Source organism: Megascapheus bottae, chromosome 30 (genome assembly GCF_031878675.1).
Source record: "Megascapheus bottae isolate mThoBot1 chromosome 30, mThoBot2.hap1, whole genome shotgun sequence".
Lineage (NCBI taxonomy): Eukaryota > Metazoa > Chordata > Mammalia > Rodentia > Geomyidae > Megascapheus > Megascapheus bottae.
The window spans coordinates 8,287,734-8,406,172 of record NC_143538.1 but is presented as its reverse complement, the minus strand read 5'-3'; the positions used below and the strand labels follow the sequence as shown (position 1 = coordinate 8,406,172).

At 41.6% G+C, this 118,439-nt stretch overlaps 2 protein-coding genes across 10 annotated transcripts; one reads left to right on the top strand and one right to left on the bottom strand.

Moving 5' to 3' along the window:
- Positions 1 to 40,237: 40,237 nt before the first annotated feature.
- Mef2a (myocyte enhancer factor 2A) lies at positions 40,238 to 104,305 on the top strand. Of its 7 annotated transcripts, none has more exons than XM_090321472.1 (13): positions 40,238 to 40,389; positions 41,521 to 41,548; positions 55,508 to 55,592; positions 60,773 to 60,964; positions 68,327 to 68,530; positions 80,453 to 80,590; positions 83,119 to 83,338; positions 84,279 to 84,338; positions 87,574 to 87,761; positions 92,311 to 92,334; positions 95,106 to 95,232; positions 98,689 to 98,815; positions 100,278 to 104,305. In XM_090321472.1, exons 4-13 carry the CDS (start codon positions 60,911 to 60,913, stop codon positions 100,645 to 100,647), a joined length of 1,512 nt encoding a protein of 503 aa, XP_090177598.1. In that variant the 5' UTR covers positions 40,238 to 40,389; positions 41,521 to 41,548; positions 55,508 to 55,592; positions 60,773 to 60,910; the 3' UTR covers positions 100,648 to 104,305. The 7 variants fall into 7 exon arrangements, with proteins under 7 accessions (XP_090177598.1, XP_090177603.1, XP_090177597.1 ...); XM_090321477.1 differs by lacking the exon at positions 40,238 to 40,389 and adding an exon at positions 40,767 to 40,865 and having other exon boundaries at positions 87,676 to 87,761; XM_090321471.1 differs by lacking the exon at positions 40,238 to 40,389 and adding an exon at positions 40,768 to 40,865.
- Positions 104,306 to 106,582: 2,277 nt separating this feature from the next.
- Positions 106,583 to 112,778, bottom strand: Lysmd4 (LysM domain containing 4). 3 transcript variants are annotated; one of them, XM_090321549.1, is made up of 3 exons: positions 112,634 to 112,778; positions 110,713 to 110,991; positions 106,583 to 108,554 (listed from the first exon to the last, which is right to left on the bottom strand). In XM_090321549.1, exons 2-3 carry the CDS (start codon positions 110,983 to 110,985, stop codon positions 107,949 to 107,951), a joined length of 879 nt encoding a protein of 292 aa, XP_090177675.1. In that variant the 5' UTR covers positions 110,986 to 110,991; positions 112,634 to 112,778; the 3' UTR covers positions 106,583 to 107,948. The 3 variants fall into 3 exon arrangements, with proteins under 3 accessions (XP_090177675.1, XP_090177677.1, XP_090177676.1); XM_090321551.1 differs by lacking the exon at positions 112,634 to 112,778 and adding an exon at positions 112,517 to 112,567; XM_090321550.1 differs by lacking the exon at positions 112,634 to 112,778 and adding an exon at positions 112,466 to 112,554.
- Positions 112,779 to 118,439: the final 5,661 nt, after the last annotated feature.

Sequence of the window (118,439 nt, the reverse complement as noted above, 5' to 3'; positions counted from 1 at the left end):
TCCGCACCTGCCCCACCCCTGTCTGGCAGCCACGGTGCCCCTGGGATGGGCCAGAGCTTGGCTGAGCAGCTGGCCTTGGATGGAAACTGGGAGGCCTGAGCTCCCTGTGCAGTCCCCAGGCTTGAGATGCTGGCTCAAGACATCCACGCCTCTTGACCTTTTCAGGAGTGGTGTGAAACAAAGCTACCTGTGCCCCCAGAGATTCCCAAATAGGGCGTGGGGACACTTGAAGAGGTGGAAAATGACTGGAAAACATGGCTGCTGGACCCCTTGTCTTCCCAGCCTTGGCTTAGCTCACTCACTGATCGCTGTAAGTCTCTCTGGCCCTCTCTGACCACAGGGGAAGTCTGTGTGGAAATGATGTAACATGAAATGAGGAAACAGTAGCACAGAGCAGGCATGTAACTTCTTCAAAGCCACAAAGCTGGCAAGTGATGGAAGGAAGATTTCCCTCTCGTTGTTTCTGATTTCTGGAGACCCTAATGTCTCATCTGTCACCTCACTTCTCAACCCCTAGACCCCCACTTCACCCAGGTAATGTCCTCTGGAGTAAATGGGGCCTTGGGGACTCTACCAGTCCAACTTGGAGCCTGTCTTAAGCAGATAAAGGGGCCAAAGGAGAAAATGACCCCCTCATCCCTGAGCAGAAGTGTTCTGAGCTCCTCTTCCTGCTGGCTCATTCCAAAATTCAGGAACTGGGTGCGTTTGAAGACAGACAGGCAGCCGGCTCTACCTGTCTTTGAGGTTTGGAATCTAGGTCACCTTCTGCACCTCCTGCCTCAACCCCTCCGGTGGGTCGATATGCAGAATTTCTCCTAGTGTGCAAGGGAGCACATTTTGCCTGTTGCCCAGTGTCAGAAAGACTTTGTTTGGAAACCAATATAATTTAGGAGATACAAATAGGATTTAGCATTTTAAAGGAGAGGGGTTTTAAAAAAAAAAAAAAAACTTGGAAAAGGAACAAAGTGCATTTCACACCCTATGCTGGGACGTGTTTGAGGCGCCATTAATCATCTCAGACTAAAGAGATTTAATCTCAAACTAGCTGGTCTGGAGTGTGCTTGCCTCTCTTTGTAAGCCCAGGGGGCTGGTCCAGAAGCAGCAGGCGCTGGCTGCCAGCCTGGCCTTGGTGCAGGCAGCAGAGCTTCGGGTGCACAGGCCTTTGTGCTAAGCTCCTGTCTGAGTCACGCAGTAGATGAAATTACAGAGGTTCTTGCACATGATGAATCAGAAAGCAGGGATCAAGCCAAATATTTGGACAAGCCTTTCCCCGCGTGGAGCGAGATGAAGCCTCTGCAGCCAGCCAACAGCCTGCTAGCAGCAAGCCCTGAGATCAGTCCTGGCAAAGTGCTGTTGAGTGGCCAGCTTACTACTCCAGAGGGAAGGAGCTCAGATCCATGAGGGAGCCTTGAACAGGTCTCATGGCCAGCATGGTGCGGGGAGGTCCCTCTTAGCATCCCAGGACACAATTCAGCCTTGTGCTCATGAAGAAGGGGCTTGCACCCATGCAGTGTGCAGTCTGGGGTGTGGAGGAGGGGGAGGAGATAGTTCACGTTGAGTCACCTATCCGCCTCTTCTTTCTGGAAACCATCAGGTGGCAGATAGCGTTTCTTGCAGAAGAGAAAAGGGATCACATCCCTCCTGCCACACGTGACAGGTGGATGACAGAGGCAGATGACACAGGGGCCACCCAATGGGATAGGAGCTGGAATCCTTGGTAAGACTTCCCTGTTTCTATGAGGCCTAATTATTACCCTTTGGAGCTTCAGGGTTCATTTTGGGGGATCAATTTTGTGCGTGTGTGTGTGTGTGTGTGTGTGTGTGTGTGTGTGTGTGTGTATGTCTGTGCATGTGCTGATACAGGGGCTTGTTTGTTTTTTTACTCAAAGCTGACACTACTACTTGAGCCACACCTCCATTTCTATCTGTCTGTCTGTCTGTCTGTCTGTCTGTCTCTCTCTCTCTCTGTCTCTCTTTCTCTCTCTCTTTGCTGATTATCTGGAGATAAGTCTCTCAGATTTGTCTGCCTCAGCCACCTTTGAACCAAGATCCTCATATCTGAGCCTCCTGAGAAGGAAGGATTTACAGGCATGAGCCAGTAGTGCCTGATTATTACTTTTTTTTTTTAAATTTTAACCTTTTAAAGGAGCCCAGAGTGCTTGGGCTTCTTTCATACAAAAAATAAGATTGCATTTGAAGAACACAGATTCCCTTGATAGCACTGATTCTCGATAATCATTATCAAATACTCACGGACTAACATACTGTGGACTGACTATGTGCCTGAAAGGTCTCTGCTCAGTGTTTCACATGTCCTTGTGAGAACTCCAGGGTGCCATTTTCTCATTTTGTAGGTACAGAACCAGTGTCGGGGATGGGGATGGGTGTGCATATATAACTCCCCAGAACCCGGAGGCTAGCAACGGGGTACGGCCAGAATTTAAAACCATGCAATCGGCTACGCTGCTTGTATCTCTGCTTTCCAGCAGTTCCAATCTTACATGAGTCTACTAGCCAAATGAACTCTGTCAAGCAAAGCCTACAGTTTTCCAGTCTTCAGTGAATGACATCATGCTTGATGGCTATTTTCAGGAGCCTGTGCTACTCTCCAAAGTTGAAGAAAGGTGTGGAGGTGTGGCTTCCTCGGGGGCCAGACAGCCATTGCCGACTAGCCAGAGATGGGCCCCGCTCCTTCAGAGACAAGACTCAGTCAAAACCTTCCTTCCTTGTGCCCTAAGATGACAAAGTTGCTGAATTTGCATTGGGAGCAGAGATCAGTCTCATTCTAGAGGCATTCCTTGCCTTACAAGTTGGCTTGGACTTTATTAGCTCAGAGACAGTACCCGGTCTTCATGCTACAGAAAGCTCCAAAACTTGAGCATGTAAGATCTCTGTTTATAGTGGCCGCAGGTTCCCGTGGCTGAGGAATTCCGCTGGGGTACAGTGAGATCTACATTCTTCATGGGCCTCGTCATCTGGGCACATTTGAGATGAAGCTAGGGAGTGAAAATTTCAGAATTGTCAGGTAACTGGCTCATGACCCACTGGCAGGCCAGAGTTGGATCTCAATGTGGCTATGTTTCAAATTTTTCCAGGACCTTGCACAAATCACCTAACTTTAATAAGCCTGAAAGGCCTTATCAATGAATGGTGACAATAATTGGTCTGATTCACAACATTCTTGAACATACTGAATTTAGGTGAGTGGTGCAAAATGCTTGAAATATTGCAGGACTCCATGAAGAATAATATATTAGTCTGCTTTCCATGACTGCAACAAGTTAATTAAAGAAGAAAGGTTTCTTCAAGTTCCTCGGTTTAGAACTTTCAGATAACGATGCTTTGGCCCTGTTGTTTTGATCCAGAGATGAGGCAGGATATTACCAGGAGAGCATAAAGTGTGGAAAGCAACTTCTTTTATGGTGGCTGGGAATTGAAAAGGGAGAAAGAAGATCTTCTTTGACATATATGACACACTCATATGTATCCAAACCATAATCAGTAGTTTGTTCCTCTCAACCTTTTTCTCTTCCTCATCATTCTCACCATTATTAATTTTTAGCAGGATAAACATAACAAGGAATCCACGGTATGGAAGTAGCAAAAAAAAATAAACCAAAACAACCACTATCCAGGAAATGACATTCCTGGATCTCCTGAATTTGAGCTGCCAATGTTTCTAACTGCTAACCTTTATTACATAGGTAGGACATATCATGAATAATTCTGCACTGCACATTTCCATGTTTGAACCCCCCCCTATAGTTTTTACCCCTGTTAGTCAGGGGTGGAACTCACTTGTGAACTAATGCCCTGAATGCTTTTTCACCTCTGACTGCTGGGTAGCAGGTACAAAGCCACAGGGGCAGGCTGGGGGTGGGGGTGGGGTTACCTGTCCTGAGCTATCCCATAAATTCAACTTTGTCCACTGTCCTACGTATGTTCTGATGGGAGGGACATGCAATGTCCAAACGATTTTCTTGGAGCAGAAAAGAGAGGTCCAGAGGGAGGAAAAGGGAGAAGTAGCAGAGGGAATTTACAAGTGGTCTGAGCAGTCTGGAGGCAAGTGGCTTGCCAGTGTGCTGGGCAGGGCTGCCAGCCGTGCCTACAATATGTGCGTGTGGCACCATGCCCAAGGGAGAAATCTGAAACTGTTTTCTACATGAAGCTGCTGCTCCTGCTTGCAGGCCCCACCCAGCTCTGAACCAAACAGCTCTGAGAGCCCAGCAATGCTTGCTAGCCTTCAACCTCACAGAGGACACGGTGCAAGCTCTGAGGCCAGGTTATTGGTAACAGTTATAGTCACAGTTAAGGCTCAGATGCACAGAAATGTCACCTTCCTGAGGTTTGAACTCAGGTCCTTGTGCTTGCTAAGCATATAGTCTACCACTTGAGTCACCTTCCCAGCCTTTTGTAATTCCATTATTTTTCAAATAGGGTCTGAAGTTTTGGCTCAGGCCAGCCTGGGCCATAAACTTCCTATTTATGATAATCATGAGCCACGATGTTGTTGCTGCTATTGAGATTGGGGTCTCATTAACTTCTTGTTCAGGCTGGCCCCAAATTATGATCCCCTCAATCTCTCCTTCCTGAACAGCTAGAATTACAGACATGAGCCATCATGTCCGGTCATCATAAATTCAATTTGTTGCCACACAGGAATTTGATCCCCGATTTTCATGGACTGGAAGAAGAATGTGAGGAGAGTCACGGGGGAAAGGCTTAAGGTTAGAGCACGTGTACTTTTATTTGTACTTCTGTCTCTAGAGGGTGGAGAATAGGAAGTCTGTGGGTTACAGTGACATCCACCACCTAAAGGAAGCCAGCATGCCAACAGGCTGGTACCATCTCTTCTACACAAAAGCATATGGACATCTCCCCTTGTTCTTGTGTGTGCTGGAAGAGAGTTTCTCCAAGATTCTGGATTTTCCCCACAACGGACAGAGTAAACCTGTCCTGGATTGATGAGATCCATCTTTTCCAACTAATGTGTTGAACACAAGACTTCTCAACAAATTGAATTTAAGAGGACCAGGCATGGTGACTCATGTCTATAATTCCAGCTACTCAGAAGATGGCTATTTAGAGGATCATAGGGCAAAATCGATATATTTTTACCAGAGGGCTGAGGACTCTCTCTTTCTCTGAGAGAGTCAGATGACCTGTCTCAGCGCAAGGCCAGGGTGGCTGCTAGCCAGGCTCGAGAGACCAGGAGGCCACATGAAAGAAGCTAGACTAATCCTTCAAACAGAGAGAGAGAGAGAGAGAGAGAGAGAGAGAGAGAGAGAGAGAGAGAGAGAGAGAGAGAGAGAGAGAGAGAGAGAGAGAGAGCTCCACATTTGTAATTGAGAAGGAGTTGCATTATTTATGAAACTGCCAAGCCCAGAGTTAACAAGGAAGGAGGAGGTCTTTAGAGGGAAGAGTAGTTTCAGAAGCATCAATATTTCACTGAGGCTGTGCGCACACACCACACACACACACACACACACACACACGCTATGATTTAGAGGTTTAGACCTAGAGATGATGCTAGCACAATTAGGGAGGTGGGCAGGAAGGCAAAGGGTAGATGGAAGGGTAGAATGTTCTTCCAGGTTTCAGGCCAGAGAGGGAACACTCAGGAAAGGCATCACTTCTGGGTGTAAAGAAGGTGTGTGTGTGTGTGTGTGTGTGTGTGTGTGTGTGTGTGTGTGTGTGTTTCATACTCCTCCAATGTACAGAGCTGTGTAGTTTAAAAATCTGTATGTACATATAGATATATGTATGTGTATATATATATATATATAGTAATAGATCTAGAAATAGATTTCTTTTTTTTTGGTTGTGGGATTAATGCTCAGGGCCTGGCCACGATCCCTGAGTTCTTTTCAAGGCTAGCCCTCTATCACTTTGATCACAGCTTCACTTCCAATTTTCGGGTGCTTAATTGAAGACAAGAATCTCATAGACTATGGGGCCGGGAGTTTGGCCTAGTGGTTAAAGTGCTTGCCTAGCATGCGTGAAGACCCGGTTCGATTCCTTGGTACCACATACATAGAAAAACGATGAAAGTGGTGCTGAGGCTCAAGTGGTAGAGCTCTAGCCTTGAGAAAGTCCAAGGACAGTGCTCAGGCCCTGAGCTCAAGCCCAGGACTGGCAAAAAAAAAGAATCTCATAGACTTTCCTGCTTGGATTGGCTCTGAACCATGATCCTCAGATCTCAGCTTTCTGAGTAGCTAGGATGACAGGTATGAGCCACCAGTACTGAGCAAGAAGAAGTTTTCAAAGATATAGAACCTTTGGGGTCCCGTGTGTAAATCCTGTTCATCGGGTTTATCTACAGCAAGAACTGGAATCCAAACTCTCTCGAGTGTTTACTGAATATTTAGTTTTAAAATGAATAGAATTTATGTACACAGTGCACCATGATTCAGACTCAACAATTGCACGGGCTAAGCAACGGCCACTAAAAGCAAGATCTAGAATATATTTACACTCTAGAAGGTTCCCTTCTTCTCTTGACTTCCTTTGGATTTCCGTCAGGATAGGTATATTTTGCTGTTCCTAGAAATTTATAAAAAATGGAATTACAGGGCTGGGAGTTTGGCCTAGTGGTAGAGAGCTCACCTAGCATGCACAAAGACCCGGGTTCGATTCCTCGGTACCACATACATAGAAAAAAGCCAGCAGTGGTGCTGTGGCTCAAGTGGTAGAGCTCTAGCCTTGAGAAAACTCAAGGACAGTACTCATGCCCCGAGCCCAAAGACTGGCCAAAAAAAATGGAATTACACAGTATCTCCCATTCTGTATCTGGTGGTGGATTCAACAGTAGATGTTCTTTGTACTGATGACAAATATTCAAGTGAATGGATATACCACCTTTAGTACCTTGCATTTGAGTTGTTTCCAAGAGTATGGTGGCTATAAACATTCTTTTGTGAAGAATTTTTTTTTATTGGCACTTACTAGTTGCACAAAGAAGGTTGTGCCATAAACATTCTTGTGCAATTTTTAATGAGGACATGCTTTCTTTACTTCAGGGTTAATAACTAGGCATAGGGTAGAAGGAAATTTACCATCATAAGGAATTGTTTCCAGGCATAGCGGCATGTGCCTGTAATTCCAGCTACTCAGGAGACCAACACAAAAAGGATCATACTTTTGAGGCCAGCCTGCAGCAGAGTTAGCAAGATTCCTATCTCAAAAACGAAATAAAAGACAAAAGGGCTAGGAGCATGGCTCAAGTAGTAGAGTGCTTTCTCAGTAGGTGTAAGGGTTGGGGAGAAGGAAGGGAGGAAGGGAGGAGGGAAGGAAGGTAGGAGGGAAGGCCAAGTCTACCTTCGTGCCTGAAGCTGCATACCAGCTGCCACTCACCTTTTAGCATTTCCCTTTAGATTTCAAATGTTCTAGGACCCAGTCAGCTGAACTGCTAAACTCTACTTTATCAAACTCAAAGGGTCCTATTGCCACTCAAAGCAGAAAATAAAACAAATGAACAGACAAAACAACTCATCTTACTTGCTTGGAGGAAACTGCTCTCTCTCGTTTAAAAACTTCAAATCCTTTTGTATAATTGCTCAGGCAATTGAGGGTTTAATTTAGTTGATGAAAATGTGAAAATCCCTTTCAGAGTTCTCTCTTCTTTTAAAGGCCTTCTGCACCCCTTACCCTACTCTCCCCCTCTCCCCAAAACATGGTCAGGAAGTTGCTGATATTTTGCAGGGAGGCAAACTAGGCATTCCTGTTCAGTTCTCTATCATCCAGTGTCAAGACAGATCCAGGGTCACCCTGTGGATGGATGTCTGGAGGTCAGGGATTTTTCTCTAGGGTCCAATCTCATAGGGGAGCAAAAGGACAGAATATACATATTCTGCAGAAAGGCATTCCTAAGAAATAGAAATCCCCCCCCCAAGATTTCTTGGGGATACAGGTTAATCTAACTACATTTGAATTGGAATGGCAGATCACCTCCCAAATGACTCTCTCCTTGAGGATACTCAAGCACCCTCCATCAGACAATAAATGAAGACTTCTCATAGATAACCCATCATGGGATAGGCCTTGAATCATAGTGGTGAGCTGAAATCAACTGGAGCTATCCAGCCAACCATATCAGCTCATAGGCCAAGAGGCATGTGTCTAGCAGGGTTGGCTGATCAATCCATTTCATATATCCATTCCATACCCCAGCCATGTCTTGGCTCAGAAATCTCATTTTAGACAAACTAACCAACAGATCTTCCACTTGTAGTGGGTTCAGATTCACCATGAATGTTTCTGGTGATCTTGGTGTCTCCGTTTCATTAGTAGAACCTGTCATTCTATCATGGCAGGGAGTGGATGAAGGGAGATGGGGTGTCAGTCAGCTTTCCATTACTATACAACATATCCAAGATGAACAATGTATAAGAACTCACGGTTTTAGAAATTTCCCTGCGTGTCTATGGTGAATTGGCATCTCATGGCAGGAACATGTAGCTGCACGAAGCCTTTCACTTCACAGCTGGGAAACAAGGGAAGAGAAAAGGAGGAGAGGCTGCAACCTTATGTGGTACGCCTCCAATAACCTGACTACCTCCCATTAGGCCCCACCCCTTAAAGATTCTACTTGAGTACTCAGCCTTGGACACACAGGCCTTCTTTCTTTTTTCTCTCTCTTTTTGAAGAAGAAGGGGTCATTTAAATTCTAAAACTGTATCTTCTGTCTCTGGGGAAGACTGGTCAAGCCCATCTCCAAGAGTTTACTCCCCCAAATTTTAGTTATTGAAGCATCCCTCAAAAGTCCAAGTCTAAAAATCTCCTCTGAAATGCAAGGCAACCTCAACTAGGAGTCCTTATAACAATCAAAAGCAAACACACACAAAACCAAGTCGCATGTTTCCAAGATACGACAATGGGACAGGTCCAGGGTAAACATCGTTATTCCAAATGGACTAAGAATAAAATTTAAAAAAAAATAGTGAGGGATTGGAGAAAAGAAAGACTAAACCCCAGCAGGGCAAACAATACATTCTCTAGTTTCATATCCACCATCTGGGGCATGTCAGATCAGGATGTGACCTCTCAAGTTCTTGCTCAGAATGGGCCCCACAGCGATGCTGGATGCACAAAGCCTCTCTCAGGCAGATTTTGCGTAAGAAACTTGCAACCTCCATTAGCTGGCACCCTCTCTCCCTGGTCCCTTTTCCCTTATTGGGGTTGCCTTACAGCTTAGGCTTTGCTCTAATAGTTTCACGTATTAAGGGACTGAGTGTATGGGAATCTGACCTGTAACACACCACCTGACCTCCCAGACTTGCCTTTGAAATCTTGGTGGAATCCTCTGTGACAGCTTAAGTCCTGTAGGAGAAGATGGAGAGGCAGGCTGAATCAAGGAGACCCCTAAGTGGCTAAAGGCACAGTAGTGTGAAGAATATATACATGTGACATTTTATTTTTTTGGAGTTCTCACCCCAAAGGAAGCCCAAGGCCATATGATAGAGTAAGGGAGAAAATGAGTGTCAAAAATCCCCATCTCAAGTTTGCAACAGGCAGAATGTCTGTCATCAAAGGCAGAAGCACCAAACCATACATGTGTAAGAGCTCGCATGTGCATGGGAAGACATTGGAACGTGTGGGCCTGATGTCACAAAGGCAAGAGGGAAAGTACAGTCAATTCTTTCATGGCTAGCCTCAAACTTGGAATTCTTAGAGAAAGAGAAAGCTAAGTAAGAAGATGGATTTTAAAGAAAAATTTTATCCCTAATCTCCACCTCTGCCAGAACCTACTACATATCAAAACAGGATAGCCCCCAGAAGGTAAGAAAGAAAAGTACAAATTCTTTAGACTCATACAGCCAAGTAGCTTGCTTTAATTTCTTTCTTTTTTTTTGTTTCCATTGAACTTAACTAGGTTTCCAAGCTTTTATTTACATTTGGTTATTATCAGATTTTTGTTCAGTATCCTCTGGGTAAAAATTCAGTTGGTTATGATTTTTTTTTCCATTCCTCTCCTCTTTCCTCGCCTCCTCTCCAGATGTCAAACTTAAGTTGGGTAAATGATGGGCTAAGTGGAACTGGGTGGCTGTGCATCCGTGCTCATTAGCCTCAGGACATTGACACTTGCTCAACTTCACTTTTATCAGGAATAAAGGTTCAAGCAGGTTCTTCGGGGTCCTTCTTACCGAAGTCCTTCAGCCTGTCTTCTCTCTGTGGCCCGGTTGCCACCACCCTGGTAATACAGTGCATGGACTTCTCTAAGAGAGACTTGCTATTCCCCTTGCCTCTACCCCTCCCTTTCAACTGCTCTATAATAAAGAGGCCAAGGCCTAGGGTTGTTGTTTTTTTAAATTTTTTGTTGATTGTGAGGCTTGAGGTAGGGGAAGATACAATCCCTTGGCAATAAAGTTACTGGAAAAAAAAAAACAGGCAATAAGACACCCATTTGGGCTAAATTAGGAAAAGGATATGTCTTTAAAGGACTTCAAGTACCAGTGGAGTCCTAGAGGTCAGGTTCAAAGCTAACCTTTGAGGAATAGAGAGTTAAACCAGAGCCCAGAATGGGCCACTACCACTGAACAGCCTTGACTATGACTGCCCATGTCCCTATCACCATCATTGTTCCTTCTTCCCTGAATCTGCCATAGATGCATTTGCCTGGCAGAGATGAAGCCCTAAGCATGGATTCCCCAGCTCCAAGGCAGGCTGGGAAAAGGAAGTCTCTGACTGTTGGACCACGGATTTGCTCTTTACTGAGACTTCCTCCCCCTCCAATCTGGCAATTCTCCAAACAAAGGTCCCAATCTTGAGAAATCAAAATAAATCGAATATACACATGGTGATGGAAGAGGAGAGAACTGTGGGGACAGTGGGTCTGGACTGTAATCCTGGCTACTCAAAAGGCTGAGATCCGAGTATTGCAGTTCAAAGCCAGCCGGTTAGCCCATCAGTGACATTTTGCATGTGGCCTCTTATCTACAAGGATAGCATTTCCATTTGAAGCTCACCTCCCCCAGGGAAGCAATTACTATTATTTTGCAGCCTGTTTGGAAGGTCAAATGCAAACCACGACATGAGAGAGAAGGAACAGAGATCAGAAGAGAAATAAATACTTCAGGGGCCTTCTAGCCATTGCTCACCAATCTGCCTCATTTTTAGCTCCTCACCATCCCTTAAACTCTTGAAGTTGCCATGTGCCAAGGACTTGTCCCCCTCCCTAATGTCACTAAACTTCCCTTGGTTAGAAAGGAAAACATCAGCTCAGGCTGTTGTTAGGAGCCTATCAAGGAGATCTTGGTTTCACTAAACACACAGTTAGGGCTGCAATGAAGGCAATTAAGTGCCCAGATTATTCTGTTAGAAAGGATAGCCTGCTCTAGAACATAAATGTCACCCTCCCTGGGCCCCAACACAGGCAAAATGCCTTGCATTGTTCAGTCCCTAGGAAACTCCAAATTTTCCAACTAATGGTTCCGTCCTTGCCTTCAGACACAACCTGTGCAACTCGGAAAGGCTACGATATTCATGAAAGCACAGTGTCAGCGAGCAAACAGGAAGCTCAGGAATGGTATCATGGGCTAATCTCTTTGTTCTCAAAAAATAAAATAAAATCTCAGATTAAAATGCATCACTTCTGAAACCCTATGAAGGACCAACTGTATGAATTCTTTCAAAGGTCATCTTAATAATCCAAACCAGTTGCACAACCAGGAAAGGATTCTGCTCTGACACGGTTGAAAACCCTCCACAGACTGGTGCATATTGCTTGTGGAAACGAGGGCACTCATCACGAGGGCCTCAATTCTGGAGACCGTGAAATAGACATCAAGTTCTCGTTGAAGGCACAGTAACCCTGAATCTTCTTCTGGGTGTTATCACCCTATAAAAAAGTGGATTAAGTCATAAATTCAACTCAAGGGGAAATTATAGACAAAGTGGGAAGATGTTGTGTTTGTTTCATTACTCAAGTAAATCAAAGCCAGAAATACAGCAACCTTGAAAAGGAAGAAGGACCAAAGGAAAGGAGAGTGAGAAAGAAGGAAGGAAGGAAGGAAGGAAGGAAGGAAGAAAGGAAGGAAGGAAGGAAGAAAGGAAGGAAAAAAGGAAGGAAGGAAGGAAGGAAAAAAGGAAGGAAGGAAGGAAAAAAGGAAGGAAAGAAGGAAGGAAAAAAGGAAGGAAGGAAGGAAGGAAGGGAAAAAGGAAGGAAGGAAGGAAGGAAAGAAAGAAGGAAGGAAGGAAGGAAAGGGCGACTTGACTGTGGCCATTCCTTCCAAGCATAAAGGAATTGCCAACAGGCTTGTCCCAGGCATCACAGCTTCCTTTTCTGAGTTTTTTTTTCCCCCACTTGGGGGTTCCCATGGCTCTTTCTACCACCACAAAGCAGAGAGGCCTAAAGTCAGATCTCAGAATCATTCATGTTCAAGGGTGAACAACCAGTACCAGCCAAATTGGGAACCAGAATAATAAAAAAAAAAAAGCATCCAGTGGAACTTGAGATTCTCCCTGGGAGTTTTCAGGGAGTCATCCAGATGGAACAATGGCCTCCTTTGGGCAACGGTTCAGGTAAGGAATAGAATGCCCAAATTTCCTGTGTCCCTGTGTCTGTGTGGATTATTCTAGCTCCCGACCTTTCTTCTTACATGGTGCCAAAATTATTTATTACATTCATGCAGGTCTCTCAGGATGGGGGTGAAATGAGATGATTTTGCAATGTGCAGGAGTTGGACACATCCGGGTGTTTCTACCATTAAAAGGCTCATGCAGAAACATGTTATGGACATGACATTGGTTCCTCCAGGCTGTGGTCAGAACGGGCCAGGTTCTTATGTTCGATTCTGCCTTTCCCTCTAAGGCTAGCTGGAGACTGGTAGTCTGAACAGAAAGCCAGTCTCTAAGAAGCCAACCAGCACTCCAGAAGCGACCATGCAGGTGTCTCTGGACTCCAGGGGTCCTGATGATTAGCTCTCTTAACATAGCATTTATTCACCAGCCTCAGAGCTCCTCCCTAGGGGCCTGGCCTCAAGAATGAGTCAGATTGCACCACATCAGGTTCTTTTGTTCACAAGCCATACAGGACATGGAGTTCCCATGGAATTAGCTCAAAATTAATTTAGCCACAATGGCTTATTATTAGATTTAATTACAAATGAAACGATCCACCAGGGACATTTTACTTTGTAAACAAGCACCTTGGAGTCTGCAGGGAATTTGGAGTTCCCCCCCACCCCCCATCACTAGTTGCCTGCACAGGTTTTTACAAAATTGTGGCTAACGGGAAAAAAAAAAAGTAATCTGGATTGTAGCTTTGGAAGAGACTCTGTGGCTGTCCTTGTCCTCTGTCACGCTTTGGATCTTGATGGGTGGCTCTAGCTTTCACATGATATGCCAGATAGAGAAAGGTGCTATTTCCTGTAGTTATTACACTGTCCCCCCACCCCACACACCCCAAATCATCCTGATGCCCTTTCATAACCCCTGGAGAATCCCGCAGGTAGTACTGACTGCTGAAATTCAAGACTAAAAAAATAAATAAAGGAAAAAACCCACTATGATTTGGGTGGTCCAGGCCCTGACTTTTCCCAAGCCTCCGAAACCTATGTGGCTTACAACAGAATGATGACATGCCACTGGTAGGGCAGAAAATTACCACAGAAGACTATTTTTTTTTCCTTTTTTAATGGTAATGGTTTCTTTGTAAGGTGTCATATAGCAAAAATCAGCTCAGTAATGCTATAGCCTCATGGACAACAAAATGCGTGTGTTAGAAGTTTGAAGCCAGCCCCACCCAGCAGGAAAGTCAGTGAGACTCTTTTCTCCAATTAACTAGCAAAAAGCTAGACATGCAGGCACAGCTCAAATGGTACATCACTAGCCTTGAGTGAAAAAAAGCCAAATGAAGGCATTCAGTAAGTCCTGAGTTCAACCTCCCCCCGCCACACACACGAGGTTAAAAGGCAAGTCAGTTTGAAAAAAAGAAAGCTAAATTTTAAAAACGTGTAAACTAAAGCTGAAGGCACAAAGAAGAATGGTACATGATGGAGACCATGGGTGATGGTGGAGAAACTGTGCCACAGAGCGGAGTTTCTTGGAGCACTGTCATCACGGTTCTGAATGACAGGAATGTGAAGGGGTCCTTTCTGGGATGTGGAGGGGGCAGGGTGAGTGGAGGGGAAGAGTCACTGAACACCCAGACATATCAAAATGAAACCCCTTGGACAACTAACTGATGCTAACAACAACAACAACAAGAGTGGAGGGGGAACAAAAGAACCAAGAAAAAAAAATCCCATACCATAGTCCAGATTGCTAAATAGCTCAAATATAGCCAGTAGATCTCCTCTGGAGGGGAAGGGGGTTGCTTTGCTCTCTGGCAGTTAGAAGTTCGGGATTTCCTCTGTGTACAGGACTCTGGACTGTTTTATTGACTTCCCTCTGCCTGTAGAAGAACATGAACTCGGCTGGCCCTAAAGACAGCCCAGGAGAGGTGTAAGGAAGGGGTCTCATCTGCAAATAGGTAAAGGAACCCATGACAGAGGACAGCCTGGATGGCCCAGGATAGCTTCCCAGCACACATGGCTGAGCTTAAAAGTAAATGTTGCAAGGAATGGTTGGGGAGGGGAGGCTGCCAGCTGCAGAGGCCAGAAGATAAGAGTGTTAATTTAACTTGGCTGCCAGCCAGAAAGCTGAGCAAAGTGCAGCAGCCTCTGGAGCTCAGGGTAAAAATAAATAAATAAGTAAACAAATAAAAGTAAGTTGGCAGATGTGTAGGTTCCCTTTGTAACACTAGCTCTTATGGATCTGGCACAGCCCAGTATGCCCATTTGAGGCTGCACCAACAAAACGTGTCATGCCTGTCCTGTCCCTTAGAAAAACCTCTGATAGTGTGTGCTTTTGTCGTCTACCAATTTCAAGGTGAAGGCCTTGTGGCTCTGTTGCGAGGTCACCCAGACCTCCACTAAGCCCCGCGGCTATCTGCTGCGAGCTGGCTTTAGGAAGGAAATAGAAACAAACCGGTTGTTGTCGAAGACTGCAGCAGGAATAAGCCCTCGTGGATGCTGGGTTAGGAGAATGTTCTGATTTCCTAATAAGGGTTCAGAACAGCCATCAGGGACTTTGTGCCTCTTGGTTTTGCCAATAGAATATCATCCATCTTCTGTTCATTCATGCAGTATGACGTTGGGCTGCACCATGAGGCTTTGAGGAAAAAGCCATGGTGCTTTTCTTAATATCAGGGCACATATGACACATAGCCTAAGCTGCCACCTCTCCCTGAGAGGCCAGGAAAGACGAAATGAGGTCAACTTTGAGAAAGCACACACGATATGTCTCATACCTGTTAAAAGTTTATGGGCACTTCCTTCTTCTCCACTCACTCAGAGTATGTCTGGATCATTCAGGACTATTTTCATTCCGCAGCAAACCAGAGACTTAGGTCGGCATCCATCCAAACAGGGCTGGGACTTGGCTATTAGAGGACCTATTAGAGACTGTTGGAGAAGCTTCCAGTTATAATGCAATTTTGCAAACATTTCCCATCCATGCCCTCATTTCTATACATGTAAACATGGTATGGCATTCCCCAAATGTATTAGACATTTTAAATGAAGTTAAATACTGCAATTCAAAGCAAGCAAAAAAAAATTATAGGACGTAACACACTGATATAATTGTCTCTACTTCCTCCACCAATGATAGCACGGAGTTCTCAGTTGGAGTCTTGATAGATCACTCCTTGCCAGAACACAATAACACAAGTGGGCAGTTAGATCTCCACATCTTTCTTCTAGAGGTACAGCACCCTTGTAAAACACTCTGTATATCCTGTCCCCATAGATGGACATAGGGTTAAATTCAGATCAATCACACCACTTTACCTTTGGCTGCAGCTATTGGCCTGGAGGTAGACACGTGGCCTCTTCTGGGCCAGTTGTAGAATCTCACTTGTCTCTGCCGCAGGGATTGGCTCAGAGGATTTATCACATGACCTAACCTGGCCAGGCTCTCTAGTATTGCAAGAATTATGGAGTCAGGAAAGATCTTACTGTTCTGGTCTATAAGTCAGAGTGGCACAGAGGGGAAGGGCCTTGTGTGTCCGGCCCTCTGGGACAGTCCTCTGAGACAGTGAAACTCCCCCATAAAGAAGGGCCCAGATGGTACATAGAGAGTTGCAAAGAGCAGTCCAGAGAACGGTTTGCTCTCAGAGGCACTCTGCTTGTTGGTCTGGCTACAGGAGGCAGTATATTTCTCTAATTTTACCTAAACATTGCTTAGTTCACATTTCCCTACACACCTCAGACCCATGAAAAGTCTGGTTAAGATGAGGGAATAGAAGGGGAGAATATTCCAGAATACCACTCCATTTAGAGGTGATTATCTCCCAATGCCTGTTAGTGGGCCCTGACCCCTTCCAGTGCAGACTTGATTTTCTTCCTTGTACCTTTGCACAGCCTTCTTTGTTCTTCCTCTCCTTGCATGGCGCAGTTTTGGTCAAACATTCCACCCCCCCATCCCCTCAATCTCTTCCTTTTTATTTTTTAAACCATATCGATCAACCATTAGCTCTTTGATTCTTATTGGTTCACACTCCTCATCGTAATTTTATTTTCCTCTGGGAAATCAAAGTTCACGCACAACTCTGCTCTTTGGGCTCTGTGCTCTTGGGCTGCTGCTCTGTCTGGCCCTGGCCCTTTTGCCTGGAACACACACTCTGGCCAGATGTGCCTTAGTGGGTAGAAAAACTAAAGCTACTGCAGACTTGACAAAAACACACAGGAAGTGGCCCCATTTCCTCTGAAACTGCCCAAACTATGGTGATACAATTTTAGCATCTGGCCAAACTAAGAGAGTTGGGCCTGCTACATGTATGAAAAATGATTTCTACATTTGTTGTGAAAATCATATCCCAGAATTCCAACTGGAATGGTTTCTCTTTTGGTGTGTCACATGTTCAGGGGAAAAAGTCAACAAGAAACATCTTATTTAATATTAGTTTACACAAAGACAAGAGAGTTAGGTGTTGATGACTCACGAATATACTAGTAAGTATTCAGGAGATGGAATCTGAGGATCATGATTCGAAGCCAGTCTGGGAAGGAAAGTCTGTGAGACTCATCTCCAATCAGCCAGCAAAAAGTCAAAGGTGGAAGTGAGGTTCAAGTGGTAGATCACCAACCATGAACAAAAAAAAAAATTTATTTTAATTTCCAAATTTGAATGGAGCCCATTGGATTTAGTGATGTAACTTGAGTTCAATTCCATGTTCAACCACGTCCTATTAAGTTATATAACACTTTTTAAAGTGTAAGAGAACCCCAATCCTGCTACTATAACTCAGGCTGCAATTAAGTACAATCTTTGACTCTGAGAACTTACTAAAACATTTGCCATCCAAGAAAACAACAGACTTCCCATTTGTATGGGCACTTAGAAATTATGGATCTATTTTGCATTCCCATTTTTCCTTTATTATTTTGTATTTTAATGAGAAGTTTTTAAATTCTACTTTCTAGATGGCTGGAGATTTAAAGCCAATTAATTTGGGACTTAAAACTTTTGCTAGAATAAATGTACAAAAGTAAATTTTTATTATGTAGGAATAAAAGGAAACCTTCATTTTTTCCTACCTCTCCATTTTAACTTCCCTAAATATGTTTTTTGCCTTAGAGATATAAAAGGCTATTTTCAAATTCCAAGACTGAGAGTTAGTGAGTATACCCTTTTTGACAAAATATAATTTTGTGGTGACATGACCAAATAGTTTAGAAGGAAGAAAAATATGGTCCAATGAAGAAAATACTAGCTGTATATTAAATTTTCTCTAAGATCCATTCAGATGGCTGACTTTTTATAAGATGTCAAATTCTAACCCTCCTATATCCACCAGACTCTATAAATATACACATCTTGTGCATTTCTAAAAGGAATAAATGTGGAAAGGGGAAATATCAGAATAATGAAGTTCTGAGAGTTTTTTTAAGTCATTAAAGGAAGGTGGTAGCATTCATGAGGATATGAAAATTTAAAGTCGGTGAACATGATAGCCAAAAACTCTCAGCTATGCCATGTCAGGATGTTCAAGTGTAAGCTATATTTTATTTTATTTTTATTTTTTGCCAGTCCTGGGCTTGAGCTCAGGGCCTGAGCACTGTCCTTGGACTTTCTCAAGGCTAGAGCTCTACCACTTCTGGCTTTTTTCTATGTATGTGGTACCGAGGAATCGAACCCGGGTCTTCGTGCATGCTAGGCAAGCACTTTAACCACTAGGCCAAACTCCAGGCCCATAAGCTATATTTTAATGAGTAGAAAGGGAAGGATACCAGCAGGAAGTTTCACACACATAGCCACCTTAAAAACTAAGTTCTCCAGGTTGGTTGAACTGGCTGAGTGATGGTGGCTCACACCTGTAATCTTAGCAACTCAGAAGGCTGAGATCTGAGAACCAAAATTCCAAGCCAGTCCTGGCAGAAAGTCCTCCATGGAACTCAAATCTCCAATTACCCACTTGAAAAGCTGGAATTGGAGCTGTGGCTCTGAGGGTGGAGCATCAACCTTGAGCAAAATAGCTAAGGGACAGGCCCTAAGTTCAAGCCTCACTACCTGCACAATACATACATACATATATACATACATACATACATACATACATACATACATACATACATACATACATGTACATACATAAATTTGGTGGGTTTTCTTCTCCAGGGACTGGTTGTCTGATCTGTTAACAGGTCAACAAAATAATAATAACCATGAGTCTAGCCTTCTTTGCATTCTTTACATTAACAAATACGTGAAAGTCATTTTCCTGTTACTGGGTAATTACCCAAGGTTCTGAGAAATGCAACTCTGAACTTAAGAGTAAAGAGATGAGTGGCACTCTGCATTAAATACGTGACTCTCTTCTTCTGCATTCTTCTGCATGCAGCTCACTTGCAGGGTGAGGACGCTATTTTTATCAGCTCTCTTCAACCCAGCTGTTGCTTCATGCTAACGTGGCAAATGGTGTGAAAATCCCAGCAGAGGCGCGTGAATCCCAGAGGGACCTGTCTTCTGTCATTTCTAGAACAGATGAAATGTCACATGCAAATGTCATAGCTTTTTTTTTTTTTTTTTTTGGTGGAGGGGCAGATGGGCAAAAACAAAACACCAACAAAAACCAACCATTTTGCCCATGGAGACGATAAGAAAGTATCTGAGGTTTAAATATGAAGCCAGAGGTGAAATGTTCCCCTCGGAAGTTCCAACCAAAAAGCACGTGTCCAATAAAACACGGCAGGAATCTTGGTAGAACTGGAAGTGAGAGTCTTTCCATTTCAGTTCAGGATCAGGCCTTGGCTGGACCCAGGTGCTAGTTGGTGGCATTTGAATTTAGGACAACTGTGTAGAGTCCAGCATGGAGTTTGTCCCAGACAGCCCACTTCCTTCTCCTGACTTAGTGTGTGACTTGTAATTGTGAGCCCACTCTTTGTATTTCCTCAGCAAAAATAATAACATTTGGGCTACACTATGTGTGCAAGGGGAGGATGGGGGGAGGGAGGCAGGGCCACATAAAACTTAGATGATTTAAAAATATAACTCTAATTGTAGATTTGTTGTTCTATGGTTTGGCAAATTGGAAGGGGGGTCAAATTGGAAGAGCAGTCGGAACTTGCCCTGGGCATAAAGTGTGCTCAGTTATACTTTGTGGTTTAGGGGGAAAAAAACAACTTAAAAAAAAAAAGGATTTGAAAAGCTTCTTCTTAGAATAGTAAGTATTTTTCTGGGTGATGGAAGAAGAAGAGATGGCTCTGTGTCTGAGAGTTCAATTCAGAATATGAACAAATAGCCAGGGTTTGTTTTCCTCCAGGGTTTTCTTTCTCCAGCTTCCATATAAGAACCAAATTGCATCCCTCCCCATTTTATTGTGTGTCTGTTACTGGGTCTTGAACTCAGGGCCGCACACACTTGCTTTTTCACTTTACCACTGCTCCATCTCTGGCCTTCTTGGTGATTAACTAGAGATAATCTCATGGACTTCTCCCACCTGCTTGGTTTCAAACCAAGATTTTCAGATCTCAGCTTCCTGGGTAGCTAGGATTACAGGCATAAACCACTAGCACCCAACTGATAAACAAATCTACTGTGAAACTCTCAGATTCTCCTAAATCTGGATGAACTCTAGTGAAAATTCAATAGCTTACAGAGTCATTTCCCTTCAGGTTTAAGATCTACAGGATACTAGGGATAAGAATCACAGCTTCTATATTTCATTGCTGTTTATCTGCAGTCACTTAAGAAAATAAGGGTAAGAAGATAAAATGAGAATGATGCTAGTCTATCATATCTCCAGGTATGGCCTTTGACTATTACAAGGCTGAAAAGCTTAACAACAGCCCTTTCCCCAATATCTCTTGCAGCTCAACTTTTGAAGATGACTTAAGTTGGCCTATTCAATGCCTTTGCACAAAGTTTGGCAGGCAGAAAGAAGATGCCAGCCACCCTTCTGTTGTTTCTGCTGACAGATGCCACTGTGACCCTAGCCAGCCCAATCGCAATCTTTTATTTCAGTGGCAGGACACAGAGTTCTCCGTTTTTGCCAGTGTAGGTCAAACAATTCTGCTTGACTTGAGAGCCAATGTTTCTTCGTTCCATTTCCATTGTTCAGGGTGCAACTAGAGGAAGAAATCCTACAGGCAACATGGCCAGCGCAGCTTTTGGGTTCCTCTTCTTTCTGGTTGTATTAGGTTCCACCCCCCAACTATGTTCCTAGCTCCTCAAGGCCCATTCTGAAGCTTGTGCCTGGAATTGTGTTTTTATTTTATTTAAAAGAAAACACAATTCCTTGTATTAAATTCTGTTCTGCTAAAAGTAGCTCTAGTGTGGTTTCTGCTGTTTACAGTTCACCCCGACCTAGAAAATAGACTAAAGTAGATTCTACGCTCAACCGTATCCTTACAGACTAGAATGGTCTGGATCTATTTTTTCCACCTTCTCCACTAACATCAGGACCTCCAACCTCCACAGAGAAATTTTGAATAACTCTTCCAACTTTACTTTTTTTTTTTAACCTACCCAAGGATTCCACATCCTAAAAAAATAATAAGATGCAGCATGACAGAACCATACTCTCAAGTTTTTCTGCAGTGAGGTGTGGCTCAGCACACACTACGAGAGCTTCCACCAAATCCCATTTTTGTCTTCCCAAGTCCAGGAAGTGGTGCCCAACGCTTTCTCCAGTCTTGTGGTCCCTTCCCGAGTGCTCTCTCCCTCTTCCTCCCTTCCAAGTCCCCATGTACCAGCTGAAGGCTTCCTTCGTTCGGCTTCATTAACAAAGAATCTCAGATCTATACTAATTCGTCTTTTTGTGTATGCTGATCCTGGGGCTTGAACTCAGGGCCTAGGCACCTCCTCCTCCTCCTCCTTCTCCTCTTCCTCCTCTTCCTCCTCCTCCTCCTCCTCCTTCTCCTCTTCTTCCTCCTCCTTCTCCTCCTCCTCCTCCTCCTCCTTCTCTTCCTCCTCCTCCTCCTCCTTTTCCTCCTCCTCCTCCTTCTCCTTCTCCTCCTTCTTCTCTTCCTCCTCCTCCTCCTTTTCTTCCTCTTCTTCTTCTTCCTCTTCTCCTTCTCCTTCTCCTTCTCCTTCTCCTTCTCCTTCTCCTTCTCCTTCTCCTTCTCCTTCTCCTTCTCCTTCTCCTTCTCCTTCTCCTTCTCCTTCTCCTTCTTCTTCTTCTTCTTCTTCTTCTTCTTCTTCTTCTTCTTCTTCTTCTTCTTCTTCTTCTCCCTCTTCTCCCTCTCCCTCTCCTCCTCCTCCTCCTCCTCTTCCTCCTTCTCTTCCTCCTCTTTTTCCTTCTTCTTCCTCAGGCTGGTATTCTATCACTTAAGTCACAGTGCTACTTTTCTGACTAGTTTATTGAGGCTAAGAGCCTTGTGCATTTTCCTGCTCCAGTTGGCTTTAAACCATGAATCTCAGATCTCAACTTCCTGAGTGGCTAGAATTACAGGCACAAGCCTCCAGTGCCTGGGCTATACCAACTCTTTTCTGCACACAGGCTATATTATTTTCTCTCCTTTTGTTTTCAAATAAACATCTCTGCCATTTAACAAAATGTTTTAAATGTTCCATATTGAAGGTGATGATCAGTAAAATTTAGATTTAAATCTCTTATCTTGATATATTTTTACTATTGATTCTGAGTTTTGCTCTTTTCCTTCTTATTTATTTATTTATTTTTTACAGAAACAGCTCCTTCATATCTTCACTATCGGTTACCTATTGGTTTTATGGGTTTTTTTTAGTGGTTGATCTAGGTTTATTGTAAGTGTTTATATAGAACATATAAAAGTGTGTATAAAAATCACATATATTTATTTGTACTGGCATTATCGTGATCTTATTTCAAATAATGTTATATAACATATGAATATGAGAAGTTTATAATGACATACAAAAATTTCATTTCTACTGTTCTGACCTTTGTGTTGTTGTATATTTTGCATATATGTGTTTATAAATCCACAGTATTGTTTTTATTCTAAATGCCAAATACCTTTTATAATAAAAATATTTTTATTATCATTAAATTATTAACATTAAATACAAAAGGGGTTTTGATTCAATGTGTCAATTTACAAGTGTGATGCATCTGGACCAGTGTGACCCCTTCCAAAATCTTTTTAAAGATTAAAAATGAAAGCATTCTCTTTTTTCTATAATAATTAACTTTATTCAAAATCCTGGAAAATGCGTGGTTGCTTTTCGATACTAGCAAATGCCAAAGTTCAAAGCCTCCTAGTTATTCTGGCTTAACTATAAGCAAACCCTCTATCATTTAGTTGAGCAATGTCTATGGCTAACAGGAAGTGCCTGGCAGTCATTCCTTAGTCCTCTGTGACCTTTGTTTCCAATCAAGTTTATCTACAGAGATTGTGGTGAATTGATCTTTACCAATTACCTTCTTATTTTCATGTGCTTAACTAGCAACATGGTATTTGCTCTTTACACCAAACTGTAATCCACAGACACCAAGTACACAATATGAAAAAAAAAATAGTGCAAGCAATTACACGACTTATGCAGCTGAAATTCCTATTTATTAAAGACAGCAGTTTTGTTAGATGCTTTTTCCAAACTCTACCAGTCAGCTCTGTAATCTTTTCAACAGTTACCCTGGCAGTGTCACTGTCTTTCTTCTATTTAGGGAATGATTATCAAAAAGATACTTCATATTGCTTCTCCCCACCCTCCTCAACCCCAGTTAACTAGAAACAATTTGCCTGCCCAGTCAGACCCGTGATTCTCAGCTCTCAGTCTCTTGAATACCTAAGATTACAAACGTAAGCCACAGGTGCCTTACTCTCAAGTTTCTTTTTACTGTTAAGTTTTTTGGTTTACACGGGATAATTGAGAGTTTTGAAAGAAAATCTTTGTTCATAAAAAAAAAACCTTATTAGCATCAATTAGTTGTCCAGGGGGATTCATTTGGCTACCCACATATGCAAACAAGTTATCTTGCTTAGCCTCCCCACACCATTGCTCTTCTCCCCTCCCTCTTCCCAAATCAATCTCAACAAGCTTTATTGTTCCACTTTCACATGTGAACAGGAGACATTTTGACCCTCTTCACCCTCCTTCTTCACTGTCTTTGCCTGCCCTTCCCCCACTAGCATCCATGTCACAGACAGGAGCTGACGTTCATTTTGGTTTTTTGTTTTGTCTTCTCAAAATATATAATAGTTGTTCAAAGGAAGTTTTTCACACATTTGTACACAGTACTCTATTCTGATTTTCTCTCTCCTTTTCTATAACTTATCCCAGATCCACTGCTCCAAATTATTCAACAACAAATTCACTCACCTCTAAGGATGCAGTCAAGAGGGCAAAGAGCTACTGGAAATAACTAGTTTCTCTGTATGAACAGGTTATCGACTGGATATGATGTTCACCTTTCCTTTTTCCTTTTTTTCCTCCAATTGTTCTTTCTTGGTTATTTTGGGGGATTTGTTATTTCTGTTTGATTTTGTTGTGGTGGTGGTGGTACCAGAGAGTTTTCTCATCATGTGTTGATTGTCTTTATCAATTTGGACAAGGTTTTATCATTGTTTTTCCCTTTATTTTTTCTGCTTCTGCTCTGTTTTCTGGGACATCAATCACATGCTGATTATGTCTTGCATTGTCTAACAAATCATTGAGTATCTGTTTTGTTGTGTTGTGCTGGGCCTGGGGTTTGAACTCAGGAAACTCAGGATGCTCTCCCTGAGCTTTTTTTTTTTTTTTTTTTTTTTTTGCCAGTCCTGAGCTTGAGCTCAGGGTCTGAGCACTGTCCTTGGATTTTCTCAAGGCTAGAGCTCTACCACTTGCGCTTCAGCACCACTTCCAGCTTTTTTCTATGTATGTGGTACCGAGGAACCGAACCTGGGTCTCCGTGCATGCTAAGCAAGCACTCTACCACTAGGCCAAACTCCCAGCCCCTGTCCCTGAGCTTTTTTGCTCAAGGCTAGTGCTCTACCACTTGAGCCACAACTCTACTTCTGGCTCTTGGTGGTTAATGGAAGATCAGAGTCTCACAGACATTTCTGTGTGGGCTCTCAGCCTCAGATCCTCAGATCTCAGCCTCCTGAAGAGCTAGGACTACAGTTGTGAGCTACTGGGGCCTGGTGATTGTTCATTTATAATTCAGACTTTTCCTTTCTGAGCCTCATTTTGGATAGTTTCTATTGTTATGTCTCCAACTATGCTGATGTCTTTCCCTGTCACATCTAATGCGTTACTAATCTCATTTCATATATTTAAACAAACAAACAAAAACTTTTTGGGGGGTCTTGGGAATGGAACCCAATATCACCAACTTTTTGGAAACACTTTTTAATTGCTAAAAGTTGTATTTAGGTCACTCTAAATCTCCCTCTCTAATATATTTTGTTCTATCTTCTTGAACACATGGAGCATATTCATAGAGGCTGCTTTAATGTCTTTTTCAAAAAATTTAATCACCTCTAATCCAATCTAAGTTTCATTTTCATTGATTTGGTTTTTCTTCTAGGAATGGAACATCTCCGTTCTTTCTGTACTTGAGTTTGTTGTTGGATATTGTGAATTTTATAATGCTTGTCACTAGATTTTGTTATAATTGCCTATATGATACTTTTCTTCTTAAAATTTCTTATCCTTAAGTAGTTGGACAAAGAGATTTTAACTCAACATGTCAGTTTGTGAGAATAAAGCCCCTTGATTAATGTTGTGATTTTTAAAATAGCGGTACCCTTTGTTCCGGCACACACGCACATAAGTTACTTGGAGAAGTCGAGCCTTTCAAGTTTAGTTCAAGCTGTGCTCTAATGAATACAGAGTCTTGGGATACGTTTATTCTGCTACTACCCCATATCCTGTGTGTTAGTCTTTCTATGGAAACACAAACTATTCATAGTACAGTTATTACCAAAAATTGCTCAGTATAGTACTGTATTAGTCTGTTGCTGCTACAAGAAAACACTGCTGCTGTAACACAAGACTACAGGCTGGTGTTTAAAATAACAGAGATGTGTTTCTCACCATTCTGGAGGCTAGAAGTCCAAGATGAAGATACTGTTTGCGGTAAGCTCTCTTCTAGCTATGTTCTCACATGGCCTTGACTTGATGTCTGCCTAACGGGTGAGAAGAAGGCTTTCTCCCAGTTCTCTCATTAGGACGCTAATCCTAAAGGACTACCCCCCCCCCATATTGTCTCACTTGTCCTTAAATACTTCCTAATGCCAAATACAGTTTTAGCTGTGCTATAGCCTAAAGCCTGCCTCTAGGCTGAAAGCTGGTATAATCTTTAGGGATCATCTGATTTGTTTCCTTTCTCACATTCCAGTGCTGTCTGATGGTGATATCTCAAAAAAAAATTCTTTCACTTATTTTTTTAAAACCAAGTTTCTAGTAATTTAAGTGCAAAGATAAACGCAGCGTCTGTACATTATCAAAGCCGGAAAGCAGCAGTATACATTTAGAATGGATTTAGTTCACGTAAAATAAATGCTTAGCAATGCATAGAAAATGAGGGCATTAAACTTTCCTACACTATACCTGTTTGCTAGTTGAATCTATGTGGAAATATTTGAAAATTTTCGAATGAGAGTAAAAGACAGTCATATCTTTTTCTGGCAAACCACAAGAAAGCAAACAAGCATGTAAATAAAGCAGAAAGGTCAGTGTGTGTTAGAGCCTTTGAGTTACTGATTGCTTACATTTTCATCCTACTAAAAACTACTTCACCACAATGACATTCATTCTTTAACCACCAGAGGAACTGCTACTCTGAAGATTAAAACTAGGTTGTATTGTTATTATAATCGTGTGATTATTTAAGTTGTCAAAAATAATTGCTACAGCTGGGTACCAATGGCTTATGCTTGTAATCTTTACTCAGGAGGCTGAGCTTTGAGGATCACAGTAAGAAGTCAGCTTTGGCAGAGGATCCATAAGATTCTTTTCCAGTTAACCACCAAAAAACCAGAAGTGGAGCTGTGGGTTCAAGTGGTAGAGAAAAGCCTTGTGCAAAAAAAAAAAAGAAAAAGAAGGCAAAGCATGAGACCCTGAATTCAAACCATAGTACTGCCACACTTCTTGAGCAGCCATGGGATTAAGGCCTGATAAATACATTGTTAAATATCCTAACTCAAAGTAAATTAACTACACCTTCCTTATCATATACCATTGCTTAGCCTGTCCCACCTTAAATGGGCTCAGAACACCTATGTTAGCCCACAGTTGGGCAGCCATCTAACACAAAGCCTACTATATTTTATAAACTGGTACATACAGAATATATTTTATTCAATACCTGCATCCAAAACTTGGCAGTATAGCCCACTTTGTGGCATGTGCTCTTGACCCTTGTCATGATAAGACTCATAGGCAACAGAGGCCCAGAGGGCAATGCTCCTATCACCAGCCCAGAGAAAGGTCAAGGTAGGATCTAGATACTGTGGGTTGATTCACCACTGTAAAGTTGTAAATTGAACTATAGTAAATGGGACCCTCTTGTTCCTATGGTGAACCTTCAACCAGTTTAGAGAAGAAGAAGGCGTGTGTGTGGGGGGGTGCGGGGAGGATAGTGTAATGAAATAGACTATGAATGTCAGTTTTCATCTGAGCAATGTTTTGTGCTTTTTCCCAGTTGGATTTCATTCTCAATAATTTGGCTCTGGCACATGGCCACCTCCCCAAACACACACACACACACACACACACACACACACACGAGTGCAGAATTGATGGTGGTGAAAAGTTCAGTCTCCCTTTTTATTTCCAATTATAGCTAAGAATATTTTTTATAGCCATGGCACTCTCTAAAATGTGGAGTTTTGCAAGGCCTGTTTATTTTACTTCCACTCCATTGTAGGGTTAGGAAGTGAGATTTGTTTTTCTTGCTCGTTCTGAAGGCTTTGCAGTTCCTTCTGGATTAGTTCTGATTCTCATTCTAGTCCATTCCATATATGCAGATTGAGCTGCGGGAGTCAGAAAGTCCCTAACTAGGATTAAGGTTATTGGTAAATGAACCAGCACAAGAAAAGAAGGAAGCATGCTACAAGCAAGCTACATAAGCAAGGCAACTGACATAGTGCCTCTATGGACATTTTAGGAAAATCCCTCCCTTATCTAAGGTGTTGATTTCTGTGTGCTCTATACTCATGGACAGGACGGAGGAAGAAGAGGCCAAAGAAAGGAAGATGAAGAGGAGGGGGATGGGGAAGAGAAAAGGAAAGAAGAAAAAGAAAATGAGGAGAAGGAAGAAGAAAGAGAAAGAGGAAAGGAGGAGAAAGAGGAAAAAAAGAGAAGAAAAAAGAAGATAATGAGGTACCTTCAGAGAGAGAGACAGAAAGAGAGAGACAGAGAGAGAGAGACAGAGAGAGAGACAGAGAGAGAGAGAGGAGAAAGCATAGTTACACAAATTTTATTAGGGAGTATTGTTATAATTTTTATATCATATCGTTAATTATTGTTGTGAATTTTCTTGCTATATTTAATTTAGAAATTAATCTTTACCATGCATATATATGCATGGAAAAAGGAATAGCACATGCTGTACTTTTTGTTTGTTTATTTTTGGTCAGTCATGGGTCTTGAACTCAGGGTTGATGCAGTGTTCTTTGTGCTCAAGCATTCTACACTTTGTGCCACTTCCTGTTTTCTGTCATCTGTTGGAGATGAGAGTCTCGCAGACTACTGACTGGACTGATTTCAAACCATGATCCTCAGATCTCTGCCTCCTGAGTAGCTAGGATTATAGGCATGAGCTATGATACAGCTCTTAATGAATGCACTAAATCACAAGGTCTAGAAATAAATCTAATACAGTAACTGCTTTTTCAAGTATTAACTATAAATAACATGCCAAGATATGTGCAAAAATAGTACTATGATTTTAAGATATCCTCGTTTTCTCTTCATGATAATGTCAATGGACTATCGACAACAGTGATTTATTGCCATGTACTTCGTAGAAGGGAGGGCTAAAAAACTTCAAGCAGAGTACATGTAAACAGGAACTTTTCTCTCTCATCCAAGTTTAAGGACACCACCCCCCCCCCTCGATTCTATCCATACACTCCTTGAAGATCTCTGGGTCAGGAATATGAATCTCAGTCCTAATGAACAGAAAGGACATACCTGAGAATTGTGAGTTTTGTATAACTGGTGAAACTTGTGGAGTGTCAGAGATTTAATTTGTATCTGCCACAATAATGATGGGGTATCCAGGTACACGGTGGAAAAAAATAGTGTTTACTGGACAACAGGTCAACTTCTTCATGACATGAGGCTTCTTTTTTCTGTGGTTTCTGAGCCAAGAAAGTGTGCTCCCCAGTTCCTCAAAAGACTAGAGTTCCTCTTTAACCCAGCAATTCCACAACTTGGCATTTACCCAATCGTCCAGAAACAAGGACAGACTAAAGCCGCTAGCACAACGATGTTCATTGCAGCACTATTTACCATAGCAAAGATATGGAACCAATCCAGATGCCCCTTAGTTGATGAGTGGATCAACAAGATGTGGTATTCATGCACAATGGAATTCTATGCTGCTGTCAGAAAGAACAACATTGCCCCATTTGTAAGGAAATGGAAAGACTTAGAAAAAAAAATCATACTAAGTGAAGTAAGCCAGACTCAAAGGAACATAGGCTCAATGGTTTCCCTCATTTGTCATAATCAGTAGAAACCTTGGGCTCTCCTAGCAGAGATTTACAACAGAACAAAACCTAGATACATAAGGCCATCTAGTATGACGCTAAATGAAAGGACCTCCAGGATATAGAAACAAAAAGCCATATAATGAGTGATTGTTGTCCTCAATGTACTATGTTATCTCTATTTTCTTTTGCTGTCCTTTGGTTATCTCCTATTGTTACAGTATTCCACCTTGTTATCTGATATATTGTATATATCCGTATTTGGTTATGCTAAGTAGGATAGGGAAGGGAGAAAAACAAGACGAGGGGCGGGGGTGGGGGGAGGGAAATGGGGACCAAGACATGAGAAAGGGTATCAATGTTTGTGAAGTAATGCACCTTCTATCTGGTGAATATGATGTAACCATTCTATTAATTACAATAAAAAATACATGGAAAAAAAAAAAAGAAAGTGTGTCCCCAGTACTGAAGGACTTCACCTAACACATGGTTTCTTGCCCAACTCTCAAACTGGAAATCAAGACATCAATGTAAACCGACAAACTGAACATGTTTGCTTGTTTGTTTTCTTTTTGCCTTTGGTCCTTTGACCAAGCCACATACTCTTGGATTTGGGACTACATAATTCTGTTCCTACCCAGTGTGTCCCAACCTGAAAGTCACTGGAATTTGGGGTTCATTTTTATCCTCCCTCCTTAAGTCATTAGTCCCCGCATCCTGTCACACTAATGCCTTAAAGGGCATTAGGAAGCCAGGCTTGTTTCAAAATTCCATGAGAACCACAGCATTGAGCCAATACAACTTGAGACTGAAAATGGAAAAGGCTGTGAACAAGACCTGGCTGGCAACCACCTCTGTGAATCATTACAAAAATACTGTCCCCAGTTGTGGTAGAGAAGGCAGAATTGCTGGTGAGTTTATCTGATGAGATCCTGATACTCTGACCTCTTCGAGCATTCCATAATATGTTGGTTGTTAGGGCTTCCGTCTGGTATCCTGGTTACATTAAAATTTGGGTTGCTTTATTCTATTTTTGATTCCCTTGCAGTTCCAATGTGTTTAAAAAAAACTATATTTCTTTCTCAGATTGCAAAATAATACATAGTCATTGTACAGGCAAAAAAAAAAAACCACAAAGGGAGGTAGAGATTTTTTTAGATGTATATAGTCTCAGATTCTATTTGGATTCTAGTATAGACAATACGTTGGTAAGCTGTGTGCTTTTTAAATGAAAACAATATAATAGAGTCTGGACTATAAAATGATTGTTTATTTGCTTTAGAGGAAACCTTACATAAGACTAGCTAGTTTAACATACGCTTTCTAAAAAAGAAAAAAAAAATGAGGAGATTGAAATTTGCCCAAGGCTCCCAGCCTGTGAGCTAGCGTCAGGAATGGAAGCCAGCCTGCTCATCTCGTGACCTACCCATGTTCCATCTGGGTTCATTTCAGACAAGAGCTGCAAGGGCTGTGGCCTTTCCGCCTCCTGACCCTGAGGAAATGAAGATGAGTTCCCAGGCTTCCTGAGCAGGAAATGTGGTCCCATGTCTTAGATCTTAAGCTATTTAACATCTTTGAAATGTTCATTCTCTGTGGGGAAATTTAAAATGTGAGGGACAACAAAAGACTCTTTCCCATGCAAAAACGATTTTGGATTATCATTAGGAAGTTAGAACAACAACAACAACAAAAGGCAGCTCACACCTATAATCCTAGCTACTCAGGAGGCTGAGATCTGAGATTGTGGTTGGAAGCCAGCCAGAGTAGAAAAGTCCCACAAAGATTCTTACCTCCAATTAACCACTCAAAAGCTGCAAGTGGAGCTGTAGCTCCAAGTGGTAAAACACTAGCCCTGAGAAAAAGAGCGTGGGGTATAATTTGAACATGGGATGGGATGATGTTTAGTCAAGTGTAATATTATGTCATGTGCAGTGCAGTACACACTACAGCATGGTGTATCTAGCATTGGTAGTATTTAACACAGGATAGGAAAATATGTGCAAAATTCTGAATAGGTATTCTTATATTTAAATCCTGTCCCTATCCTTGTATGTGTGTGCATGTATGTGTGTATGTGTGTGTGTGTGTGTGTGTGTGTGTGTGTGTGTGTGTGTGTGTGCTTGTTGGTATTAGCCCTTGAATTCAGGATCTGAGCATTGTCTCTTAGCTTTTTTTGCTTAGGGATGGTGCTTTACCACTTGAGCCACAGCTCCACTTCTGGTTTTTTAGTGGTTAATTGAAGATAAGAGTCTCAAAGTCTTTCCTGCCTGGGATGGCTTCCAACTGGGATCTTCAGACCTCAGTCTCCTGAGTAACTAGGTAACTAGGATTACAAGCATGAGTATAGATGTCTTTCCTGTTGAAAACCACACACACACACACACACACACACACACACACACACACACACACACACACACAGATTACTCAGCTGTCATGTCAAAACAGTAGTCTTCCCTTATCTGAGGTTTTGCACCTAGGTTTCAGTAACACATTTTCAACCATGAGCTGAACATATAAATGGAAAATTCCAGAATAAGCCATCCATGAGTTTCAAATTATGTGCCATTCTTACTGTTTTGTTTTGGCTTTTTTTTTTTTGAAATCTTACATTATCCTGCTGTGTCTGTCTTACCAGGGAGATAAATTGTCATTTCATTCAGCCTATCCACACGTTATATGCTACCCTCCTGTTGGTACAATGAAGGCTTCTTGGTTATCAAATCAACTGCTGCTGTATCACAATGCTTGTGTTCAGATAATCCTTACTTTACTTAACTATGACCCACAAATAGCAAGTAGAGTGATGGAAAGGACTCAAAGGGACCTACACATGAAAAGACTGATAAATTCTAGAATTATATGGCAACACTGCAGGACTGGAGGGGTAGGAGTGGGGTATAGAATGAGTTCATGGGTTCATACAATCCATGCTTTCAAGCATCCACTGGGGTCTTGTAACAAATCCCCCACATGTGGAGGTGGGCTGGGGACTACGCTGCAAATAGAGTGGCTAAATGGCATTCTCTTATATGATTGTGCTAAATTATTTTTAGCCCGTCTTACTGAGATTGGTATTTTTGGTATGATTTTTGCTGGGGTGAATATATGTAAGGATCACTATGTGGTTAATGTCTCGATATCAAAGGTATATTCATTTAAAATTATGGCAGATATTAATCAGATTGCCTTCCAAGACATTGTAACAATTTTTATTCTCCCCAACAATGTGTGAGAATGTCTGTTTCTATATATCCTTACCAGCTCAGCATGTTAAAAAAAATGACTTTTCATCTTTTATAGCCTGGAATGTGAAAAATAGACTCTTTTTGTAACTTCAGTTCTACCACTCTGCTCAATTCTAGAATAAGTATTCTGAAGATAAGTTGTTCCGAAAATGCACCCTCTTACAGATCCAAAGGCCAGACCAGAGAATTCTGGTGAAGAAAAATTTTAGCTTTTCTTATTTTCTTTTCTTTATTTCTGCAAGTTGAATCCAATTTATCCAAGCTGCTGGAAATTGCGAATGATTGACAAGAAGAGGACCCAGCCCCTTAAAATGGTGTGCTTAAACGTGCCACAGCATGATTGCTGGAAAGCTTTTTACATTCCTTTAGATAGATCTGTATACGATAAAATACTCTGTTATCATTTTCTGTGGCATTTGCCCCTCTTGGTGCTGAGAGGCGTTGTCTTCTTTCATCTATATGCTGAATTACAGACATACATGATCAAATGAAGTCAAGACAAGACTCAAGCCTTTAAAAAAAAAAAAACTTGCCTACAGCAAATAGAAAAAAAGCCAACGGTGCCAAGATTTTGCAGGCCAAATGGAGTCAGGAGTTGTGCAATTATCCTGTAGAGGTTGAAATTTCTGACAAAAAAAAAGAGAGAGAGAGAGAAAAGAAACAGGGACCTTATTGAAAATCGAAGCATAAAACGAAGCTCTCACTATCTCTCTTTGCCATTTTAGCACTTCACGAACACAAATGTTGAAAACCATACTTTCTGATCTCCAGGGTTTGTTTTCCTCCATAAAGTCCAGGATGAAATAGATTTTCCATTCTGGAATTTTCTGAATTGGTCATTTTGGCTCTATCTTAACCCAGGGTTTTGAATCAGACCAGAGCGTTCCATGCTTTCCCACTGTTTGACTGAACACAAAGATCTGTTCTTTCACTCAGGGGACATGTATTGGAGCCTACAGTGTATTGAGTCCCCATTGGACCCTAGGGAAGGAATTAATGAGGAAGACATTGTGGTTGCTGGCCAAGTCCCTCATTAGAGAAAGACAGGGGCTGGAGCCAGTGTGGGTAAGCAGCTACTCTCAGGCTACTGGCAGGGGTTCTTGGGCTCAAATGAACCAATCTGCCTCAAAAGCTCTACTTCCTGGAAAAGCAGTTGAAGTTCATGATCCCATCTTATTCTGCCACTGGTGAAGGAAGGATCCTCTGTCCTAATTAACATGAGATGGCCAAACGCAGTACACCTGGCACTGGACAGATAAGCCTGCCTGCGGCTGGTGAGCCACATATACTCACAGCCTCAGGGCTGGGATGGGGAGAGGACAGCTAGGCAAGGGGTAACACAAATCAGGAGCAGAGTGAACCAGCAGGGCTTGTGCTCAGCAGGCTCTGTTAATATGGAAAGGATGAGATGCCCTCTGGCTCCTGGGATGGTTTTGCTTGAATTACATTGCAGGCTGCTAAGACTATGAAACCTATCAGGTTTAGGACTAGATGACAGGCAGCTGTCCTGTGGATTAGAGGGACGAGTTGGGGGGCTTGGCTATACCGTGGGGGAGCCACCTCTGGAGAGGGCAGAAGGAACTAGACCTTGGGCCCCCATGGGAATCAGTGCATCACGTGGAAGTTCAGGCCTTCCAGTGCAATCCATTAGATTTCTAATGGATGATTTCCTTTCTATATTACTTTCTAACAGAAGCCCAGGATTAGCTTCAATGGTGTGAGCTAGGTTTCTGCCATTTGTAGCCTAAACTCAGGCCTACCCTCAGCACTCACTGACCCACCATAGTGCTGTGTCTACTGTCTTTCTATCCGGCTGATATTAAAAGTCCACTTCTTCTGAAAAGAACTTCCCAATCTGGAAATAAAGGTTGAATTCCAATCCCTTCCTGAGACTCCCAGGTAGGCTGGGATGCATGCTTCACCACAGAACATCCTATTTCTCCACCTGGAGAGACTGGTTCAGGGAGGGATGCAACCCAGAAGGGGCTCAAACAGGACTTAACTAGTGAAAAATAAAAACCAAAGCTCGCTTTCTATGAAGGCTGTTAAGTGGGAAACGTTAAGGGGAGATTTGCTGCAGGATCAAATGTAAAGAAGGCACTGCCTGAGAGTGAGGGTTAACACAAAAAGTTACAGGACAGAATGACTGGGAAGAGGGAGGCTGATGGAGAACGGACGCCCGTTCTGCTCCCAACCAGGAACGCTGGCATGGGAAATATGGTGGTTCTCCTTTATCTGCAGGGGATTCTAGTCCAAGGTTCCCAGTGAATGTTTGAAACTTCAGATGTACTGTTCCCCAACTACACTAAGCTTTTCCTATATGATATAGCCGAATTCATAAAATCAAGAAGTTAACAGCCTCAACTAACACCAAAATGGAACAATTTTACTAATATACTATAATAAAAATTTTATGATCCCCCCCCACGTACACTATTTTGGAGATATTCAGTTTGAACTCAGGATTCACATTTTTTTCTAGGCAGGCACTCTGCTCTACCACTTGATCCATGTCTCTAGCCCTCCCTTTCTTTTCTTTAATTATTTTCCAGTAGTCTTGTACTTTTCCACAGGCCTGCCATGGACCTTGATCCTCCTTACTTATGCCTCCAAGTATAGCTGTTGTGAGTGACATGAATGATCACATGACTTAGTGATTGAAACGGGTATCTCGCTGTCTGGGTTAGCCTGAAATTATGAGGCACCCAGTCTCCACCTCCTAAGGTGCCGTGATTGCAGGCATGAGCCACTGTGCCTCACAAAAACACCTTATTTTTACAGCACTCACACTTCAATGTTGACTGCCAGCCACTGAAACTGTAAAACACAAAACCATGGAATATGGCAGAACTATGGTACCCTTGAATCCTTCAGATAAATTAAGCCGATCCATCCATTCTTCCTTTTTTGGTTTTTGGTGTAAGTTGGTTTGCCATGAGTTCTTGTTTCTTGAGGCTAAAACCACAACTGACTAATGGATTCGTAGGTGCTTCATTTGTTCCTTCTATACTAACTTGCTGGAGATTTAATCTATGATTTTTTTTCTGGTTATTATGCCTGGGTAATAACAATGCAACCCTAACCCTCCAGTGGCTTGGAAAACCATCTCCCTGGCCTCCAACTGCTCATTCTGTGCTTTGAGCTAAACGGTCACTGACCTGCCCTAAGCATTTCATTCCTTCTACTTGACTCAGTCTTCTGTTCTTCATCTTGCTAGCTCCTTTGGCCACTCAGCTTCAATTTCCCTGATTCAGAAAAACCTTAACTTTCTCTAAAAGCTAAGGTATTGTGCAACTCATCCATCTCATGATTGTTGGTTGTCTTTAGCACACTCTTATCATTGTCTGACCTTTTCTTGTTGATATGTTCATTAAATCTTCTGCTTACTTCTGGACCCCAAGCTCCACACAAACATGGGTCTCCTCTGTATTCCCAGTGCTAAGAACCCTGCCTGACACATAGGAAAGCTCTAAAGATGTTTATGGAATCCATTAATGAACAACCACACAGCGTGAGCTGTTATTTTTGTAGGAACATGTACCTTAAATAGTAAGCACTTTCCATGGATGACTCAATCCATGAAGTCACCTTGAGTGAGTATTCTTACCACTTGATCTGTAGGGAAACTGAGGTTTGGAGAGACTAAACAATTTATCTAATGTAACCTACCTGATAAATGGTATAGGTACAATTTAAACATTCATTTCCCAAATGTTTGGTCTTCACTTTTCAGTGATAATCTGATTGATCTCAAATTTTAATACTATAAAATTCTACCAGACAAAAATGCTTGCTAGGTCTTGGTTGCAATTTGGGAATGATTTATATAATTTTGCTCTTGTAGAAAGAACTGGATATTTTCTCTGTATTATATCTTTTAAGGAAATAAAGTCCCACGATGGGTCTAAATGGACATTCAAATACATATGGAGGAGACTGGTCATGCCTGAAATGTGTATTATCAAGATGAAACACTAACTGCTTAGTGGACAGCTCCAGTCTTCAGAAGTATTTGTGACAAAATACATAGGTAAATAGAACAGTCAAGGAGGTCACAATAGTTTCACATTTAAGGGGTTAATACTGCATATGTGGGTGGAATAGTGTGTGTGTGTGTGTGTGTGTGTGTGTGTGTGTGTGTGTAAGACAGAGTCTCTCTGGACTCAGAATGTGAAAAGAAAATAAAGTCAAGGTTTGAAATTATGTTTGAAACTATAATTGACATGAACACATTGTTGGTTATTAGAGTTATTGTTGGTTATTAGACTTCACAAAGTCTGAAGAAACTGTATGTGGAAGAAAAGCTATACTATAACAAAATGACAACATATAATAGAAATTGAAAGACTCATTTGAAGTTCAATTGTGTAAAACATCCAGCTGTCAAAGATAGAATTGCTTAGACTTTTAAAGTTTATTTAATCTTTATGTAGACTTTTACAGGTAAGAATATCAACTGAGCCCAGGAGAGCTCTTTTATCCTCTTCTTTGAGAAATGTGAACTCATCCTTTTCATTACCAGGCATTCAAGAATAAAAGCTCATGGGATAATAAAATAAGATCATGAAAACATCACTTTTAATGCCTGTACAGAATGGAACTAGCAACATTAGAAGTTATACATATGGATGTATGCATTTCTGATATTTATGAATAACCACATAGCAGACATGAAATCTTACTGCTTTGTGTAATTATAAGTGAATATTTTCTTAATTTCTGTGTTTTTTCCTCCAGTTCAGAGCACTGGTAACCCCAAATATTCACACTAATAAACATTTTCCCAATGGGTTTAATATGTTTGAATGGAAAACAAATTTCAGGCCATTTTAAGGTATTATAAGAAATGCTTTTTGAAAGTTAACACTGAGATGCTGAATTATAAAATACTAAAACATTTTCTCACTTAAAATTATGCTACCTTGAAATAATTCAAACTTCTCCCAAATTTCAAAACTGCTACACGGACTATTTCTCTATTTAGTTCCCTGCGCTCATTCAATATGCCAAATGGAACCAGCTATTCACCTGCTTGATGTCTTATTGGTTCTCCATTGCTTGCAGAATAACATGCAAATGGCCTTGCAAGAAAATATCCAGCATGCTCAGGCTCTGCGTCATCTCCCTCCCAATCACTCTTCTAACCTCATCTCCCACCACTTCCTGGAACCCCATCCAGATTCCAGGCACACCACACCAGCCCCTGGTCTTCTCCTAGGCTTCACTCCAGAGGCTTCTACATGGAGCACTGCACTCTCTTTGTCTAAAGGCTGCTCTTAAATCATTCATTTGATTGTACCATATGCCAGACACTGTGAACAAAATATGTTCTTGTCTTTAAAAAAGCTAACTCTCACCAAGAAAGGAGGACAGACATAAAGAAATGCTTCTAGTTTGACTAAGGCACTGTCTTTGAGAAAAGCTCTTAGAGAAATGGACACCCAAGTGGAGATTTGATGGATAAAAAGGGATTTACCCTGAGGATAGGAAGGGGAAAAAAAAATCAGACATGCACACAACAGCTTCTTGGGTTTCTAAATGGGAACAGGGACGTGACAGGCAAGGAGAGGTTTGAGAGGCTACTCAGATCAGGAATCCCTATTTCCTAGCAGCCTTGGGTTCATGTTTCCTATCAAGATTTAATGCAAGGAGAAAGGGGAATGGCTTTTCTTGTCCTTTAGGAGGCTTTCTAGATTTACTATGGGCATAACCTCCTCTGAAAAACGTTTCCTAACTACCTTCTTCCTTCCTTAGATGCTTATTGTGATGATAATCTAAACTCTTATCTTCTCCCAATAGCCTGAGAGCCCCGTTGAAGGGGGGAAGGCTGCTCTTCCTCACCTCTGTCCCAATGCCTAGTGCAAGGCCAATCCTCTACAGTTTCAGACACACTTGGACACCTGAGTGCCTTTAAGGAGGGCAGATCGACTAGGAGGACTGACTCATGGTGTGTCTCAGAAGTTCCATCCAAGCAGACAGTACATGTCCCTTCTCGACTGAACTCTGGAAGTCAGAGGATGTTGAATTTAGGAGTAGATTTTCAAGGTCTGAACCAAGGCTGTCATGACTTCCTAATATTAGTTACTTAAACTATAAATAACAGTTGATTGTACTCTGCTCATGTATTTGATTATAGTTGTGTTCCAGAATTTAAGACCCCACCTTCCCTCCTTCTTTTCTTCCTCCCTAATTTCCTTCTATTCAAATACTCTTCATTCCTGCCTTGGCTGGATTTATGGCCATGTTCTCTGCCTGCCTTCTGGGATGGACTATGTGGTGGTGGGCAGTCTAGGCTGGGTCTTTGTGTTGCTCAAAGCTCATCTTCTAGTGGGTGCTGGAGTGAAGCCAAGTGAGGGTGAAATTACTTCTGGAAGCCTGTCTTCAGGGTCTTCTTTCTTCTCCTCGGGAGGAGGAACCTTTCCTCATCCTTCACCCCAGAACCTTGGCTTTGAAAGAAAAAAAATATATATCAAATGTGTCCTATTTTTCTAGAGCAGAGGTGCCAAATCCAGCTGGCTCCACAGTTTCTGGCAGCCTTTTTTTTTTTTTTTTAAACAGGACTTGCTGATTTACACTAAATTTTAATGTGTTTTAAAATCCTTGGAGTCTAGTCTTTTAAAGGGTTATGGGGGAAGATACAGCTTCTCTCCCTGAACCCCACTGGACATTGATTTAGGGCTCTGAGCAGCGCTCTGCGTTTACTTCTCAGTGTCTGGTAGTCTTGGTGTTGGACTCTCCCCAGCACATTGGTCTGTTTGTCCTTGTGCAAGGAAAGAGGCTCCAGCTTCCTTTGTAACTTCCCGGTTCCTCTACCCACAGCCTCTCTGCATCTGGCTCGTCCATCCCTGCCACTCAGTTTCAAAGCAGTCTGCACAGGATTGAATTTCCTATCTCCCAGTGAAAATGGCCACTTGGTTTCCTGTTACAGAGGCACTTCTGGGTGCAGATGCAGAGAGCATGTCCAGAGGTGAGAGCTTTCAGGAAGCAAAGATTAGGCACCGCTCAGCACCTAAAGACCTCTCACAAAACTAACCCCAAACACAACAGTTCCCAGCCTTTGCCCTTCTTCCAGAGAAATCAGTACGCCAAGCGCTCGGGTGTTCGGGGCCCTCCTCCGAAGTCCAGTGACCTGATCGTTCACCTGGCTCTTAGCTTCCCTCTCCTCATCTGTAAAATGGACCACCAACCCCTGACATCAACTTCCCGAGGATGTGAGGAGAAAGACATGGGATTCCATTTTGCAAAATGGTCATCAACATCATTCAGTGTTAAAGGCACACTGTGATTAATAACGAAGTCAGGCAGGTTGCCTCTTTTCCTGGGACGTGGGAGAGACTGGCTGGTGGAACCTCAAGATGTCCTTGGCTTTCCAAGCTCCTCCAGGCCCTGTGATCTCGGACCCAGGACCAGCCAAGCGGTGGCTCTCCAGGCATCATGCGTGTTGGGGTGGGGTGGGGTGGGTTCCACGTTGATCTTGCCCAGGGAGGGTGACCAGGTGCAGCCGAAATCTGCGGAAACCAAGAGCGATCTGATGGCGGGGAGGTGGCCTTGGCCCCGCAGCTCCGCGGGGACCTCCCAGGCCGCGGGGAAGGGCACACGGTGGGCACCCGGCCCCAGGACGACTGCTGGACCGCACACCCCGCCGAGGCCCCGCCCCCTGCAACAAGACCACGCCCTCATGAGTGAGGCCCCGCCCCTGCAACCCTACCACGCCCCCAGACGGAGGCCCCGCCCGAGGGCCTAACCCCCGCCTCCCGGCGTCCCGGGTTGGCTGAGACCAAGGGCCCCCGCGTGGCTATTGGTCAAGCTCCGCGTCACTGGAGCAGCTCTCGGCTCCTGCTCCCGCGGGGCCGGTCAGGGAAGCAGTGGCGGCGGGGGCGGGAGGGATCGACGCCGCCAGGGGCCGCCCCGCCCTAGGAGGCGCCCGAGGCTCCTGTCAAGTGACCAGTATCCCTTCCAGGAGAACACCATCTCTCCAGCGAGCTCCAGCCTTGTAGCACCGGCGCCAAACCGCCGTCACCTCCTTCCTGTGGCGGGTGATCCGTCTCCTTCCTCACCCACCCGGAGGGAAAAAAAAAACAAAACATAGTCCGTCCCTCACGTCCTTCCGGAATGAAGGCTTGCTTCCCACACCTCTGCCTGAATGGCCGTCTTTCAAATGCCGAGCCCTGTTAGAGTCCACCAAGAGGAGAAATCATCCCTGGATAAAGGAACTTCCCGGGAGACCGCTGGGGGGAGGGGCGGGCGAGGCGCGAGGCCGGCGGAGGGACACGGGCGCGGGGGCGCAGCGCGCATGCGCGCCGCCAAGAACGAGTTCCGGTCCGGCCGCGGCCTGTCTCCTAAAAATAGCCCCGGTGTGGGGATCCGTGCGCGGCTGTCCCGGCGAGCCCGGGCTGAGGAGGGAGGCGGCGGCGGCTCCGGGCGGGCGGCGGGCGGCGGGCGGGCGGCGCGCGGCCCGGGCTGCGGCGTGTGCGTGTGTGTCCGGGAGCCCGCCAGCGGCGCCGGAGACACGGTGAGCTCAGGCCGCGGACGGCGGGGCGCTCCCCACCGGGGTGGCAGTGGTGCCGGAGGGGGGCGGTGGCCCGGTGAGGTGGCGGCGCCCGGCTGAGGTGGGGGGTGCAGGGGACGGGGCGGAGCGGGGGGGAGGAGAGGACAGCAGCTCCGGGAACCCCACGACCAGGCGGAGTCGGGACGGGGTGCAGGGGGGAGGTCGGGGTGGACGCCAGGGGGGAGGCGGCGGCGGGGGGCGGCGGGCCCGGGGGGGGGCTCGGGGGGCTCGGCCGCGCGGGGCGGGGGTCGAGGAGGGGCGGGGCGGCCGGAGTTCCCGGGGTGCGCGCGGGGGGGGGGCTGCTCCGGAGCCCGGCCAGGGGTCTCCCCGGACGGACTGACCGCCCCCCTCCACCCTCTCCTCCCCTGCCTCCCCCGAGTGGAGGGGCGAGCGAGGGGCGCTCCGGCCGTGGTGGCTGGACTTGAACAAGTTCCCCACTTGTGTGGTCGCGGGGTGGGACGTTTTGGGGGAGAGGACACCTGCGGGGTGCGGGACGCCGGCCGGTGCCAGGCCTGGATCTGGGGCTGCCAGGATGGATTCCCCCTGATGGTTTCAGGGCACTTGAACAGTGAGGATTTAAAAAAATATATATTTTCTTTCTTTCTTTCTTTTTTAATAGGTGTCAGTGCAGACACATTTGGGAAAAGGTGAGCGTTTTTCCGTGTGAGGTTTATTCATTGGTGGAATGTTATTAAAAACCTGGTGGAAGTGGTAACTGTAGAGTTTCCTTGGTCAGACCCGATCTGAAGAGAGATTTCCTAAGTGTGTGGCATTCCTGGAGGTGGGGGTGTGTGTGTATGTGTGTGTGTGTGGGGGGGGGTAATTCATGTGCAGATTGAATCCAACTTGGTGGTGGTTAATGTGCATTTCGAGTTTACGCCGAGGATGGGATGCCAATAACCGTGTGCTGTTGAGAAAGCCCTGCTGGGACGTGTTGAGGATAATACACTTATTTTAAACTAATATTGCCTAAAGAGGTCTTCGCGTTTGTAGCGTAGATGGTTTCCTTCCCCCCTCCCCCCCTGCGTTCCAGTCTCTGTCTATTACTATAAGATGAGGCGCTCTAAACCATCATTAGATGTACATTGGAGAAGAGGACTTTCCCTTTAAGAATCCAGCTGTGTTGTTTTGGCAACTCCTAAGTATTGTAGTTGTCAGGTAAAAAAAAAAACTATGTTACCTTGGCAGGACTTGAACAGGCTGTGGAAAAAAAGTAAACAATATGGGTTTTTAAAAAGAATATATTAAAATGACATTTAATGATGTGGATTTAGGAAGTGAGGGTAAAAATAACTGTATTGTGTTTCTAGGGCTTTTGTACTTAGTTGTTTTTGGGGAGCTTTGTCGTTTATTTTCCTGTAAAAGGCAACTGTTCGTTTCAGGGGAAGAGTTAGTGTTTTCACCAAAGCAGGTATCGATTTAAATTAGAGTTGATATTAAATGCAATGTTTATATAAATGGGGTACTGCTAGGCACGTGCCTGTTGTATTAGACAGTGAGGTTAGCTTTCATCGTATATGGTGATGCAATCACCGACACGGGAGTCACTTTTAATTTTCAGTGAGTGTTGTTGCAAAAGCCGAGATAGTGAAATTATAATAATGAAAATACCCAGAAGAGCTAAAGCTACTAGTTTGATTGTTGTAGACTCTACATTAATAATTCTCTTGGAAGAATGCTTCTCAAAGATACTTATTTACTAAAGCAGTCAGTTCTTGTGAATAATAATGACCTCTCTAAACAGTTATTTGCTTACTAATTTCATTTAACTTACACTATGAATTTTAGCCATTTTCACATTATAACAAAGGTGTTAAAATTACAATTAATTGCACTTAACTAGTCCTATCAGAAGTTTTGTTTTAATTATGAGGCGGGTGTTTGTTATATTTAAGTTGTTGTACAGAGAAAGGGGTTTCAGTGAATCTTGGCAGTTTATGAGTACAATGCATTTTGATCCATGCCACCCTTTTCTGTTTTCTCTATCTCTCCTGTATAGAGATTTTATGTTTTCTTTTTTTTTTATTGTAATTAGTAAAAGGGTTACATGATATTTGCCAGATAGAAGGTGCATTAATTCACATACATTGATACCCTTTCACATGTCTTGGTACCCATTTCCCTCCCCCCTCCCACACCCCCCCAAGATTTTATGTTTTCATAATGCTATGTGTGACAAAAGATTTTTTTGTAAGTGTAATTAGATATAATCTTTTTAAGATGTTATTTCAAGTGTTGATGCTGTATTTTTTCAGAACGAGTTCTTACAGTTTTGTATTTTCCATTTAGAATGCAATACAAGTTAATATTTTTGCAAATATTCAAGTAATAGCTGTGTCATCCTTTAATTGTCAGACTACCAAAGAGAGAAACATTGAATTGTTTCTGAGGTTGGTTAGTAATTATGGAAATGTTCATTAGCAAATGATTTTTTTTAAAGTTTGAGGTAGTGTAATTAAATCTTAGATTTGTGTTCTGGCTTAGGAGCAGGAAGCCATAAGCAAATTTATTATTGGAAAGGCAGCATGCTAGTCAGTTTTGAAAGCTCTCTTCTTCCTTCTCTTTGCTGCTTTTGTTCTAGCAAGAGGAATTTAATTTAACATAGCAGTAATGATCATGGATTTTGGGGGAGAATTTTAAATATTCTGTTTTGTAGTCAGATATTCTCTCAGTGTTTGTTTTCAAAGATAGACAAGGTATATCTGAATGTTGCAGTCTAGTGTTTTGGCCTTTTTTTGTGAATGGGCAATGAGAATAATATCTTGTAAGTTGAAAATTTACCTTATCCAGATGAAACATAAAGTATGCAGACATCAGTAAATTTAGAAGAGAGTGCTTTCTTAATGTTTAAATAGTTAAAAAAAAATGTAAATAAGGAAATCTGTCAGTTAGGAAGTCTGCTTGATTTTGCAGACTTGACTGAGATAGAAGCCCCACTCTACCATCAAAGTTACAAAATACCTGCTGTAAAATGTGGAGGAATTGCAAGGTATACCCTGTGGCAGTGTTAGAATTTAAATGAGCTAGTGAGTGTTGAAGTTTCTAGCTCACAGCCTGAGGCTTAGTGTACAAAATTCATATTGACAATCTCTTTCCACCTCTGTATGCTTTTCATCTCCTGCTTTCTGTGAAGATGATATATCCCAGTAGGGATTTGTTTGTGACCAAAAGGATTCTGTCAGGAAGTCCTTTTTAAATTCATTGTCAGATTGTACACAAAATGTTTAGTTAAGGGGCTGGGAGTTTGGCCTAGTGGAAGAGTGCTTGCCTAGCATGCACGAAGACCTGGGTTCAATTCCTCGGTACTCCACATACATAGCAAAAAGCCAGAAGTGGTGCTGGGGCTCAAGGGGTAGAGGGCTAGCCTTGAGAAAGTTCAAGGACAGTGCTCAAGCCCTGAGCCCAAGCCCAGGACTGGCAAAAAAAAAAAATGTTGATTGTTTTACAGTACAGAGTATTATAATTGACACCTTTTTCTCCAGCTAGTCCTTGTTCCTCTGTCAAGAGATTAGCTTGCAAACAGCAAGCCAAAACCATTGGTTGTTCAGTCTTCAGGGTAATGATAATGAGTGATTTCTCAGGAAACCTTGAAACGCATAGAAGTGGCTCAGATCAACTGAAATAACCGGAGACCCAAACCAGACTTTAAACATTACGAAGACACTTCTTAGATAATAAGTCTTAAGCATTTTAGGATGTGTTAGCATGTTTTCATCAACATTATAATGGAAGGAATTCCGAGTGCTGGTGGTATTTCCTGAAATTCTGTTTTACCTTCTTAATTACTGTTTGACCATTATGTAAGGGCTCCATCTCCACTTTGAAATGTCTATCCTTGTTGTTCCTTACTAGCCAAAATCCTACTCCCATTTACTTCCCTCAGCGTATCCAGCTGATTTTATATGTTACCTTAGAAAGTTTCCAGTTTAATACAGCTTAGTCCACTGCCTGAGCACACTGCTAATTCAGCTGTATTGCTAATAGCGAGGAACTTTTGCGGCCAACATAAGGACCCTAACAGTCCTTTGTGATAGTGAAATTTTACACATTTGGAGCAGCTGATTTACAGATGGTCTCCAGAATATATTCCATTTGCAAATTGAATACTACTTTAGCAAAACGTTTATTTTGACATTGAAAACCTTTTAGTTAATGCTGTTAAACCTAACATGATGGCATGGATTATGAAGGGGAGACTTTTTTTTTTTAACTTATATTTGCAAGAATAGTAGAACAAACTCCCATATGCCTGAAGCTAGATTTTATATTTTTATATTGGCATTATCACTCCATATAAAAGCTTTTTATGTTTGCAAAGTGGACACAAAGTTGGGAAAAATTCTTTACGGTTTGAAACTCCTTTGATTGTATCTTCTGGAGTGTCGGAAAGGTTCATGATTAGTTAAAATTACACAAATCACCCAAGGCAAAACATCTTAGATGCATGTACAAGAATGGCTTGAAATGTTGTATTAATTAATGAACTGTATACATTGCTAATGAGGAGACTATATTAAACAGTACTGAATATCACTGAGCATACCATATATTGTATTTTAATGTCTAATATCTAGGCCTCTCTTTGCCTTCTCTTTTTCTTCCTTACTTCTTTCTTTTCCTGTTTTTGTTTTTTAAATTATTGAACCAATAATTTTTAAATTATTTGATAGTAAGTTTATACCTAAATGCTTCATCTGGTATGGTCTTAAGACCAGTGATGTGTTCTTATATAATCCCAGTGTAGTAGGGTTAAGAAATTTAATATTGATACTATTAGATGCAGTTTATAATGAAATTTCTCCAATTGAACCAGTAATATTCTTTAATCGAATTAAAGAAGTCCCAATTCTGTTATTATATACCTTGCATTTTACTTGTTATAGCTGTTGTGTTTTTTAAATCTGAAACCGTTTTTCAGCCTGTTTTTGGTCTTTCCTGACAGTAATAGAGTATGGATCCTTTGTCTCCTAGTTTGGCAGTTTGGACTGATCTTTTTACGTCTTTGCAATTGCATTCAAGCTGTGCTTTTGGGGCAGAAATCCCATGTTAGTCATGACATGCCCTCCGACATAGAACCCCCAGACCATGCTGGTAATGTTACCTGGAACTCTCAGTTCAAGTTTTGCCTGATGGTTCTCTCCACTATAAATAGTGTCACTGTGTCCACTTTGTTATGGTTGAATGTCTTGGAGACAATATAGATACCTGTCTGCCTCTAAATGTTCACCAAATAGTTTTAGTATTTATTGATGATGCTTGCTTGCTTCTGTCAGTTAATACGTAATACCATGGTTGCCCCTGATGCTTTCCCTTCATTTCTGTATATTATTTAGTTGGTATTTTGTTGTGAAGAAATTTTCTTTCTGATTTGTTTATTTGATATCAATATGAATTTATAGACCATTTCTTATTAAATAGGTCATTTTCTGTTATCTATGTCTTCATTTTGCTGTTTCAAATTAACCCAGATTTGGTCCATGGGAATTCCTTCAACTTAATTCATTGGTTGTTTTGATATGTTCTCATCATTTTTGGAGTACTTCCTTGCTTTCTGGAAAAAATTAGATATCCCAGGCTGATCAGATTCTTCCTGCTACTGTTCTAGAAACAGCCATTACTCGAAGGTCTTTTTTTTTTTTTTTTTTTTTTTAAATTGGTTAAGAGTATAAAGTAACCAAGACCTGGTTAGTAGATAATTGGTATTTTGTTGATACTGAAGTTGCATTGTTTTAGGACCATTTTCATGTCTCAAGCTAAGAAATGTTGAGTTTATGCTGATTCCCTAGATAGTAGTTTATAATTTCTCTTTACACATTCAGAATTCCTAAGAAGATGTTTTTCAAAGTGTTAATCTTAATTAACCAGTTCTACCTGATTCTTCTATTCTGCAGTGGTTGTGTATTCCAAAATTCATTTTAGCTTTTTGGGAGTCCAATTCTATTTTATAATTCTTTGCCTACTCAGAAAGTTTGTCCCAGTGTGCCTTAAAGTGGTTGATAGCCATATGTTGTTTTTGACATATTATTACAACATTGACTGTTATCTTTATTACTTTATTAGAAAAATTAAATATTCTTCTGTTTGTTAAAGCATTTCAGTTAATTTTGTGGAGACCTTTCTTTTAAGTGAGTTGATCATTCCTGATTGAAATAACTTTGCTATCTTAGAAGACATGAAAACCTTCACACTTTTGCAACTATAAAATTTAATCTAATTCCTGAAATTACCATATCTAAGTAAAGAGCATCAAAATGCCTCATTGTGGCTGTTTTCCTGTTTTATTCTTTTTTTTTTAACCAGACAGAAAAAAGAAGGGAGAGTATACTGCCAGCCTGCACAAGGTGGAGGCATGGAAGGGATGCAAGGGGAGGGAAGGGGTAAGAGTGCAAAACAAGAGGCTGGTGTTTTTTTCTTTAGAAAGTAATCACCTTTCTGAATATCATTCTAATTATAAAGTAAATCTAGATCCACTTTTAAAAGCTCTGTGTTACAAGCTCTATAGCTAATTACATGATTTTGTGTGTGTGTGCATGTGTGCGTGCGCGCTAGGGTCAGAAATCAATCAAGTAGTAAGCATGTACTTTGCCACTTGGACCATGCCTCCAGCCATTTTTTGGCCATAATTTTTGTTGTTTGTTTGTTTAAATAGAGGACTTCAGATTGTGATCTTCCTACCTTAACCTCTTAAGTAGGGGCCATTACAGCCTTGTACAACCATGCCCATCACCAGTAACATTACATTTTTTAAAAAGTAAAATTAGATGGCACAATGTATAGCAAGAGAGGTATTTTATCTTGATCAGGAAGCATTCATTGGGTTCAAATTCCTTGTAACTATTGTGTTATTTTGCTGTTTTCCCTTTAGTCTTCACAACCTTATTTATTTGGTACACTGAGATGGATGCTGTGGCATACCTGTGAGTAAAGCTTAGCTTTCCTCACTGAGACTGGGAGTATTAGCTATATGCGTGTTTGTAACAAATTTTGATTTGGTTGCTTGATTTTAATGTGTGCTTCATGTATACAGTACAGAATGCACTGTACAAGGAGCAGTTAACCCAGTGTCAGGGAGGCCAGGAATATCTTGCTCAGTGCTCAATGAAGCCTGGAGAGTGGATTGGACGTAAGCTTTGTGAAGAGGAAATGCAAAAGTTGGCAGGCACCAAAGGGCAGAGAAAGATGAGGCTGAAAAGGGACTAGATCATGAAGAGCTCTTAAACTATGTGAAAGGAGTTGTCATAAACTTGAGAGTAAATTTTTTGAAAAGATAATGCTGGTTGGCCTGGGGTTATAGCTGGATTCTATCCTCAAAACTGCTCCCCCCCCAAAAAAAAAGAAAAAAGAAAAGACAATCCAGTTGCATTGTGGAGAATTACTTGTAAGTTAAAATGGTTAAGAAGATGTTAAGGTATTTGAAAATCGTAAGGTAGCTTGGACAATGGTAATGATAGGGTGACTGGAGGAAGAGATGGATTCGAGTTGTGTAGTAGGTAGAATTACAGGATTCCAGTGATGGGCTATATGTTGAAGGTGAAAGAAATGATTAGGAGGCAATGAGTAAGTTGATGGCTTCAGCTATTGGGGAAGTGAGGAAGCATGACAGAGCAGATTGGAGAGATCAGTGAGGAGTCTGTGACAATACTTTGCAAAGATGTCATTGGTGAGTGGAAAATACCACTTTACTAGTAGATGGGCAACAGATCCTGGCAGTGACCTGGCCTAGGAATGGCCTAGGCATGGGTGTTTGAAGATAAATGAAGGTGAAGGTTTCAAGTGGTCAGGGAAGTGAGAGGGTTTATCTGTGAGAAAATTGCACAGACAAGTTTGCCGTGACAAGCAGCCTCAAGGTATTCTGTATTTGGTCTTGGAAAATAAAAATGAAAATCTTAAATGTTACATTCTCAGTAATACTGTCTTAACAAAGAAAGCCCAGATAAAAACATTTTTCCTAAACTAATCAGGAGCTATTTAATTGCCTGCATGTTATAGTGACTGAACTGCCTGAAATATTAAAAATATTCTTAACAGTGCCTAAAATTGTGAAAATAGTAGATATGCAAAAATGATAGTAAATAGTGTAATGATTACTTTATACGACAAATACAATAGACCTTTTGATTCACCTTATGCATTCATTCATTTTTAAGTGATCACCAAACAGTAGTGTTTTGAACAACTCTGCAGTGCCACTTTATGTCTCTACTAACAATTCAGCTGTAATGCTTATCTGCTCTCCTCAGTAATTGAATATTAGCATTGGACCAAAATGATGGGATCCTATGTCATTGACTCATTCTGAATTGCCATAGGAATTGTCATTAGTAAGTTTTATATAAGCCAGACCAATACTGTACTTGTTCCTTGTAAAAATATTCTTAATAAAAGAATATTAAAATTTTGCTATTAGTGTTAGACATGGAAAAAGTTGCAAAATAGTATAGAATGCTTATGACTACTCTTCATCTAGCTTCCTCTAAAGTTGGACATCTTCCATAACTGTAATGTAATTGTCAAAACCCGGAAAGTAATATTGGTGTAATACTGGTTTAAAAGCCCATTGGATCTGGATGCTGGTGGCACGCTTATAAACCTAGCTATTCAGTAGACTCAAATCTGAAAATTGCCATTTGAAGCCCTTGCAGGAAAACCCAGGAGGTTCCTATGTCCAATAAGCTATTTAAAAAACAAAGCAAAACAATCCAGAAGTAGAGCCATAACTCAAGTAGTAGAGCAGTAACCTTGAGCAAAACATTGGCTCAAGGACAGTGCCTAGGCCTGGAACCTAGATCCTTAGACCTCAGGCCTCCTGAGTATCTAAGATTATAGTCCTGGACACCTGGCTTGGAAGGTATCTTATATCAGGGGGTTTATGCTGTCCATATCTTGTTACTGGTAATGTGAATCTGATCACTTAGTTAAGGTGGTGTTTGCTGGTTTCTTCTCTATAAAGTCAGTTTTAGCTTTTATAGTTGCCACATATCTTTGGGAGATGTTTTGACCTATTCTAATTTCTAATTTAAAAACCAAGATCTGATGCTAGGAGTGGTCGTTGCTACAGTGGCATTGTTTTTTTTCCCTTAGGTCTGCTAAGCAGATGGAGCTAAGAAACACTTGCTTGTATACTGACCACATATATACACATACCAATGTTCAGCTTTGTAACACAGGATATGTGCTCCTAAAAATTGCAGTGCTAGCCAGGTGCTGGTGGTTCACACCTGTTATTCTAGCTTCTGGGAGGCAGAGATCAGGAGAATCACGTTTCAAGACTAACCCAGGCAAAAGTGTTCTTGATGCCTCGCATCTACAGAGAAAGCTGAGCCTGATGGTGTGTGCTTGTCATCAAGCTTCAGTGGGAAGTGTAAACAGAATCAGAGATCAGGCTGGCATGGAGAAAAAGTTAAACTTTGTGTCAGAAATAACTAGAGGTGTGGCTTAAGTGGTGAAGTGTCTACCTCACAATCTAAGAAGCCCCAAAGTTCAAACCCCCAAAGTCCCTATGCTGTAAAAACTCCTGCTGTGAAAACCACATGGTTCAGAGAATCAGCCATGTTACTGAAACAATATTTTAAAGTTTGTAAAGGTTAAAAGGAAAAAAAGAGAACTTAATAAACCTTATTAAATCAGTAGCATGATTTCAAACATGTTAAACTGATGCACCTTACTATGAAAAAGCTACGACATTTATTTATATATTTATATAGTTATCCTCCAAGTGTTAAGGCTTGTGAGTCATTGTGAAGTAATAGGAGAAAAGATCAGAAATTAGATGAACCAGTTGTGGATAAGGCTTATGCCTCATAATGTCTGTGCTTTTGTAGCTCAGGAGTCAGTCCCCTCTGTGATAATGTCTGTAGTAATAATTTTGTATTTTTCCTACTTTTTTTTTTTTTTTTTTTTTTTTTTGCCAGTCCTGGGCTTAAGCTCAGGGCCTGAGCACTGTCCTTGGATTTTTCTCAAGGAGCTCTACCACTTGAGCCTTAGCACCACTTCTAGCTTTTTCTAAGTATGTGGTACCAAGGAATTGAACCTGGGTCTTCGTGCATGCTAGGCAAGCACTTTACCACTAGGCCAAACTCCCAGCCCCTTTTTCCCACTTTTTTGTCTGAATTCAGTCAGCAATTTTAAGTGCTTATTTTTGTCCATTTATATTTTTTAGTTTTTAGAATTCCAATTCAAAGTGATTTTAATATTTAATAATACTTGTGTGCATATGTCTTATTCTATTTGAAATAATGGCTTATCACTTTGTCCTAATATCTTCCTGCCCATGTCCTTTGGTGTCAGTAGGATTCTGCTATGCTACACTTGTTCATTGTGATAGGGGTCTCAACCTTTTGCCTAGACTGATTCAAACTGATCCTCAGTGTCCACCTCTGAAGCAGCTGGGATTATAGGTGTATGCCATCATACTATAAAATAAAGTAGGTAAAACAGTGTGTGTAGACACACAAAATATACTACAGTGGACTTTTATAGTAGCGAAGTAGTCACAACTGTGCAGAGGCATATTGTAAATATAACGGGTAGTAGGGTAATGTGTAATTCTTCGGGCAATAGCTATAAATTTCCCCTGATGCTCTTCCTGAAGAAGGAATATCAGTATTCAAGCAAAGGGCATATTATAAGGATAACCTGAAGCCACCTCCTTTTCTTTTAAGGTTTAAATCAGGACTGCAGAAGTGTTATATGACTTCTGAAAGAACACATAATTCTTCTCATTTTTCCACTAGTTTAGGTATTCTTGTTTGTTTGTTTGTTTTTTCAGTAGATAGATTAGTACTTTGGATTTACTCTTAAACACCATTTTTACTCTGTGAGCTTCAAGAGTTTCACTCCTAAAAGACCTTCTGAGGCTTCTTCTGATTCTAAACATTAAGAAAAATTTCCATAAATTTTAGAATATTTGCATGTACATAATGAGAAACTTTGAGAATGGGGTCTCATACATACCTTACACATAGCTGGAAGGTAATTTTACCCAGTATTTTGCATGTGCCTGTCACATGACAGTAACATATCATGTCAGGTCACGGTGCTCAAACATTTCTGATTTTGGATCTTTGAAGTATGGGTCTCAGGAGATGGTAAAAAAAAAAAAAAAAAAGAGTAGTTCCAAGAAGGCAGCGAACAGCTAGTTGGAAGAGATGCATAGGGCATGGTATATGGGGAGGAGTGCAAAGTTTTCTTTTTTCCCTGGAGCCCTCCAGCTGTTGTCCTGTTGAATTTTTAGAGAGGCTTGATTATGTAAGTACAGTTGATTATATCTTTGGCCATTAGTGATCCACTCAATCTCTAGCTTCTCTCCCACCTCAGAGGAAACCTGAATTGGAATGTGTTAGATTTTTGTGGTTCTTATAATCAATCATGCCTTGATCTTCCTGGTGACTGATGTGTACATATCCAGAAGTTCTTAACCATAGGATCCTCTAATCACTAGCCTCATCTCATTAGCATAGAAAAGATGCCATAATTTCTTCAGAGAAGAAATTATGTCTATTCATATACATATATATTTTTTCTTAGTTCATATGTTTATGCAGGTGGTTGTGATATTTCTTACATAACTTGGTCATGTAGAAACTTAAAAATATACTTGGGATATTGAGATTATCAGTATTTCTAATATTTTGTTTATAGTAGCTGTCTTTTATTTGGTATGGTACCTGCCATCTATAAGTATTGATATGTAATATGGATCTGAAGATGCTAGAGTATATTGGTCCCCTGAGATTGAGATATGCTTTGACCTTCTTGAGCTTTGCTTAAGTAGGTATTCTTTTCTTGTTTACTTTATTCAAGGAACCTATTCACTCAGTTATAGTTATGCATAGCAGTTAGAATAATGTCTGGATTCTAATCTGTGCCTCACCATTTTACTAGTTGTATAACTTTGAGAAATTGTTACTTTATGACTTCAGTTTCCTCATGAGAGTAATAATGGGGTAGTAAGGAAGTTCTGGCCATACATCAGATAATATATGTAAAGCAATTAGTGGGTGGCTTTATTCTACCTACATAAGACTGAACTATTTCTGCCCTATTTGCAGTTGTTGCTAAATTAGTGTCTCCCCGAACACCTTTTCTATAATTTTGGATCTTTTTCTCTGTATTTTCTTTCCTGCTTGATTTATGTATTTTTTCTTAAGGGCTTTTTGTTAACATACCATGTGTATTGTATATTCCTTACAAATTTTATGTTACTGTTCTCTGGCTCCATAGGTCACTAATAAAGATAGAAACTTGTGCTTAACACTTAGGAAAGAGCCTGATATTTATTAGATTCTCAGTAAATGGATTTTTAAAAAATATATTGCGTTGAATTGTATGCCAGATAGTGGCTGGCTATTCCTGATATAAAAATGAACAAAGTGCAAGGCACAGGTGGCTTATGTCTGTAATCCTAGCTACTCAGGAGGCTGTGATCTAAGGATTGAGATTCACAGCCAACCCAGGCAAGAAAATCTGTATCTCCAATTAATCCCAAAAGCTGAAAGTGAAGCTGTGGCTCAAGTGGTAGAGAATCAACCTTGAGCAAAAAGCCCAGGGATAATAGGCTGGCACTGAGTTCAAGTCCCAGCAGTGGCACAAAAGCAATAAAAATGAACAAGGTACAAGACTGCAACTGTGGATCAAGTGTAGAGTACCTACCTACAAGTATGAAGCTCTAAGATTAGGCCTTAGTACCACAAAAAAGAACAAAATTTTCTTCTTTTAATTAAAAAAAAAGATACACAGCATTGAGAGGAGGTTCAGACCTGCAAAACTTGTGATTTTTGAAAAAATGATTATGCTAAAACTCTCAGGGATGGAGTCATAGGAAAATGTCCTTGAACTAAGGAACAAAGGGAGGTCATTTTCAGGCACAGGTAAAAATTTAAATGAAGTTACAGCTTATGGTCCAGTTAGCAGTGATGTAGATAAAAAGTTAGAGGGATAGAGGGTAGTGGTTACAGAGGTGTAAGCTATCCTTTTTTTTTTATGGTAAGAAAACTTGGCAGAGCTTTATTGAGTAAAGAAGCAAGCAGGCAAGCAGATGACAAAAAGCAGACACTAGCAGAAAAGAGGAGACACATTCTTAACAGTATGGGTGCTCTCCAAGAGAGAGAGATACCTGTCTTACTCTTGAGTAGCAGAAAGTTTGTAGGTTTAGTTACATGAAATTTTATGGCAGCTGGCTGTAGTTGTATGACAACTGGCTAGGCTGACACTAGATTACTTTAGCCCTCCTCCTGCGTGGATTTTTTGCTCCCTGTTTTGGAGATGGAGTCTAGTGTACTTTTCTGCTTTGGCTGGTTTTAAACTATGATCCTTCAGATCTCAGCTTCCTGAGCAGCTAGGATTGCAGGCGTGTGATTCACTGGCTCATAATTAGAGTAAAAGCTGCATTTGGACTTTTTTTTTTTTTTTTTTTTTTGCCAGTCTTGGGCTTGGGCTCAGGGCCTGAGCACTGTCCTTGGACTTTCTCAAGACTAGAGCTCTACCACTTGAGCCTCAGCACCACTTCCGGCTTTTTTCTATGTATGTGGTACCGAGGAATCGAACCCGGGTATTCGTGCATGCTAGGCAAGCACTCTACCACTAGGCCAAACTTCCCGGCCCCTGGACTTTTTTTTTTTTTAAGAAGTATCCTTTTACTCTTGCAAAAACAAAAAGTACTTGTTTGTATGTATTTTAATGCTTTTAATACTGCGTTAATATAAAAAGAAAATTGGCAGTTTATGTTCCCCCTAAAGACTTTTCCTGATAGAAATAAAATTATAGTGTCATAGCAGTTAACCCTGGTGAACCAAGTTCTTAATTTTCTTTGGAGAACGTATACCTATTTTCATTTGATAAAGCAGATTTACTTGGAGATTGGTTGAGTTGCTCAATCATGCTGTCATGTATTATTATAGCTGTTAGCAGTGGAATATTGATCCTGCTTGGGGTGAGGAGAAGTAGATATCATTTACTGCCTTTTCCTTTCTAACCAAGTTCCCTGCTCAGTCTAAGCAAGAAATGTAAAGTGATTGGATTGTTAATGTATACACCAGATTCTTGGGGTTGTTAATCAATGCAGCTTTTTTGAGCCTGAATTGTTGATGGTGAATAATTTTCTGTTTATTTTGGTCATTCTGCATTCATTTTAACTTATTATTCTCTTAAAGATAGTGGAAAGTATATGTTTTGGCATACAGACATATTTTGATAAAAATTTTTGACCTGGTAACAGTTTTCTGAATGAGATAATAAACATTTTCAACTGGTTGAAAATTCTTATTATAATAAGCATTTTATCTATACTGTACAGACAGTATAGATAAATACAAGCATATATCATGTAGAAGATAGAAAAATAGGGCCCAGTTTTTTTTTAATCTTGTAGTACGCGTATTACCGAACATTTAAGTAATACTTCACAAAAAAGTGTCTTAGAGACATTTAATTTTATCAGCTAAGTAAAACAAATGACTTTACCAGCTTAATTTTCTGTCTCAACAAGTTTTTATGATGCTGTCTGCCAAGAATGATGTTGAGTGCAAGAGTTTTATAATAGAATGTATTTTTAATTCTCCTTTAGAGTCAAAAACAATAATCCATCACATTTTTTTTTCCTTCTTAAGGAATTGTATTTTGTGAAAAAGGAACAAAGAGCCTGCTTCTTCAGGGATCGTCGCTCAGAGCACTTTTGCTGATACTTTATTTCTAGTAAGACATTTCCCTTTTTCCATGTTATGGAGTAAAGAAACACAGTGGAAGATGTTATCTCAAAATCAAACTGTTTTTGTCATCATGGATCATAGAAATCAGAATTTTATCTTGGAGTTCACTGCAGATCAATTAGGGAAATTTGTAAAGTCCATTTGAAATGTATAGTACTATATGGTGGCCACTCTTACCTTTGTCTGACACTGCTGAGATAACACTAAACTTTTAAGTTAGGGGAATCCTGGGTGCTGCCTCCTCCACTGGCCCTCCCAATGTAGCACGTCTTATTCATGGTGGGCTTTCTGTGGCTGTTGGTTGTACTTGCAAAATAATAGTGACTCACTTGGGAGCTATTCAAGTATTTCTTCGAAGGAAGATGTTCTAAAGAGATCTATAGTAGACCATAGCATGTCAGATTCAGAATTTCCCTGTAAGTCTGTCCTAGTTTAGGAGTTGAAATTTGGAGTTTGCCACAGTTATTGGGCAACATTGTTTCTTAGGATTTGCTTTTTTACTCATGCCTTAGACTGCTTTGGCCTATTATATTTAGACTTGCAATCTCTTTTTCCCAGTGGGGTTTGATCTCAAGGTTGTGCTTGTGCTTCTTCCTTGCTCAGCTGGCTCTCTACCACTTAAACTGCCTCTGCAGCCCAGTTTTTTTTACTGGAGATGGATTTTGGAGCTGGAGCTTCATGGAGCACTTTTAGCTGAGCTCATGTTTTTTTAGCTGAACTTGATTTAGGAAGAGTATAATTTTTTTTATTAAGGAATTTATTAACATTGATTTTTACATCACATTTCAAATGACATGTTTAACAAACAAGTGTTCAAGAAGGGAATCTCTATATACAATCACTGGCACTTAGTTTTTAGAACATAATCAAAATTAGGCTAAGGGTTTGTATATCATAGATACATATTAATTTATGAAATAAAACATTATGTCTATAGAGTCATAGGTTTTTATGTCTATGTAGTTATGTTTATATTTCCAATACCATGTCCATAGCATTGGGTATGCCAATATTGAGTCCTTGCTCTTGTACTGTTTGGATCTAATAGCCACATATTAAGGATACCATGTGCCTTTTGTTCCTTTGGTAGGAAGAGTATAATTTTATGTCTTCAAAATTCAGTACAATTTTTCAACAGTCTTCTGTATGGGAAATTTCACACATTCCGTTCCTTGTACAATTGGTAGAATGTTGGCATCATGTGTAAATGTTTTTATAAGTGTACTGAGTCAGGAAACAAAAGCATGCATCTTTGATGTAGCTGCAATTAGCAAGATGTGTTAATACATTGAAAAAAATTGGCTCATTGTTTGACATGTGTTTTTCTTGAACACATTTCTAATTGTCATTCATGTTTAGCCCTTACTTTTGTTTTGGTTTATAGAGGATACAAAAAGTGTTGAGAAATTGTAGAATAGAGGGGGAAAAAAAAGCTATTGGCATAAAGTCATATAGCGAGCATTTCACGTCCTTTTTTTTTGTTGTTGTTTGTTAGTCATGGGGCTTGAACTCCAGGCCTGGGCACTGTCCCCAAGCTCTTCAGCACTAGGCTAGCCCGTTACTACATTGAGCCACAGCTTCACTTCTGGCTTTCTGGTAGTTCATTAGAGGTAAGAGTCTCACGGGACTTTTGCATTAGAACTGGCTTTGAACCTCGATCCTCAGATCTCAGCCTCCTGAGTAGCTAGGATTACAGGCATGAGCCACTGGCACCAGGCAGCATTTTACATCATAACCATGATAATTGACTACTGTAAGTGAGCATTTCCTATGTCGCAGTTAAATTTTAAAAGAAAAGTGATTAGGGATTGTTGTAATGTGTAATGATAAAATTTTTCCTGCTTAAGTAGCAGATAAACTTTTTGTTAGGATTTTTGCACAGAATATCTGATTTTGGTTATGAGTGTGATTAGATATGTTATTAGGTGCTCTTAAATTTAGAATTGTGTCTTCCTGGTGAATTGCCTTTCTATTCATTTTCGTCCTCATTTTTAAGATGTAGTCTTATAATCATGATTGGATTTGGTTTTTACATGTTTGGATGAAATATCTTCACCTCCTTGTTTGATTTCTATTTATATCTCTTGCCTTTGGATTATTTATTAATCTATATTTTTCTCCTTTTATTGTGACTACCCATATTTTTATGGTTCTTCCAGTAGTTGTCCCAGTGATTAGCAAATGCATTCTTTAACTCCATAGCTACCCTTTCCAGTTATCTACTCTTTCTCTGTACATTGTAATAAATCTTTCAAAATAGTGTTTTGGTATTTTGTTAATATTCTTTCATTAGTTATTTATTCACCCTGTTGATTGTCCTGATACGTTCTTTCCACTTGAAGAGGTTGGTCCATTGTTTCCTGATGACAGCTCTGCTTCACTTTGCCTTAAAGTGTCTGTTTTAGCTTTATTGTTTCTCAGATAAAGAATTCTAGTTTGGCATTCTTTCCCTACCTCTAGCACTTAGACAATATCATTCCTCTGGCTTATGGCTTCATTATGTGAAAAACTCAGCCATGTGTGAATCTTACTGTTGTGTCTTTAGGTCAAATGCCCTACTCTGACCATCTTTCTGTGGGGGATCAGCATCCTTCTTTGATGAGCCTAAGTGTATTTATTATATTTATTTTACTTGAGGTTTTATAAATTCCTTACTTGAAATCTGTCTGTTTTGAAAAATTTTAACTTACGTCTTCAAATATTTCTCTGACATATTTTTTCCTTCCCCTTCTGGAGCTCCATTCATATATATTTTTGGATCTTTTCTCCATATCCCATGTTTTTATCCCATGTCTCATATCTTTCTGTATTTCAATCTGTTTCCTTCTTTTCTGTGTTTTGGGGTGATTGATTTGTTGTTGTTTTTTTCCCCTGTGGTGCCTAGTCTGTTATTAAACTAGTCCATAAATTAATTTTCTTTCAGATTCATACTTTTTCTATTTTTATTTTTGTTTATAAAGATCGTTTTTTAACTTCTTGAACAGTGTTAACTTATTTCAGTACTCAGTGTATTTGTTGTAGATATGTTTTTAATGCCATTTTTAATTCTTAGGATTTTTGCTTATATCTTGCTGGTTATTTTTTTCTAGGTATTTTATATGAAAATAGGTAAAAGATAATTTCAATTCTGGTTGTTACCTTTGCAACTGATATGTAGCTGTACTAATAACCCTTACTAGTCCAAATTACCTCTAATTTGATCTGGGTTGAGATGGTTTGTACCTCTTCTTTCCTTCCATCCATGTGTGTTAGTCTTTATTTCTGGTTTATCTCTGTGCCTAGGATATAGTACTTTGGGCCAGTACTCTTGGGCAGACCCTGTAACTAATTTTTGTTCCCCTACTTGGAGATCTCTCAGAAACTCAGTCTACTTTCTCAGTTCCTCTCTCTATAGTTTTGTAATCCATTAGCAAAAAATGGAAGGTAGCTCGTACAATGTGTATATCTTACAAGCATTAATAGATCTTAGATACTTGAAATTTGTGGATATTTGTCTTAAATTCTATAGTACAGGTTTTTATAATGTCAGGGTATGATGTGTTAGAGAACACGATTTGGAGTAGGTCAAACCTGTTAAGGAAGCAAATGGTCTACATCACAGTGACTTCTTTGTTCGGGTCCCATCTTTTAGTTCCTCTGATGTTTCTTACTGACTTATGTCCTGGATCGTCAGGGCATGCTATTCTCTCTGCTTGGCATGTAGATCTTCATACTCAAGTTTTGTATATGAGTCAGAAGTGAACTTTGTTACTTTTGAATTGTACAAACTCCTTTATACAATTATTTGATGCCTTCTTTATAGACTCTGAACTCTGTGAATAAGAATCATGTCCCTCACATACTATTTTTCCTTATTCAGTGTTTGGGAGTAAATTTATTGTAAGTAGGTAATCAGTTAATGGGTTTTAAATTGTCAATAAGTCATCACTTACATGAATGAAAAAATACAGTAAATGAGGGAAGACAAGTAAGAAAGGATGCACTGATGATCATTTGGTAGTGATAAAACATGGGGAGCCTGTTGAGATTTTATCAGATTTTCACAGTATGATTTACATATTACACATGAAAACATTTCAATAATATTGCCTGTAGACCTATCACTTTTTAAAGTGTTTCTCATTTCTTCGTAAGTAGTTATTTTTATTACGGAGGTTTTAGTCATCCTTTTTTTTTCTTAAAGCAATACAAGCATCATTCAGAGCACTATACTCTGTATTGTTGTCATTCTGTTTTAAGGATAAGCTGGATAAAACATCCTTGAAGGACTGAAAATGTAACATTTACATGTTCGCCTATTCTCATATGCTTATGTTCTCATATTCTTTTTCTTCCATCTCTCTCTTCTGAAAGGTGTTAGAGAGTTTATTCTACCAAGAGCAGCTTGATTCATCAGGGAGATGATACTTGAACTGAGTGATGACTGATAAGGAGATGTTTATTAAATTACCAAAGAAATTGTCTTTCATATAAAGGCGTATATTTGAAAGTTCTGCCAGAGTCTATAGCCTGACAAAGAGTAATTTGGCTGGAGGCTTTGGGGCTTTTCCAGTTTGTAAAGGTAGCTGGGGACTATGCACATTAGTTACCATGGCAAGAAGACCATCAGAAACTTTTAAGGATATGCTGTGATGTTTAAGAAAAGTTCTGGAGCCAGACTTCCAGAACCCTTGTCCCAGGGCCTACCCCTTATTCTTTGTTTGCACATTTCTTAACTTTTCTGTATCTTAATATTCCTATTCATGAAGTGGAGATAATTAGATCTAGCTTGATAGATTTTAGTTAAGATTAAATGAGTTAAGATTTTTATATACTTTAAAAAATTCCTCTCACATAGAAAAATCTTAGTAATGTTGCTAGTGTTTCAGTTACTATGTTATTGAGAAAAACCTCAACATTGCAATTGAATTTCTTTAGCCAGAGCCAGGAGCACAAAGTTATCAAAAGATATTTAGGAGGAAAATTAATAATATTTCAACTTACTAATGATCTCTACTCAGAAATCAAAACTAGTAATGCTGTCTGCTTTTGTGCTATAAAAGTAGATTTAAAATTTGTATAACATTTTGATGATTCTTAAACTTTACAGAACTGAAATCTTCTAATCTATATTTTGTTTTAGATTAAATTTACAGAAACTGAAATCTAATCTGTGTTTTCTTTTAGATCTTAGAGAAAATTTCAGCTGTAGACCTTGGATTAGAAACTGAAACAATAGAAGCTGTATACGATGCATTAGGGTATTGAAGAAAATTAATTTTTGAATTAAATATTTGGAATATAAGGAAAGAAGGGTGACTGAAAATGGGGCGGAAGAAAATCCAAATCACACGCATAATGGATGAAAGGAACCGGCAGGTAAATGAAAAATTTTAATTTACTTAATTGATATAGATTTTTTTAAAACACAAGATAGAATGGTTCATGTTTTCTTTAATTTTTAATTCTATAATCATAAGATTATACCTGACCATTCTGTGCATTAAAGGCACTTTGTATTACAGAAATTATGTAGATGACAGGCAGAAAGTCAAATCACTATAGTTCTTACCAATAGCATAGATTTTTCATAGGATATTTAGCAGTTGATACATTATGGTATGCATGATTGTTAGTCTGATATTTATTATATATTATTATTATATTTATTATTTTCAGATTATCTCTATGTTCCTTATTAGCAAACTCTAAACTAGCTAAAGTGAATGTGTTCTTATCAGTTACACTTTCTGGTTAACTTAGAAATAGTGACAATAGTTTGTTGTTGATTTTTAAATTCAATATTACACATATTTCTAAAACATTTATGTGTAACAACTCAGTTTTGATGGACAAACTTTCAGTACCAGTATCAGTAAATCCTTATCAATTCTGTATAATTATGATAATGATATATGATGAGACCAAAGGTTGTGTTTGGAGCAAACTGTGACCCATAGGCTAGCTGCCTATTTTTTGAAATGAAGTTTTATTTAGAACACGATTGTATACATTTCCTTATTTTATGTGACTATTTTTTCATTACAACAAAATTGAGTCATTACCCCAAGACTATATGGGTTATAGCCTTTGCTCTCTGGCCTTTTCAGATAAAGTTTACTGACCCCTTGGTTTATAAAAAAAAGAAAAAATAATTTTGTAGACTATCATAAATGAACTACCATTTGAAGCGTGTTCATGAAGGAGAGGTGCTAAGCTGGCCACCAGTGGCTCACACATATAATCCTAGTTACTCAGGAGGATCACGGTCCATAGACAGCCCTGGCATGAAAGTCTGAAAGTCTGCGAGGCTCTTATCTCCAGTTAATCACTAGAAAACCAGAAGTGGCATGTGGCTCAAAGGGTAAGGTGGTAGCCTTGCGCTGAAGAGCTCAGGACAGTGCCCAGGCCCAGAGTTCAGTACCCACAACTGATAAAAAGGAGGTGGGGGGAGGAAGGTGGAGGGAGGGTTCCTGTCTGTGAGAACACTGCAGAAGTTTTGAAATGCAGATTCTGAACTTAATTGAAACAGAACATGAAGATGTGTTCTTTCATCAGGGCTGTCGTTTATCTGAACATAGGTAGAATAAGACAAAACTCAACTGAACAGCTAGTAGAGCAAGCAAGCACACTAGCCCACAGATGGGAAGAAAGCCCATTTCCACCCATGAAGGTTGTTTATCAAAGGAGAAAGGCCCATACAGTAAGATGCAGACACGTTGTGAAGGCTGATAAAATAGGCCAGGTAAATAAAATGATTATATCCCAAAGGAATGATTCTCCATGCAAGGGTGCAAGTGAACTGCCTTTCACAAATCTGAAGGCTGTGACATGTAGGGGGGGACCTACTCTATGCATGTTGTGTATTAAATAGTGCTGATTTGAGAATAATGTATGAGGGGGAAAGTAGCAGCAGTCTTAAAATTCCCACTGATAATCATGTTTATGTGGGTCTAGTGAGATTGAACCTACCTGTGGAATAGATTCTCTATGCCTGAAGGAAAAGAGGAGCTAGGCAACTGTGCTATTGAACTTTCAGAGTTGAAGAAATGCCTTTGTTAAGAAGACAGAACCTGCCTCTGTCTCCAACAGCTGCACTTAGCCTGTTTCTTTAATGGATTTATCTGCTAAATCATCGTTTTAGCTAATGCTGCCAAACAGGACAAGGGCTATCTGAATTTCTCTCTCAGATCATTTCAGCAAAGAATGCAGCAAAGATAGAAAGAATGCAGTGAGGCAATTTGCTTTTGAAGTTTGACTAGGCATAGACATAATTGGTCATAAACTAAAATGATATCTTAATTTTACTGATTTTTAAAAATCTATAGATTCTGAGTAAATTGTTTTTCTTTCTTTTTTTTTTTTGACTGTGGGTCTTGAACTCAGGGCCTGGGGTTACTGTCATTGAGCTTCTTTTGCTCAAAGCTCTCTACCTCTTTGAGCCACAGCTCTGTTTCCCCAAGGTTTTATTAAGTTCAATATTTTAAATGTTGATGTTAACATTTCATAACTACTGAACATTACTCCTATAAACATGTAAAATTGCTTATTTTAAAATAACTTAGAATTAATTCATCTTTTCTACTTTAAATAGAAAGTGCTTTCAGATGAAGCTACACCCATGAAAACTCCTTTCCCCATACTCTGCATTTGTTTTTGCTTTCTGACTTGGATAAAATAGAATCTTATTTTCATTTCCTTTATGCCTAAGGATGTCAAATGTTTCTTCACGTATTATCTGTAATACTTTTGAGAACTGTCCAATGTACTTGCCCATTTATTAATTGATATGCTATAATTTTTGAGTTCTTTATGTATTCTAAATGTTCATCTTCTGTCTGATGAATAACGGGCACAGGTTTTCTTCCATTCTGTAATTATTCCCTTTGGTGTACAAAAGCTTTTCGATTTGATGTAGTCACATTTACCGATTCTTATTCTTACTGTACAATTAGAGTCTTATTCATAAAGTTGATGCCCATGTTTACATCTCTTAAGTTTCTTATGTTTTCCTTTAATAATTTCAGAGTTACAAGTAAGATCTTTGATCCATTTTGTACATGACTGAGAGATTGGGATCTGGTTATATTTTTCTACACATGGATATCCATTTTTCTCAACATCATTTGTTGAGGAGAATGTCCTTTCTCTAGCATATTCTTAGCACCTTCACCACAAATCAGATGGCTATAGATGTGTAGGTTTATTTCAAGGTCTTCTATTTCATTGGTATGCATATCTGTTTTTGTGTCAGTGCCTTGCTGTTTTTTTAACTATGGCTTGGTAGCATAATTTGTGATTTGCTTGTGATACCTCCAGCAGTGTTCTTTTTGCTCAAAATATTACTTTTTCCACCTTTTTTTCCCTATTCTATTCTAAAAGAAATTCAGTTGTTTTCTACATTGATACCAGTCTGAAGGATGCTGTTTTAATAGTCTTTAATATTCTTATTTTGGGCACATGACACTTGGGTGTTCACGGGTACAATTACCGAGTCAATAGATCATACATGTGATTAATTTTTTTTAACAATTGACAAGAGTTTTCTAATGCTTATAACCCAACCAAATCAGGAATGGTTATGTGGGAGAATCACATCAGGGCTTTTCTTGGGTTAGACATCTGTGCTATGTTGTTCTCTAGAATCGCCAAGCAAACTCTCAAGATAATTCTTTAGGATTTTGTCGGAGTGTTTTAGATTTACTTATTCATATTTTAGAAATCTATTAAACATTTATAATTATTTGAGGGTTTGACTTGAAGTGTAGAGGTCAAGATGTGTTACTTTAGAAATGAAATAGTTGGCTCAGCATAACTTATTACAAAAGCCATCCTTTCCTCATTGCCTTTGTCATGAGTCAAGTAACAATGTACGCATGGGACAATTTCTTCATTCTGTTTTGTTCCATTTGATTATTTTGTTTATCCTTCTCAATTCTATACTATTCTAATTACTGTAATTTTATGCCTGCTAGCATAGTCCTCTGCCATTGTATTTCTTCAGAATTGGCTGGCAGTTTTCACCTCTTTTGATTTCCAAGGAAACTACTTGTCAGTCAGTGTTTAACCAGCAACAATCAACCACAAGTATCTTTTAGAATTTTAATTTTTTTAAACTAAATGTGGAACTGTTACGGGAGGATTAAAATTTTTTTTTGGCGGGGGGTGCGTTATGAGCTCAGGGCCTCGTGTGTGTTTGCTCTCTTGTTTTCTCAGCTAGCACTCTACCACTTGAGTCACAGCTTTGCTTCTGGCATTTTGATAGTGATGAGGCTCATATATTTTTCTACCTATGCTGACTTTGAACTATGATCCTCAGATCTCAGCTTCCTGAGTTTATAGAGTTATAGATGTGAGTTATCAATGACTAGCATATGTTACTTCAATGTAATTAATATAGTTGACTTAAGAAATTTGTAATTGACTTGGAGTTATAAAATTGTATATTGTAATTATGTAGTTAGCATTCTCTAACTAGACTAGTTTTAGGTCAAGTTGTCTGTGTCACATAAAATTTATTAATTTTGGCTATAGTACAACATTACTAATGAACATTACTAATTAGTTGACATTTACTGATTTGCAGTTTCACATGTTTTCTACATGTAAAGGGAACCTTTGTGTGGCACCAGGCTTATTTTGAAGTGAAATGCTAAGTCAAGACATATTATAGATTCTAATGGCTTATTTTACTGCTTTGTGTTTTATGTTTTGTTACAGTCTTATGGCTGGAATATTCTTATCTTAAGCTGTGATCAGTAGCTAGTATGGCTTAGGTCCAAGGGTATTGTCCTTTGGATATTGTTTTCTGTGTAGTGAAAATCCCTAAGCTGCAATTTAATTTGATCTGTATTTTTAAAATATTCACATATGGGAGTAGCAAACTAGAAGAAAGAGAAGGAAGGGGTGATATTGTCTAAGAAAGATTGTACTCATTGCCTGACAAATGGAATTGTAACCCCTCTGTAATAAAGCAGAATATCCATTAAGGTCATTATGTGTGAAAACTCTATGATGTAACTTACCTTGAATGCTAGTGGTATAGACAGAAACGGAAAGAATTAGGATATAATTAGGATTAAGAGTTTAGGTTGATATAATTTGATGATAAGTTGCATAGGGTAGACTAGTAAGAATGATCAAGAGTAATTCTTTACATTGTGTTTGTGATTGTGATTTGAATGAGAAACAGTACCTTTGTTGAAATGGATTAGAGTTTGGGAAAAGCTTACTGATTTTAAAACTGTGATAAAATCATTGGCAAAGCAGGACAGAAGGAGAAGGGAGCCCAAGTTGAAAGCCTCTTCATCTGTTCAATGTGAAGGTTGAGTAAAGAGGGGAGATAGCAGTCAAAGCTGAGACTCAAGAAATGTTGAGTTCGGAGTATCGCTAGTAGACAGTGAAGAGTGGGTGGGGTAGGAATGACATTATCCTTATAAATTGACATGCTGAATTGAAGCCTTTTGTACAACTAAAAGATTTTTTTAAAAACAAGTCACTTGGCTGACTTGTAAAGATGAGAATTTACATGAAAGTGGACTTTTAATTGCATACATTAAAGGTGACATAATGAATTGATAAGAGCAATCTAGACATAACATGGGAATGGAAGTTCATTCTGATTGGCTAAGGAGAGACTTAATTGTAAGAAATAGGTGACTGTAGACATTTTTTTCCAGACATTTTTATTCTGAAGTTGAGGGCAAAAGGCTGGAATGGCAGTGTAGAGCTGAAGGGGATCCAGGGCATGTGGAAATGCTGATGTATTCAATCTAGTAAAGCAGAAGAAGACCATGAGGAGGAAGAGATTGAGAAATACAAGAAAGAATAGGAGCAGACATGTCAGCATTAGCAGAGAACCTGAGGCTGGGGAAAGGTACAGATGAAACAGTCAAACAAATAGATTTGGTAAGGGGTGACTTTTATTTCTGGTTTCTTTAAGGTGAGGTTATCAGAGAAGTGAAGCTTTGGGAGAGAAGATGGGAAATTACAAATGTGATTCAGATTAGGGTAAATGACCAAACAAGTGAAGTTAGTAATATCAGGCCTCATTTCAGAAGCACCAAATTTTGAGGGTGAGAGGTTCCATTCCTAGGCATTATCATAGTCACCCACTAGCATAGAGATTAAGAGGTGATTGGGTATATGTTCAGGGAGTAAGCTCTTGCTTGAAGCTATGTAAAGGCGTTATATGTATGGAAGAAATAGAAACAGTGATGGACCACTGACTAGAAAGAGAGAATCGATCCAAATCCCAAATTCTCGAGCTCGTTATGATGTCCCACAGTGGTAAATTTAACAGCTGACTTCACGTAATGAGCTGCTGTCAAAACCCAGACACACTAAAGATGTTGTGTAAAATTACCTCCAGGTATGTGTATAAGATGTATCTGAAAGATAAATACATGGCTAGAACTGGGTTCTACCTCTAAGCCATTCCATTGTGTGCATACAAGGGGTCCACAAACACCCCTTATCTGAAGCACTTATGGTCCTGACCTTTTTGGATAAGGGCTTCTTGGGCTGTAATAATCAAGTGGCACAGTCAGTGGATTGGAGGACTGGTAATACAAACCAGAAAAACTGGAGAAGATGCAAAAGAGGGATTGCACGACAAGGGGTTCTTGGCGAAGGGGAAGCTGAAGCTGTGACCATGGGAGTGATGGATATGCGCCCTAGGCAGAGCCAGAAAGGAACAGGGAGTCCAGTGCGCAGGCACTGGTCAGTGGGCATGGAGGTAGACTGGCACGCAGGGTCGTCGTGTGGTACTGCATGAGAAACATTGATAGGGCTGGATCATTTTGGACTCACCACAGGGAGGATTACTAGATAGTATGATTTCGTGGCCTAGGCTTCAAAATATCTGAGGTTTTTGAAGGAAAGAGTAGGAAAAATAGCTTACAAAAGAGAAAAAGGAACAAAAAAGAATTACTTTATAGGGGCCTTGAGTTTAAGGAATGTCTAATATTTTTTAAAGAAAAAAAATTGTGGGACTTTATAAGTAGCAGCTTTCATTTAGAAGAATAAATAGTAGCGGGGTGCTGGTGGCTCACACCTATAATCCTAGCTACTCAGGAGGTTGAGATTTGAGGATCAAGGTTCAAAGCCTGCCGGGCCACAAAAGTCTGTGAGACTCTTATATCCAGTTAACCACCAGAAAACCGGAAGTGACGTTGTGGCTCAAGTGGTAAGAGCACCAGCCTTGAGCTGAAAAGTTCAGGGGAGAGGGGAGGCTCAGAGTTCAAGCCCTACCACCAACCAAAGTGGGGGGGGGGAGAATAAATAGTAAAAGAAGACTTGACAGCCTCAGAGAATTTGTTGATCCTGAACTGAATTCAGTGGGAGCAGTAGGAACATTTGAGAGGGAAGAAAAGCCTAAGCTAGATTAATGAGATTAGTTGTCTAGAGATCGAAGGTTGGATGCTATTGGATTACCTAAGATGGAGCTGAGGACAGGTTATAATAGTTTTAAAGTGAATGGTAAAGGAGCCCACTGGTTATGTTTTCTGTTTCTTTCCCTTTTATGTTGCCACAGCCAAGATAAGGAGAAACCTTGAACTAGGGAAGACAGTAGTCCTGTGGTAGAATGGGGAAAGAAAACGCGCAGGTGGAGCTTGTGGCTAGGACTTATTCCTGTCTTTGAAATCTGGCTCCAAATTGAAAAAAGACTCAGCTTCAAATAGCCTAAATTTCAATTACTAATGCTTTTAATAAAAGGCACGTTTTTTTTTAATTGTCCAGGTCACATTTACAAAGAGAAAGTTTGGATTGATGAAGAAAGCCTATGAACTTAGTGTGCTCTGTGACTGTGAAATAGCACTCATCATCTTCAACAGCTCTAACAAACTGTTTCAGTATGCAAGCACTGATATGGACAAAGTTCTTCTCAAGTATACAGAATACAATGAGCCTCATGAAAGCAGAACCAACTCGGATATTGTGGAGGTAACATAACATATCTAGTAATGCATAATTCAGAAGATAACAATTAAATCTTCCATTAAGTAACATTAACTGCCAGATTTCTTTGTATGTCCAAAATATTGAATCATTTCTTAGAAGGATCTAAAATTGCTGTATGATGACCTACTTGTGCTATAAACAGATCCTATTCATTCAAACAAAATAAGCTGGCCTCTTTTCCCACATAAGTAACAGCTAGGATAGTCTAACATTTTGTTTATGATTATGTATTTTGTATGAGTTTTTAAATTAAAAGCTTTTTAATAGGCCTTAATTGTTGCTTTATGTCACCAACAACTCACCACTTTCAACACTAATGAAAAAGAAGAAAATATTTGTTCTGTTAAGGATGCTTTTAGTTGGGGTAGGGAAGGAAAGTCTTTGGATTTTTTGTTTGTTTTTTTTTATCCACAACCCATTCAGTATCTTTCATAGTCTGTCAGCTTAACTGTGTGAAAAGGCAGTTGTTTTTTACAGAATGATTTTTATCTATTCGAAAAGAGTATTTTAAAAATAAGACTTTCATAAAGCAATACCACCATCAGACATAGCAGCTCATGTCCATAATCCTAGCTATTTGGGAGTCAGATCTAGAGACACACAGTTTTAAGCCAGCTCAGTCTCAGCCAGTAAGAAGCTAGACATGGTGGCCCAGACCTGTTATCCTACTTACATGCAAAGCCAAAAGCAAGATCCTATTTGAAAAAAGAAAAAAAAAACAGAGCTAAAAGACCTGGGAATGTGGCCCAAGTGGCAGAGTACCTGCTTAGCAGGTGAACAGCCTGGGTTTAAATTCCAATGCCACCCCAAAGAAGCAGGAATAAGTTCTTGTATTCTCTTGTTCAGTGAGGTGTTATAGATACTCATAATGGGCTGTATTTCAAGGAAGCTATAAGGATTCACACTGCAAACAGCAGTTTACTAAATGCATAAAATTGGTCTTCTTTCACCTGTAAAGGTGATGCACCTGTATGTGTCCTCACTAATAGTGCATATTTAGGTCTCAGGTCTTCCTCCTAGGAGTGATAATGCACACATTTTTCTAACATTGCTGTTAAGGTCATCCATATCAACCCTAAGAGCGATGCCTCCATCATGTGGCTATGGTATTTAAATGCTGTCGGATGTGTTTTAAGGAGTGATAGAAACAGTTGGGGGCTAGGGCATATTTCAAGTGTCAGAATGCCTCCTTGGCATGCATGAAGCCTTGAGATTAAACCACAGTACTGTCCCTCAGTTAATGATGTTATAGGGAATAAATGAAATTCTAATCAGCATAAAGTTACAGAGATGAAACAAAATAGTCGAGGATGATTTAAGCAGTGAAAGAAAACTGATTGATTAGCTTGTCAAAACTTCTCTTTCAATTGGATTGTATGCAGCACTTTCTTACATGCTGGGCTATTTCTCTGTAGGACCATATTGCACATGGTATCTGGGAACATTTCCTTATAGTAAAAAGTTCACATCACTCTAAAATTTGTATATATGCATATCCAGACATAACAAGACAAAACATGAAATTGCATTGGCAGTTAGCATTAAATGCTTGCATTATGAAGAGCTTTATTTTTGTTAAAATGTTTAATAAGCCAGGTATGATGGCTAATACCTATAGAATTAGTTACTCAGGAAGCAGAGATTGAAGGGACAGTGGTTTAAGGACAGCCTGGGCAAAAAATTCATGAGACGTATTTCAGCTTATAAAAACCACTGGACTTGCCATCCCAGCTACAGAGGAGACATCTACAGGGTGATCATAGCCCAGTCCCGGATAGACAAAATTGCTGGACACTATTCAAAAAACTCAAGCAAAAATGTATGGGGTTGCTTCAAGTGGTAGAGTATCTGCCTAGCAAGCATGAGGCTCTAGTACCACCTCTCCTAAAACTAAAATGCCAACTTTCTATAAACATACTCGTATTTTATACTTGACTATAACGAATCATTTAATTATTGAAAATAGCATTTAAAGGCCGGGCACCAGTAGTTCATGTCTGCAATTCTAGCTGCTCTGGAGGCTGAGATTTGAGAATCATGGTTTGAAGCCATCCCAGGCAGGAGAGGCCATGAGACTTTCTATCTCCAATTAACAACCCAGAAGCCGGAAGTGGGCTCAAGTGGTAGAGCATCAGACTTGAACAAAAAACCTCAGGGAGGGCCCAAGCCTGAGTTCAAGCCCCAGCTATAAACCAACAAAAGCAATGAACCAGCAAAAATTATTTAAAAGCATTCAAATAACTTAAGTTTTACATTAACTGAGTATAGATATAGTTGCATATGTTGTTTTAATTCTTTAGCTCATTGCCATCAGTAAAACACATACAATTAGTGATTTCACTGAAATGAAGACAAAAAAAATAAGTATGATACCAAGTCCTTATTTTACTACTTATTCAACCATTTCTGGTTTGTTGAATAGGAATTTCATTTTGATAATCTACTGATACAACTTTGAAGCAAAAAAATAAAGTGCCACACTCAATATACAAAACACTTGTGTAGCTAGGTATGTATGAGATTTTAACCTACACATTAAGTAGTTCTGTGCATACAGCTATATATCCTCTAGTTTAGATACTGCATGAAATACGTAGTGTCAGAAACCACTGGGTGAGAGCTCAGCTCATACCATATAGTAGGTTGTGATCAGTTGATTACAAACCAACTCCCTCAAAGCCCCTCCCTGGGTTTGGTTAGCTTGCTGGAATAGCTCACAGAACTGGGGCATGCTTGCTTACCTCTTGCAATTTATTGAACAGCACATTATAATGTAGATGAACAGGATGATGAAAAGCTGAAGAGGGAAAGGAAAGAGGTCCCCACTGCAGAGCTCTGTCCTTGTAGACTTGAGGGGGCACCCCTCTACCCCACACTAGATGATTTTACCAACAGGAAAGGTCTCCTTCCTGCATTTCATTAGGTGACAGTTCACAGTGAATGCCATCAAAGACATCAGTAGAATCTTTTCATGTTATTGAGCACTGGCACAAAAATAAGTGACGGGCTGCTCTCACCCTTCAGTGCTGGGGATCAAATCCAGAGCCGTTTGCACATCTAAACAAGCACTTTGCCACTAGGCTACACCCCTAGCCCTAGGTGGCAGGCTTTTTTTGGTCCTGCAAGGAGAAGTAGTTAAAGCATATAAAGAAAATATTAGAACCCCCTATACTTTGTCAGTAAATTCAGATTAGAAAATGGTCAACTCACTTATATAATTTTATAGCAATATTAAATATGTTCTATAGTGTAGGAAACTAGATTAAAATCAACCAACATCAGTAATCACTTATTATTTATACACATGCATGTGTGTATGTACTAAATAAAAATCTATAACTAGTACATACTTTGGAACTGTGCATCAAAATAAGTTTTATAATAAAAGGCATGAAATGAGAGTTTTAGCAGCTGCTGCATAAGAAATGTTAGGGTTTTTTGTATCCCTTTTTTCCTTTCCTTTTGTAGAAATAGTAAATATTTCTACAGAAAAAAACAATTTTTAGTGGTGTTTGATTTTTTTTTTTTTTGAGATAGGGTCAGTGAAGCTCAGACTGGACTGGAACTCACTCTTTAGCCCAGGCTGGCTTTGAGCTCAGAATCATCCTGCCTCCACCTCTTAAGTACTAGGATCAAAGAAATAAATCAGCTGGTGATATATTCCTGATATATACTTCTCAAAATGTGGTATTCTTCCCACCATGTTGATACTGGGCAGTACTAGAGAACTTTTTAGAAATACAAGTTCTTTGGCCTTATCATAGATCTGCTGGATCAGCTTTAATAGAAGTCTAAATAATCTTGTATTAACTTGTCCTCAGTAAAATTGTAAGCTGAAAGTTAACATACAGTCTCTTGGAAATAGCTATCTAGCTCTTATTTATTTTGTGTGGTACCAAGAAATCGAACCCAGGGCTTCATGAATGTTAGGCAAGCACTCTACCACTAGGCCATGTTCCTGGCCATCTAGCTCTTAAATTGTTCTTAACCTGAAGAATACCCACAGAAATAATTTTTGCCAGTAAGCAAACATGAAATGATAAATTTTTAAAGACTCTTTAAAAAGTAATTAAGACTAGAATGCCAGTAATTCACAAGCAGATGGGGCCTTCCGTGTTCTCTGGAACAGTATAGAAAAAGCCAGAAACAGAAGAAGGAGAAAAAAGAATACAAGATAGTTTATTGCAGTGCAAAAGAAAATTGCCTGTAAGAGAGAACAGCAGAACCTGGGGGGCTCACAAAAGCCCTGCTGGTTCACTGGAAACAAGGGCAGGTGTTCAACTAGGCCAGAGCTGTTAGGGTCATTTCCCAAATCCCAGTTGGTTCCACTGTCTTCAAAGGCAATTGAATGACTGAATTAGCTTTAGCTACGCCTCACCCAGCCTCCAAGAAACAGTGGGAATGCCTAAGAATGAGGAACTCCCTAATGAAATACAGTCTTTTGCCTCCCTGAAGGAGGAAGGGTGTATCAAGAGGGACACTTGTTTATTGCTGCCTGTACTTTCCAAGGGTTAGAGAGAATAAGCTGTGTAACTCATAATTACCACCAAACAGGAAGACAGGAGTCCTTAAGTGTCTACTGAGTAGAACTAACTAGGTGAAAACATAAAACTGAGCACCACAATACAAGCTGGGATAAAAGTGACAATTCTGTTGGAGACTTTTGTAAGCTTTCAGAATGCTGATAGGCCCCTGCCAGAGGGTCACGGCTCAACTGTTGTGAGGCCACTCAATGAGGCTTTTGCCATCACTAGTACCTGCATTTCTACATGGTTATGAGAACTTCTTTAAGAGATACTTTGTGAGAGGAGCATGAAGTTAGTGGGAGATGGAATCTAGTTTCTTAGATGAGCAAAAAAGAAGTGAAATGGCTTTTGTCTCTTGAAGGGCATGATGCTGTTTTGGTTTTCTGGCAGTTTTATAATATCCTTAAAGAGGTTTTGGAAACAATCAGTTTCCCCCCCCTCCCCCCTCCTTATTATAGAAAAGGAATAGAACAGACACAGTGTTTAAGAGGCTTGCCTAATGTTTTCCAGGGCTGCATTTGCAGTGGTAGGGAAGGGAAACAAATAATGAGACATCTGGTTGTAAGACCAAGCTGCCATCCTCCTCCAGCTCCCTCCCTGCCAGTCTTCCTTCCTCGTGGCCTGGAGCAGCAGGATGGTGATTAACAGGGTGAGGCATACCATCCTTGCCATCCTTGTGGTCCTCGCCTCTTCCCAAGTCTCTGCTCCATCACTATAGCTCATGCACTTTCAGTTTCACTATTTTTATTTTGCTCTGTATCATAGATATCATTGAATATCATAGATATCAGAATTATTCATTTTTACTCATAATTTGTTACTAGAGGCCAGACCTTTCTGCCAGGTGCCAGTGACTCATAACTTATAACCCATGCTACTCAGGAGGCATATAGGTATAGGAGGGTTGAAGTTCAGAGATGGCAGAAAGTTTGTGAGAGCCCCGTCCCATGGTAGCATGTCATTATCATCCTTGCTATGCAGGAGGTTGAGATTGGGAGGACTGCAGTTCTAGGATAGCCCAGGGAAAAAAAGTTCACGAGGCACTGTCTCAACTGAAAATAACCTGGGGATGTTGGGGCATGCTTGTCATCTCAACTGTGGGGGAGATTGTAGAGGACAGTGGTCCAGGACACCCTGGTGGAAAAGCAAGACTTACCTCAAAAATAACCAGAGCGAAAAGGACTTAGAGACATGCCTCCAAGTGGCAGAGAGTCTGCTTAGCAAATGCAGAGCTGTGCTTCCTAACCCCACTAACACCAGAATGAAGAAAGGAAAGGAGAAAAGATTGGTTTTTGTCTTCACTTCCTATTTTTCTTCATGAGAGATTGATTGTTTAGATATAAAACCAAGAGTTCATGGGGACAAAGTATGTTGTATATCACTTTGTAATATACCATGCATTTCTAGAAGGTATTTCTTGTGATTATTGATAAATATAGTTGTGTCTTTTTTTTATATTCCTATAGGTTAGGGACTCAGCCTGTTAGTACTTACCCTTATATAGAATGTGGGGTCTGGCCCACTTGTAAAAGTCTTCCATGCGTCCATCACATTTTTGACCACATAAGGAAGGGAAGATAAAGAGGTTTGGAAGAGTGGTCAGAGAAAGCCTACTGTAGAGTTGGCCCCCTTGCCTGCCAGTCCTTTGCAGGACAGGGCTAGAGAAGGAAACAGTGGAAGGAAGATTCTAGGTCAAGAGGTAGGAAGGGGGGCCGGGAGTTTGGCCTAATGGTAGAGTGCTTGCCTAGCATGCGTGAAGACCCGGGTTTGATTCCTCGGTACCACATACATTGAAAAAAGCTGGAAGTGGTGCTGAGGCTCAAGTGATAGAGTGCTAAGCCTTGAGAAAGTCCAAGGACAGTGCTCAGGCCCTGAGCCCAAGCCCAGGACTGGCAAAAAAAAAAAAAAAAAAAAAAAAAAAAAGATAGGAAAGAGAAGAGTCCCTGCACAGTTTATGAAGGTAAGATCAGATCAGCCAAGAATAGAGCAGTACATTGTTAAGAATGGGAGTAAACGAGATCCTGTGATGGAATTCATCCTGAAGGTTTGGGTAGCCAGAAACAGCGTACCAGAATAGCTGCCCAGGTATCACTATCTTAAATTTCTTAGGTAATAAATTGTGCTAGAATTGCATGTATATTTGAAAGGGGTTACACATAAAGAAAAAGAGATTAAAATATTGAATGTAGTATCTTCTTTCTACATTTTAACTCATTGCATTGCTATTTGTACTATGTATGATAATAAGGATCATTAATATTACAATAAGCAGCCTTAGGAATATTGTGGTAGCTGACCACATTTATGCCTTTCCTGTGTTAGCTATGCTGACACATGCTGCAGAAGTCTCTTCATGGAATATACTCCCTAGATTGGGATGTTTTCTTCTAAAATCACTTATTACCCAACTTATTAATACTGTTTTGCTGTTAGTGCCTGAAGATCATTTGGAGTAAAAGATTCTAGGTACTTACCATGTTTGTCCGTGTTTTCTCTGTGCATCTAGAGTGAATGTGATCACATTTCAGTCCTTTCATGAAAATGGGTAATGCAGGGGTTTTGGTTTTTTGCCAGTCCTGGGGACTGAACTCAGGGCCTGGGCACTGTCCTTGGACACATTTGCTGAAGGCTGGTTCTCTGCCACTTGAGCCACAGCACCACTTGTGGGTTTTTCTGAATATGTGGTACTGAGTAATCAAGCCTAGGGCTTCATGCATGCCAGGTGAGCACTCTACCCTAGGCTATGCTCCCAGCCCTAATGTGGTATTTTTTTGAAACCTGGAACTTCATATATATAACTTAAAGTTAGGATGGCCACTACATAGATTTCATAATTATTTGAATTTTTTTGCAGTGCGGTTCTCAAAGAGACTATTAATCTGGAGTATACAGACCCGAAGTTATTCTCTCTGTATAAATGAGTCACAGCTCTCCTTTTCTTCTTTCTTTTTTAGTTGAACTCAGAGCCTTATACTTGCTAGTAAGCAGGCACTTTACCACTGGAGCCACACTCTTCACCTCCTTTTTTATGTCAGTTATTTCCAGAGTAAGGGTCTTAGTTTATGCCTGGGCTAGCCTGTGCCTAGGTCTTCCTACTTGTACTTTTCTTGTCACTGGATGACAGTCTTGAGCCACCACTCACAGTCATTGTACTTGCCCTTACGGCGTGGTAATGGATGTGTACCATTGTGTACAGCCATTGGTTGAGATGGACAAGCCTTGAACCACAGTCCTTGAGGCATCCATGCCTCTCAAGTAGCTAGGATTACAGGCTTAAGCCACCGTTCCTGGCTTCTATTTTTAAGGTTATAATAATACAATTAAAGTTGTACCTATCGAACATTCTGATTGGTCATATGAGATTTTTTGTTTTAGACATGTAAATACATAGTTAGAATTTTTCAGGTTTTTCTTTGGTTGACTCACAGTTCTGAGTATGCCATAATTATGTATTCTGAATTACTCCAGGAATATCACTGAATATGTAGGATTTTGGTATGTGAATTTACTCAAGAATATTTCTTGAAGTTCTCCTTAAAATTGTTTATTTTCCTAAATTTGTTTTGGTTAAAAAGAACACTATTTTCCTAAGTTCTACTGAGTTTTGTTTTATGGGGGTTAGTTCCTTAGCAGTCTTTTTTTTTTTTTTTTTTTGCTAGTCGTGGGGCTTAAACTCAGGGCCTGAGCACTGTCCTTGGGCTTTTCTCAAGGCTAGCATTCTGCCACTTGAGCCACAGCACCACTTCCAGCTTTTTCTATGTATGTGGTACCAAGGAATTGAACCTGGGTCTTCGTGCATGCTAGGCAAGCACTCTTACCACTAGGCCAAACTCCAGGCCCCCAGCAGTCTTAATATCTATATGGAAATAGTACTCAATCAAAACTTAATCCCTGTAAATACCAATGGTATTGCTTATCATAAACATTTACAAAACTTTCAGTAACCTACGTGAAGTATTTTCATACTGTTTAATACCCTAGAAACTACTTCCCCCAAGTATCCTTCACTATTCTAGAATTGAAGCATGTAGGTTTACATGTCAGACATACTTGATGTTAACCTACTTAACTACTTTAGAGTCAACAAACTCACCTCTTCTGGTCATTTTGTGTAAATGGTGTTATATAACATGTGGTCCACTGTGGACCTTCTTATCATGTAAGTGGACATTTTATCCATATTATAGAATAAATTAGTGATTCATTCTGTGGTTGAATCCAGTGCAATTACTGCTTTGAAGCTTGTACACAGTTATGTGAGCATATATTTTTATTTTCTCTTTGGTATCTAGCTAGGAGTGGAATTTCTTCGGTTGTATGGTAAGTTCTGTGGTTTAATTTTTGAGGAACTGCCAAATTATTTCCTACATCTAACTTAAAAAGAAACAGTAAAATCATCGAGGAAAAATAACAGCCTTTTATGAGAAAATTCTTTAAAATAGTGTTTTTTCAAATTTCAGTACTTTGGGGTCATGTTATCTGGACCAACTCCCCTGCTGAAAACAACTAAAAATGCTAGCTAAACTTTTATAGGCCATCTTTTCATTGCCAAAGAGCTCTAAAGAATGTATCAGAGAAAGTCTAAGGGAAGATGAGAACCCAAAGGTAAAGAAGTTTTTAAGCTCTAGACACCTTCAGTCATTTACCCAGCTGGATAAAGAGGTTAAAAGCAGAACTTCAGGTTCCAACAAACTCTCATATTTATAAGTTTAATAGACTGTCTCCAACATCAGTCCAGGAACTCAGAAAAAATACTATCTTCTACTCTCAAAGGATTACAGAAAGAATTATTTGATTTTGAACAAATGAGGTAAAGAAAATGAGAAAAGAAAGAAAAGAATTTACCTCTGAGCATTTGTAAACCAAGTATTGGCATCTGGTGGAGTTCGATACCAGTCTTAGAACATAAGAAGTCCAAAAAAACTAGTTTATCAGGTACCTGAAAGAAGCACATTTGCTCCCATTTTAAAACAGCTCCTTATTCTCTGTACCAGATAAAAAAAAAAAAAGTGAATGACTAACCCTCCAAAAATAAAACTTACATAGAAATGTATTGACAGGAAAACTTGGCTATATTAGTTTTAGGACTTTTCTTTTTAAGAGTAATCTCGTCAATGAGAGCCTTTAAAAATGTTCAGAATAATATAAAGATAGATGGGTTTCAACTCAAATTGATAAATAATCGCTCATGAATGATCTCTTTGGCACAAGATCCAGTTATTTAAGAAAAGAAAATGGAATAAATCAACTTGGATGGTACATCCCACTGAAATTTAAAACTATTTTGGCACATCTGAGTTTCTTCAAGTTTGCCAGAGTAGCTGTGAAAACACATTGTAAAGAAATGACTCTTGTTGTGGTTCTGTTTACTTTAGTACAAGGCACAGCAACCAGCTTCAAAAGCCAAAGAGAACAACAGTAGTCCTGCTCTTGATATTTTTTTCCGCATATATTCAGACGCCTTGTACTGTTGATCTCAGACGGTTTTCGTCATTGAGCAAGTGTTTTCATTATAGCTAACCTGAAGCATGAGTGACAGCTAATGCTGGCCTTTCTCTTGTGTGCCTGGCCCGGTCTTGTTAATAGATTACCGCATTCCACTCTCGTTAGTGCCAGCAACACAGGAGAAACATTTACTATTATGCTATTTAGTAATGATAAAGGTGACAGAAAAAGTCTTTTTATGGAAGTTGGGTCCTCACAGCAACTCTTTATCCTTGTGATAAGGAGACACTAGTTGGCTGTCAAACAGAGGTTCACTAGCTTGTTATCTACAGGGCTGATATTGCCTCTCAAACTCCCTCCCTGTGCCAGTAACCCATCTGAAGTGAAGGCTTGCAGGGCTCCAGATAGCAGAGCACCTTTCTGGTCCAGAAGTACACACAGGATTAGTCCTCCTTCTGTAGGATAAAACTTTTGTGTAAGTTTTGAACAAAGCTCATATTCTTTTCTTTTGTTGTCAATGAAAAGATGTTGATGCTTGATGGTTGCTGTTGATAGAAAATTCAGTGATAAATATTTCAGTATACCAAAAGAGCAAGAGTACTCTTAAGACAGGACAATTAGGAAGAAGAATCCAAACATGTAAGGCTAGAGTACAACAGCAGTGTCACAATAAGATTTATGGGTATCTACTATATTTATTTTGTTTCTAGAGATATATAGATTGTAAGAGTTCTGTGTGTTCTGTTATTCAGAATACTAGTATTTTCACTGCTGATGTATAGCAACTAGGAAAGATTGGACAGGTAGAACTTGCTACCAAGAATGGGAAAGGATGAATGTCAGCATCGTAACAGGTCTTTTTGTGGCTAAGTACACATAATATCCATACATACTCATAGAACTCATAGAGCTTAGTTCCATGGTGCAGTTGAAGAAATAGACATATTTGCCATGTGCTTTTTTATATTTTGTGGTTTTATGTTTGTCTGTTTGCAGTCTGGGACCTTTACTTGTTAGACAGGCACTTTGAACCCGAGCCATACTTTCAGTCCTTCTCTGACTTTGAGACAAGGCCTCAAGTTAAAAGTCATCTTTCCTCAGCTTCCCACCTGCTAGGATGACAGACACATATAGTTAGTTACCTCCCTGCCCATGATTGCTTTTAATAAGAGACAGTGTGGATGAGATTCCCGACAGGTGTCAAGTACTTGGAGAAGTGAACATATCTACACTGATGACTACTTATGACTTTCTCTGAGCCTGTAAAATTAAAAGAATCATTCTAGATATGAGCCTTTACATTTTAGAATTATGCAGGAGAATGATAATACTCAAAAAAGAAATGAGATTCAGTGCTTATATCTCTGAACAAGAGAGACTTTCATAGGCACAAAAGAATGTCAGTAGATGAAGTAGCTGGGGTGTTCAATGTATAAATGCACATTAAAACATCATTTGATAGATTTCTGATTCTATACACTACAACTTCTAATTTCCCTACAATACTACAATGTGCCTATCCTAGTTTTTTAGTGTACAATGGAAGAATTAACCTTGCCCAGTCCCTTAGGTTTGTCTTTCTTGAAGAATCAGCGTACATTTGTGGTCCTTTAAACGTATTTCAGTGGCTCTTACATAATTAAGTTCATTCAATCCCTGCTCTCTTATTCAATTTTACAGAAAAACTCATGGCAAGTTAGTATTCTTTGTGTGTGAATTTTCCAATTGTATTTCAGACGTTAAGAAAGAAAGGCCTTAATGGTTGTGAGAGCCCTGATGCTGACGATTACTTTGAGCACAGTCCACTCTCGGAGGACAGATTCAGCAAACTAAATGAAGATAGTGATTTTATTTTCAAACGAGGCCCTGTAAGTACTTTCACTTTACCTCTACTTTTTATTTGTTGATCCTTTCTGTTAACTTCATCATCTAGGCTCTGAACAAGAAGGAACACAGAGGGTGCGACAGCCCAGACCCCGATACTTCCTATGTGCTAACTCCACATACAGAAGAAAAGTATAAAAAAATTAACGAGGAATTTGATAATATGATGCGGAATCATAAAATCGCAGTGAGTACTAAAGTATGGTTTATGCTTTTATCTCGTGCATGAAGAAATTGACCATCCATCTTATATGGTGGCGTGATGTCAGTAATAAGGAAAAGAGGAAATAAAGGCTCCTTTTGGTTTTTTGGCTTTATAGAACTTGTAAATTACTGAAATCTCATGGTAGTACATATTACATTTCTTTTGTTGTTTGGTTTTCTTTTAGAGTGACACTTAGGGTTGACCTCAGGTCCGTGTACTTGCTCTACTACTTGAGACAGACCCCTAGTTTTTTTTTTTTTGTTTTTGTTTTTTTTTTGCATATGGTCTTTCCGGTGTGCGCTGGGGTCAAATTGGGCCAAGACCCACCTATTTGGGCTACCTGGGTAGCTACAATAATAGCTATGCGCCCCCACATCCAGCTGTTGATTGAGATGGGGGTCTTACATTAATACCTGACATTGAACCAGTGATCTTTCAGATCTTCTTCTAAATACCTGGGATTGTGGGTCTGAGCCACTGGTGAAAAAAGCATCCTAAGCCAATCTCTTCTAGTTATTCTTTATATCTTCAGATAGATGACTCTTGAACACCACAGTAAAGTAGTTGGATTTTACATTTCATTGCAGAATTTTATGTTCAAAATTATTTTAAATTATCTATTTTATTTTTGCCAGTTGGGGTTGGACTCAGGACCTGGGCACTGTTCTCTGGCCTCTTTGTGCTAGTGCTTTATCACTTGAGCCACAGCACGACTTCTGGTTTTTTCTGAGTACTTTAGTGGAGATAAGAGTCTCATAGACTTTCCTGCCCAGACTGGCTTTCAGCTATGGTTGAAAAGATCATGGTTAGATCATGGTTGAGTAGCTAGGATGACAGGCATGAGCCATCCAACCAAGCTTTACATTTTATACAGTTGTTTTAATATTAAAGAACTAAGCTCACTGTTTGACTCTTCCAAAGTACTTGGCAGTAATAACAACTCTTTCTGTTGGAACTAAGAAAGAGGCCTGGATCAGTTGTAATTTAAAGAAGAAATGCTCTTCAACTGGTTCCAAAGCAAATCAATACAGTAAATCTTTTGCCATGTATCTAACAGTACTTTTTGAAATTTTATTCCTAGACCTAAATCTTTTTATCTAACCATAGTAAAAGAGTGCTTTTTTTGAGCTTATGTTCCTGGACATAATAAGTCTTTTTTTTTTTTAATTAGCATACAGGAAAGTAGGATTCACTGTGACATTTTTGTCACATACAACACTAGTCCATACAAATGTTTGTGACATTTCTATACATACACAAGTGTATCTCAACTTGGGACAGCTCAGTTGACAAGAGCTACTTAGAACTGTCGTTCTAGATCAAATTTCTTAACTCCGTATAAGTGTGTAGTCTTTAAGGAATAAATTGGTTCCAGTGCAGATACTTACTTTACTGTCAGAGTTCATTTTCTAAGAAAATATGCCCTAAAATATGCATTATATATCATTTCTTCAAAGTAGTCCTATAATAAAATATCCTTAAGGAAGCATTTTTGGGTTAATATTGTTATAAGACAAAGTAAAATTCCCTCTAACCTCACAGGGATATTGTTGTTGGAGTTGGCATTAAATTGCAAAAAATATTTCCCAAGTCAAATTGTTGTATATCTGTAGAGTTTTCCTATTATGTCTTTCATTTTATATTTGTTGATGAAGTATAGTTTTTCTGCCTGAAATTAACTACTGAAAAGAATACATAGACTAATTTATATTCCTCTAATTCTGAATTGTTACTTTACTTTTCAAATTACTGTTTTAAAATGAGGGTCAAGAAAATTTTTTTTTCTTTCCCTCTGTCACTTTAAATTATAGAGTCCTATCATTTATCATAGTTGATAAGTATATTGTAAAGTCTATGAAAAATACAACAGGAAAATAGGAAATACCCTTTTAAAGGAATGTGAAATATTTTGGCAGGAGAGAAGGTAACATGGATAATATTTGTAATTTAACCTTGTATAATTTTGTAATTTAATTTTTGTGCAATTTAAAGAAGATACCAAAATATTCGGTCCTTGCTTGTCACTAATTTTGTTGTTTAGACTAAATTTATTTATATTTTTTAAATTAAAATCTACTAGATTGTGTTGTATTCTGTTTATAACTATTTGTTCTTTCTTTAGTTGTACCATAAAGAATGTCAATCAAATCAGGCTGGCCTTCCTTATTTAAAATGTCCCAAAATTGATGTATTTATTAATTAAATAATGCACTAATAATAAAATGACATGTTCCCACTTTCATTACATTTGGGGTCTTCCAGCAGAAGCATAATGTTATAAAACCAGTTTGCATTGAAATGTTAATTAATGCTTACTTTAATATCAGGTTTTAGTCTAATATTCATGTCTATAAATACTTGAAATATGCCATACATTTATTTTAGTATATATACATTAATATATAGAATATTGGTGACAAAAGGGTCATGATGACAGCATATTCATGTTTGAATACAATAAGTTTTTAATATAGAGGAAAATGAACATTTGTCTCCTTGTTTCTTTACAGCCAGGCTTGCCACCTCAAAACTTCTCCATGTCTGTCACCGTCCCTGTGACAAGCCCTAATGCTTTGTCCTACACGAACCCAGGGAGTTCCCTTGTGTCACCATCTTTGGCAGCCAGCTCCACATTAACAGATACAAGCATGCTCTCTCCACCTCCAGCCTCATTACATAGAAATGTGTCTCCTGGAGCTCCTCAAAGACCACCCAGTGCTGGCAATGCAAGTAAGTGATGGTATCTGTGCTGGCTCTTCGTCAAAGATGGTGGAAAACTAACTGCTAACATTAGAAGTGTCTTACTCTGTCTTAGTTTTACTGGCTGAATAGTCAAAAATCACTGCAACATAATTGGATCTATTTTAAGGGGTTTTTTTGTCAGTTATGGGGTTTGAACTCATCCTGTTCATGGTCTCTGAGCTCTTCTGCTTAAAGCTAGCGCTTGAGCTATAGCGCCACTTCTGTTTTTCTAATGGTTAATTGGAGATAAGAGTCTTATCTTTCCTGCTTGGGCTGGCTTTGAACTGCATTCCTCAGACCTCACCTTCTGAGTAGCTAGGATATAGGTGTGAGGCACAATAGAATAATATGAAGAACTTTCCATCAATAAGCTTTTCTTATTATGGGAAAGTTATATTTTAACAGGTAGCAAATGTAATTAGGATATGAGCAAACGCTTAAAGCTAACTGTGAGCCCTCATATTCAAACAGACTTACCCACTTGAAGTGTTTTCTTCTCCTCCTGCTTTGAATTAGTTCAGTAATTTAGCAGAAACCTGACGTTCATTTGATACATAATGTTTGCATTGTCTCTTAGCATTGGTACCCAGCATGTATGACATGTATTGTGCTCATCCTTATTAGTGTGCAAATGCATAGGAGGGCAGACATGTCCACAGATGAGGTCAGTTCGTGTGTACAGTTATATTGAAACACAGCGCTATGTAGTACACACATTGTGAGGGTGTATGTCTATGGAACTATACATATGTATATATGCAGGGGTGTGTGCATGTGTAATTATAAAATCACATGTTAATAGCATCTTTAACCTGGGCCAGTTCTTACTTCAGTTTTAGAACTGGAAGGTACTGTTGCCCTCTGTTCAGATCATAGAGTTTATTCAAATGTATCATCTTCTTCTCTCTTCTCTCTATAATGTTGTTAGGTGGGATGTTGAACACTACAGACCTCACAGTGCCAAATGGAGCTGGAAACAGCCCAGTGGGTGAGTAAATTCCTACTGTATGATTTTGTAGGATATGTAGAACTTTTTCCACAATACCTCTGCTTTTTCCTGTTCCTGTCACTGTGGCCTCAAGTTACCTTATGCTCCATTCATAAAGTACTTATTGCTTCCTCTGTTCTAGATATTGTTCTCTTCTAAAGACCATGTTACCTTAATGCAACGTTTATGTCAAAATAGTTTCATAAGGAAACATTTCCTTTTACAACAGGATGACATGTTTTCCAAGAGACTAGGACACAGAAATGAAGTTATTCCAAAAAAATAACTAAATCAAAAGGGGTTCGGGTCAAAGGGGAAAGCACCAGGACCCTGACTTCAACCCCCAATGCTACCAGAAAGGAAGAGTAAAACAGAAAAAAATAATTCAAGAGTCTGAGAGGTATAATAGCACATAAAATGAAAAGGAAGAAGACATAGTATACAACAAAAATGTCTAATGATATATTTAAATTGAAGTCCCAGGAGGCAAAGACTGAAAATTGGATAGAAGCACTTAAAACAATAGTCACAGAAATTTCTAAATCAGGCCCAAACACATACTCCACACACATGTTCACACACACATGAACAAAACAAGCCACAGATTCAGGAAGCTCTATTAAATAGAGCATACAAATAGTTGTATGCTTTCTAAGAAATTTAAACCTTGAAAGTACAGAAAGCTAGACAGGGCTTGTGGCACACACATGTAATTTTCCACCTATACTGGGAAGCTAAGTTGAATGTAAGTTGAGGGATGTGGTATGTCCAGGAAGAAAGCAAGACCCTCTCTCAAAAATAACCAGTGCAAAAGGGGGTTGTAAATTAGTAACAGTCTTCCTGGAAAATATTTTTTGGTAAAATTTCAGTAGTCATAAAAATGTATATTCTCTAAGCCCACTAATCCCATATCAGAGGATCTCTCCCTAACAGTAAATTAGAATATGTAAAGGTTCATCATAGCTTTATTTATAGTAATGAATAATAGGAAGAAATCAGCATATTCAGCAATATGAAAATTAAGTAATTTTAGCTAAATTCTTTTTACTCATGATTTTAAACTATGCAAAATATATGCTTATGAAAAATAATAGGAAGAGAGGAAATCCAAACTGATTACAGTAGTTAGGATAAGGGAAATATAAATGTTTTTCTTCCTTTCCTTCTCTACCTTTGATTTTTTTTTCTGTGATGCTTGTTTGTTTTTTTAAAATCTGTATTATAAGTCAAACTACACTTGGCAGCTTATGGTAAAATGGATCTTTTATGGCAATGATCTAGCTATTTAATTATGATTTTTACTAGATTCGTTTCTCTGCTCGAAACTTACATTTCATACTCAGTTTAAACTGTGGTTCAGATATCTTTAGAGACTCCTTTTAATTTGGGGAATATGTTTAAATATCAATCATGATGTGAAATCTCAGATAATTGGTCAACTTCACTTTTTACAGACAAGATGGAAAAAGATATATATATATATATTGGAGTAGAGTCAGAAGCTCAACATGCTTTTGGACCTACTGAGTGACGTGAAGTGAGGGTTTTCCTGGTGCAGGGTAGATAAAGGATAGATGAGGGGACAGAAGTTAAGAATGGAAGAAGTTGCTGTCTCTGTGAAGGGGTCGGGAGAGCAGAAGACAGCATCAGTACAGGCTAAACAGATTGGGTTGCAGTGATAGCAGTGATTCTGTGATTTCGTGGCCACCTAATGGTTGATAGAGACATGAAGCAGAAATTCAAGTTGAAGCCTTGTTCACATTGAAGCCAGGCCTGCTAGGGCCATCATGGATGCATGAAGTCTGTGACAGAGAGGAGAAAGTTGCCTCTTTGTACCTAAGAGTGACTAGGGAAGGGAATTCATTATTTGGAAGGAAGTATCCCATTGCCTAAGAATTGTCCCCAATTAGATCTACCTTCATCATCAGTTATTTCAAAACCATGTTTTCATTTGGTTTGGCTTTTAGTATCAGGAACTTCAGGTAGTCCTTTACATAAGTGGTATAGTATTAAAATTCATGTGTGTATGTGTGTCTGTCTGTGTGTTTGTGCGAACAGGGGCTTCAACTCAACTCAAGCTCTAGGCATTGTCCTTTAGCTTTTCACTCAAAGATGTCATTCTGTCACTTGAGCCACAGCTCTGTTTTCAAGTTCTTGTTAATTAATTGGAGATAAGAGTCCTTTGGACTTTTCCTGCCCAAGCTGGCTCTGAACCACAGTTCTCAGATCTCAGCCTCCTAGGATTAGGCATGAGCTCCCTAGGGTTAGACATGGGCCACCAGTGCCTGGTAATTTGCCAGGATGAATCTGATTTCACATATACAACTTGGTATAACATAGGATCCAGCAATATATCATCCTGTAATGACCATCCACTGCAGAGTGACTTTAGATCTCCTTACATTTCACTTGGTTCTCATAGAATACAAAGTTACCATTTATAAAAAGCTTTCTGATGATCCTCTTAAGTTACAAATTTGTATCATGAAAAGAAAATTCTGCTTAATCATTCATACTGGAGTATAAATCAATTAGTGTTCTAACAGAATCTACACACACTTGCATTATATGTGAAGATAAATTTTGTTAATATAACATTTTCATGCTGCTCTACATTATAAAGTTTCTATTTTGAATAATTATTTCATGAGCATTTTATGTTCTCCAGATGTCTAGATTAGTGATTTGCCCCTGCTCAACTCTGGAAAGAGTGCTACTTCCCAGAAGAAGGTCTGGAGTAGAAATGGTGTTGTCAACAGCATGGCTTTTTGAAGCTTAACAGGATGCAGGAAATTGCTCTGTGGGGTGTGCAGAGGAGATTCTACCCAGACCAAATACATGTTCCTTTAAGATAATGGAAGCAGAATGCTGGAAATAGCCTCATAAGTTTAGCTGAAATATAGTCAGTCATCACAGTAAAATTAAACCACAGAAATAATCAAACTTATGTCACTTGGTAAAAGTTGTGTAGAATACAAGAATTAAACAACAGAAGGGGCAAGGGAGGAAGAACCTTACAAAGTGTGTATATCCCTGTATTTCTGAATGGCTCCTGCCAGGAAGATGCTAGCCATTCCTTAGTGCCTTGCTGTTCTCTCTCTCCTTTTTTTTTTTTTTTTGCCTTGTCCTATTCAGATGTCAGACTTGGAAATGTATTGGTTAGGATTCAATGAAGTTGATAATAGCAAGTTGGCAGAAACTTATATAAGCATTAATACTTTTTTCCTTTCCCTAGGAAATGGATTTGTAAACTCAAGAGCTTCTCCAAATTTGATTGGAAATACTGGTGCAAATAGTTTAGGCAAAGTCATGCCTACAAAGTCTCCCCCTCCCCCAGGTGGTGGCAGTCTTGGAATGAACAGTCGGAAGCCCGATCTTCGAGTTGTCATCCCCCCTTCAAGCAAGGGCATGATGCCTCCCCTGGTGAGCTGGCCCTCTCCCTCCGAGTCACTCTCCCACATGCACAGTTTTGCATTCAGTTTGTATCTTCCTGTGGGATTTTAACTCCATGAAGTCCCAAACTTAGTGTCTCACCTCAATATTAGACACAAATCTATTTTAATTGCACAAAAATTGAATTACAAGAGGATAGGAAGTAAATTTTCTTAATAGTTAAAATTAAAGGTAAATATGGAGAGTTTGTTATACTTTATTTTGAGTTTACCAGACTAGGTCTTTGCTTAGAGATTTCATTCCTACATTTACGAATTAAGCATGATTTATTTCTCTTCTGTATTTGGCATATTTTTAGTAACCTTCTGTGAGCAAAACACTAACTCTTTTTTTTTTTTTTTTTTGCCAGTCCTGGGGCTTGAACTCAGGGCCTGAGCACTGTAATTGGACTTTCTCAAGGTTGGCACTCTATCACCTGAGCCACTTCTGGCTTTTTCTACATCTGTGGTACACTTAGTGCAAGCTAGGCAACCACTCTTACCACTAGGCCAAACTCCTGGCCCTCATTAAATATTTCTTCATACCAAAGAAACCTTGTAAAATATCTATAGAAAGCTGCATAATACACCCTTGAATGAGTTGTTCTCTGCATCATTTCTTGGTGTATTCCTTCTCAATAACCTTTCTACTTACTCTATAGAGTGTGCTTTTGAAGTGTATATTTATATGTGAAAAAGAGGAGAATATTTTTATTGTCCTTAGCTTCTTGTAGAAAAAGTTGAGACTGTACATTCAGGTTTTATAATCATTTTAACATAGCCGGTGTGTGACTGCTAGCACACAAGTGGGAGAGGGATAGGGTGTCACTGTGCTGTGCAGCTGTGACACTTACTATTTCATGTTTTTGCTAAGTGAAGGGGTATTATCAAGTTTAAATGCTGATTCTACACTTGCATTAATGCTTTATTGATTCCCAAACACCATCATATGGTTATTCTTCCATCCAGTCACAGTTAGCCTGTGATCATAGCTAGGGAGAGATGAAAATTGAGATTAAAGACTAATGAGAAATAGAGCTGAGGCCTTTGAGTTTTAATGTGTTTAAGGCTTAATCCTATGTCATTCGAAGATACAAAATACTGAAAACCATATTGCTTTCAGCTTTATAAGGGAAAAAGAACTTGAACGTATAACACATTCACAGTTGTCTTTAAGTCCATTGAATGCTGAGATTTTAGGACAGCCATCTGATGGGGAGTCTAGGGAAAGACAGCAGTGCCCTAACCTGCTAGGGTGAAGTTCAAACCCAGTTCACTTTCCAGAAAATGAACTAAAACTCTATACAGAACCAGCGGAAAGAAAGACATATAGAATATAAACTGAAGGAAATGGTCAAGCTGAAATACAAAAAGAAGAATAAGAAATAGCACCCAAGACTGAGAGACTATCAGATTACATTTAATGTTTATAATTGGAATTGGAATTTGCGGGAATGATACTTTAAGGAATAACAAATAAGGATTAAAAACCACCAGATATGCACATACATACACGTACACTCAGACTGCACAAAGAAAAAGGCAAAGATAAAAAATCTTAAAGACAACCAGAGAAACCAGAGACAAGGCAGGATACATTGCATAGAGAACCAAAGTAAGAATTTATACCATGCTTCTCTTCAGAAACTGTAAGCTGGGCAACAGTACAGTCATTTCTTTTTTTTTTTTTTTTTTTTGCCAGTCCTGGACTTGAGCTCAGGGCCTGAGCACTGTCTTTGGACTTTCTCAAGGCTAGAACTCTACCACTTGAGCCTCAGCACCACTTCTGGCTTTTTTCTATGTATGTGGTACCGAGGAATTGAACCCGGGTCTTCATGCATGCTAGGCAAGCACTCTACCACTAGGCCAAACTCCCGGCCCTGTGCTCCAAATTCTATACCTAGAAAAAATGTTTTTAAAAATGAAAGCAAAGGGGCTGGTAGTTTGGCTTAGTGGTAGAGTGTTTGCCTCGCATGCACGAAGACCTGGATTTGATTCCTCAGTACCACATACATAGAAAAATCCAGAAATGGTGCTGTGGCCCAAGTGGTAGAGCTCTAGCCTTGAGAAATCCCAAGGACAGTGCTCAGGCTCTGAGTTCAAGCCCCAAGACTGTCCCCCTCCCAAAAAAAAAGCAAAATAGACTTTCTCAAACAAAAATCATGGGAATTGATTGCCAAAGAATCCACTCTACAAGCAGTGTTAAAGAAAGGCCCCTGTGGAAGAACATGCCAACAAAAACTTGAGTCTTAGACAAGGAAGTGAAGAACAGTGTAAATGGAATAAATGAAGATTAAATTTTTTTTCTGTTTGCACTTTCTGAAAAGCTTTTATTTTACAACAATTTTAGATGTATAGAAACAATGGGGCTGGAGCCGGGCGTGGTGGCTCATGCCTATAATCCTAGTTACTCAGGAGGCTGAGATCTGAGGATCAAGGTTCAAAGCCAGCCCAGGCACTAAAGGACCTGAAACTCTTATCCCCAATTAACCTCTAGAATTGAAGTGGGGCTTGGCTCAAGGGTATGGTGGTAGCCTTGGCTGAATAGTTCAGGGACAGTGCCCAGGCCGAGTTCAAGCCTCATGACCCACGAGAGAGGGAGGGGGAGGGGGAGGAAGGGAGAGAGAGGGAGAGGGAGAGAGAGGGAGAGAAAGAGGGAGAGGGAGGGAGAGAGAGAGAGAGAGGGAGAGAGACAGAAAAGCTATACTTTATTCAGATTTTCTTAGTTTCACCTTTTTTTTTTCTGTTTCAATATCCAACTCAGGAAATATTTCTTTTTGTTAGTAGTCATGTCTTCTTTGGCTCTTCTTGACTGTGATAGTTCCCAAAACTTTTATCACTTTTTGAGGAGTATTAAGTATTATAGAAAATTCCTCTATTGAGATTTGCCTAATGTTTCTCATAAAATTCACATGGGTTTGTTGGAATGAAGAAGCCGTACGTAATAAGGTGTCGTTTTCATTATGTCAGGGTTGGCCTGTATCAACCTGACTAATCACTACTCATGTTAACTTGGCCACCTGGCTAGTGAACTGTAGGTTTATCTACTGTACATTTTTTTTCTTTAGTTGTAACAGGTTTTATGCTTTTTCAGAATGTTAACCTTAGGGAACTGGGGAGGAAACTGTATGAGGAGCTCTCTTTACATCTGCTATTAATTTTGATCACAAAGTTTACATACATGCAGAACAAAGTAAGAAAAGGAGCCAAAACAAAGGACATTTAGATAGCTCACCTCTTTTTGTCTCACCTCAGGGACTGCATATGCAAGATTGTTCAGAAAGACAAGATTTTCACTTTTGAAATATGTTTATAAGAATTATTATTGGGCCAGGAGTGTAGCCTAGTGGTAGAGTGCTTGACTACCTTGCATGAAGCCCTGGGTTCGAATCTTTACTCCAACATACACAGAAAAAAAAGCCAGAAGTAGAGCTGTGGCTCAAGTGGCAAAGCATTATTCTTGAACAAAAAAGTGTCCAAGAGAAGTGTTCAGGCCCTGAGTTCAAGCCCCAGGACTAGCAAAAAAAAAAAGAATTATTATTATTAATAATAAACTGAAAAGCTTAACACCAGTCTACATGTAGACATTTTAGAAACTGCTTAATAAAAGTATGTATTTTTTATTAAAATCATGAAGCCTCTGCAGGAAATGTCAAATTTGCCATAGATTCACACCCTGTAGATGAAAGTAAAAATTATGTATTTTATACACACACACACACACAGTGTTTGGTGGCATAGTTAGGAATAGATCTTCACTTGTAACAGAAATGCTAAAAAGCATTTAATATAGGCCAGACCCCAGTGGTTCGTGCCTATAATTCTCGCTACTCAGGGAGCTGAGATCTGAGGATCATGACTCAAAGCCAGCCTGGGCAGGAAAGTGTATGAGACACTTATCTCCAATAAGCTACCCCCAAAGAGCTGGAAGTGGTGCAGTAGCTCAAATGATAGAGTGCTAGCTTTGAGCAAAAGAAGCTCAGGGGCAGCACCCAGGTCCTGAGTTCAAGCCTCACAACCAACAACCCCCACCACTCTGTTGTTTGCAAATGATAACCATCCATAAAATGTTATTTGAAACTGTTATTTTTATTAACAAGTGTTTGAGTTCTGTCATCTTATCATAGAAGTGGGTCTTGTGGGGAATGAAGCACGTAGTAGGCATCTCCCTCCAGGGAGCCCAGAGTCCAGCAGGAGATACAGGGTCCGTGTGCAGGTGTGGGGAGTGATGGAGGATCGAGTTGTAAGTACAGAGTATTTTCAGGACTCCTAGTTCTGGTCTGCAGTCATGATTACAATTAGATACCCTGGGAGCACAGTTGTGGGTAAGAGAGGTTAGCCTCATAAGAGCCGATGGGGGTGGGGGAGGGATTTAAGACGTGCCCTAGAGAATTTGTACTTCTCTTCATTGTGTATATAATCATCTATGTAGAGTTCCAAGAAATTGCTCATATCCAAGCGCCGTTCTCCTAAGGAAAGATTTCATTGCTAGTCCTGACAGTTGTAGTAACTCTCTCCTTCCTCTTATGTGCTGAGTCCAGTCGGAGGAAGAGGAATTGGAGTTGGTGAGTGTGGATTTCTGTTTGAATGGAGTTGGAAAGTACTAATTTTATTCTCTTCCATGTTTTTATTTAACCAATGTTCCTTTGTTTATACAATATTTTTCTAATAATCACTATTCAAGAATTGATTGGAGTAATCTTCTGGGAGTACCGACCCTATAATCTTTCTGTATGTAATTATTTGTTGGAAGGAACATTGGAATAGAGCCTTTGAAAACAGTAGCTGTCCATGCGCACAGGACACTCATTAGGTTTGTTGGTAAGGAAATATACAAAATACCTTATATAGTTCTCTAAATGATTGAAGTATTTTTAGAAAATGACTTCATCCTCAAAGTTCCTCAGATTGTAACAGAGTCTTGTGTTATTCCTCTTTCTTTCAAAGAGATTACATCATTTTTGGTGAGGTCACCTTTTTCAGAGTTGGAATTGTTTCATCGTGCATGAGACACTTGGAACCACAAGGGGGTTCCCTGTTTATCACAAGGGATATCTACAATTGAACATGCACACATTTACTTTTCTAAAAGAAAACACTCTATTCTGAAAAGCAGTTCCTATGACTTTTCCAAAACAAATGTTCTCTTGAATTTTTCTCTGGAAGATCAGCTTGACTACAAATAACCTACTCCTTAATTGGGAACTAAAACCCAACTTCAGTGGCTCATTAGATGACTGGAAGTGTTCAGTTTTTATTATGGACAGGGCTAAGAGTGCATGGGAGCATGGGGAATAGAGGTTCACCTGGTTTTATTTACGTTTTGCCATTACCTGCATGCTGATGTGTTTGCACCGTTTGATTTCTTTTTATATAAGAAGAGATTGTTTTGTTTGCTTTGTGATTCGTTTTGGATGTGGTTTCCTATTGGTTAGCCGTAAATGTTGTATTAGAATAGATCATGAATATATTTGGGGGAAATAATGATTGTTTAATGATTATAGAATTAATAGCAAATTGTATTCTTTACCAAAGTTTTGGGTTTAGATTGAAATAATTCATCTCATACTTACCCTCTTTGTTTACCGTTAAGGTGTCCTGAATGCTTCTTTGAATGATGTGGCATTATATTTCCCCCTAGTGGTTCCAAAAGTCACTTATACAAAACCCAGTACTGTTGAAATCGGATATTTGAGGCCATTTCTGACATATTACTTCTGTTCCCACAGTAGCACTGCAAGCAGGCAAGACAAAGATTGCTATCTTCCCTACATGACGAATTATAGGTTCATGGAAACTTTGTTATTTTCCCAGGCTTAGGAAATAGGGAACCTGTTACTAAAACTTAGGCAGTATGTCTGTACACTACATGATCTTTTTGGCATCCTCTGAGGCTAGAAAAGAAAAACTAAAAGTAATAAACCAAGTTGGTTGGGGGTGTGGTTCAGTGGTAGGGTGTGTGCCTAGCATACTCAAGATCCTTAGTTTTATCCCTAATGGGCAGGGAGAGAAAGAAAGAGAGGAGGGAAGAAAAAAAAATGAACTGAGATCAGGTTCTTCAAATTATAATTTTTCAAGCATTTAGCCAGACACGTTTATCTCATCCTCCCAAAAATGATAGATAAAACCAAGTCGCATTCCAACTCTTCAGAATCCCAGAGCACCGAGATTCACTTTTACTGCTGTGGCATAGACTCTGAAATACTAATTATCTAATAATAACGTCTTCGTGGTTTTTTTTTCTTTTGTTTTTTTGTTTTTTTGTTTTTTTTTTTGCCAGTCCTGGGCTTAAGCTCAGGGCCTGAGCACTGTCCTTGGATTTTTCTCAAGGCTAGAGCTCTACCACTTGAGAGCCTCAGCACCACTTCTGGCTTTTTCTAAGTATGTGGTACCAAGGAATCGAACCTGGGTCTTCGTGCATGCTAGGCAAGCACTACCACTAGGCCAAACTCCCAGCCCCAACGTCTTCGTTTTTATAATGCCTCAGTTGGAGTTGTGCCTTGACCTTCTTGCGTATTAACTGTGGACTCTGTTCTGTTCCTCTGATGTTTGATTTTGACAAATGTTATTTGTAAGTCTGTGAGGAGAAACGGAGTCTATCACACTCCTCCACCCTGAAGACTGTGGCTGTCTTCAGCCAACTTGATCGTTTAATGGTTCTCTTGTTTTCTTCATTTCTAATGTAGCATCTGCTGTGTAAGGAGTTAATAGTGATGTATTCGCAGCCCTGTTGGCAGTTCTTTATATAAAAGCTCTCTACCGAAAGCTTCTCCTTTCAGAAGGACCATTAGAATACAGATCTTGCTCTACTGTTTAAAAGCAAAATGGGTCATGTGCAGAATCAGAGCAGGAAAGCAAAGTGCAAGCTGCTCTTACTTCCTGAGCCTCAACTCCAAACCATGTAAATGCATCAGTGCTGCAAAGACAGCTCCTCATGATTGCTGTGGTCATGAACCTGGAATCTATGCATATACACATGACCTTCACTTCTCAGCATCCAAAACCTGCACACTTTGCATTTAAAGGAGCCTAGCCATGTGTGCAAGTCCTCATTATACTAACACATGAAGTGCTCTCAGAAGGCAAGCTTCTATTTTAAGGCTGTGCCTCTGACATTCATAAACCATATTTTAAGAAGGAAAAGTGAATAATTAATGTAAAAACAGAGTTCTTGAAATTAAGTATTTAATTATTCCCTTTAGTATTTTATGGAAATAACAATATTCGCATGAAACTGTGAAAAGTATCACATTTAAATTGAAAGTTACTTGAAAAGTAATGAGCCTGAACCCAAGCGCATATAATAATACTTACTGTTTTCTCTGATCTCTCACAGAATACCCAAAGGATAAGCAGTTCTCAAGCCACTCAACCTCTCGCTACCCCAGTGGTGTCTGTGACAACCCCAAGCCTCCCTCCACAGGGACTCGTGTATTCCGCCATGCCGACGGCCTACAACACTGGTGAGTGGCCCCAGACCTCTTCCTGGCTTTTGTTCTCTCTGTTTTGTGGTCCACATGTGCTTCTGTGGAGTTTATTAAAATGACATGCACCTCAAGTTCGTCAGATTCAAGTTTGAATGTATTTTAAAAATACATGCTAGCTTTTAAGTTACAGAAAATATATCAGTAGTAGAATGAATTGACAGTTCCCTGTGTGTTGCTCAGATATTTCCACATAGTTTCTCACTACACAGTACCTTGCTCTTCCCTGCTTTCAGAAGAAAAAGGAGCTTTGTGTTTTGGAAAAGACATTGAGTCCCTTCTGGGGCGTGGCATTGCCGAGGTGTGTTTTCCTCCCATAACTATTCCTGTGGTCTGTCATTGCCCCTGAGGGATAAAGCAAAGACCTTAGCCAGGCACTCTTTGCTAAGAAGAGCTTTACCCTCACTTACACAGCTCATCTGAAAGTACCCGGAAGTGGGGGGTTATAGGGAGATGGAAGCGTGTCACAGTGGTGGGAGCAGTGCTGTTGACCAGGTGGCAGTGTGGAGAGCTGCGGTGTGCAGCAGTTCCTCTGGACTGGCCTGCAGTTTCCCTTTCCCTCTACCCGTTGCTTCAAAGGAACAAGAAGAAGGCAGTAAAGTTACTCTTTTATGATTTCTAAGTACGCTGTGGTAGAGATCAACTAATTTTAGCCCTCACAGTAACTGCTGTGGCACACCGCTCCCAACTGCTGTCCGGAGCTACCTGAGCTGAAGGAGGGCAGTTGACTGTTAAATTACCATTTAATTCAGGCTCTCACTCTTCTCAAACAATCTGAAAAGGTTTTTTTGAAAAAGAAAAGCCTTGTTGAAAATGCCAAAGGGGCTGGGATGTAGTTCAGTGGCTAAGTGCTTGCCTAGAGAGTGCAACATTCTTAGTTCCCTCCTCTGTACCAAAACAAGAAAAAAAGATACACACACAAAAAAAGTAGAAAATGGATTGGTACGCCATGCGCCATGCCACATGTCTTGGTGTTCGTGTCCTGGCTCCTGTCTCTTCTCCAGTCACCATGGCATCCCACTTTAGCTGTCCCTTATTGCTGATGTGGTTTGTTGGCATTGTTTTTCTGTTTTTTGTTTCTTCTCCAGTTCTCATGGCTCAGTTTTCTTGACAGTGTTAAGTGTATTTACAGGCTGCTGGTCTTTGAGACAGGAGGCCACCATGCCTTTTAATAAAGACTCCCAATTTGATCTTACAGGAAGAAAGAAAGAGAGAGAGAGAGAGAGAGAGAGAGAGAGAGAGAGAGAGAGAGAGAGAGAGAGAGAGAGAGAGGGAGAGAGAGAGAAAGCAGAAAGAAGCTAAAATCCGTCAGCCGCATACTAGCTTAGAGTCTGTGAATTATAGCCTGTTATTTATGTCTTGCACAGAACATTTTCTAGAGTAAAGCTAGGGATTAAACATTGCTAGAAAGTTGTTTTAGTACATGAATCACCTGCTAAAATGAGAGATCCCATGCTAGGGACATGACATTGCTGTGGAGTTTATTCTCTGTAAGGGGATAGGGAATTGTTGGCTGGTACCCCTGGGCGGTGCTGTACTGCTGAGGTTTTGTATTCATACTCTGAAATTGAGAAGGTAGGAAAGTTGTTGCTCAGAGACTAGATGTTCAGAGGCTGAGAAGTAGAGCTTGGAGCGGGCGTTAAATAGGCTGCATGTTATTACAGGCTTTTCACAGTACACAGACATTCGACTGTAGTGAATTTTATAAGCACCATTAGATTACAAAGATTATATATATATATTTACATACAATATAATGTATTGTGTATATATATTTTCTAAAGTCAAAGAGGAATTACAGGAACATATAAAAGTAGAGTCAGGCTGCCTTGAAATCATGTTTCCTTTGGCTTCAGTTGAATTCTTTTAACCAACTTTATCTCTGCTCTGTTCCTTATAGTGGCTATTCAGCTGTGTCCTATGATCTTTAATGTGTTTGCCTTTTAAAAATACTTGTCAGATAAATAGGTAGATAGATAGATAGATGGATGTCACCTACTTTTTGTAGTTATTGAGTACCAAATCCACGAGTAAGAAGAAATTTCTTGAAATAAAAGTAAAGTAGTGCTCGCAAGGAAACCCTGTAGAACGTGTTATGCTCCTGAGGTAGCATTGCTCCAGCTACTGAAGGCATGTGCACAGCTGTCGTGCACATGCGTTTTGAACGCAGCATGGTGGGTGCTCTGGGCACTGGGAGCAGCCTAGCCAGCTATGGAAGGCAGTGTGGTCTTGAGAAAGACACGGGGTGGCAGCTCCAGGAAAGAGCTGCCCTAGCCCTGCCAGCCAGGGCATGGAGGCGGGCTCAGGACTTAGCCAGAGAGAACAGAGGGAAGGATGCCGGCAGGGCGGGCAGGCACGAGAGGAGAGGAAGTAGGGATTCTGGGCTGTGTTGTGGTTTGGGACATGGTTTTGGCTGCTAAGTAAGGGAGTGTCGTGATCCTATTCTGTTGTTTAAAAGCATCATTTTGGCTCTGCTGTCACCAAGACCTGAGAGTCTAGCATGGTACAGTGGTCCCAGTATCAATAGCTGGGCGATAGGGAAGCCAGCCGTCCTGAGTGACAGTAGATGGAACTAAGCAGACCCGATGGTCAGTGGTGGGAGTGAGAAGTGAAGCCAGCAGAACCACACCACAGCCTTCTGGCACCAGCCATGGGTGTGTGTTAGCGTCGCTTTGTCATTTACCAAGTTCTGGGGTGTCTGAGGAAGAACACCAGGGCTCTTGGAACATGCCAGTTTGAGGAGTGGAGTAGCATCCCAGGAGACATGCCAGGTGGGCCACTGGGAGGCCATGAGGTCACAGGAGAGTGGTGGGCCAGAGAGGACCTGGATAGGCATTAGTGGAAGGAGGGTAGCTGACACACTCTTCACGTCCAAGAAAGACCCAAGAACTAGCTACACAGCTTCAACTTAGCTCCCTTTTCTTTCACAAAATGCTAATTTACTAGGCAGATCAACTTTGCTAAACACCTCTCCTGAGACTGAGAGAAAAATTAAAAGTAGAAGAGGTTTTTGCCACCTGTCTTTAGAACTAAAGGAAAAAGCCAAGTGTTAATGATGAACTGAAATAGCTCTCTATGTGTGAGTGATAACTAATAAGTCTTGGCCACTGTTAATTATGACCAAGGCATTCATGTCACATACTCTCATGACACAGTTTTTCATCACTCTGGCATGATCTGGCATGCCATCCAGAAGCAGTACTGAAATGAATGCAATTGGTTCTGTGATGCCAGGTCTGATGTCATGTCAGTCACTAAGTGTGGCACCTTTGGCTAGACTGTCTTTCCTGTGCCCTGCGCTTCTTCAAGCCTTCCCAGTCCAGATTCAGCCTGGATGGGCCCCATTGTGTCTCCTTGCTTAGTATGGCAGGCCTGTTTATTTAAAAAAACGCTAGACAGGTGCAGCCAGGATAGCAGCCTTGTTCTCTCCTGCAGATTACTCGCTGACCAGCGCTGACCTGTCGGCACTGCAGGGCTTCAGCTCCCCGGGAATGCTGTCTCTGGGGCAGGCGTCGGCCTGGCAGCAGCACCACCTTGGACAAGCCGCCCTCAGCTCTCTTGTGTGAGTAACTGGCCTGCGGTCTCTTCCTCTCCAGCTGTTCAAGTCAGTAACCCTGCCACGATTCTTTTCTACACGGACACAGGAATGAGAAGATACTTTCCTGACGTGGCACTAAATAGTAGTTTAGATGCTGTGCAAAGTGAGTATTTCTGAAGGGGTTCAGAGAGCGAGACAGACACTTAGCTGGTATCTATGGTGCACAAGCCACCACACATTGTGCTCTTACCTGCCCACATGGCTTCCTTACCTTACCCACCAGCGCCGGCCTCTGACTCGCTGCTTACAGGAAGGCAGTTCAGTGGGATGGCATCCAGGCTCACCTGGCGGCCTGCCTTCCTTGCTGCACTGGCTGTCTGGGGAAAAGAAGAGGGCAGGAGGCAGAGGAGGAGGAGACAAGCCTGTGTCTGTCTTTCCTTCCTCATCTCAGGGGAGAAGTGGACCTGTTTGCCAAGGGCATGAGTCTCCATGAGGTTCACGTTGTTGGCCCCAGCTCAGTGCCCTCACCATATCTTACTCACAAAAAGAATATTGCTGTGGGCAGGGTGTGAGGACATAAGAGGATGGGTGGTGGAGCAGAAGAGACCAGACTCCTGAGTAGCAAGGAGGGATCCGGCCTGCATGGAAGCAGGGTGACATCAGGCCTGTGGGCCAGGTGGCATCATAGCAGAGCAGACTTCACTGGCTGCCTCCACCTGATCTGGGCAGAGGGCACCTTGGCCTCCTGGCCTCTCACCCAGAGAACGCCTAGAGGGCCTCACCCCAAGAAACCCCTCCGAGTCCTGAATTCTGAAAGAACTCTGCATGCATGTTCTAGTCAGTCATTTTCTTGAGAGTTACGTCACTAGAAAAGAAGCAGAGTTAACTCAGGAAAGGTTTTACCTAGACAGCAGTTGACTCTTTTACACCTGTTCTGAGCATCCTAAGTGAAAATGTTGAGCACTTGCTGTGCATCTGTAGTCCCAGCTAGGAGGGACTGTGCATGTGAAGAGCCCAGGAGTTGGCGACTGACCTGAGCAACACAATGAAACCTAGCCTCAAAACCCCAAACAACTAACAAATACCAAACGCCTTAGGAGAACAGGGGAGAAATGCCTGGCCCGACATGCTTCCTTTCTGAGACTGTTTCCTTCTGTGGAGAGTAAGTCTGGTAATAATGTGTACCTCTCTTCCAGTTGTGAGACTAGGTGAGATGCTGTGCCTGCTTTGGGGCCAGAGCGGAGGAGACAGGGAGCGCTCTGCTCCTCTGTCTTTTCTGTGCACAGAATTAGACACTGAAGCTATTTTGCAAAACTACCAACCATGTGATCTGGGGAGATGCAGTTTCCTCTTGTGTCTCACCCGGAGCAAGGAGATGGCAGGGCCATTCGTGGGGACTGTCTTTACACAAGCAGTGTCTACAGTACCATTAAGTGAGTGACCCAGACACACTCCCAAATAACCTCGTCTCTCTTGTTTCCCTCAGTGCTGGAGGCCAGTTATCTCAGGGTTCCAATCTGTCCATCAACACCAACCAAAACATCAACATTAAATCAGAACCAATCTCACCTCCCCGGGATCGAATGACCCCCTCAGGCTTCCAGCAGCAGCAGCAGCAGCAGCAGCAGCCTCCGCCACCGCCACAACCTCCCCAGCCCCAGCCCCAGCCCCGGCAGGAAATGGGGCGCTCCCCCGTGGACAGTCTGAGCAGCTCAAGCAGCTCCTATGATGGCAGCGACCGTGAGGATCCACGGGGGGACTTCCACTCTCCCATTGTGCTCGGCCGACCTCCGAACGCCGAGGACAGAGAAAGCCCGTCGGTAAAGCGCATGAGGATGGACGCGTGGGTGACCTAGGGCTGCGGCCTGGCGTTTGCACTTGGGTTACTGCAGTGAACTGCCCTACATATCTACATTGGTAAATAAGGACATGAGTTAACTATATTTATATGTATATGCATACATATATATCCCTTTCCATATATATGTATGCCAGTGTGAGTGTGTATGTGTGGGTGTGTGTTGCAGACACAAAATCAGGCACTTACTGCAAACTCCCTGTAGGTCTGCAGATGTGGGCCCATCTGCAGATGCGGGCCCCCGCAGACAAAGCACCCGTAGGCACAGACCAGTCTGGCACTTCCTTGGACTACTTGTTTCATATGGTAACCAGTTTTTGCAGAGAAACGTGTACCCATATATAATTCTCCCACACTAGCTTGCAGAAGCCTAGAGGGCCCACTTGTTTTATTTAACTGTGTGGTGACTGTAGTTACTTCAGAAAATGCTTTGTAGAACAGAGCAGTAGAAAAGCAGGAACCAAGAAAGCAATACTGTACATAAACGTCGTTTGTATTCATTACCCAGCCTGGCATGGGTCTCTGTTGCAAAGAGGTGCATGGAAAAGGGCTGTTGATATTAAAAGCAGACAAAACAAAACAGAAAAGCCCCACACATAACTGTTTTGCACGTGCAAAAAAATGTATCGGGTCAAAGAACTGATCTTTAGCTAAATAAAAAGAAAGAATATAAAACACGCATGAGATATGCAGAAAATACTAGCCTAGAAATATAGAGCATTAACAAGATAAAATTAATATATTAAGTTATAATTGGAATATGTCAGAAGTTTCTTTTTACATTCATATCTTAAAAATTAAAATGATTTTAGCTCATGTATATTTTATATGAAAGAAAACACCCTTATGAATTGATGACTATATATAAAATTATATTCACTACTTTTGAACACATTCTGCTATGAATTATTTATATAAGCCAAAGCTGATGTTGTAACTTTTTTTTTTTTTAGAAAATAGCTTTATCTTGTTTTAACTTTTTCCTTTTTTATTTTAAGAGGGGAGAAAAAAAATATCTTGCAAGCAGAACCTTGGAAAAAAAAAGCCATGAACACTTACTCTATATGTAAATTAAAATTGAGCCAAACTCTTTTGTGTACATAGCATCTTAAATATATTATCACCTTTGATGTAAGTACCTATGTATTGTATGGTCACCAGATTAAAAAGTATATTTTTGTGGATTGCCGCCAATTTGGGGGGAAAAGGCGAAGTCCTTATTAAGTAGAGTATTCACTGTTTAATATTTACTATTTTGTTAAATATACTGTACTTTGAATTTTAATGATTAATTAGCCCAGTTTTTTCAGAGGATTGTATAAAGGGGTTTCTGCCCTCACTGGTGGTGAATGTGTAACGTTACATTGTAATCTTTGTGCTATATGGGGTGAGCATCATTATATATTTTATATGTGTACATAAATAGCAAAGTGGCAAAAAAAATTGGTGTTAAGTTCATCCTGCATAAATATAAAACGTGTTGTAACAGATTTTATAAGGCACTTAAAGCTTGCCTTTTGTGAGGAAGAAAATGTAGTAGAAAAAGATGACCTAATTTAATTAATATTAGAAAAACGGCAAACTAGTAGACGAGCACAAAGGTTTTCTAAGTGGTAATTGATTTGGGGAAAATATTCACAGGGCAAGGAACTGTTCCCTGGCACTCCGACGTGGAACGGCGCGGCTCCTTACAGAATGCACTACTGCTCACCCCTTTGACCTTGGGCCTGGCCCTTGGGTCAGGGAGCAAGGCCAGTGCAGACTCTTGAGTATGACCTGCCATCCCACCTGAGCACAGCGCCACCCTCAGTTGGCTGAGGGCAGTCTTCTGGGCTTGTGCCATGAATAGAATTCAAAGTCCTGTATAGCTCTTATTGTAGATTTTTAAATACACCTTTTCCTGAGAAACTTAAAAGAAGGCCGAATAACTGCTGCTATTTTATATTTTAAACTTAATGTTGAGCAGCTACCTACAATTTTTACTACACTTTATTTCCCCTAAGTGATGTCCTTCTGACATTTTTGTCATCTGATGTTCGTGACAAATCATCAGCTGCTTCCTGACTGCCTGTGGGTATGGCAGGTAGAGCATTAGCCTGTGGCTCTTACAGGCAGCCGACATCCTGCTATCATGGCAGTTTCTGTAGTAAGTGTCGGTAGAAACAGAGGAGAAAAGGGGATGATATACCGTCTCCTCTCATCAGCATAGACATTTGGCTCTTATTCAGGAAAAAAAATCATTTTTCTTTTTAAATGTCCTTAATGGAACTACTTTTAGGCATATTTCTTCATAAAGTCACCCCTCATTGAATCAGACGTCTCCCAGCACTGAAGATCGGGGATAAATAATCCTTACCACTTTGTAAACCATTTATAACTTTGGAAGTGTTAAGTGATCCTTTTGTTATTGTTTATGCATGTTCATGAACTTCTGCTGTATATTGGAATAGGAGTTAACACATTCACATTTACTGTCTATTTTCTTGTGTGCCTTATGAGATGGCTTTTCTGACTGTATCTTAATAGTCTTTCTTTCTATGCAGGTTTATAATCAGTACAACTACTGTTTTTCTAAAATTCTATTATACAAGGCTCGGAGTTTGTATTTAAATTATACTGACCAAGTAACAATGTATTCCGTTTTCAGGAACTGAATATTTGACTGTTAACCTTTTTGCCCCGTATGCCCAAGTGTGATTTTTGGAGCGTACGGACTCAACAGACATCCTTCACCCAAACACCCACGTGTGAACACATCTACATCTACATGTCTCAGTAGAAACCAACCTAAGCAAGGAAGACACTGATGGGGCGGCTTGAGAACCATTCCTGTGACCCTTTTAGAAGACACCACCACAGGAAACTCCTGGCCCTTCAGATGATTAGTAAAAACTAAGAGAGCAAAAGCTTCTGTGACGCTGGCTCAAGGGAGCCTCCAGCAGTTGCACTTCCTGCGTGGTCCAGCACTGAGAATGGAAGTCACCCTTTGGGGAACACAGTTGGTCCCAATCAGAACTCCATCTTTTGAGCCCTAATTCTGTCCATTGTGTTAGTGACTAAATCAGGGGTTTGTTCGAAGAGAACAATACATGTTTTGCCATTTCCTTTTAACCGTAAGGACAAGTAATAATGCATTCACATAATTTCTGTATTCACCATCGTGCACACAAGAAATACATAGTAAATAAGGAACCTGAAAACTCCTGGCATTGGCTCATAAAAAGCTAGATAATTAGAATGTGAAAAAAAAAGGATTTTACAAATGTAAAACTTTCATTTCTCTGTAGAAACTTTCTTCACTTTGCTGTGCAAGAAGACACTGCTTTGCTATATTTAAAATGGCTTTTTTTTAAAAAAAGAGATTTATGTATTTGGTAATTGTTTGTAGTCAACAGTTCACACAAGAAGCTGTACACGGTTTGATCCTGTAAAACCGTTTGGCGGCACAAGCTGGACTTTGTTGCCATCCTTGAGATGAACCTTTTAAGAAAAATAAGTTAATCTCAATTTTTTTCCCTGAATGTGTTGTTTTTTCTTCATTATACAATAAATATTAGAGTGAACTTTTTATCAAATGGCTAAGATGATGCTAGAGGTTGTTGTGAACTGTTTGTCTCCTCCACTCATCCAGTAAAGACAGCCTGGCTCTTACTGCACTCCCCGACTCTGTCATGTTTCCCTGGGGACCAGCAGAGGCTGCCCTCACCACCAAGCAGCCCTTTCTGCCGGCGTTCTCCTTTTTCAGAGCTCTCATGAGGACCCTGGTTTTGTTTTGAGATGTGCTTAGGATCTCCACCCAGAATTCCCCAGGTTCAACCCACGCACAGCGCTGGGCAACCCTGGAGCCTTCGGGAAGCAGCCACCACCTTGCCCCTGGGTGTGAGTTAGCTGGGTAATCTGTGTTTTCTGATGTGGATCAGGTGCAAACTCATTCATGCTCCAGCCACACTAGAAAGTGCTCTGAGAGTGAGTTGTTGGGGGCAGATATTGTCAGCAGTGACACTATTCAGAGGTGAAACCATTTGTCCATTTACATAGTTTCCAGGAAGAAGCACCAGAAGGCAGCTTTACTTGGGTATGTACTTTTCAGTGGACATCTATCTTGCTCATAATATAGCTACAAAAATGGGGAAAAATATATCTAACCTTGAAATTAGAAAATTTCTCCTTCCTCCCATTTGTTTTTGTAAACCCGCTCTGAGCTAGGCAGGTGTCAAGTTAATCGAAGCTAAATTTTTGTTCTGGTTTTCTTTGCAGGCTGCAGTGAGGTTCTTATTAGATGATTTTAAAAGCTGATTGTGTCCGTGGCTGAAAACAAAAAAAGATTACACCTGAAACTCTAAATAATCATTTTACCACAACCAGGCACTGGTGGCTTATCCTGTAATCCTAACTGTTCTGGAGGCTGAAATCTGAAGAATCACAGTTCAGACCCAGCCCAGGCAGGGGAGTGTAGGGCTTCATCTCCAGTTAACTATAACTACCAAAAAAAAAGCCAGAAAGGGAAAGTGGAACTGTGGTTCAAGTGGTAGAAGAGTACTTGAACACAAAAAGCTCAAGGACAGTACCCAGGTCCTGAGTTCAAGTCACAAAACCGGCACCCAAAACAACAAAATACTGCGGGTTTCTAGTCTGTTCACCCTCCTCCACCCTAGGGCTTTCCTAGCCCGAGGCTTTCTCGAAAGTTGTAAGTGGCAGCAGCTTCGACAATCCCCTTCAGTTGGAGCCCTGTATCACAGCTGGGGGGCTGTGCCCTGCTGAGTTCTGTCATTCGTCCAGTGGCTGACAGGACCACTTAGTTGTGGGTTTCTCTGATGTTTTCTCCTGGAGTGGCATGAGGTTGTGGATTTGGGCAAGGACATCACAGCAGTGGTCTGTCTTTAGTGCACCATGGAGGCTCAGCGGTCTGTCTTCTGCTACAGGTAGACACCCCTCACCTTCTGGGCAGCTGATTTCCACCATCGTAAGGATTCTGTGGTAAGGAATGGGTATCTGTGCATCATGGATTTATTCTAACCTACTCTTTTCTTCCTTGTGTTCCAGCTCTGGCCACCAGAAGCGCCATCAGGTAAGTCTCCTATGTTCTTGGATCATTCCTTGCTCCCCATCCTCACCCCCTCCCCTTTAATTTGTCCTTTCCTCCGACATCATATATATCTGATATTTCCCCTCTCCTTGTACCTGGCCAACTGCTTCTGTAAGTAATTTGTGGCTTATTTCTCTCACAGTTAAAAAAACAAAAATCCCAGCTCCTGCTTAATTGCAGCATCATCTCGTTCTTACACACAAACCAGTTCCAGAGCGGCCAGCCACCCAGGACCTGAGTGAGGCATGCACACTTACCCACCAGGTGTGAGATCTTGTGTAGTTACAGCTTTTTGGGTTTGACCTTTTATTATCCACATCCTGTTTTCCTTTTGTTTCCCAGCACTTCCATCCCCTTCAGCGGTGTGTGTTTGGACATTTATAATACAGTGAAGCTCATCTGTTCAGTGTTCTCATTTTATGTTATTTTAACTTTGTATTTAATTATGTATATTCATAGTACCTAAAACAGTACTATCTTTCTAAGCTAGAGATCCAAGATGATTCTCCATGACAGGGTTTACTGGGATTTGGGAGGTGGGGGAGGGGGGGAAGGGGGAAGAGGTGATCTTGGTCCATGCATACTGGATGCATATGTGGACATGTCCAAATGAAACCTGAACAGTGATTCGATGCTAAGTTTAAAAGGGGACTTTTTTTTCCTTCACAGAGGAAATTATTTTATTCCAGTTCAGGAAAGTAAGGGATAGACAGCTGTTTTTTGCTTGGCAAAGGTGATTCCCCCTCCCCCCCAGCCTGCTGTGCCCTGCCTGGTAACAAATGCTAGCAGAGACCTCTGGTACTTGGCAAATCGAGCACAGCAGCTGGCTGGGCATGTATGTGGCCCCAGTGGTCCCTGCACTGAAGGTCACAAGTTTGTTTTATCCTCAAGGTCATTTAATTTAGAAGATGCTCCCTAAAGCCTGGGAGGAAGATTTGTTTTTTTCCCACAGAAAGGAGAGAGTCCTGGTGACCACCCCCCTTTACTTGGGGAGCCGGCTTCGATTTTCTCCAGGCCCCAGGTGTGAGATGCCACTCAGGATCGCATTGGGGCAGTGTTTTCTCCCTGTCCACAGGTCACGTCAGCCCCTTTCCTGCTGTGACTTAGGAGGCCAAAGCAGTCCACACCCACTCGGGCAAGACCGGGGATAGCCACTGCCTCTCTGGGAAGAGGGATGAGCAAGCCTCGGGTGTCAGGGTCCCAGTTTCTGTGGCCTCTGATGGCTCAGCCGTTACGGTGAGCATCCCATAGCCCTCGTGTTAAAAGCTGGGCTAACACCACTGGGAAGTGAGGGAACCTTGAACGGGTGTGCGAGAAAGTTGGGTCACGAGCATTGGAGATGGGACCCCAGCCAAGGCCTTCCTCCCATCTCAGCTGTCAGGCGAACAGCTCGCCTTACCACATACTGCCTACCACGCCACCCCAGCACAAGCCTCGAAGCAGACCAACCAATCATAGTTTGAAGCCTGGAAAATCAGACCAAAATAAGCCTTTCTGCCTTGTAAATTGTTTATGTCAAGTATTTTGTTACAGTAACAGAGAGCTGAGCACCACACATGTCTAGCTAGCCCTTCCTTTAGATACCTGGTCTTCTAACAGTTAGCTACATTGCTTATACAATGGCCTCAGAAAGAAGGGGCCAAACCACCTACTGGTTCCAAAGAATGGAGCCAGGGAAGCAGCAGGAAGAGAACTCAGCTTTGCCGACACACAGGCTCCTCTGCTCTGATGGCCTAAGGCAGCAAGACCATCCGTGTGTGGATTAGCAGCTCTGAAAGCACAAGGGCTAGAACTGGCACGTGAGCCAATCAATCGGATGCCAGTTTGGGTTGGGGCTTTTTCAATCCTAGAAGTGGCTTTCCCCTCTGCCAGGCTCACGGAAGGGAAGTCGGGCTTGTAACTGGGTGGCAGGTCAGTACTTTTCCATAGCACCTGTGCTGCGGTGGTCCCTCCACAGCGGGTAGGTGGGTGTGGGCCATCCCAACAGCTCCGGGACCCAAGCCAACCTGGGTGTCCTCGCTGGAGGCCTGTCCTCTCCCTCCAAGCACTGCCACCTGTCACCTGTCAGTGTCTCTCCTGCCGCACTTCTTTGGGTAGAAGGGGGAATTGGATCAGGAGAGGCCGTTTCTCAGGTTCCAGTGCCATCCAGAGCACAGATGCGTCCTTGTCCCCGGATGGAGGACACAAGCCCCCTCCTAAAGCTGGGCTGAGCCTCAGTTGCCTGCCTGGGAGGGCTGGCTGAGCTGGCTGACCGAGGAAGAGGTGGGCACAGGGACTGTGAACCGGGAAGCTGGTCCTGCCATGGCATTCAAGACCACGGAGCCATTGGGGTTAGCAGTTGTGTTCAAGCTAGCAGGGGTCTCCCTGGTAGCTTGGATCTTAAAATACACCAGGTAAAACACCGGCAGAACAATCCCAACAAGAAGCATGAGGAGGACAGCGTTCCACCACTGGATCCCCCAGTCAGCGCCATCGGCCGGGCTCTTGGGAGGAGCCGGGGGCAGCAGCCTGCCGGGGGCCTCCACACAGAGCCTCTCACCGAGGAAGACCTCCGACTGCACGGCACGCGCAATGTTCTGGTCGATGCCCTGGAAGAAATCTGTCAGGTGAGTGGGGTCTGCGTCCGCACGGGCGGCTGGTCCCTCTGCGTCCAGCAATTCCACGGTCACTCTGGTGTCTGAGGACGGGCCTGGGAGAGGTTTTAGCTCTTTGTGGGTCTCTGTGAGGATCCCGTGGTTTTGCACTGGAATCTTGATGGATTTCAAAGCGTACAGGTCTTGCTCTCTGATGAAGTTGTTGGCTTTCTTGATATCCGCTACCTAGGGAGCCACGGGGATGCATGCGTGAAAACACACGAGAAGCAAATGAACACTGCGCCAGCCCCAACACCAAACCCGACTAAGATCAGGCCACGCTCTCCCCAACCAAGTCTAGTGAAGGATTTGTTTGGGGGCTTTTAAAACTCTTAAGGAAAAGCTCACTAAATGACACATCTGACATTATTAGTTTCAGAAACTTTACAAAGTGTGAAGACAACCACCAAAAAACAGCTTTTAGCAGTGAAACGATCATAACTCTAAAATGAATGACAGCCTGTGGTCGACCCAACATCCGTGCCTCCTCTGCCTGTAAAGCCTGTGCACTAATCAGGCAGATATACTTTAAAAAAAAAATAAATAAAAGTGACCCGTAATTAATCAACCTTGTAGATACCACACTGCTATCAGGGAAGGTGAAACTTTTGGACTGAGGTCTTCCATTCAAAATTGAAGCCAAAGGACATGGCTGTGAGTTTCCTTAGGTAACATGAAATCCACACAATCTCCTTGGGATCAGATCTGGTGTTAGGAAGCGGAGAACCGTTAGCCAAATATTAAGACAAAGAGCTGGGGATGCAGCTCGCTGATACGGCACTTGATTTAATCACCACCTTTGGGGGGATTAAAAAAAAAAAGCTGTGGACTAGTTGCCCACCACTGCCATCTTACTATTCGGAAAGCTGAGATCTGAAGATCAAGGTAGCCAGCCCGGGCAGAAAAGTCTACCAGACTCCAGACTCCATTTCCCATTAACCAGCAAAATGCCAGATTGGGGGGTTGCCTCAAGTGATAGAGCAAGAAGCTCACACAGATACACATACTTCATGCTGAAAGCTCATTTTGGCACATTTCCAAAAGCATTAGAAATGGACTCAAAGTTTTCCTTGACCTTGGAAGTTTAATGTAAAGGAGACTGTAAATACAGCCCACAGATGTTTAGACAGACACTTATTCGACACACTGTGTCTATTATTCTAACAATTTAGCAATTACTTTATATCATTTCATGGCACTGGGACATGTTTTTCTGTGTTCTGAGACTAAAGAACATAGATGCTTTACATCTTTGGGTCTTTGTCTCTTAAAACACTGATGGCACATTTATCTAGTTCCAATTGGGAAAATGATCAAACGTTCTTTATAGATTTATCACCATCCCAACAGACCCACTTAGTCAATCTAAGACTGAGTAGGGTAGGATTTAATTTCAGCCTATGTTCTGTGAACTATATGTGATGCTTCAGAAGCTGATTGTAAAAATACAAATGTCAGAACAATTCAATGACCATCTATCTATACCGGAGAAAGCCCCACATCCCTCACCATCTCTTCAACCATTAGGGGAATGACAAACACTTGAAGGAAGAGATGGACTTTTTTTTTTTCTTAAGTAATGTATACAGCCGTAGAGGCCATAGAAATGTGTGCCACAGTGTTGGCAAAAATGAAACACATTTCAATCTAGGAAAATAGAGTGCAGCGATTCTATAAATACTTTCCTACTTACTTTGCCATTGTTAATCACTCTGAATGCTAAAACCAGAATTAAAGAGAAAAAGAGCGTTACATAGATACACAGCACAGAGAAAATCATGCATTTCTGAAGGAGGAAAGGGCAAAGTTTACCAGTCAAAGAAGCCATCTCAAAAAAAATCAGGAAAAATTAAAGCAGCGAGAAAAGGAATCCTGAGTAAATTCTGCCAGTGTCTCCAGCCCCTCCCCCCAAAAAAAGCCTTAAATAGAATGTGCTTAAAAGAAACAAGCTGGGCACTGGTGGCTCACATTTATAATCCTAGCTACTCAGGAGGCTGCGATCTGGGAATCTCAATTTGAAGCCAACATGGGTGGACAAACACTGAAGGCTCTTATTTCCAACTAACAAGCAAAAAGCCAGAAGTGGAGGTCTGGCTCAAGTGGTAGATGACCAGCTATGAGCAAAAAAGTCAAGCGAGGGCATAAGGCCCTGAGTTCAAGTCCCAGTATCCACACACACACACACACACACACACACCCTCCCAAGTTATGGAACTGTGAAGAAGGCAGGTTTCCTGCTTTCTGAACCTAGAGTTCAGAATCGAAGCTACTCCCACCTGCCTTCTGGTCTTGGCTACAAAGGGCACCAGGACCCTCCCTCCACCCAACGCCAGAGCTGGCTTACTTTGCAGCCATATTGAAGAGCCAGCTTGGTGAGGCTGTCCTCTTGGGCCAGTTCACGCTGCAGCAGCACCACAGAGCCTGCCCCAGGTGGAGGAGGGTGGCTCTTCTGGCGCTCTTTGCCCCGAGGCCGTAAAACCACCTGCTGTGACTCTCCTTCAGAGGAATCCTCGGAGTCCCCGCTGCCATTGTGGAACAGGTAAACGTGGCTGCCTGGAGTTCGGCAGATGGTGGCTGGGCCTTGGAAGGTCTTGCTTATCCTCTCCTTTTCCCGCATTTTTAACTGAAAAACCAAACCCCAGGGTTAATTCCACAGGAGATGTTCTCGTTCCTCCCTGGTTTTGTCAAATACTAGCAGGTGACTTGTAATCATTCCTAACAGATGGAAATACTCAGCACACACCATCCATATAACTCAAAGAATGGCCCTGTGCCGGCTGAGGTAGAAGGAATAAGGCAGAATGAAATGTTCCTTTGCTGGCTGCTCATGGCTTACACCTATAAGCCTAGCTATTCGGGAGGGTGAGATCTGAAGATCAGGGTTCAATGCCAGCCCAAGCAGGCAAATCTCAGAGACTCTTATCTCCAACTAATCACCAGGAAAAGCTAGAAGGGAAGATGTGGGTCAAGTAATAGAGTGATAGCCTGGGTGAAAGATTAAGGGGTAGCATCTGGGCCCTGAGATAAAAGCCCCAGCATCCAAACGAACTTTCTTTTGATGACTGCATTTTTGGATGAAGAAAACAAGTCTCTCCACCCTTCTTTTGTCATTTCGTATCCCTTACTGTGTCTCCCCACATGGCATACAGAAAGAAGCAACTTCAAGTTTTGGTCTCAAGAGTGGCAAGAAAAGTGTTTGGGACCCTTGCCAAAAAGAGCTTGGGGTCTTCATCTTAGATTCAGAAACTTCCATCAAAAAATTCAAGGCTGAATGATGTGGCTCATGTCCGTAATCCCAGTTACTCTGGGAGCAGGGATCAGAAAGACCAGTGTTCAAGGCCAGCCTCCTCCACCTCCACTGCCAAGCTGAAGGTGGTGGCACGCACATGTCCTCCAGCTGTGAAGAGGCGTTGGGCAGAGAGGGTCAGGATTCAGGCCAGCCTTCAGGCAGTTAGAGCAAACTATCTGGAGGGGTTGGAGGCATGGCTCAGTTGGTAGAGTGCTAGCCAGTAAGTGAAAGCATCGGATCCTGAGTTCCAGTCCCAATCATAGACCGATTAAAAAAAAAAAAATACAAACCTACCAGAAAACTACCAAATGCAAAAAAAACGAGGGAGTGCTGGAAGCATGGTTCACGTGGGACGGTCAAAGCCCAACACCACCAAAAAAATTTAAAAAAAATCCCATGCATGCACACTTCAAGGAATCTTTCATCCGAGAATCACGACACAGTCGATATGGGGGAGAGGAAGGAGAAAATGTCCACGGAGCGGTGCCGCAGGCCTAGCACCCCGAAAGTCTGTGTGTGTGTCTGCCTGGAGGCCAAGTGCCAAGGCCATGGCTGTCTTTCCTCTCTCCGCCGTCAGTGGCTGGGCTGAGGCCCGAGGACAGCACTCGGAGGAGAGGACCTGGCCTTTCAGGGTCAGCCCGGGACCCCGGCGCCACCGGCCCCCCTCCCGCCGCGCAGGGAAGCCGGCTTCCCCGGGAGCCCCCGGCGTGGGAAGAGGTGGGGCGTCCCGCACCCAGCGGATCACCTCGCCCGCCCCCCGCCCCTCAGCCCTGGCGGGACCCCAAGATCTTTACAAAGTTGGCCCAACCTCCACCCCTCGGCAGTCGCGGCCGTCGCGTCCTCGGGGCCGGAGGGTCACCTAAAAGACCGGAGAGACCGGCAGCCCGACCCCACGCCGTCGAGCAAAGCCAGGCTTGCCCCGCGCGCGACCCCCACTCGAGGCCGCGACCCCCGCCGCCCCTCCGGGCTCGGGTACCTCCGCTGCCAGCCTCCGCCGCGCCCAGCCCCGCCGCAGCCGCCGCCGCGCCTGCTGATTGGCTGTGAATAGAACGTCTTCCGGGGGCGGGACCGGCGGCGCAGCCAATGATCTTCGTGTAAGGCGGGCACCGGCCAGGACCAGGGCGGTGTTGAAAGGTCAGCCCGGGACTTGCCGCGCGGGGGCGTGGCCGGGGCGTGGTTAGGGGGCGTGGCTAGGACATTGGGGCGTGGTCGGGGCGGAGCGCTGGGCCTGGCCTTCGCCCCGCCCTCCCGGCTGCCGGGCTGCCAGGACGCGTCCCGGGCGTGGCCGGCCGGGCTCCCGGCCTGGCTCGGCTTTCGGCTGGCGCGGAGGCTTTAGACCCCACTCGGGCATGGGGGACGGGGCGGGGGGCGGGTCTCCTACGTGGCCTCGCCGCCTGAGCCCTCCGGAAGAGAAGCCCGCGGAGGACTGTGGTGTCTGGAAGACCTGGTAACTTCACCGGCGCGTCGGCACAGACCACGCTGGACGTGGCGCTGTGGCGCGGGCGGCGGCGGCGGGGCGAAAGCGTTCCGGGTCGGCGCCCGGCCCCGGGACCGCGTGGAGAGGCCCGGCAGGGCGCGCTGTGGGGCCGCGGCGAGCGCAGCCCTCACCGGCCTGGCGACCTGCCTGCCCCGCCGTCCCGGGCCGGGGTTCCTGGGGCGCTGGACGCAGCGGCTTCGCCCACAGGGCGTTCCCTCCCTCCCCCGACGGCCCCAGCCGTGTCTGCGAGCAAGCCCTGCCCAGTCCCCGGCTGCCTGCAGAGCCTTCCGGGGGTCCCCCAAATCCATCACACCCTGCACCCCAGGACCTGTGAAGAGGCTGGCGCTCACTGCAGGGAGGGGGGTCCCACTGCACAAGAAACTGTCTTTTTATGCTGGTCACTGAAATATCCTATTTGTCCATTTGGTGTGCATGTTCTTGCCCTCCTGCTCCTCCTCCTCCTGCTCCTCCTCCTCCTGCTCCTCCTGCTCCCCCCTCCTCCCCCTCCTCCTCTTCCCCCCCCTCCCTGGAGGTAGTGACCAGATTGTCAGAGACAGCCACACCTGTGAGGGGAAGCGATCTACGTGGACGCCTGCGGCTGGTGCAGCCATGGTTTGGTAATCTGCCTCCATCCTTGGCTGATTCAGAGGTTAAAGGAATGCAGGTCACAACCTCTCTCCCCCCCCCCCCCCCCCCGCCCACCCCAGTGGGCAACCTTGGCAGGGATCTCTAAACAGGCAGGGTGGGGAGGGAGGAGCCTGCTGGCTCCCGCCTGGCATGTGGATGAGGCCCGGGATAATAAGAGAGGCTCCTCGGAGCATATTTTGTCCTCGGGAGACAAGCAGTACAAGCTATTTATTTTAAATGCATGGCTTGCCCAGACCCTGCCCCTCTCCCCCTCCCAGAACCCCCCTGCCTGCTCAGGCATGGACTGTACAGAAGTAACCAAGTGTAATTGGCTGGCCCGTGAGCGCCTGCCAAGCAGGAGGCAAAGCTTTGCCGGCCTGCCATCCAACTTGGACTCACACATTCCTTCCTCCAGAAGTCCTCATGGCGTCCTGGCCCGCCAGGCCCAGTGGGAGGCTGGGAACTGGTCACTCACTGCCAGCTCACAGGGCGCCCCTCGAGAGCCTTTTCTCGTGGACTCACCTGCCGTGGCACCCAGGCTAGGAGCCTGCGTTGAATCTTCTCTAACTCCTGCTTTCCAATGCTGCGATCTTGCAGAAGTCTCAGAGGACATTCAGCACTGAAAAGACAGTTCTGGAGTTGGGCACCCGAGGCTCACGCCTGTCACCTTAGCTATTCAGTGGACTGAGATCTGAAGGATTATGGGTCCTAGGCTAGCCCAGGCAGAAAAGTCCGAGAAACCTGAGCTGGAGGCCTGGCTCAGGTGGTAGAGTGCCAGATGAGCAAGCAAGCTGAGCCAGAGAAAGGCATTGAGTTCAAAACCCTGTTACTGACCTTCTCCCCCCCCCCAAAAAAAGAGTTGATGGTGGTGGTTTGGCTGATTTGATTGGGAAAGCTCTCAGATGAACTGTTTACCTCCCCAAGATGTGGCTGGCACTGGAAGGTGGAAGCCCCTCTGTAGCCAGGGAGGAATTCAGAGCATCAGAAAAGACAGGAAGCCATACCCGATGCTTTCCTTACCCCAGGTGCAGCTCTGCGGCCCTGGAACTCTGGCTCTCAGCCCCTTGGTCCTGCAGCACTCTGTGTGGAGTGGGGCTGGGGCCTGGGGAAGGGGCGGCCATGCCAAGAGGACCACGGACTTTGTGAATGGTCAGGGTAGTGGTCAAGGGATTGGATGGGAAGCTTTGCCTGGCAAAGCTGCAAGGTGGCTAGCTATGGGGTGAAAAGAGATGAGATGCAATTCTTCGGGTCACTGTAGCCCCCGGTGTTATACTGGAGTCATAAATGTGGGGAGACGTTGAAGCCCAGGAGTGTTGAAACAGGCTCGCCTAGCCTGGGAAACTCTGGGCTTTTGCTCTCCCCACCTGAGCTTCTAGAGTGCTGCGATTCCAGGTGCATGCAACAATGCCCCGTTTGTCTGGAAACTTTCTACAGAAGGCAGAGATGGGTTAAGACTAGAAGTGACCCCAGGACACAGGCTGGGCAGACCAAGGTTGGCATTCTGTTGGCATTCTCTGACCGTCTGTGATCCTGGCACAGGCAGCCCGGCCGCTCTGTCTGCTGTGAGCTGCCTCCACCCCGGCCCCGGCTGATGGCAACAAAGGCTCTGTATTTCTGCAGACCAGATCGCTCAGGCTCCATCTCACGCGTGGAAGACCCCAGGCCTGCAGCCCCTGCAGAGATGCGTCTCTGCTCACCCATCCTACACCTGTACACAGTTCTGTCCCCTAAGTGAGTTGAGGGAGGCCAAGAGGAGTGCATGGTCTCACCCGTATACTAGTCCATTTTCTTGTGGCTGTCACAAAGTATCTGGGGTTGGGTAGTTATAAAGAAGAGAGGTTTGGGGCTGGGAGTTTGGCCAAGTGGTAAATCTAGCATGCACGAAGACCCGAGTTCAATTCCTCAGTACCACATACATAGAAAAAGCCGGAAATGGTGCTGTGGCTCCAGTGGTAGAGCTCTAGCCTTAAGAAAACCCAAGGATAGTGCTCAGGCCCTGAGCTCAAGACCCAGAAGAAGGAAGAGGAGGAAGAGGAAGAGAAGGAGGAGGAAGAGGAGGAGGAGGAAGAGAAAAGAGGTTTCTTTACCTTAAGAGGGCATGGCGGTACCTTCGGCCTGGCTCTGGTGGGCATCTTGGCACAGCTACAGTGAATGAAATCACAGCAGGAGAACCTAATGGGGAGAAGTCACACGAGACAGGCAGTCCAGAGTGCAGGGAGGGACTGGCCTCGATCCACAGCCTCTTGTTCTTTGGGGTATTGGGGGGGGCAACAGCAGGGGGAGGGGACTAACTCAGGGCTTTGTTCTTGCGTTCTTTATGGTTAGAGATGGAGTCTCATGGACTTTTCTGCCAGGGCTGTCTTTTAACTGGGGTCCCCCAGATCTCAGCCTTCAGAGTAGCTAGGGTCATAGGCATGAGCCACGAGTACCTAGCTGTAAAAGGAACTTCAATTTAAGATGAAAAGAGGATGGATCTGTATAATTTTTCATTAGCAGTTACTGTGCCTGGCTGTCCTGATGTTAAGAACAAACCTTATCACATGTGTGTCATGTCTGTCTAGGGAAAGCACCTCAGTCCTGCAGGATTCAGTACCACCCCTGGCTTCGGCTGGGGTCAGGCAGTGTAGGTGCACACCGTCTTGGGGTATTTGCACAGACCTGTGGTTCAGGGACTCGGGTCTAGCCTCTCTTTCTGCAGGGCATGCAGGAAGTGGAGCCCTAGTTCTTTCATTCGTCTCTCAAGCAGCAATGCCTTTCCAACCATCCTGGATTTTTTATCTTCATTTTTAAAAAAATCCTTAGTTTCTTTATACGTATGCCTCCTGGGTAAAAAATGCTCAGTGTTGTCTTGATTTCTCTTTTTCTTTCTTTCTTTCTTTCTTTCTTTCTTTCTTTCTTTCTTTCTTTCTTTCTTTCTGTTTTCATTTTACTGACTTGGCCCATTTGAGTTTTCTTGGTTCTAATTTGGTACTTTTTTTTCTTGTCTCAAAATGTATGTCACCTCTTTAACATCCCCCCCAACACTGTCTCCAGGTCCAGCTCCTATGTGCAGCTAGCCCTGCATGGACAGATGGCTGTCTACCACGACAGACAAAACCACACAAGACTCAGTGTGTTCCAATTGGCACCACACTAGCCCCGCCTGGGCCATGTCACCGCCGTGTCACACTTGTGGTCAGTGAATGGCAGAGGCACAGAGTTCATCTGAGGGAACTTGTGTGCGAGGCATTCAAACACTGTGAGAACTTGGTTTCGCCAAGTTAGATCACAAAGACAGCAGCTCTGAGTTCTCCTTGGAGAGTGCTTTATTTATCCTGAACCCACAGCCAACAGCCCTGTTAGTTTTGAGCTGACTTAAATATTTTTCCACATTTGGGCAGAGACCCTTACCTGCCAGGAGAAGGGTACAATAGACAGATGGCCACAACTCTTCCTCGACTGGAGGACTGGGTCTTCATCCTTCCTCCTCCTCCCATCTGCCACATTCCTCAATACATTTATTATCTGGGCACTGGTGGCTCATGCCTGTAATCCTACTCAGGAGGCTGAGATGTGAGGATTGCAGTTCAAAGCCAGCCCGGGTAAAGAAGTCTCCATGAAACTCTTAACTCCTAAACACCCAAAAACCAGAAGTGGAGCTGAGGTTTAAAGTAGTGGTATATTAGCCTTGAGTAAAAAAAGAGCTCAGGGATGGACCCAGGCCCTGAGTTCAAGCCCCATGACTGAAAAAAAAAAAAAGAGCGATAAGATTGATAGATGATAGATAGTGGGTACTGCAGCCCTCGTGGGCATCTAGCTGTCACTGGAACAGACAGAACACCTCCCAGGGTGATCAGATTCAGCGAGGCAGATTCCTCCATGGAGGCATGGAGGCATGGGTGTGTGTGCATATGCATGGAAATATGCACAGAACAATATGTGGTATTCTCATGTGCTATATATGTAGCTACATTACATGCCAATATGAGAAAAAAGCGAGCCAAGACTATGAACATGCTATGTTGCCTCATTTGCCACGCGGGAAAAAACAAATCTGTTAGCATTTGATAGGTCAACAGTTGTAATCGTCTGTCAACTTTGCAGTCATACGAATTTAACAATGGGTTCATGCACGGCAATCTCTGCACAGGAACTCCAGCCTGGCTCTTAAAACCATCGGCTGGCACATCGGCTGGGTGATGGGAAACCACACCCAGCAAGGAGCTGGAAGGGAGAGCGCTGAGGCCACTTGAACATCTAAAGAATGGGGAGCCAAGTTCGCGAGGGTCCTGGGGAGCAGAGGAGAATGACTTTTTAAGGGGTCTTTGGTAGAGGCCTGGTGGGCCTGTACTGTGGGTCACAGGTGAGGAGTGGGGAGACCTTGGTGCTTATGATGGCCCTGACTTGAACGCAAGGCCTGGGTCTTGTCCCTGAGTTGTTTTATTGCTCAAGGATAGCAATCTACCACTTGAGTCACAGCTCCACTTCCGGCTTCTTGGATAGTTGAATGGAGACAACAGGCTCAAGGACTTTCCTGGCTGGGACTGGAGGTGAGAGCCACTGGCACCTGAGGAGTGGCTACTCTGAACTTCAAGAAGGTGGGATTGCAAGGTCAGGGGTGGACGTGGTTAGGGGGGGAGAGAAAATAATGAAGAGGAAGGCACAGAGAGCCAGCCAGCAAGAACAAAGCAGGAATGCC

What these genes read in the sequence shown, in the direction of transcription:
- Lysmd4 (XM_090321549.1), bottom strand. Translation starts at nt 110,985, where the DNA reads ATGCGGGAAAAGGAGAGGATAAGCAAGACCTTCCAAGGCCCAGCCACC. An exon ending in CTCTTCAATATGGCTGCAAA is followed by an intron (nt 108,555 to 110,712) that starts GTAAGCCAGCTC and finishes GTGGCTCCCTAG; the next exon opens with GTAGCGGATATCAAGAAAGC.
- Mef2a (XM_090321472.1), top strand. Translation starts at nt 60,911, where the DNA reads ATGGGGCGGAAGAAAATCCAAATCACACGCATAATGGATGAAAGGAAC. An exon ending in TGCGGAATCATAAAATCGCA is followed by an intron (nt 80,591 to 83,118) that starts GTGAGTACTAAA and finishes GTTTCTTTACAG; the next exon opens with CCAGGCTTGCCACCTCAAAA. An exon ending in GCCGCCCTCAGCTCTCTTGT is followed by an intron (nt 98,816 to 100,277) that starts GTGAGTAACTGG and finishes TGTTTCCCTCAG; the next exon opens with TGCTGGAGGCCAGTTATCTC.